The 121,896-nt window shown below is 36.0% G+C and overlaps 9 protein-coding genes and 2 long non-coding RNA genes across 13 annotated transcripts; 7 read left to right on the plus strand and 4 right to left on the minus strand.

Moving 5' to 3' along the window:
* Positions 1 to 2,486: 2,486 nt before the first annotated feature.
* Positions 2,487 to 9,334, minus strand: LOC117223460 (E3 SUMO-protein ligase ZBED1). Its single transcript, XM_033475733.2, has 4 exons — positions 7,813 to 9,334; positions 6,834 to 7,283; positions 5,282 to 5,814; positions 2,487 to 3,104 (listed from the first exon to the last, which is right to left on the minus strand). The coding sequence occupies exons 1-4, from the start codon at positions 8,440 to 8,442 to the stop codon at positions 2,861 to 2,863; spliced, it is 1,857 nt and encodes a 618-aa protein (XP_033331624.2). The 5' UTR covers positions 8,443 to 9,334; the 3' UTR covers positions 2,487 to 2,860.
* Positions 9,335 to 21,636: 12,302 nt separating this feature from the next.
* Positions 21,637 to 25,261, minus strand: LOC117223472 (uncharacterized). Its single transcript, XR_013037190.1, has 3 exons — positions 24,884 to 25,261; positions 22,507 to 24,563; positions 21,637 to 22,150 (listed from the first exon to the last, which is right to left on the minus strand). It is a non-coding gene; the product is annotated as an uncharacterized LOC117223472 (long non-coding RNA).
* A 53-nt stretch (positions 25,262 to 25,314) lies between these two features.
* Positions 25,315 to 30,046, plus strand: dbo (Kelch-like protein diablo). Its single transcript, XM_033475745.2, has 5 exons — positions 25,315 to 25,628; positions 25,710 to 26,025; positions 26,097 to 26,794; positions 26,904 to 27,246; positions 27,437 to 30,046. The coding sequence occupies exons 1-5, from the start codon at positions 25,315 to 25,317 to the stop codon at positions 27,626 to 27,628; spliced, it is 1,863 nt and encodes a 620-aa protein (XP_033331636.1). The 3' UTR covers positions 27,629 to 30,046.
* Positions 30,047 to 31,562: 1,516 nt separating this feature from the next.
* On the plus strand, positions 31,563 to 33,247 carry CNPYb (FGF signaling regulator protein canopy b). The gene is made up of 5 exons (XM_033475706.2): positions 31,563 to 32,039; positions 32,121 to 32,247; positions 32,335 to 32,469; positions 32,656 to 32,820; positions 32,893 to 33,247. Exons 1-5 carry the CDS (start codon positions 31,934 to 31,936, stop codon positions 33,050 to 33,052), a joined length of 693 nt encoding a protein of 230 aa, XP_033331597.1. The 5' UTR covers positions 31,563 to 31,933; the 3' UTR covers positions 33,053 to 33,247.
* On the plus strand, positions 33,055 to 34,777 carry LOC117223436 (glandular kallikrein, prostatic). The gene is made up of 4 exons (XM_033475704.2): positions 33,055 to 33,195; positions 33,327 to 33,537; positions 33,605 to 34,146; positions 34,239 to 34,777. The coding sequence occupies exons 2-4, from the start codon at positions 33,337 to 33,339 to the stop codon at positions 34,705 to 34,707; spliced, it is 1,212 nt and encodes a 403-aa protein (XP_033331595.1). The 5' UTR covers positions 33,055 to 33,195; positions 33,327 to 33,336; the 3' UTR covers positions 34,708 to 34,777.
* mRpS33 (mitochondrial ribosomal protein S33) lies at positions 34,691 to 35,538 on the minus strand. Of its 2 annotated transcripts, none has more exons than XM_033475708.2 (2): positions 35,345 to 35,538; positions 34,691 to 35,144 (listed from the first exon to the last, which is right to left on the minus strand). In XM_033475708.2, the coding sequence occupies exon 2, from the start codon at positions 35,107 to 35,109 to the stop codon at positions 34,780 to 34,782; it is 330 nt and encodes a 109-aa protein (XP_033331599.1). In that variant the 5' UTR covers positions 35,110 to 35,144; positions 35,345 to 35,538; the 3' UTR covers positions 34,691 to 34,779. The 2 variants fall into 2 exon arrangements, with proteins under 2 accessions (XP_033331599.1, XP_033331598.1); XM_033475707.2 differs by having other exon boundaries at positions 34,691 to 35,149; positions 35,345 to 35,534.
* Positions 35,539 to 35,662: 124 nt separating this feature from the next.
* On the plus strand, positions 35,663 to 37,793 carry nmdyn-D7 (nucleoside diphosphate kinase homolog 7). Its single transcript, XM_033475705.2, has 9 exons — positions 35,663 to 36,062; positions 36,132 to 36,298; positions 36,380 to 36,538; positions 36,614 to 36,821; positions 36,891 to 37,011; positions 37,082 to 37,206; positions 37,269 to 37,382; positions 37,441 to 37,548; positions 37,622 to 37,793. Exons 1-9 carry the CDS (start codon positions 35,946 to 35,948, stop codon positions 37,655 to 37,657), a joined length of 1,155 nt encoding a protein of 384 aa, XP_033331596.1. The 5' UTR covers positions 35,663 to 35,945; the 3' UTR covers positions 37,658 to 37,793.
* A 6,683-nt stretch (positions 37,794 to 44,476) lies between these two features.
* On the minus strand, positions 44,477 to 118,434 carry LOC143263858 (uncharacterized). Its single transcript, XR_013037199.1, has 3 exons — positions 118,247 to 118,434; positions 73,905 to 74,005; positions 44,477 to 44,619 (listed from the first exon to the last, which is right to left on the minus strand). It is a non-coding gene; the product is annotated as an uncharacterized LOC143263858 (long non-coding RNA).
* On the plus strand, positions 73,895 to 97,092 carry LOC117223459 (uncharacterized). Its single transcript, XM_076528646.1, has 11 exons — positions 73,895 to 74,036; positions 75,021 to 75,175; positions 76,510 to 76,721; positions 77,729 to 77,873; positions 78,855 to 79,097; positions 81,765 to 82,134; positions 83,373 to 83,553; positions 83,641 to 83,804; positions 87,807 to 88,010; positions 89,035 to 89,202; positions 90,418 to 97,092. Exons 1-11 carry the CDS (start codon positions 73,940 to 73,942, stop codon positions 91,050 to 91,052), a joined length of 2,574 nt encoding a protein of 857 aa, XP_076384761.1. The 5' UTR covers positions 73,895 to 73,939; the 3' UTR covers positions 91,053 to 97,092.
* LOC117223457 (uncharacterized) lies at positions 99,655 to 108,212 on the plus strand. The gene is made up of 4 exons (XM_033475730.2): positions 99,655 to 100,069; positions 102,103 to 102,243; positions 103,297 to 103,720; positions 105,806 to 108,212. Exons 1-4 carry the CDS (start codon positions 99,924 to 99,926, stop codon positions 106,538 to 106,540), a joined length of 1,446 nt encoding a protein of 481 aa, XP_033331621.2. The 5' UTR covers positions 99,655 to 99,923; the 3' UTR covers positions 106,541 to 108,212.
* Positions 113,933 to 118,883, plus strand: LOC117223458 (uncharacterized). Of its 2 annotated transcripts, XM_033475731.2 has the most exons (4): positions 113,933 to 114,531; positions 115,415 to 115,574; positions 116,221 to 116,401; positions 117,310 to 118,883. In XM_033475731.2, exons 1-4 carry the CDS (start codon positions 114,528 to 114,530, stop codon positions 117,520 to 117,522), a joined length of 558 nt encoding a protein of 185 aa, XP_033331622.1. In that variant the 5' UTR covers positions 113,933 to 114,527; the 3' UTR covers positions 117,523 to 118,883. The 2 variants fall into 2 exon arrangements, with proteins under 2 accessions (XP_033331622.1, XP_076384771.1); XM_076528656.1 differs by lacking the exon at positions 113,933 to 114,531 and having other exon boundaries at positions 114,876 to 115,574.
* Positions 118,884 to 121,896: the final 3,013 nt, after the last annotated feature.

Consider the following 121,896-nt stretch of genomic DNA (forward strand, 5'->3'; position numbering starts at 1 on the left):
ATAGAAATACATACTAATAAATAATAATATATACTAATTAGTAATTATAGATAGTAATAAATAGAAATACATACTAATAAATAATAATTCATACTAATAAGTAATAATACATAATAATACATAGTAATAAATAATAATTCATACTAATAAATAATAATACATACTAATAAATAATAATACATACTAATAAACAACAATACATAATAATACATAGCAATACATACCAATAAGTAATAATACACAATAATACATATTAATACATAGTAACACAATGGAAATACATAGAAATACATAAAATGTCGACTTCTCCCATAAAACTGTTACAAAAAAGAAAGCGTTAAAATATCATCGTGGCAACACTATAGCATCGATGTCAGGCAGATGGTCGTAAAGATGCGCAATCTCCTTGGGAACGTTTTGCCAGCAATTTAATAACATTAGACAGTGAAACACCACGGGGCTGTACAATAACGGTCGGCGTAAAAACGATAAATACCGCGCAGGCTGTGCACGAGCGCGCGCGTCGTTAAATTATAAAAGCAAGAAAAAAAAGAAAAAGATTCCGCAGAGGCGATCCCAGCTGTTGAACGGAATCTGTGACCGAATTTAGGATCGATTAGATATCGGCCCGTCGTAAAACGGTCCCTCGACGCGGCCGAGACGAGTTCATTCGACGAGCGCGCGCGCGCGCGAGGAGAAGACTCGAAGATGAAGAAGACACGAGGGACCCGCCGGAGATGATTAATTAATCTCGGGCACACCGCGAGAGCCATTTGCATAATTCAGGGTTCATTGTGCCCGGTCGTGATCAACGGGCCAGAGGGAGCCGGGCACAGAGAGATGTCGGCAGGTAGTTTCGAGAGAGAGAGAGAGAGAGAGAGAGAGAGAGAGAGAGAGAGAGAAAATAAAACAGGTGCATCGTTCGTTCGGTTCCCGGCAGCTAGACACGCTTTATCTCCACTGATTTATCGGCGCCGAACAAATTGTACGCTATACTTCACCTGTTGCCCTCCGCGGCTGGATTCCGGCCCGCGGCGGCAACGGGCCGCCGAGACATTTTTTTCAACGGGTGCGAACGGGCCCCGTTTTTTCTTGCCTTCTAAACAAGCGCCGCTGATTTTTCAATCCGCCCAGGCGAATACAATCCGCGCGGCGGACGACGTTTCGGCGCGGAGTTTACGATCGAATTACAGTAATTTCTCTCGGATATGTTCGATGATCGGAATTGAAATCGGCAGATCTGAGAATACCGAGTCGCGATTCTTCGAGCCTCGTCCGATTATATATATATATAATTTAACTATTATTTACATATATATTATATTTATATATTTATATATATATAATAATATAATAAATATATAAATATATAAATTATATTATTATATATATATAATATAATATATATATAATAATATAATAAATATATAAATATATAAATATAATATATATGTAAATAATAGTTAAATTATATAATTATTAATATAAAATTTATTATATAGATATTATAAAGATAGATAGATAAATATATAATAAATATATATAAAATTTATTTTATATTACTAATTATAGAATTTAAATATAAATTATATATTAAAATAAATATAATTATGTATTATATAATATATATAAATTAAATATTTATTAACATAATATAATATAATATAATTATCATATATATATACAATAATTAATATAAATACATAGTAATGCTAGAATAAAAACGATGACACAACTTTTTCATTTCTAATTCTTTGCCACGATACGAAGACCTTATCGTCGACGTAGCACAAAATACAAGTAAAAATACGAAGCAATTGAACATGTATACTGTCGATCAGGAATTACTATGCAGATCGATTTGAAAAACTGTATCTAAATCGCATCGTTTTCGATTTACTATTATTAATTACTATTATTATATAATAGTAATATTATTATAATAGTAGTATTACTATAATAATAATATAATAGTAATATTACTATAATAATAATATTATTATAATAGTAGTATTACTATAATAATAATATTATTATGATAGTAGTATTACTATAATAATAATATTATTATAATAGTAGTATTACTATAATAATAATGTTATTATAATAGTAGTATTACTATAATAATAATGTTATTATAACAGTAGTATTACTATAATAATAATATTATTATAATAGTAGTATTACTATAATAATAATGTTATTATAATAGTAGTATTACTATAATAATAATGTTATTATAACAGTAGTATTACTATAATAATAATGTTATTATAACAGTAGTATTACTATAATAATAATATAATAGTAATATTACGATTATTATATAATAGTAATATTACTATTATTATATAATAGTAATAGTATTACTATTATTATATAATAGTAATAGTATTACTATTATTATTATTGTTTTCGGTGATTAAAACAATTAGCGATCGAATCGAAAGCGAGAGGTACGAATTCCACAATGAAATCACAACGTGTGCACTTCAATTGAATTATGTAATTGATGATACACAATTTTACGAATACAATGTTACCAGACTTTGAACTATCGAACAAACGTTTTCTCTTTAAATATTTAACATTCGTTCGACGAGCGTAACTTTCGGTCAAGCTTCACGTAATTCGTTGGATCGTTGCGTGGAAATAATACATGAAAGTTATGCAATCCCCGATGACTCCGAAGCGGATTTGTAAATTATCGGACAGATTTCAAGCACGTCTCGATAAGAACGCGGTTGCCGCGATAACGAGAATTTATTTTAGGCGGACACGACGATTACGATCGAATATCTCTGTCGCGGCGCGGTAAAAAAAAAAGGAGAAGAAAAAACAAAAAACGATCGACGACGTTTCACTTGCCTTGGTTCAAGTGCAACATGGACAGCATGTTCACGTATTTCGGCTGTATACGTGTACGCCGGTGCGAAAAGATTTGCCCGACTTTCGAGAACAATGACTCGTTCGAGACGCAAATCGCCGGCACGCACAGATATTCCAACGCGATCTTCATCAGTTTCGGGAACATCGTCCTGCCCTCCGTGTTCCACCAGGAAATCGGGTTCGATTTCCTGTTGATCAGCTTCAGGCGTAGGTACCTGGAAGTAGATCGAATTCTTACTTTTTTTATTTCTATCTTTTTATTCTTATCCTTATTTTTTATTCTTATTTTCCATGCTAAGATACAAATTGCCCGCGTTCTAACAGTTCTAACAGATAAATTGACGCTTTTATTTTTTTGGGAGGGAATTTTTACGTTACCTTGAATAAACGTTAATTAATTCGTCGAATTACAAAACCATTAAATAACCATTTTTTTATAATCATTCTTTATGTTATTCCAGCAATTATTAGACGATGGCTTTTGTGTTTGTTCTTTTTTTTTTGTAAAAAAGGTTACTAATAAAATACAGATCAATAAAAGCGTCGATTTTTGGTGGAGATTTTTACGTTACCTTGAATAAGCGTTAATTAATTTGTCGAATTACAAAACCATTAAATAACCATTTTTTAAGATCATTCTTTATGTTACTCCAGCAACGAAGTTTTTACGTTATTCCAGCAATTATTAGACTATGGTTTTTATGTCTTTTTTTTGTAAAAAAGATTACTAATAAAATACAGAGCAATAGAAGCGTCGATTTTTGGGGGGAATTTTTACGTTACCTTGAATAAACGTTAATTAATTTGTCGAATTACAAAACCATTAAATAACCATTTTTTAGGATTATTCTTTATGTTACTCCAGCAACGAAGTTTTTACGTTATTCCAGCAATTATTAGACTATGGTTTTTATGTCTTTTTTTTTGTAGAAAAGGTTATTAATAAAATACGGAGCAATGAAAGCGTCAATTTATCTGTTAGAACTGTTAGAACGCGGGCAATTTGTATCTTAGCATGGAAAATAAGAATAAAAAATAAGGATAAGAATAAAAAGATAGAAATAAAAAAAGTAAGAATTCTAAAATAAGAAAAACGGTTGCAACCTGAAAAGATCGAGTTGTCAATTTGTGGGGGGAATTTTTACGATACGTTGAAATAAACGTTAACTAATTTGTTGAATTAAAAGACCATTAAATAACCATTTTTTAAGATCATTCTTTATGTTATTCTAGCAACGAAGTTTTTACGTTATTCCAGCAATTATTAGACTATGGTTTTTATGTCTCTTTTTTGTAAAAAAGATTACTAATAAAATACAGAGCAATAGAAGCGTCGATTTTTGGGGGAGATTTTTACGTTACCTTGAATAAACGTTAATTAATTTGTCGAATTACAAAACCATTAAATAACCATTTTTTAGGATTATTCTTTATGTTACTCCAGCAACGAAGTTCTTACGTTATTCCAGCAATTATTAGACTATGGTTTTTATGTCTTTTTTTGTAGAAAAGGTTACTAATAAAATACGGAGCAATGAAAGCGTCAATTTATCTGTTAGAACTGTTAGAACGCGGGCAATTTGTATCTTAGCATGGAAAATAAGAATAAAAAATAAGGATAAGAATAAAAAGATAGAAATAAAAAAAGTAATAATTCTAAAATAAGAAAAACGGTTGCAACCTGAAAAGATCGAGTTGTCAATTTGTGGGGGGAATTTTTACGATACGTTGAAATAAACGTTAATTAATTTGTTGAATTAAAAGACCATTAAATAACCATTTTTTGAGATCATTCTTTATGTTATTCTAGCAACGAAGTTTTTACGTTACTTCAGCAATTATTAGACTACTATAAATCAGAAAAAATTATTTTAGAGTCACAGCTAACCCTTTGCACTCGAGCGGTGACTCTGAAGCACCGCTAAAATTATTGTATCACGCTCCAAGATAATTTTTATATTAACAAAGTTTAGATTTTTTAAAAATTGTTAAAAGTGTAACCGTTGTGTAAGTCGCGAGACTCAATTTCGTATGCATAAAATGCGCTTTGCCGTATCAAATGAAAATACTATAAATCAGAAAAAATTATTTTAGAGTCACAGCTAACCCTTTGCACTCGAGCGGTGACTCTGAAGCACCGCTAAAATTATTGTATCACGTTCCAAAATAATTATTACATTAACAAAGTTTAGAATTAATAAAATTGTTAAAAGTGTAACCGTTGTTACGAGTCACCGCAATACTCAATTTCATATGCATAGAATGCACTTCGTCATATCAAATGAAAATACTATAAATCAGAAAAAATTCGTTTAGATTTACAGTTAAAATGGCTTCGAGTGCAAAGGGTTAATCATTCCCGTCGAGTTTCTCCTAAACCCGCCCGGCTCACCTTTCCAATTCGTCTTTCAGCGAGTTCGAGAGGCACTCGGTCTCGGCGGCGGCCTCCTGAACTTTCTTATCGAACTCGGCCCATAGAGTGTCGTTCAGCTGCCGAGCGGCGTTATCGTCGCCCTCCGGCTTCGTCGCGGTGGCCCGCGGGCCGCAGTAGCCGTTGCCGTTCTCCCAGAATCGGCACCGGCTGATCAGCTGATTCTGGACGAGCGCGACGGACTCGTCCGAGCGGAACGCGATGTTCTTGTACCTCGGGTCCAGGAAGGTCGCGACCGAGTAGACGGGATGAGTCTCGATGTTCTCGAACCGTAGGTCGAGCTCGTTCAACAAACGGACCCTCAACGAGGTCACGACGAGCGGCAGTGCCTCCTGGTTGCCGAGGGTGGCCCTCACGCAGTGCACGATCGGTATTATCTTCGATATAGCGACGTTGCTGTCGCCGGACACCTCTTCGGTGGCCTCGAACAACGGCTTCAGGACCTGAACCGTTCCGGCGATCACGGTCCATTCGGTCGGCGAGAGGCAGGGCACCTGCGAGGTGGTACGATCGATCATTCGACGCTTTTTATTGGAAGGTTGTGTTTGTTGACGGAACGAGAAACGGCCGTAGCAAAGGTATTTCCCTATTCTCTTATTCTCACGGTTCGTATTCTTTCTCTATTCATACGCGCTCCCGACTTCCTCGTTCCATCTATACGCTAATAATATTACGTTGATCGGTGCTTGGAACGCTTTGGAACGCTTCAGAATGCTTTGGAACGCTTCAGAACGCTTTGAAACGCTTCGGAACGCAACACTGGGCTCCGCCTCCTGACTACCGCCGCAGCGTCTCGCTCCCCACGCTGCTTCCACTGACTCACCGACGCAGCGTCCCGCTCCCCGCGCTGCCCCGCCAGCTCCCCGCCGCAGCGTCTCGCTCCCGCGCTGCTTCCACTGACTCACCGCAGCAGCATCCCGCTCCCCGCGCTGCCCCACCGACTCACCGCCGCAGCGCCTCGCTCCCGCGCTCCTTCGCGTTGCTAGGCAACGCGGAGAGCGCGTCTCGCAGCGTCTCTATAGTCGGGTAGTCGGGAGGCGGAGCCCGATGTTGCGTTCCGAAGCGTTCCTCGCACTGATCTAGATAGTACCACACACGCTCACTCCTAGACTGCGGATCTTTATGCCAAATAAAAATCGTCTTCGTTAACCACACAATACAGGCATTGCGCAGACGTTTTTGCATTTGATCCGCGCATTTAACACGTTCCGTGCCGAGCTTTTTTTACTCGAATCTTCACACTTTGATATTTTACTAAAACTTGATGTATTACGTGCAATTATTAATTCTCGTACACATAACAACGTAACAAAAACTTATCAACGCCCATTCTTGAGGTGGAAATTGATTCTTCGGTTCTAAATTTCTTGTAAACAATTTGTTCAGTTCACTAAGTAAACGGAACGTGTTAAAATGCATAAAATCCGCGGTCCACTCGTCACACGCGTCACGAACCTCAAGCTACACATGTGAACGCACCAACGCGTACTCCACGAACACAATTTTACAACACCTGTGACTGGTCCGCGCGCATCGCCGACAAGATAGATCGCTGATCCAGGATACCGCACAGCATCGAGTACGTGGACCTCCAGTTGCCGGCGACGTCGCGTTTCAAGTACGCAGCCTTCGACAAGTTCTGACGGGCTCGCTCGTTCTTCAACGCTTCGGCCACGACGTGGCTCGATCTGCAGAGGTCGACGATGTCCCGGCACTTCTCGAACACGTCGAGCACGCCCCTGGTCCCCTGGATCGCCTCGTGCACCGCCATGTTCAACGCGCTCGCGAAGCAGAAGATCTGCCGCCGCGACGACGTCGAAGCCGCGCTGCTCGCCGACGTGACGCTGTCCACGCGGTTCAGGACGATCGTTCTGATCTTCCCGGTGATTCTCCACATCTCCGCGGTCCGCTCGACGATCTCGTGCAGGTTCTCGGCGGCGTGCCGATCCGGCACGTACGACACCTGCGACCAACGGTTGCGATTTCACGGACGATTAAAGGAGGAGATTAGCGCGGAGCGTTAAATTAAATTATTTAGTTCATTTATTCATGTATACAGGGTGTTCCATAATTATGTTAATACTCGGAACGAAGTGATTCCTGAGGTGATTTCAAGTAACTTTTTCCTTAGCGAAAATGTTCTACGAGGCTTCGTTTACGAGTTATTCACGAAAAATCGCTGACCAATGACAGGCGAGCGCGGCTGGCGCTACGCGGCCGAGCCAATCGGCGGAGCTGGGCGTCGCGCGCTCGTTGGCTCGGCCGCCTCGCGCCAGCCGCGCTCGCCTCTCATTGGTCACCGTTCGTTCGCCGATAACTCGAAAACGGAGCCGCGGATCGCATTTTCGCAAAGGAAAAAGTTGCTTGAAATCGCCTCGGGAACCTCCCGGGAGTGCCATAATTATGGATACTATAATTATATATTTCGGCACGTGTATACGAAGCGCACGTGTACCCACGCGTGTTTTTACTATCGAAACGACGATCCACACCTGCAACGTGTTCTCTTGGAGCGCCTCCTCGGCGAAATAGTGCGCGGAGATCGCCAGAAACGACATTTTCTGGTTCGCCTCTGTCCACGAGTCGATCGCGAGATGGATGCTGTCCACTCTGGACAGTTTCTCGGAGATGGTCTTGCACGTGGTCGCGTACAACACCGGCAGATATTTGGACGTCAGGGCGTTGCGGCTCGGCAGCGTGTATCTCTCGTCCAAGGTCTTCACGAAGCCGACGAATCCACGGCCGTTCACGATCGAGAACGCGTGCACGTCGCCGGCTATCATCAGTAGCAGCGAGTTCGTTATTTCTTGGGCTCGCTGGGAGTCCGTGGAGTACGGTTGCACCTTGTTCTGCGTCGCGGCGGTGCTCGATGCGGCCGCGCTGCTTCGGCCCGAAACGCTCGGCCGTTCCGCCTCGGCCGAATTCGACGCCGCCGACGCCGCGATGTTACCCAGGATCTTCTTGTGATGGATGCGAATGTGCGACCACAGGTTCGTCGTGTTCCTGCAGTACGGTAGCACCAGGTTGCACGCGTTGCACTTCACCATCGTGCTGCTGCCGTGCTCGACGAACTCCGAGAAGTGCAGCCAGATCGCGCTTCTCTTCGCTCGCGCTTTAGGCATCTCGCTCTCGACGAACCGAAAAAAACTGTTCCAAATACTGCACTGGGAGACCTTTTTCTCGTGTCTACGAACTTATCGGAACGCGCGCCGCGTTTAATCTTCCGCGGATCGCGGTTACGCGTTGAATAAATCGCACGCGTGTCTGTTCGTCCGTTTGCTCGGAATATTCCGATTTTTCGATCCCGGCTCGCCCGCGAGCGTCTTCGCTTCTTTCTATCGGATATCTGATCGCTCGACGTTATTAGAAACGATCCTATCCTTATCGATAAGGTATCGATAATATATCGAATCCAGTTAAGATATGAACGCTAGGGACAAACAGTTGTGCAGCCGAGCCGCGCTACGTGGAAAAGAAGGAGTTCTCGAGCGCGGCTATTATTTATCAGCGCCTAGACAATTTCCGAGAACTTAGACGTCTTTTGCATGCTTAATTTGAGCAAATGAGCGACGTTGGTTGGATTTAAACGATAGAATTTTATACGTTTCGTACGAGAAATGTGAAGCTAATTGTGCTTGAGAATAAACCAAGAGCGCGGTGATATGCTCGCTTTGTGCTGAACTTACGCTAAATATACGATAAATATATACTGAAAATATACTAAAAGTACGCTGAAAGCACGCTAAAAGTACACGATAAATGCACGAAACGCATACACGCGAGACAGAAGTCTGACCGAGCAATCTCCTAGCGGTGTACCTTGGGTTGTTTCTAACGACACCGGCACACTTGTCGTTCAAAGCGCTGTAACTTTGCGAGAAAAAATCGTAGCGACCTAATTCTGCCCTCGAATTAAAGAGGAAAGTCCGAGCTTTCCGACGCTGTGAACGGAATGCTCGAAAAAAATTTGTCCAGGTCCACGGAGGGAGTTAATCGTCGCGCATTCACGGTATCGCGAACATGTGCTTAGAATATTAGGATACTATCAGCAGTGCGTGATATTAAAAATTAGGCTACGTCATCGTAAAGCAGAGACTTCGAGCTTCAATTTGAAACAAGAGTCATAATTTTGTGATCGCTTTTAACGGAGTTGCAGCTGTTCGAAGATCGACGATCTTCCGATCGGAAATCGGCGATGCTTTAATTTTGCCGTTTAACGTAATTTCGGGGCAAATGTTGCAATAACATTGATTAAAAATCTGCATGAACGTCTTGTTGTTACTTCAATAAGCTAATAATAGCGTTTAGTAAAAGGAATCGACGGGATGAATATTGCTCGTAAACCAGAAACATTATATATTTTATATATTTTATATATTTTATATATTTTATATATTTTATATATTTTATATATTTTATATATTTTATATATTTTATATATTTTATATATTTTATATATTTTATATATTTTATATTTTTTTTTATATTTTATATATTTTATTTTTTTTTTTATATTTTATATATTTTATATATTTTATATATTTTCGGTAGATTCCGTTGAACATAAATAAGCAAAGTATAATTATGCGAACCAAAGAAACTATACTTTTACGGTCCCGAGAGCTCCGACCGGGTGCCAGGTTCCCTTTAAAAATATCCAGCTGCATAAACGTCGGTTGTTCGTTATTAAGCAATAAATAATTGAGCGCGTGGAAATCGGTCGGAAGCGAACGCGTTATCCCTCTTAAAGCCGGCGGACGATCTACGGCACCGTTCGATACAGGTGGCCACGATAATTCAGAACTCTTTAAAAAGTGTTTGGTTTCGTTCCAATTATTAATACAAGCTGCTGGAAACTTGAACTCGTACGCGGCGTGGCGCGGCGCGGCGCGGCGCGGCACGACGTGCATGTAAAAATTAGCGATGCATCCCCGTTGCACCGGGAACGGCACGCGCGTGTCTTAAACTGGGCCAAGTGCACGATAACAAATAATTCGTGAGCCTGACCCGATCCGGTTTAATGTACGCGGCACTGCACGGCACGGCACGGCACCGACGTCGTCGTTCTCCCGTCGCCGTCGCCGCCGTCGTCGCCCCTTTTTTAACGATATTTTATAACGCATCGATAGGTCGAAGTAAACGCGCACGTACGATCGAACGATTTAGCGGATCGGCCCCCGAAATTTCCGAATATCGCGTGACACTTTAACGCGCAAATTGCAGCGGCCGTTTCGAACGGGTACCTGCTACACACGGAGATCGGCCGGCCACATTAAAAACGTCGAACGCCGGATGATTTAATGGGCACGCTTCTCGATCGATTTTTAATCCACGCCGATTTTCTCCTGGAAATCGACCGACCGGCCGGCAGATTCCGGCGAAAGACACCGCACCCGGCGTGTGCAACGCGAACCTCCGTTCGGACTTAGCTGAACACCGAACTCGGCGATTTTTTGGCAGGCGAAAAGACCTCCAAATGCTCCCGGAATTTCCTCGTCGGCTGTATCGAAATTTATTGCGCGCGCTGTTTCTGGAAACGATGACTTTATTTCGTGGGTGCCATTTTAATTGAACGTTTTCACGCATCGAAAGTCGATTATAGGAGATTCGGTCATTTCGCCGAGAAGTGTTTGGAATCGGAATGGAAACGCGCAGATCCGAGAATACTAAGTCGCGCTGAGATACGATTTTTTTTAGCCTCGAGGCTCGTTTTTATGGGAAATCATGGCTGTTGGCGAAGAAAAAGGCTGCGGCTACTATTTGAAGGCAATTGAGAGGCCACGTGAAACGATTCGAAGGTAATTCGGAGGACATGTGACACGATTCGAAGGCAATAGGTGGCCACGTGACACGATTCGAAGGCAATTCGGAGGCCACATGACACGAACATAGCACAGAAAATTGAATATAAATTGGTCAAATTCGAGTGACGATAACTCCGCGACAAATCATCCTAGGATGATCACCTTTCTCTCAAATTAAAGCTTGAAACTTCTACTTTCAGGAGCCGTTTCTTGATTACTCTAATATTTCCTAACCGATGTCGTATACACCGTTCGAAGGAAGTGTAGCATAACAAACATTTGGATGAAAACTGGCCACAATTAACCTTGACATAACTTCGCGACAAATCATCTTAGGATGATCACCTCTATCTCAAATTAAAGCTTGAAACTTCTACTTTCAGGAGCCGTTTCTTGATTACTCTAACATTTCCTAACCGATGTCTTATACACCGTTCGAAGGAAGTGTAGCATAACAAACATTTGGATGAAAACTGGCCACAATTAACCTTGACATAACTTCGCGACAAATTATCTTAGGATGATCACCTCTATCTCAAATTAAAGCTTGAAACTTCTACTTTCAGGAGCCGTTTCTTGATTACTCTAACATTTTCTAACCGATATCTTATACCCCGTTCGAAGGAAGTGTAGCATAACAAACATTTGGATGAAAACTGGCCACAATTAACCTTGACATAACTTCGCGACAAATCATCTTAGGATGATCACCTCTATCTCAAATTAAAGCTTGAAACTTCTACTTTCAGGTGCCGTTTCTTGATTACTCTAACATTTCCTAACCGATGTCTTATACACCGTTCGAAGGAAGTGTAGCATAACAAACATTTGGATGAAAACTGGCCACAATTAACCTTGACATAACTTCGCGACAATTCATCTTAGGATGATCACCTCTATCTCAAATTAAAGCTTGAAACTTCTACTTTCAGGTGCCGTTTCTTGATTACTCTAACATTTCCTAACCGATGTCTTATACACCGTTCGAAGGAAGTGTAGCATAACAAACATTTGGATGAAAACTGGCCACAATTAACCTTGACATAACTTCGCGACAATTCATCTTAGGATGATCACCTCTATCTCAAATTAAAGCTTGAAACTTCTACTTTCAGGTGCCGTTTCTTGATTACTCTAACATTTCCTAACCGATGTCTTATACACCGTTCGAAGGAAGTGTAGCATAACAAAAATTTGGATGAAAACTGGCCACAATTAACCTTGACATAACTTCGCGACAAATTATCTTAGGATGATCACCTCTATCTCAAATTAAAGCTTGAAACTTCTACTTTCAGGAGCCGTTTCTTGATTACTCTAACATTTCCTAACCGATATCTTATACCCCGTTCGAAGGAAGTGTAGCATAACAAACATTTGGATGAAAACTGGCCACAATTAACCTTGACATAACTTCGCGACAATTCATCTTAGGATGATCACCTCTATCTCAAATTAAAGCTTGAAACTTCTACTTTCAGGTGCCGTTTCTTGATTACTCTAACATTTCCTAACCGATGTCTTATACACCGTTCGAAGGAAGTGTAGCATAACAAAAATTTGGATGAAAACTGGCCACAATTAACCTTGACATAACTTCGCGACAAATCATCCTAGGATGATCACCTTTATCTCAAATTAAAGCTTGAAATCTCTGCTTTAAGACGCTGTATCTTGATTATAAGTTCCATGCACCCTCGCCATTATAACCCTTTAAATTCGAAGCCATGTTCGTCATATTGAATATCGCCGAGTTCGACGAATCGCACGGACTTTGGACAATTTTTCTCCGAGATGCCGTTCGCGGCAGAACGAAGTTCGATCTTTCCCCTTTAATTTGATAAAAAAGAAACTCGGCTGCGATTTTTTCTCGCAAAGTTACAGCGGTTTATAGTAACCCTTGCGTGTTCTCCAATCTATGGTACGAATTGTCAACAACCATAAAAACGAGCCGCAAGGCTCGAATAATCGTGTCTCCTCTTCCGAAATTGTCCAATTTAGTGGAGAATCTGAGCGTCAGTAAGGGAGACATTACTATATCCGCGATCTAATCGTAAACGTCGATGAGCTGTAACACAAGATACGACAGCGTGTACGATCCGATCCGATCCGACTACGTCTATAAATTGTGCATACACGAGATATAATATAGAGACAGGTGAAATGAATGTACGAGCTGATAGAATATCGCTTCGATATAAGGTGTCGTGCATGAAAATGAGCTTGCGCAAAGAGATTGCCGGAGGGTCGACGAGAACGAGTGTCGTCCAGCTACTAGACGGAGGCGTGTCTCGGTGGACCTGCCCGGCTCGCGATATCTTCTGATTTTATGTATGTAGATCGAAGCCGCTGAATGATCGTGCAAGGAGACGCGCGCGAATCCTCTGCGGTATGGGCGCACGCGAGCTTCTTCAGCTGTCCCTCATTATTTACGCGTCTCACGAGGCCGTTGCGTTCGCAAGAGAGCGGACGACGGGCATTGCTCGGCGAACGTGAAGCCAGTGGAACGTGTTGGTCTCCGTCCGGGCAACGAGAACAGATGAACAAAGTTTAAACGCTTAAAATCGTACACCTAGAAATTCGGCTGATTTTCATTTACAGAACCTGATGATTGTAGGAAATTAGAGCAGTGCTAGTAGAGCAGTGCTTCTTTATTTAATATATAACAACGGAAGAATAAAATTTATTAATTTTATAAATATTTTAAATAATTTTAGAATTATTAATGATATAATAATATTATTATAGTAATAAATAATACTATAATAATATTATAGTAAATAGTATTAGAGTATAGTAAATAATATTATAATAATATTATAGTAATAAATAATACTATAATAATATTATAATAAATAGTATTATAGTATAGTAAATAATATTATAATAATATTATAGTAATAAATAATACTATAATAATATTATAATAAATAGTATTATAGTATAGTAAATAATATTATAATAATATTATAGTAATAAATAATACTATAATAATATTATAATAAATAGTATTATAGTATAGTAAATAATATTATAATAATATTATAGTAAATAGTATTATAGTATAGTAAATAATATTATAATAATATTATAGTAAATAGTATTATAGTATAGTAAATAATATTATAATAAATAATAGTATTATAGTAATAACTAATATTATAACGAATAACAAATAATTTTATAATAAATTTTATAAATAAAATTTGTCGTTACGTATAGAACTAGCCCGTCGTCCTTGACATAACTTTGACATATTTTCAATAATATTTGTTACATATATATACACATGAAGCTTACGTTAATACAGTAAATTCTCCCTAATTCACGCTCAGATAGCGCACAAAAACTAACCTATAAAACTGACTACAAAAACGCTAAATCCGCAAGGCTCGTACAATCGTACATCCCCTTCCGAAATTGTCCACTTTTGTTTACAAGCTGAAGGAAATTCATTGTACTTGGATCAAGAAATTTATTCGCTCGTGTCTTCATGATTGTAAAGAGCCCTTACAATCTCAGCAATTTTTAAATAGAAAATGTGTAACCTGAAAATCGTTTTGACCGCGGCGCGGTGAGCGTTAGAATGTTCCAAATAAAAAAACAGAGTATCGTTCGAGCGCCTGTTCCTTGCAGTTGACACGGGCGATTTTTATTCTACCGATCTTTCAATCTGCCAATTGCCGAACGATCTGCCAATTGCTGAAATCTGCACGCTGAACGATCCGACTCCTCCGAGAGGAATCAACGTCGTTCGTACCAGCACCTGTTCCTGTTATCGGAGCTACACGTTGCATTACTACGACGTGCATTACTATTAATTAACGCGTATCACCGAATCTGCCCCACCTGCAAGTCGAGCTCGCCCTCCCGTACAACAGGTTGCCCCGGCGATCCGCGTCAATCGGAGCGGGACGCGCGCGACGTCTCGCGTCGATACCGGCTCGCATTCGATCGGTTTTCGTCGTTCATTCGGCAGGACGTACGACAACGCTAATTTCGTGCAATCGGCGCACCGAGAGAAAAAGAAGAGCTCGCCGAGCAGTTGGCCAGTCTGTCTTTGCTTTATCTTTCGCGGCGTATCTCGTTCGGATCGTTCCGATCGCTCGGGAAGGTACAAACGCGACGCGAGGAGGATGCTACGCATCGTCGTATCGAAACGATTTCTCGGCGAGACGTTTGTTACGGAGATAACGGTGGCGGTGCGCGGCGGCGGTGCGCAGCGGTGGCGATGACGGTGCGGCGGCGGCGGCGGCGCGGCGGCATGCCATGCTACGGCACACCACGGACCCCTTTCAATCGATCCGGGTAGCACGTGCTCGGCACTGTAAGCGGGCGCAAATAAGCGGGCATCAAAATAAATGTCACGCGGAACGGAGCCGGGCACTCGGCAATCGGCACTCGGCACTCTCCCTTTTCCCGACGCGACGCGACGCGACGCGCAGTTGTCTGCCGGAGCACTGATCCATGGCCGAAACTCCATTTTGTAACCTTCGTGTTTGTCTTCTCCCAATGGTTTTTTTTTACATAACCTCTCGAACTTTGAACATTTGCGATATTAGTTCCTTCTAGCTATAACGAAAATTTAAAGAGACTCATTTTTATCAATTAATTGAGCCGTTTATTTTGAAAGTGGCATAAGTCACTTTGTTTTTAAGTCGATATATTTAAGGGTTTGCGTTTTAACAGGTTTAAAAATATGGATGCTAACTTTCGAGAAGATTTACTTGTATTTGTTATCTCAGGATACTGATATTTTTCTCAGTATAAATAATTTCGTATAAACATTAAAAAATCACCACTTTTCATTACGGTAAAGTGACTTGAGCCACTTTCAAAATAAATAGTTTAGAAAAATGACTGACATATATTAATTTTGTCCGACGTATTTTACCGAAGCGATGTTTTGAAAAGATAATGATTTACTAAAATTGTTGAATAAATTACATATATAATAATAATTTATACCATGAACATATTCAATATAAAGGTTTGATTTAAGTACTTTTTATTTTAATATTCATAAAATACAAGAATAATTAGTACATTTTGAAACATAAGTATAAGTAATTTATATGAAAATACATCGGTTCAATTTCATTTTCGTCATCGATAGGAGTGATTAAGTCCTCGGAAATCGTGTTTTGTTTCAAATTTTTAAAATAACTGTGGAATATCGGGGGTATATAATTAAGCAAGTCCATCGTGTCTTTGTATTTTGCTGAAGAAACAGGACGAGATCCAGCGTATAACGGATCCATTCCTATTTGTGAATAACGCCTAGGTCTTCCTCTTTTTGGTGACAAATCCAAAGTTAGAAATTCATCTTTTTCATCTAAAGTTAGTTTATAAAACATTTTACAGCCATCTGCTGGCGGGTCTGGAGGCAGCCGCCGCATCGCTATAATATAATTTACAAAACTGCACTATTCTTTCGCACTTATAAAAATAAGTCCAGTGATTACAACTTTTTTAAAAATACTGAAAATAATTCAAAACAATACTTCATACACACTTATCACACGTTTCTATTTCTTTTACACTAAGCCCCGCAATTAATTTCCCGAGTACAGCGACTTACACCACTTTCAAAATAAACGTGTTTGTTATACCGTTAATTAGCAAAACTTCTCTCGAACAAATCCCAATAGTTCTCAACTTATTGATTGCAAATTTTTTTTAAATGAAAAGATACCGTTCAATTGTAATTAGTGTTACCATTAGCTCAATTTTTTTGAAAAAGTGACTTACGCCACTTTCAAAATAAACGGCTCAATTATTGCAGAATATCGATGCACAAGTTTTGTATTACGTTATTAATAAACCGCGAGTTTTAAGCAAAATAGCAAAATAGATGTAGCAAAAATGGATGAACGAATCACAACGCAGCGTAGACACAAATTTGTAAATATTTACATGAATTTGTAAATACTGTTGCATTATTGACGCTGTATAAAACATCGTTAAATAAAGAAATACATTTTTATTCAGCTTCCGTTTTATATCATCGACGGGGAAAAATTTTTGATTTTGTCCAGATCCGAAATTGTCCATTTTGGTTCACAAGCTGAAGGAGAATTGGGGAGAATATTTACCGTATTCGTTGCACCAAAAATTCATCGAAAGTCTAAATAAATTCGGTCTCGTCGTTCTCGCGGAGAAACGCGCGCGCGTCGCTTTTAATGCTCGATGATACGTTCAGCGTTAATAAATCGAGAAGAATGTAGGAATGTCTTTAAACTCTTTTAATGTGTTCGTTGCTTCGAATTTCACCTAATCATTTTCATCAGGAACGCATTAAATCCGCAGTCCGTGGAGCAGCGTCTCTTAAACTTTCTTGAACCATGCCGAAACAATCATGTTTTAAAACAGCTTTCCTTCGCAGAGAAATTAAGTCTGAAAATCTCGCGGTCCAGTTATTTCCTCTTTCGAATAAAATCTCTTCCACTCGCAACGTGGATAAATGTACATACGTATACAGGGTGTCCCGAAATTATTGTGCAAGCGAGAACCGAGGGATTCCTCGGGTCATTCGAAGCAACTTTTTCCTTTACAAAAATGTTCTCCGCGGCTTCGTTTACGAGTTACTAACGAAAAACGCCGACCAACGGGAGGCTAGCTCGGCTGGCGCGCGAGAACTGGGCGTCGACCGCTCGGCCGCGTAGCGCCAGCCGATCTCGGCTCTCATTGGTCGCCGTTTAGTTCGTCGATAACTCGCAAACGAAGCCGCGGATCGCATTTTCGCAAAGGAAAAAGTTGCTTCGTATGGCCTGAGGAATCCCTCGGTTCTCGCTGGCGCAACAATTTCGGGACACCCTGTACACCGAGAAAAGATGCGATGGTTACGATCACGACTATCAGAGTTGCGTAAGCGTAAAATTATGGCACGTGTGGATTAATAAAAGATAGGAAGTAAAAAGCGATCATAAAGGAAAAGTTAAATCGTTGAATTTCTACCGTACGGCGGGCTTGGATTTTTTTCCCCCTCGGATTAATAGCGCTCGCCGCTATTTCTGTGCATTTTCGTTTATATGGGTGCTCGCCGTCCGGTTAAATTCGCACCGTAATAGTCGCGCGAACAATCAAGTGGCAATTAAATTGTTCGCGTTCAAACTTTTCTGTTAGGATACGCTTTCCGTCGGCCAAGGCGGCCGCGTCGCTCCCCTTCTAAAGCAAGAATGGAAAGTGAACGGTTGATCCCGGCGATCCTGAATAATGCAAACACAGTACGTTCCCCGTAAGGTTATTAGGATATTTCCGAGGAGCCATAGGTGGCTCTTGCGAGATTAGAAAACTGTGCGGGTCGGTCGCTTTCTATCGGTTTCTTGAAAATAAGAAGAAGAAAAAATACGGTCGCGTCGGCCCGACGACGATACGGATAAATATGAGCCTCGATTTCTTCTCGTATTTAACGCGGAACATTCGAAGCGCGTTCGATGTTCGAAAATATGCAGAAAGATTCGACATGTCTCTTCGTCCCGCGGCGGTCGAATCCGCCGAGATATCGAGCACCGTAATAGACGGCGCGAGAGCTTAGGCGAACTTCTCGGTAATCCGATCGGCGACGAAACAAAACGAAAAAAAAAAGAAAAAATAGGAAAAAGAAAGGAAAGAGTTTCATCGGATTAACAACTGTTCGCGATCGGTGATCGTAAAGTATCGGGAACAGTTCGCGTGAGTAATGCAAAATTATATGGCCGACGTTAAGCTACTCTGGCTCGATTGAAAAAAAAGATCGGAAAAAAGAAGGAGAAAGAAATCAAGAAAAACGTAAAGAACGCTCGACGACGCAAGGCGTCTCTCTCTCTCTCTCTCTCTCCCTCTCTCTTCGCCGCGATAACAATTTCTCGGGTCGCAATTTTCCTGGAAAGTTTGCGAAACGACCGTCGTGCGCACGAAAATGCTCGTAGAGAAATTAACCGGTGCCTATTAGTGTCATCAGATTAATTAAATACCTTGTAAAAGTCACTTAATCGGCCCGAACGGCTTAATAATTAGGCGCACGTGGACCATTAATGTAAAATGTATTTTTATAATGGACGTTTGCCGCGGACTTTCGTGAAAGTTGAAAAACAAGAAAATCGAGGGAAAGAAAGTGTTGCGACGGGAAAAGAGAAGGTAAACGGACGGGCCGCGGAAAAATTTCGAGGACAACACCGATTCGATCGATTACAGTAATATGTCACCTTAACCGACGCTCAGTTTGCGCACAAAAGTCGACAATTTGGGAAGAGGAGATACGATTATTCGAGCCTCGCGGCCTCGTTTTCATGGTTGTTGACAATTCGTACCATAGATTGGAGAACACGCAAGGGTTACTATAAACCGCTGTAACTTTGCGAGAAAAAATCGCAGCCGAGTTTCTTTTTTATCTAATTAAAGGGGAAAGATCGAACTTCGTTCTGCCGTGAACGGCATCTCGGAGAAAAATTGTCCAAAGTCCGTGCGATTCGTCGAATTCGACGATACGACGTATGACGTACGACGAACATGGCCTCGCATTCAAAGGGTTACAGTGGCGAGGATGCGTGGAACTTAAAATCCAGGCACGCTGTCCGAAAGTAGAGGTTTCGAGCTTTAATTTAAAGGAAGAGTCATCATCCCAAGGTGATTTTTCGCGGAGTTATCGTCGCTCGAAGTTGTGCTCTGTTAGAACTTGATGTCTCGCTTCCAAGTACAGTAATGTCTCCCTTACTGACGCACAGATTGCGCACAAAAATGGACAATTTGGAGAGAGGAGATGCGATTATTCGAGCCTCGCGGCTCGTTTTTATATTTCTTAACAATTCGTAACTATAAAAACGAGCCGCGAGATTCGAACAATCGCGTCTACTCTTCCCGAATTGTCCATTTTTGTGCGGAATCCGAGCGCGAATTAGGGAGAAATTGCCGCGCTGTTTTCGACGACGATCAAAGTAAAACAGCGTAGCGCCAGAGATTTAGCGTGGAATTTTCGATCGAAAGACAAGGGCTGCCGGGCAGTGCACTTTCTCTAAGATCGTGTGTGCCCACAGCGATCGCGCGTCCAGCCGATCGGTTCTTACGCGCAATGACGCAGCTTATACGCCGATTGTCTCGCGTGTCTCTTGTTGCCTCGTGAAAGTGTCGCAATCTCTGCGAAAGGTGTACACACACCGTGCACGCGGCGCGGAAGAAGGCACGCCCGGTATCTTCGATGCACGTGCACCGTTTTATCGCGGTTTATCAGTTTGCGACCACTGACTTGGACTGGTTTTTGCATCGGCACGATCTTTATCGGGGCTGCCCGAGTAAGTCGTCAGTGTAATTTTAAATTCGTGATGCGTCGATGCGTTATTAAAGTGGTTTAAGAGGGTATCGCCGGTGTTACCGCGGTTTTTGGATTTAAACGCGTTCGCCCTCCGGCCGCGTTTAACTCCGATTACAGAAACTCGAACCGGTTGCAGCTTTCCGGAACCCGACCGGGACCCGGAATAAATCTCCTCTCTCTCTCTCTCTCTCTCTCTCTCTCTCTCTCTCTCTCTCTCTCTCTCTCTCTCTCTCTCTCTGCTCTATTCCTCTTCTCTCCTATCCGCATCGATACGTTTCTCCACCCTCCCCCTCCTTTCTCTTTCTCTTTCGCGCGAGGGGTCGCGAGAGGTCGACTCGCGACACTTCGTTTTTTAATACTAGATTCACAGAACCGTGAAAATAACGGATCAACAATATCTTAATTTAGCTTGTAAACAACGTCGGTCGATTTGGCGAGAAGGAGTACTATTATTCGACAGTACAGTCATTTCTCCCTAATTCGCGCTCGGATCGCGCACGAAAATGGACAATTCGGGAGGAGCAAGACACGATCGTTCGAGCCTCGCGAAATAAAAATTGTCCGCGTCGATTTGCAAGACGCGGGCAGCCAAAGTGCGATCGTATTTTCTTTCGAAAATAATCATAAGTTGCGATCGCCGTGTCGGCATTTTTAGTTGGCTTCGATTCTTTCGCCGTTTTATGTTTCACCGTAAATTTTTCAAATTCCCTGGTAATTACTAGGCCGCGGATTTTATGGATTTACCAGAGAAATTAGTGGCCGTAATTTCAAACGGAATTAGAATCGGTAACTAAGTAGTATTTCGTATCTTCTCCTCCGAAATTGTTCATTTTTCTGCGCAATCCGAGCGCGAATTAGGGAGAAATTGCTATACAGGGGTGGCCAAAGTCTGATATTATCTACGTTTATTTTAAATTTAAACTTAGTTTTTGCTTTAACACGTTCCGTGCCGAGCTTTTTTTACTCGAATCTTCACACTTTGATATTTTACTAAAACTTGATGTATTACGTGCAATTATTAATTCTCGTACACATAACAACGTAACAAAAACTTATCAACGCCCATTCTTGCGGTGGAAATTGATTCTTCGGTTCTAAATTTCTTGTAAACAATTTGTTCAGTTCACTAAGTAAACATGCAAGCGTGTACCATCGATGGTACACGTGGCACGGAACGTGTTAAATTGCTACTTTTCTTATGATCACTTAACGCGCACGCAGTATTATTATTATTTATTATTTATTTTATTGTTCTGCAACAATTTCTCAACAATTTCAACAATTTTTTATTCTTGGCTGTTACAATATTAACCCCTTAACGCGCAGAAACGTATTAACACGGGAGTGCAAAACCGGCCAAAATGTGCAGACCCGTATATATACGGTCGGCGTCGCAACTTATGTTATGTTACCTATATTAATTGAAAAACAGTACGATGGGTACAAAATTCGATCTGCAATGCGATTCAATATTCACTATAATTATTTATCCACTATTTTTATTGAATTTTTAGTAATTTTTGCATTTTTTTTACATATTTATTGAAATTAAGGTCCAAATATGTATTTTCTTAGATAAAAAAAATTGATTTTTTTTGGTCGGTTTTTTTTTTTAAATTGTGCATTAAGGGGTTAAATACAACTAGCGCAGTTAATTGGATAAAAATTACTTACTATTTTTATTATTAAATTACTTATTATATAATTATCCGTATCGATATTAATACCCAAACAAATCTGAAACAAATAAATACAAAAATAAATACAAACATACATAATAAATATACAATATAAATACAGATAAATATCTAATATAAATATCTACAGAAATACGTTCGCGTCTTTTTCATTTTTTTAAAGCGAATGAAAAAATATAACAATCGATTGCTCGAAAATGAAATAGTTTGCTAACCGTCGTTCGAAATAAGCATTAAATTCGTCGTGTCGTTTTGTTTAAAAAAGAACAAAAAAGTGGACTTCACGGACATTTTGCATTCGCGCGTATTATTATTCGACTCGAACGAAAGAAAAAGCGATAGAATTTCTCTCCGGTCGCGAAACAAATTAGAACAATTAATTAGTCGAGTTCGTACCAGTTTCGAAATAATTTCGCTATTCGTAAAAGCCGTTCGTACGAAGGCATCTCCGTTTCCGTAATTCCAGAGAGAGAGAGAGAGAAAGAAACATTTCTTCGAAACGGCACCTGAGCTCCGAGCCAATCGAAAGCAATGAACTTCCGTGATCGCAATTTTCTTGCAAGCTGTAGAAATGCTGCCGCGCGATACGATAAAACGATTAAGCGGTTCGTCGTGAGTTTGGATGGCAGGTGCCAATAAAAATCGGTTAAGCCTTATTACGGGTGACCTAGATTTGGGCCACAACTACAAGCAGACCTTGTAATCTTAATAAGGTGATCCGCCGAACGAACGGCCGGACCGGCCCGGCCCGGCCCGGCCCGTGCCACTTGTCCCGTGATGATTGAATAATCTCGCGGGAGAAAATGAGACCTGATGTTCGCGGAAATAAAAATATCCGTACACGCAACGCGCTCTTCTTTTTCTTTTTTTTTCCTCCGCCTCCAACCGTGAAATCTGCTTGTGCCCCGCAATTCCTTGTCGTCAATTTCGCGACATTTTCAATTGCCCCTCGTTATTTATGCCAAATTCGAGGTATTTGTCGCCTCGGTTCTACCGCGGTCTCGCATCCGCGACGATTGTTTAGCATTTTTATGTTAAGTTATGTGCAACGTTAATTTTAAGACAGTCCACCCCGTTTTTATGCCCGTGCCATAACGCATTTAATGCTGCACTTATCGAGAATCGTATGCCTCGTTTGCATTATAATTCGGCCGATAAAAGGAAAATTATACGGACGATTTAAACAAAATTATTGAATTCGTGTAACAAACTTTCTAAATAGTTGATGTTGTATTTTCTGAAATTGAAAAATATTATTTACGATAATATGAAACCAGAAACGTGTATCGATGTTACAGAAGCATTGTTAATTTGCCATCTGCACTTATTAATAAATCTTGACAAATTAAAACTTGAGAAATCTGTTTCGATAAATCGGACAATTTGTGTGCAGAATTCTTCTTTGTTGTAAAAATGAACCTTACCAATTGACAAAAAAAAAATACATTTCGATCGCTGTTAATTAAATATACGTATTTATCAATAATAATGCAACAACATTTATATATTAACTGGACTGTTCCAAGCTGAGCGAACATCGCAACGTCTTTTGACGATAACCGATGAACAGTTACGAAATGAATAAGATCGAAATGCTGCGGAAAATAGAAAACGGAAACAATAATTGAAAACTATAATTTAAATCTCTCGCGCCACTGCTCTGCGGGTAAAATAGATCTCCGTTCGAGCGGAGCTGAGCGATCAACGGGACAGGTAACGCCATTTTGCGGACGTGAACGGAAGGCAAAGGTGGACTGGCACAATTGGCACGACGCAAGCGTAGCCCTGGGGATTTGGTTCGGAAGCGAGCAAATCGGTACATGTATTTGGTGCATCGCGTGCATCAGAGAAGATTTCAAAATGAAAGTGCTTTCGTGATAGTATATTCCGTTTAAATCCAGTGTGTTGCATTTTAAGCGCGGTTTGGTTCCCGAGCACGGCAACGTTCGGCATGTGACATTATGCTATAGCCTGTAACCATATCGTCGAAAAAGAAGCTGAAACTCCATATCAGATCTTTGTTTATTACTCGCCAGCGGGGAAACTACCTGAATTCCGTAGAGATCTCATCAGTTTTTGTCGGACGTGCGTCGTAAAACATCACACAGTCATCATACAGTGAGTGTCAACGATGTTTCTATCACACTTTCTCGCGTCTACGGATCGTCGAGTTTTTTAAAAAACACTTTCACACGTTCCGAGTGCAAACACGATAGTGTACGTATCAGAAATGCTTGATACAGCTTCTGTCATTTATTCAGCATGTCAAACAGTGTTTATCTGTAAAAACATTCCCCTTATGGCTGTCTCTCTCTCTCTCTCTCCCTCTCTCTCTTTCTCTCTCTTTCTCCTCCTCTTTGTTTTTTGCAAGATATATGTTGGTATCAAAGACTTCATTTTAAAGGATTCGCATACTTGAGTTTCCATGCCAGAAACGTTTCCATTTTATAAATCTGTAATTAGAAATAAAGCGATTAATCGCCAAAATTTTATGCACATTTTGGATCGACGCTGACCGTATACAATGTTTTGATTCGAACTATGATTCTACGTAGATTCAATCGTATAGTTTTTTAAGATTCAAATACCAATGTAACATTTTAATTTTTGGACGATACTCTGTTAAATGATATCAGTGCGTAACATGCGTCCATTTTCATTGTCATTATACTTCTTTCTTTTACACTTTACAAGTGGAACCTAAATATTTGAAGTAATATGTAACGAATATAGTAAATATAACCCAAAGAAGAAAGATGCAAGGTATGCTTACGGAAAGGATTATAAACTTGCTCCGAATTACTTGGAATTTATTTCACTGCAAAAGATTGTTAATACGTTCAATGCCAGGCCTACTTTTATCTCTCTAATGCCCAGTAGTAGATCCCATTATCTAACACAAGTACAGCTTGAAAATCCACAGGCGAATTGTCTCGGATTAAATGTATTAACGCACTATTATTAGAACTGTAATCTTATCTGTATGTACCTAAACGCATTTTGTACGTTAAGCAATTTCAAATATCATCTCGTTATAAACTGCTTTGCTGTATAAATAGATAGCTATGTAATCATTTTAAATCATACTGACGAATCATTCGATTGCTCAGGGATTGAATAAAAGAATATACGTTTGAATTTCAGGAATCAAAGAAGATTAGGGGTCCTAGTGCGGGCACGTTCCAGAGCTGCGGTGGTTGGTGAATGGTGTTGCAGATAGACTCGGTGTGGGGTTGGGCGTCACCCCCACTGCGCCTCCAGCTAGGGGGGTCGAGGGGCGCCTCGGGGAGAGCGACCGCGGGCGCCCCATCCTCGCAGAGGATGGGTGAAATGGTTGTGGAACGCGCGCCTTCTCCAGCCCGTCTCAGCCATACCTCTGAAAAACATCCTCGTGCTACGCTCACAGAACTGAACGTTCTTCGTCGGCATCGGGAACTCTGCGATGTCGTGCTCAATGTCGGCTCTAGGAAGATATTTGCACATCGTGTCATCCTATCAGCGTGTAGTCCGTACTTCAGGTAAACCATACAATCTGTAACCACCGATCTTCCGGTCTAGTTAAAATCACAGCTGATATTCTGTATGCGTATATCTTGCAGAGCAATGTTTACTGGGGAGTTGGCGGAATCTCGACAAACTGAAGTGACGATTCGTGACATAGACGAAATGGCAATGGAATTATTAATAGACTTTTGTTATACTTCACACATCATCGTCGAAGAAGCAAATGTTCAAACTCTCCTTCCAGCAGCGTGCCTTCTCCAGCTAGCAGAAATTCAAGATATATGTTGCGAGTTTCTCAAACGCCAACTCGACCCCTCTAATTGTCTAGGTATACGAGCGTTCGCGGACACTCATTCTTGTCGAGAACTTTTACGAATCGCGGACAAGTTCACGCAACATAATTTTCAGGAAGTATGTACCTCTTTCTGGATTGTCCCGTTTCAATGTATTCTTTCATGCTAATTAATGTTATATTCAAACAGGTAATGGAAAGCGAAGAATTTCTGTTACTACCCGTCGGCCAGTTAGTAGATATTATCTCTTCGGATGAGCTAAACGTGCGGACAGAGGAACAAGTGTTTAGCGCGGTGATGAATTGGGTTAAATACAATGTTACCGAGAGGAGACAACATTTAGCGCAAGTTCTTCAGCACGTCCGACTACCACTTCTTAGTCCAAAATTTTTAGTTGGCACCGTAGGGTCTGATCTTCTAGTGCGATCCGACGATGCGTGCAGAGACTTGGTGGACGAGGCAAAGAATTACTTGTTGCTTCCCCAAGAAAGGCCGTTGATGCAAGGTCCTAGAACACGCCCCAGGAAACCAACGAGACGCGGTGAGGTGTTGTTTGCCGTCGGAGGATGGTGTTCCGGCGACGCGATTGCGAGCGTTGAAAGATTCGATCCGAATACCGCAGACTGGAAAATGGTTGCACCGATGAGTAAAAGACGATGCGGTGTAGGAGTTGCAGTACTGAATGACTTATTGTATGCGGTGGGCGGTCACGACGGGCAAAGCTATTTAAATAGTATCGAAAGATACGATCCCCAAACGAACCAGTGGTCGTGTGATGTGGCGCCAACTACGTCTTGTCGGACGAGTGTGGGTGTCGCGGTATTGGATGGTTTTCTTTATGCTGTGGGTGGTCAGGATGGTGTACAATGTTTAAATCACGTCGAAAGGTATGCTGTCATGGAAATAAACGTACAAAGTGGGATCAAGATCGTAGCGCGATCGAAATATTCGAACAGTAAGACCATTAATTTTGTATTAATCATCGATTTTGTTTAGGTACGATCCTAAAGAAAATAAATGGTCTAAAGTATCACCAATGACTACCAGAAGACTTGGTGTTGCTGTTGCTGTATTAGGCGGTTATTTATATGCCATCGGCGGGTCTGATGGACAGTCGCCTTTAAATACAGTGGAAAGATATGATCCAAGGCAAAACAAGTGGTTTCAAATATCTCCTATGTCTACGAGACGTAAGCATTTAGGCTGTGCTGTATTTAATAATCTAATTTATGCTGTCGGAGGACGAGATGACTGTATGGAACTCTCAAGTGCAGAACGGTATAATCCCCACACAAATTCGTGGAGTCCGATAGTTGCTATGACATCGAGAAGAAGCGGGGTAAGTGCAGTTGTACATTTTTGTTTAGAACGTATGACGCCGGAAACGTTTATAAAATTAAATGAAGGGCATCGTTCAACTGACTCGCGTTTTCCTTGTGCATTTGTATCAGTTCTTCTTATTGTAAGTCTACAATAACCCGTCATGACCATCCCGGGATAATGTACAATTTTTTTGTATCATATTACAGGTGGGTTTGGCGGTAGTGAATGGTTTGCTATACGCTGTGGGTGGCTTCGACGGAACTGCCTATTTAAAAACAATAGAAGTGTACGATTCGGAGCAAAATCAATGGAAACTGTGCGGTTGTATGAATTATAGAAGATTAGGTGGAGGAGTGGGAGTAATGCGGGCCCCACAAACCGAAAACTACATTTGGTAGCTCAGGCCCCCCTCTTCAGTCCAAGTGGCTGAAACTCCGACAACTCCGCTTACACCGGTAACTCCTGTTACACCTGTAACTCCCCCCGCTCCTGTATCGGTTCCTGTTGTTATAACTAATACTAGAAAACGCTTCCGCCGATCGATGAGCATTATATAATACATGCATTTTACAAGACTTTGCCTTTCTAAAGATAAAGTCGTTTTTATTGTAAAATCGTGTTGCATTAATTTTTAGCTTATCACGATGTGAGATAATTACTTTGTACTAAATATGGATGTATATTTTCCTCCGTTTACGTAGAAAATATGTCCTTCAACGATGTTCATACTGCCGCGAGTACAGCATTTTTTTTCTGTAATATCTTATTTTCTTTTTTAAGTTAGCTCCTTTACATTATTTATATATCCCCTTTATTAACTACGAGACACGAATTACGATCATTTTAAGCATAAGTATTACATTATTGTAATTTTGTTGATGAAACAGTTGTGTATATCGTGAACGTTTAAGCAATATATATGTATGTGTGAAAGAAAGCAAATAGAAAGGCAAAATCTCTTCTAAGTATTCTGGAACACAGTACTCATTTCGATGGGATGCTCGCACCTTCCATTTTACAATGACTCAGAGAGACGTAAATTTTTACAATTCGTATCAATGACAGAACTTCGTTGTGTAGAGCAGCTCGCACATACACCGATACAATAATAATAATAATAATAAAATGAAACCAACCAAACGAATTATTTCTGTCTCGAATAGTATGCTTTTTACGTGCATCGTATTTATCAACAAGACTGAACTGAAACCAAAAATTACGTAAACCCGATGAATGAAACGACCGCTTCTGGCTCTAAGCATGCTTTTGTTCACAAGCAGTGAAAAAAAGAACGCGTACGCATTGTAACACGAGTTCATCTCTTACCTATACAATACATTTGAACGCATAAAAACCTTTTTTTTTTGTTCACATCACAAAAAAAACTCACGTTTTATAAGTTCAAGTTCTATTTAAAGTGACAAAATAGTCTTATTGTACAAAATGGTGATAGGGATCATTGTCCAACAATTTCATAATGTAACGTTTGTGATAATAAAATAATAAGGAACAGCAAATTCGGCTGGGAGTGTAAGCAATATTTTACTATCAAGTATGCTTTTGTAATTATTTAAATAGAAAGTTATATGAAAACTGTAAAAAATTTTTGTCGATTAATTACAAATTGAAAGTTTACGAATCATTCTAGGTTTGTTACATCTATGAGATTGTTGATGGAACCAGAACATGTGTCTAGTATAAGAATATACTGACGATATGATGTAATTGTCTCCAATAGCTTGTTAAAATATTACTATTAGAAATTATGTATGTTTTCGACATCGTATTCATAATTTTTGTCGACAGAACGATTTTGTTTTTGATTAATAGTAAAATACGAGGACATTTTCTATTTCTTCATGACTACGATATATTTCTAAAAATCCATATAACAAATGTGAAATATTTGTGTTGAGTTCGAGTAATCCGACTAGAGATTTATAATGGTACAAATTACTGTAATCTACTAAACAAAGTTCAAAAAAGTGTTCAACGTAAAACTTGATTTACAAGTAGGCAACTTGTAGTTTTAACGAACTACTATCTCTTTCTAAGACTCTCAATCTCCATTTAGCATTTTAATTATTAATCGAACCGCTTTTTTAATTTGTGTCACAAACATCTTTAAAGAGAGAAGATGTACCGTTTATATCAATATTTTTCATTTGGTTGCAAATCATGCTCTCCATTAAGAAACGCATTTATTATATTCACTCTAATAAATCGATTGTCTTCAGTTTTATTCAGTAGTATATTTATTATTAGCACAAATTTTTGACTTTATAACGAATTTCACAGTTAGAGCAGACAATCAAAATGAACGATTTATGTACGCAAAATAGACTGTAATTTATGGTACAATTGATAATCGGGGAGTTTAGTATTAACAAATTCACTATATTTTAAATGATTTATCTTACAAAAATGATATAATACAATTAATTAGATAAAAATATTTTTTACTAATTCATATATTTAAAAGGCAAGCTAAAATAGTATATTACAAAACGATACGTTTGAACAAAATTTGTCATTCATACCATAAATTGCAATCCATCTTGGGTAGCAAAAAGAAAAATTTTTGTATTTCTGTATTTCATTATTATGCGTCAACATCATAATTCATATTACAATTATGGCAGCTTTTTTTTAATTTTTACTTTACTTTTAGAGTAACTACATATACGAAAATAAAAAATTGTTGCATTTCTTATCTAATGTTTCTTTGCAACACGAGGGCGATGATCTTATTGTCATAGAATGTTCAAATTGTAATAATTAATTTACTATTTATATAAAAAAATTAATTCGAATAATTTGTAATTAATTTTCATCTGAGTCATCTATAATATATTCAGAAACTATTTTATTCATCAAGCACACAGGATATGAAGCATTCAATCTATTTTCATTTTATTTTATTGTTTTGCAATGAAATCGAGGTCTTACCATACATTTTGTCATGATTAGAATACGAACAAAACTGAATTTAACATAACTATATGATTTTATCAAAAAGATATTTTGTAAGCTGTTTTTCTTAAAAATTATTAAGGATATCGCAATATGTATTTTTTATTATACTTTATTATATCAATATTAGTTTATTTCATTTTTCGAACGTAGTTGATTAATAAAGTGTTTATCTTTATAGAAACATTTATAGACTTTGTTCTCTAAAATTTATATTAAAATTTCAAATGCGAGATCACATTCGTTTAAATATATTTAGGGATCCAAAAAATTACAGGTAAAGTATTTACGTATAACTAATTTTTAAACTAAAATGAAAGACATTATATAATGTATAGTGCCATGGTAAATTTTAGGATTCGTTAAATTAAACAATCGTTTACAAATCATTAGTTTAAAAATATCATATCACAATTGAAAGTCTAAATAACAATAATAATTAATATACTTCGACCATTGATACAAAATAAAAAATTATTGTAATCGTAACTAAAAATTTAATCGGATCGAATTAAGAATTTATGATTTAATTACATTTCAGAACCTTTTTTCAGATATTTTACAAAATATTTGTTGATATTCTTATGATTTTACAAAAAGCAGCTTCTTATGTTTTTATATTGCCTTATAAAACGTTTAAATGAAATACAGAAGAAAACTAACTATAGTACATTTATTGTCATTCATTCCCTATATGTGAAGATGAAAGTATTATAGTACAACACAGTCTGTGAAGTATTTTTCATTCGTCAGGAAAAAATACAAGAAACGAAAAAGAGTGGGGAGATATTGTTACACATTCTGTAGAAGCTAAAATTTTTTATATTTTCGCTGACATTATAGCAAACGTATATTCTTCATCGACGAGTAGTAGAATAATTTTAAACAACTGCAAACATATACATACATATAGAAATCAAATCTACGTTCACAATATACACATTTTGTTTTTCAACTTTTGTATGTTTTTCCTGTAATTCCCGATTACTTTTGTATATACTAAAATTTACCCAATTATTCATAAGGACAAATATACATATTCTAAGATAGAAAGGAAAAAAAGGAAAGTTCCTCAATCAAAATATCAGATCCTCCGAATCACGCGTCATTTTTCACGATAACTTTTTATTTTCCGCTAATTAAAATAAGCAGATTATTTCAAGCATACTTGTACGAAAGAAATTAAAAGACATTAATACGGGTTTCATTATTTGTTTCGTCTCTCAGAAATTTGTGCTGATATAATGACAATTTTCAAATCAATGTTAGAAATTGCTTTCTTCATTTTAATTGGATGTTTTGAACGTGCCGCCAATATCGTCGAATAGAATAAAGCCACAGGATCCATACAAATCACATTTGTTTATACGGTATTGCAACAAATTAATTTACAGTTTATACCCAGTAATACTGAATAAGAAAAGCATAAATTAATTAATCCATTTATTTTTCCCTTATTCGAGCATTTCACGTTTTTCGTATAATTCGTAAAACATCAAAAATTACACTCGCCGAGTACGGTAACACAAGCTGCGATTGATAGAACAAAGATTCTTTTCATTTCGATAACGTGGAGATTTCTGATACGTTTGCAATTATGTCATTTAGAAGAAATGAAGATGCGATTCGAAGCGGAGTAGTCGATTTATAGACACACATAAATTTACTTTCGTTCTGTAATTAAATAATTTAATAGCGTAAATGATTGATAGAGTAACGATTGTTCAGCAATGTGGTTTTTAATACGAAATTTTTTAACTTATTTGTTACTTGCACACTTCGCGATCAGCGGTCCAGAGGAAGAACAAGGTGTTAAATATGCAAATAAATGCGAAGGTAACTTCATTCGCTTCGTATACCTCATAGAAATAACCTTCGGGCACGCACAGTAATGAATGCCGCCGTCTTATTTTATAGTTTGCAAAGTCGTTGCCACGGAATTGGAGGCCAGACTTGACGAAACTGGAAAAACGCACGATGTGCTTGAAATTGGCTATTCCGTCGATGATGTCCTGCCCAAGAGAAAGAAGGAGTATAAAAAGTCGTAAGTTACTACTATACGTGTAGTTTTTGATAATTGTAAATTTTCATAATTTATGTCACAGTATATAATGCAGATCTTCAATTGCAGTGAGTTACGATTAGTAGAAAGCACAGAGGGTCTTTGCGACAGAATATTGGATTATAACATTCACAAAGAACGTTCGGACAGCACCAGATTTGCCAAGGGGATGAGTGAAACATTCAGAACACTTCATGGACTTGTGTAGGATATTTTTGTGTCAGACATACGCAAGAGTCTCTCTATCAAAACAGTAATTGTGTGAATGTCTTAATACCTAAATGCAGTGTGAATAGATTTCTATTATTTCGGATACAAAAGACATTTACAGAAGAACTACATTTATTTCTTATGTTTTCGAAACTCGGTAACATTGTTTCATATTTACAGGGATAAAGGTGTTAAAGTTGAATTAGGAATTCCGTATGAACTATGGGATAAACCATCCGTAGAAATCACAACTTTGAAAACGCAGTGTGAAAACTTATTAGAAAATCATGAATCTGATATAGAGGACTGGTATCACAATCATCAAGGAGAAATTCCTTTAATTAGGTATTATTAACACTTTCTCGATCCCTAATTATTTAAACTTCAATCAACTTTATGTCGTTTATTTTTTTTTAGATATTTATGTTCAGAGAGGGCATTAAAGAACGATGATGATTCTTGTCTGAAAGAAAAAGGTGATACTTTTAAAGAAAAGAAGGAGAAGAAAAAGAAGAAGAAGGGAAAAGACAATGCAAACAGTAAAGAAAAAGAAAAAAAGACAAAGGAGGAATTATAAATCATTGACAAATTTTTATATTCTTTTGTAATCACAATAGCAACTTCAGCATATACATTTACAATAATTTTGAACTGTATATTTGCATCTAGTCTGTAATAATTCTTCCAATTATTTGCCATAATTCACGTGTTCTTAACTAGGTACTTTTTATTAACTAATTTTTCAAGTAATAAAAATAATGCGTTTGTGATATTTTTATCTTGCATACGATTATTGTCAGAACAACTTGAACATAGCCAAAGTGATATTTAAATTGGAAATATTGTTTCAGTACACTAAATATGTCAATGCACATTTTTCTGCTCTTTTTACTGTTGATAAATTTGAATGAATATCAAACTCTGTTGCTCAGAGGGAAAAGGGTACTTGAAGGTCAGTTTCCTTGGTTGTTACAATTTCAAACAATATCACCATGCGGTGGAATACTTCTTTCATCGGATTGGGTTTTAACTGCTGCACAATGTGTACAAGAGAAAAGAAACGTATGACATTCTCTACTCCTACCTATTCTTGAAAATTGATTACAAATACATTTTATCTCCTAAACAGTCTATTATTTTGGTTGCTACTGGATTAAATGGAATTGGCTCTAGACAATCAATATCTGTGAAGGCTACTTATATACACCCTGACTATGATGTCTATTCTATTTTACCCGATCGAGACCACAACATAGCTCTCTTGAAACTCGTTGAACCATTTGTGTGTGACGCCAAAATTACTTTACCTAATGTCAAACGTGTTGATTCTGATAATTACACGTCGTGTTTCATATTTGGATGGCAGAGTTACCTTCCACCTTCTTCGAAAGTATTTGCTAAACCAATGCAATATAACGAAGTAATAATCAACTCCTGGAAATCTTGCACACGCATGATAAAAGCAAATACCAATTATACAAATTACACAAATGTGTTCTGCACAATGGTTGAATTTAAAGATGGAATGGAAGCTTGCGCTGGTAATCCTGGTTCTCCAGTTGTATGTGAAAACCATTACCGTGAAATAGCTGTACTTGGAATCGCTTCATGGTCAAATTTTTCTTTAGAGTGTGGAGACTTACCAACATACCTTGACCTCAGCATATACAGGTATTACTTTTATTTGACTTAAGAGTAGTGTGTGTAACCATATTAAGAAATTCTGATTAATTAACAAAACTGACTGTAGTGTCTTATTTAAGGGCGTGGCTATACAATTTAGTTCTTAATAATAAAACAGAAAAATTAGATAATAATGGTAGTTATACCCTAGAGAGCACAAGGGTACGCTTACAGAATGTATCTCTAATAGGAAGCGCAGATCAAGAAATATCAACAGAAAGTATAAACATAACTAAATTTTGGAATAAATTGCATACTCCTTTAAATATTGAAAGTTATATAAGCACGTCAGTAGCCCATAATTTCCATCACTATCATCATCGTCCAAATCATGCAAATAATCATGAATTTACAAATCTAAACAGATCTTCGTTATACAATGGAAGATTTAAGACAATCGCGGCTGAACGTAACAATGACACAACCGAGTTCAATAGCTTTGAATTTTTATTACCACTTACTATTAAAAATGTGGTAACCTCTTGCTCCAATATTGCTATTACATGCAAGAATATTTATTTTCTAATCTATATTTTACTATACTTTTGATTTTATTCAGATGCTATATATTGCTGTACAAATTATGTATTATACAAAATAGATGAAGCAGTGTAACGAGCATTATTTCCTCTTTATAGGAGGAACCCATTTCTGTTTACCACGTAATTCTCTCAAACGCTGATACTCATCCTTGAAATCTGCATGTTCATCTCTATAAAGACCATAAAGTCTAAGCTGCTTCATTAACGTACTAATTTCATTGTGTTGCGGATAATAACGAACAATCTCTGGATTTTTGTATGTAGGTAATTCACTGAATAATTTTACAACTTTCATAGATCTGCGATTGGTCTCTCTAGTTGCCTCACCGAAAATTTTATTACTTAGGCGATTCATATTCTTGGCGTAAACAGTACCCACTTTAGTGAGATCCACATATTTATTAGCCATTTTAATCAATTATAAATACGTTGTTGATCTGCAGTCTATTCTGCAAAGAAACGAAAAATTGAGGTTAGAAAGGTGAAAAGACACGATGATGTGTTAATCTCTTAAACTAAAATTATTCAATTTTTTAATCGATACATATACGTATACTATTTTCCGTATAAGTATTAACTGTAAAATTGACTGTAAAAAATCAATTTTCACTAAGTCTGAAATAGAAATTTATGTATCTTCATACCTCGATCATAGACAATAAATAATAATCTATGCCTGCGACTCAGTTTTATGATAGACAAGACTATATATTATATGCATATACGGTCGTTTCTCAATTCAAGAGGTTTTTGCAATATATGCCGAGTAATTATTGCCTAGAAACACAAATTCGAAACATGTCTCAATGTGAAATCGCAATCATGGTAAAGTCAGACGAACTACATTCATGCGATGTGACTCGTTTTGCATGGGGTTGTGCCGATGTCGCGCTGTTTGATTATAAGGGCAGCGCTGTTCAGCTGTGAATCGTCAGCCAATCAGAGCACAGCAATTCGCTGCATTCTCTCGATTCAAGAACCTCGTTGCCCCCGGATATGGTTCTTGAATTGAGAGATTTCTGTATGCGTATAAAAGGAAAAGGAGTGGAGTCAGCTGTTCATTGATTACTATTGAACCGTTGTCATAACTACCAAATATATAGCGTTATTTAAATGTATGCATGTGTGTAATATGTAATATAACTTCATTGAAATATGAGTCGAACAGCAAAACGAGAATTGAACAGAGATTAAACGTAACCTTGCATTGCTCGAACAAATTTTAAATAAATTTTTATTGAAACAATGTCGGTGGATCATAACGAAAAATATATTTTCGAGGCTGAGTGGTACGATAAAATAGCCAGCATCTTGAAGAATTTTTATTTATACTATTATCCGTACGACAATACCGTTGAATTGGTACGTATTTCCTGATTTTATTATCTAGGCAATTTAAAAATCAAGGTACGATCTGATTTTTCATTTTAGTTCGATATAAAAGCGAAAAAAACATTTTTGAGGAGAACGAAATGCGACGGCATAAAGGCAGAGGATTTTTACGTTGGCGCTATCGTAACGATTTTTTCACGAAATATAAAAATAACGGATTATGCGGACTGTGCTACGCGAAAGAAATTGCAAACGAAAATGCAGAAGTATTTTTTTTACCATGGATAACGACGTACGTTAAAAGAATACTACCGGCTGTTGTAATTGGTCGAATACAATTTTTCTAGAACATTTGCGATGGTAAAGACAGATGCGCTTGACCATTTGGGAGAGATATTGAAACGAATAGTCTCCTGTGACTTTCACATTGCCAACATTAAAATGGTCAAACTGACCCAGGAGGAGGCAACAGCGTTCTGCGAAGACAGGGAGAGCACGGATACAACGTAATACATAAATTCATACCTCCGTGCGCTTTTAAAGTTTAAATGCAAATTCTATACTCTATATTTCTCTATTAGGTACGTTGTAAATTATCTTATCTCAGGTCCTGTTGTAGCTTTAGAAATATTGGGTGATCATGCAATTACACGTTGGCTAGAATTAATTGGACCAGACGATAGCGAGGAAGCTCGTTCTAAAGCTCCGAAATCTCTCAGAGCTTGTTATGGTAAAGACAGCATTCACAATGGTTTGCACGGTTCTCTAACCGAGGAAAATGCAAAAAAAGTTGGTATTATCTCGTAGAATTGGTTTAAGTATACATATAATACACATTACACCTTTTTGTCTTACTAGGAATTACAATTCTTCTTTCCCGACTCAAAAAGTAAAAAGAAGGGGCCATCGAATACAGCTACTTTAAAAGACTGCACTTGTTGCATTATTAAACCACACGCTGTCCAAGCTAAGCTAGCAGGTATGCAAAGAGGTGTTTCTAACTAAAGTGTATTTCAATCATTATATTATTATTTTATGTTCTGCTACAGGGAACATTATTAACGACATTCAAAAAGCTGGTTACACAATTTCTGCTCTACAACAATTTAATGTTAATCCATTTGATGCGGAAGAGTTCTTAGAAGTCTATAAGGGTGTACTCTCTGATTACGGGGTGTGTAAATAAATTTCCAAAATATTTTGCTTTAGGAGAACCGTTAGCAAATCTGATTTCAGGCCATGGTGGGAGAACTTCAATCTGGACCATGCATCGTAATGGAACTAAAGCACAAAGATCAGACATTCGATGTACAAGGAGAATTTAGGAAATGGTGCGGTCCTATGGATCCGGTAAGTACCGGTCTCTTTTTAATTTTAATTATGGTATTCACAGTCGTACTTTTTGCAGGATATAGCAAGGCAAGTTAGACCGAACACCCTTCGAGCTAAATACGGGAAGACAAAAGTACAAAATGCTATACACTGTTCCGATTTACCCGAAGATGGAAGTTTAGAGGTAATGGAACGTACATTTGCATATGCAGCACAATGAAACACCATCTACGGAGGCTAATTAATTTCTTTTACAGGCGGAATACTTTTTCAAGATCCTTGATAACAGTTAAACACGTCAACAACAACGCAACAAATACCACCAGTTGCCTTGAATAAGGAACAATAATTGTATTGATTTTTGATCCAATTACCAATAATAATGTAAAGGCTATTTCCACTTTTTTACAATAAACAATATTTATGGAATTGCGGACGTTTCAATTGTAACCGATGCAAATATTGATTGTTGAATTATTTCGAATACATTATAAATGATATTCCGCAACTTATTTACAATATTTTCAGTTCTTTTTGGGGTTTGTACAGCGCCAATTAGGCCAGTGGCAAAACGCCTAAACTGTTGGTAATTTGGCCAGCGGTTTGAGCGTTTTGCCGCCGCATTAATTGGCGCTGTACGGACATCGAACGGAGCTTCGTCTTTCCTCCAAAAGAGGCGCCACGATCGCTTCACGCAGAGTAGTCTAAAAACATTAATTACAGCAAAACTAGGATGTAAGAAACTAAACCACGGGCACAGAACTGTTCAGGAGACTCTACCGTGTCGTTATTGTGTACAAAAACAAATGACAACATTGCGAAGCCTAATTAAACACTTTTTGAAGTTTGGTTAACTATTATGTTAACTAATTGTATTTTGTGTTGTTGTCGCTTGGTTTTTTAACACGAAATCGATGCAGCAGATTCTTCTGAACAGTTCTGTGCCTATTATTTAGTTTCTTATATCCTAGTTTTGCTGTAATTAATGTTTTTAGACTATCCTGCGTGAAGCGATTGTGGCGCCTCTTTGGGGGAAACAACGAAGCTCCGTTCGATGTCCGTACAGCGCCAATTAATGTAGCGGCAAAACGGTCAAACTGCTGGCCAGATTACCGGCAGTCGAATTTGGCTAACAGTTTGAGCGTTTTGCCACTGGCCTAATTGGCGCTGTACGGACCCCGAAAGAAGCTTCGGTTTTTCTCCGCGAGAGGCGCTTTATCGGTGTTATCAACGCAGACTTTTGAATGCAATAGGAATCACGCGAAGCGCACACATAATTTCAAACGCTTGATTAATGGTTTCATATGAATTTTTTATACTTTTATAGACGTATACTATTCTAATAATATTATTCTAATAATACTATTAATAATAATACTATTAATAATAATACTATTCTAATAATACTATTAATAATAATACTATTCTAATAATACTATTTTAATAATACTATTTTAATAATACTATTAATAATAATACTATTCTAATAATACTATTTTAATAATACTATTAATAGTAATACTATTTTAATAATACTATTTTAATAATACTATTCTAATAATACTATTAATAATAATATTATTAATAATAATACTATTTTAATAATACTATTAATAATAATACTATTGGTAATAATACTATTTAATAATATAATGTACCGATTTCTAAGGGTTCACTCCGTTCTATTGTTACAGCGACGAAATGAGAATCTTGCGAATTTGTAACTGTCGTTTGCGGAAGCTCCAAAACGACTAATTTTCCTGGATCGGCATCATGTAGATCAAAGATCGACGGCAAAGATACGTGGGCAGATATCATCATGCAGGAATAACTTTACACTCATTTATTATAATATAAAAAAGATAAAACGTACAATTTATTACGATCATTTCAATTACACGCTAATTAAAAACACTTAAATAATAGATACAGGAATAGATGTAATTTGATTAGTACAATCGCATCAGTATTATTCTAATATTTGCCTAACTATTACAAATCACTAAACAGAATAGCTTTTATTCCGTGTAACTTATTTTTATGATATAAACTTAACCTTTTAGGCACGACGCGCCACTATAGTGGCTTGCTCTAGTAGCTCACTCGCTCATCGTTTGAACCAAATAATCGTCTTCATATGCATTGTTTCACACTTCTTTTGTTTTCACATCGATTTACAACAGTCTGTAGGGTGTCACAAAAATGTCTCGCAATTCGGAAATGGCGGGTTCCTCGGATCATTTGAAGCAACTTCTTCCTTTACAAAAATGTTCTCCGAGGCACCGTTAACGAGTTATCAACGAAAAACAGTGACCAATAAGAATCGAGTACGGCTGACGCGAGGCGGCCCAGCCGACCAGCGCGCGAAGCCCGGTTCCGCTCGTTGGCTCGATCGCCTCGCGCCAGCCGAGCTCGCCTCTCATTGGTCACTGTTTTTCGTTAATAACTCGTTAACGGCGCCTCGGAGAACATTTTTATAAAGGAGAAAGTTGCTTCAAATGGCCTGAGGAACCCGCCACTTTCGGATTGCGAGACATTTTTGGGACACCCTGTATATACAGTATCAGACTCTGTACAGTACACATCAGACTCTGCCGTCCAGAGAAATAGCCTCGCGCAGAATTCAGCCGTACCTAAAAGGGTTAATTGCTCGCCCCTCGCTTGCCTTACCCTGTAATATGTACAATCTATACAAAAATTTACCGTGTAGCTTTATCGTTTGGTATCGGTGCTTATGCATAAGCAAGGAACTCGAACTGTTATTTCAGAGCAAAATAGTATTTTATTTAGTTAACAGGAACAAGGTTGCGTAGAGGATGCGAAAGAATAGGATAATGTGGCGTAGCTTTTCTTTCTGAAGTTGCCAGGGGCACAGGATAAACGTATGCAAGTGATTATCCTTACCCTGTGCATTTATTGCCCTGGCAGCGTCTTTATAAGTTGTACGACCCTCCAAGGGTCATGCCGCAAGATATAATAAAACTAGAACCTAAGCATGCATTTAACAAATACTTGAAGCTATATATATATATAGACATTTCAATACTTACGATCAATTGAATTGTTTCTTGTGAGATGAAATGCATTTATTTTTAACGCATCTATTCGGCAGAAAATCCCACAAGAATTTCTTTCTCTTTTCTTCCTTTCCTCTTTTTTCGTACATGTGCGATTGCTACCTGTTAATTTGAATAAATAATAATTATTATTATTAAATAATAATAATATATTAATATATTACATAATATAATATTTTTTAATGTATATATATAATATAATATAAAATACATATAATAATATTATATTATTAATATTAAAATATTATATAATAATATAATATAATATAATAAAATATATATAATACGTATATAATATATATATATCCATAATATATAATATAATATAATATTAATATATAATATATTATATATAATAATAATTATAACTATAATAATTTATTATTGTAATTAAATAATACTTATAACTATAATAATAATGTATTATTAAATAACAATTATTATTATTATAATGAATAATCGGTAAATAATACTAATAAAAATAACAAATAATTACAATAATTAACGACAGTGGAGGACGATCGAAGTCCGTAGTCGTAAAGCAGAAAACGAAATCGCGCGTGTTGTGTTCGAATGAACTGAATTGCACCATCGCAGCCATCCGGCGAAAAAGAAAGTGACAAAGCGGTGTCGGAAATTAAAATTCTGCAATCGATGATCGCCGTCGCATAATCGTCGAGCCATCAATTTCGAATCCGCCACGCGTTCTGCTTACCCCGGGCTTTTAATAACGGCGTAATGATGTGTGTCAAGGAGATTCCGCGGGGCGCCTTTCGCGCGACGCGAAGTCGCGAAGACGATGCAATGGACGGACACGGCGGCGGCGCGACCACGCGAAAAGAACCTTTATGTATCTGCGGAGATTCTCTCGCGATCCCGCGCGGATCGCGACCGGCCGCCGATAACCTTCCAATTAAAATCCTCTTTTAATGTCCCCGCGGCACACCGGTGGAAATCGCACGTTCGGACGACACCACGCCGCGGCCATAGGTCACAGGACCATTAACGAGGTCGCAGGATAATTTACGGCGCCGGGGATATATCCTGAATGGCTAAAACATTCATACGGTTGTATCAGCATTGAAAATCAACGGAGAAATTTAGGACGCGTGACCCAATAAAGCCAGCGACACCTATAAAGAAGAACGTCCTCTTGATCCATATAACAGTTACTCTCTTTCATTGGATCGAGCCAGGGCCGCACTCAGGCTTTTCTTAGACCCCGGACGCTCCCCTGAATCGATGCTAGTTACAAGTTTTTATTGTATATTATTAATTATTATATTTTATTATTTATATATATATATATTTAATTTATATATTAATATAATATAATAATATTTTTAAATATATATGTACATAACATTCTATATATATGTAATATTATTTATATGTAATTATTATATCTAAATTAATTATAAATTGTAATAGAGAGAATTTGCAGTCAGAGCACACACATATCTATATATATATTAATATTATGTTAATATTATATACATTATTATTATATAAAATAACATTATACAATATTATTATACACATTAATATTATATTAATAATATTTATATAATATGTATTAATAATATTAATATTGTATATTATTAATTTGTGATATATATTATATATTATTATTATTTTATATATATAATTATATATATATTACAATTTATAATTAATTTAGATATAATAACTATATATAAATAATATCACAAATTAATAATATACAATATTAACATTATTAACATAATATTAAAGTATTGTATTAATTATATTAAAGTCAAATCATTAAAATGACATATATATATGTGCTCTGACTGCAAATTCTGCCTATTACGATTTATAATTAATTTAGATATTACAAATTAATAATATACAATATTAATATTATTGATACATATTATATAAATATTATTAATATAATATTAATGCATTATATTAATTATATTAAAGTCGAATCATAAAAAATAACATATATATACATGCCCTGATTGCAAATTCTCCCTATTACAATTTATAATTAATTTAGATATTACAAATTAGTAATATACAATATTAATATTATTAATACATATTATATAAATACTATTGATATAATATTAATGTATTACATTAATTATATTAAAGTCGGGGATCATTAAAATGACTGACGAAGGAAACAAATGTCCACGCGGTGCCTTCTTGCATCGTACAAATTAACGGAAGCAATTTTCATTTCGCGCGAAGATCCGCGATAGGATTCGAGGTGTCGTCGCGGCGGCGAAGAACCCGGTTATCCAATTTTTCGCGTCGGTTCGCGGAGACGCGTGTCGCCTAAACGGACGCATCCTCTGCCGGTCGCGCGCACGCTCGACTAGAAAAATACAGTGTCCGCGCGTAATTGCGGACTCGAAAGAAGCTTTTACATCGTTTACGATATCTAAACGAAAATATCGTATTTGCATATTTCTATATAAGAAAAATAATAGAATACATTTCTATACCGATGCTCGAACGAAATGTAACTAAATATCTTTATGTATATTCGTGTAGTTTTACTTTCTATTATTTTCGATACGGTAGTATTCGAATTTGATGTTTTATTAGGATTTTGTTTAAATATTACAGTTAGAAACATGATGCAGTTTGTGTAATTATAACGTTATATAATATAATGGTATATATAACAGAATGTTATATACATTTAAGAGAATATTATATATAATAGAATGTTGTATACATATAATAGAATATTATATATAAAATAGAATGTTGTATATGTATAATAGAGTGTTGTATATAATAGAATATTATTTATAGCAGAATGTTATTTATAGTAGAATATTATATGTAATAGAATGTTATTTATAATAGAATATTACATATAAAATAGAATGTTGTATATAATAAACTGTTTTATATAAAATAAAATATTGTATATAATAGAATGTTTTATATAAAATAGAATATTATATATAATAGAATGTTATTTATAATAGAATGTTACTTATAATAGAATAATATATATATATAATAGAATGTTGTATATGTATAATAGAGTGTTGTATATAATAGAATATTATTTATAGCAGAATGTTTTATATAAAATAGAATATTATATGTAATAGAATGTTATTTATAGTAGAATATTATATATACAATAGAATGTTCTATATGTATAATAGAGTGTTGTATATAATAGAATATTATTTATAGCAGAATGTATTATATAAAATAGAATACTATATGTAATAGAATGTTATTTATAGTAGAATATTATATATAATAAAATGTTGTATATAAGATAGGATGTTATATACATATAATAGAATATTATGTAATAATAGAATGTCATATATAATATAATGCTATATATAATATAATATAATATAATGTTACATATAATATAATACAAGGTTACACATAACACAACGTAGCTAATAAATGTTACAATAACCCCCACCGGCGCAGTACAGTTTCCCGCGCGCGGTCGCAACCCCGGAAAAATATGGACGAACCGGTTTCCGTTATCGGCCACGCTTCTGTCAATGGAAGAAGACGCGCGCGAATCGGCGGCGACGCGACGCGACGCGACGCCCCGGCGACGCGCTACGGTTCGCGGTCACGCTCTTATACAGGATTGGCGGTATTAGAATACTTGCGCGGTATTTTCGTGCCGGTCTTGCCGCCCGGCGACGATCGGCTCGGACCAGTAGCGCGCTCGACGGCGCGCGGAACGGACTCGAAGTACGGCGCACTCTTTCTTCGGTTATATCTTCGAAATATCGTTTCTCGCTCCACGTGTGTGTGTGTGTGTCCGTGTCATCGTCGGTGCCATCATCGGGAAGTTTCGGAAACGATCCGGGCGACGCCGATCGCGATCGAAATCACGGATTCGGTTTTTTTTATCGGTGTCGGGGTGCCGCGCGGCTCGAATCCTCTCGGTCATCCTCCAGCATTCGAATCGACTCGTCCCGAAGTCCTCAGTGCGATCGCAGCCAGCGTCCCTCTCCTCTTTCGTTTCGGTGCAGTGGTGATCCTCGGGAACGCTTCTTCTCATTGGCAAGTAGGTGTCCTCCTCTCCGCGTGGCGCAGCGGTCCGGCCGCATTTTCGCTTTCTTCTATTCTTTCGAATTATTTCGGCGTTGCGTGAACGTCCACTCTCGCAGCATGGCGGGTCGTTGAATTCGTCTCGACGCCAGCTAGAATATTATCGAATCGGAAATATGTATTAATATTTTGAAAATCGTGGTGCTCGGGGTTTTTTGTGGGAAAAGGTTTTTTTATCGGAAGCTTTTATATGGTAATATGTGGAGAAGGGAATAACGAGCAACTTTTGTTGGGTACGTTTCTCCGTCGGATCGTTGGAAACGGCGGAAATATCGTGGTTCGTTCTGAAATCGGGTGGCGAGCGCGCAGCGGCGCGGAACGCGTAATTTTTCGCTGAATTTGAATGGTTTTTACGGAAGAAAGAAAATCGTGCTTTCATGGATTCGTGGACTTTTAACGTTGAAGATTAAACGCTATTTTTGAGAATATTTCGCTATAGAGAATGTCAGGAATCTATATATTAAGATCTATATTTAATATATATATATATATATATATATATATATATATATATATATATATTAAATATTAAATATATACTATAAAATATATATATATATATATATTAAATATTGAATATATATTATAAAATATATATATATTAAATATTGAATATATATTATAAAATATATATATATTAAATACTAAATATATATTATAAAAAATCTATATATTAAATATTAGATATATATTATATAAAATTTAATAAATAATGCGAGCGTACCGTGATGTATTATAAATCTTCCAAACGAACGAACTAACAGGGTTTAAAATAGCGTTTATCGATATTATGAACAATAGACAAGGACCACGTTCCCTTTGCTCGACGATGAAAATGCCGCGTCGAGATTCGTTAACACCAAATGTACAACCAAGTCTAAAAGCGACCAACAGAAATTATTGCCGCGTAAGAATTATAAGATAGAATTTATTCAAATTTGTCACAATTTTTATAATAACGCGTGCCCGAGTGAAGAAATATATTCGATAGTTTTTAATGGTAGCAGCTTATGTCTTCGAATAATAATATAAATATAATACAATATAAATCCATAATAATATAAATATAGTATAATATAAATCCATGATGATATAAATATACTATAATATAAATCCATGATAATATAAATATAATATAATATAAATCCATAATAGTATAAATATAATATAAATCCATAATAATATAAATATAATATAATGTAAATCCACATAATAATATAAATATAATATAATATATAAATCCATAATAGTATAAATATAATATAAATCCATGATAATATAAATATAATATAATATAAATCCATAATAGTATAAATATAATATAAATCCATAATAATATAAATATAATATAATGTAAATCCACATAATAATATAAATATAATATAATATATAAATCCATAATAGTATAAATATAATATAAATCCATGATAATATAAATATAATATAATATAAATCCATGATGATATAAATATAATATAATATAAATCCATAATAATATAAATATAATATAATATAAATCCATGATAATATAAATATAATATAATATAAATATAGTATAATATAAATCCGTAATAATATAAATATAATATAATATAAATCCATAATAGTATAAATATAATATAAATCCATAACAATATAAATATAATATAATATATAAATCCATAATAATATAAAAACTCCATAATAATATAAAATCGCAGCTAAAATTCTCGAAGTCAAAATCATCTTTGTATCAACAACACGTTAATTAAAATCCGCCTAAACTTTATTTAAACACCTAAAAAATACAGGCACACCGTTAAACGTCGAAACACACAGAACATACATTGCAAATTTAAGGTTATATCAAGGCTATGTCAACAGCAACGTTGTACTTAATTACACAGTTATCCGTCAAACCTGATAATTCCGTTTATCGCCATTTCAAAGGATTCCAAAGGGTTTAAAAGGGTAGTCGATTCGCAGGAGATTATTTATTATCTTTAATTTAGATTCGCATTATTTGCACTTGACTCGAAGCTGAAAAGTTGACATTTTTTGCTAAAAAATGACCTCGACCCGGAGCGCCGGGCGTGGGCGAAGAACGCTCGATCGGAGGAATCGAACGGCGCAGGCACGTGTAATCGCTTCCGGAGAGATTCCGATCGCAGCGAGTCGCCTCTCGTTCTCCTTGCTTCCAGTTAGGCGAAAACCGAAGCATCGCGTCGCGTCGCGTGTGACGCACAGGCTCGTTTACGGAGACCAGAAAATAATTTTGGTTGGTCCGGGTATTGTTCGTGTCCCGGTCACCGACGAACCGGTTTCACCGCCATCCGAAAACAAAAACGGACGGCCGGGAGTTTGGTGTTTTCGAAGCCGAAAAAGTCACCGCGACGCCGTTCCGTCGCCGCCGCCGCGTGTATTTTCACCCTTGGACCACTCGGGCTAATTAAACGCGTCGCTAATACTCAAATATCGCTCTTTCAACCGACGATTTCCCGCAACGAACGCCTTTGTATTTTTGCGAAGAATTATTTTCCAATAGAACGACGAGACGAATCGGCTATAAAAATAATATAAATATGTATAATAAAAAATATTATATATTATATTATATATTATATATATATATATATATATATTATTTTATTATAATAATAATATACTATTATATTATATTTATATTATTATGGATTTATGGATTTATATTATATTTATACTATTATGGATTTATATTATATTTATACTATTATGGATTTATATTATATTATATTTATATTATCATGGATTTATATTATATTATATTTATATCATCATGGATTTATATTATACTATATTTATATTATTTATATTATATATTATATTATATATATAGTAATAATAATAATAATATATATATAATATATATGTATACAATTCCGTTGGAGAGAAAAGAGAAAGGAAGACGACCTTTGCACATGTCCGTCGACGCGTTCGTTTAGAAAATCTTATCGATGTCGGATCACGTGTCCCTTGATAACGTTCAAATTTCATTGTGAACATTTCTCAGCGTCGCCGACGGTTTCGAAGATAGTCGACCGGATCGATTTAAACGGGACACCCTATAGGGTGACTGCGCACAGTGTACAGTAATGTCTCTCTAATTGACGCTCGGATTGTCCACGAAAATGGACGTTTTGGGAAGAGAAGATGCGATTGTTCGAGCCTTGCGGTTCGTTTTCATAGTTACGAATTGTCGAGAAATATAAAAACGAGCCGCGAGGCTCGAACAATCGTATCTTCTCTTCCCAAATTGTCCATTTTTGTGCGCAATCTGTGCGTCAGTAAGGGAGACATTACTGTACTTGGAAGCGAGATATCGAGTTCTAACAGAGGACAACTTCGAGCGACGATAACTCCGCGAAAAATCACCTCGGGAAGATGACTCTTTTTTTAAATTAAAGCTCGAAACCTCTACTTTCGGACAGCGTGCCTGGATTTTAAGTTCCACGCATCCTCGCCACTGTAACCCTTTGAATGCGAGGCCATGTTCGTCGTACGTCATACGTCGTATCGTCGAGTTCGACGAATCGCACGGACTTTGGACAATTTTTCTCCGAGATGCCGTTCACGGCAGAACGAAGTTCGATCTTTCCCCTTTAATTTGATAAAAAAGAAACTCGGCTGCGAATTTTTCTCGCAAAGTTACAGCAGTTTATAGTAACCCTTGCATGTTCTTCAATGTATGGTACGAATTGTCAACAACCATAAAAACGAGCTGCGAGGCTCGAATAATCGCATCTCCTCTTCCCGAATAGCCCACTTTTGTTTAGAAGCTGAAGGAAAATTGAGGAGAGTATACTGTATTACACCGGCAGCAACGTGCCGCGCGCGGCGTTTGAAACGATATCGAATTGCAGAAAGTGAACGAAAACCGCGGCGGTGCCGGCGCGTTGAAAGTGAGCGAGGAGAATAAGTCGTTGCCCGGTCGAAGCAATTATTTCGCAATTAATTGACGGTAGCATTATCGGGGAGACGTATAGGCTAAGTGTGGGTATTACTGCGGACGCCCTAAATACTGCGGTGTATATAAAGCGTTCGCAATTTGTACACTTAATTCCGAGAAAAATCATAGTAGGAGGATGATCTTCGGCTCAAATTAAAGCTCGAGACCTCCGCTTTAAGACACTCTCTCTCTGGATTTTAGGTTCGATGCTCCCACACCATTGTGAACCTTTAAATGCGAGGCCATGTTTTTCGTATTAAAAGTTGCCAATTTCGACCGACGATAACTCCGTGAGAAATCATCGCAAGATGATCATCTTTATCTCAAATTAAAGCTTGAACCCTGTACTTTAAAATAGTTTTACCGGATTTCAAGTTCGATGCACTCTCGTCGTTGTAAGCCCTCTAAAGACGAGTTTATTTTCGTCACATTAAAAATTGCCAATTTTGGAACAATGCACGGACTTCGACAAAATGCACGGACTTTGACAAATTTTTTTCGGGAATGCCGTTCACAGCGGAATAAAGTTCGATCCTTCCTCTTCAATTTAAAAAAAAAGAAACTCATCTGCGATCTTTTTTCGCGAAGTTACAACACTTCGAAGCGACCCATGCACATTCGTCGATAACTCTGCCAAAAGTCATCGCAGGGTGACGATGCAAGGGTCACTTCAAAGTCCTGTAACTCTGCGTAAAAAAATCGCAGCCGCGTTGCTTTTTTTTCAAATTGAAGCGAAAGGAACGAGCTTTATTCACCCGCGAACGGTATCCTAGGAAAAAATTTTCCAGAGTTCGTGCATTTCGTCGAACTTGGCAATATTCGATGCGACAAACATGGCCTCGCGTTTAAATGGTTACAGTGTCGAGGCTGTGTCGAACTCAAAATCGGTGAAGGGTGTTTGAAAGTAGAGGTTTCGAGCTGTAATTTAAGAAAAAATTCGTCGTCCTACGATGATTTTTCGCGGAGTTGTCGCCGGTCAAAGTTGGCCTATTATAAAAACTGAACGATCGTTAGTCCTTTTTAATCCCGTCTAGAACCACTGTTATCATTTAGCATCGTTTTAACAAATTTTTTCTCTCGTGAATGCCGTTTGCAGAAAAATAAAGCTCGATCTTTCCGCTTTAATCTAAAAAGAAGAGAAACGCGGCTGCGATTTTTCTTTGCGAACGACAAACACGGCGAACATGGCCTCGCATTTAAGTGGTTACAGCGGTGCGAGGGTGCGTCAAATATTAAAATCCAGAAATTCTGTTTTAAAGTAGAAATTTTCAGCTGTAATTTAAGAGAAGAGTCATCGTCCTACGATGATTTTTCGCGGAGTTATCGTCGGACAAATTTGCATCGTTTCTAGCCATAATTCTTTTCAGCGCTGTATCGCTCGCTTCTTTATCGATTTATTCCGATCTCCAATTTAACCGGTTCAGTTTAAAAGCCGTCCAGTCACCGTTAATTGACATGGAGTCAATATAACGTAGCTCTGAAAGAGAAAACTAAATATTCAAGTTAAAGAATAATAGGCACAGCTCGAGTTGTCAATGTGTCGTCATAAAAGATCCAATTTTCTCAGTCAAAGTTCTCCTTCGTTGGAAAAGTTTCGCGACGACAAAAAATCGAACGAATTGCACGCGTAAATGTAAAAACATTCGCGATGTTACATTGTCTAGTTATGGCACGAAAGACCTGGAGAAGTTCCCGAGAAGCGTCGGTTTCGCAATTACGATCGCGCTAACGCGGAGTTAACGACTTTCTTGTTCTTTGATGTTAGTCGCGTTCGCCGGCGTCGTTTCTTATTCGCGTTTCCATCTTATCGCCGCGGCTCGTCGGCTCGTTATTAATTCGCGCGTTTCATTTCACCGGCGCGGCGTGAAAGGCGCGGAAACGGCCTCCTCCTGATCGTCGACGTCGACGTCGACGACGAAGACGAAGACGAGGAGGACGACGAGGACGACGAAATCGGCGTAGCTTCTCCGCGCCGAAGTAGACAGTGACGCGTGTCTGCGGCTACTAATAACGTAATTTGTGAGTTCCTTTCAAATGCTCCCGGCTGTCTTCTTCGTTGCGGCGGCGAAGGCGACGGGCAAGAATTTTGAATAAACCCCGCCGCTGCCTCCGACAGGGTACAACGTCCGCGTCTCGATATATTCCGCGTCGAACCGGTTGTTACAGGCATTTTTCAACGGTTGCAAGCCATCCGGAGGAGAGCTTATTCAAATTTTCTTGCTTTTGCTCGTTGTTTCTTCTCTGTATTTCTCGGTTTCCGGACATTTGTTTTTCTTTTTAGGAGAATTAAATAAACGTGTATATGGACGGTACTGAAGTGTTGCAGTTTGATTAAATTAACGATGGTTTTATTAAATTTGCGATGAAATTTCGCGAAGTGAATCTTACGCATCAGATTGGTCTTTCTAATGTTACTGTAATTGTTAACAGTTTTTCTGGTCAGGAGTGATTGTATATCTTAAATATAGTATTATAATGTTGTTATTTATAGTATGCAGTATACAATAGGTTATATATAATGTCATTTATTTTATGCGATATATGTATAATAGGTCATTTATAATATGTCGTTTATAACATGTAATATACAGGGTGTCCCAAAAATGTCTCGCAATCCGGAAATGGCGGGTTCCTCGGCTCATTTGAAGCAACTTCTTCCTTTACAAAAATGTTCTCCGAGGCACCGTTAACGAGTTATCAACGAAAAACCAGTGACCAATAAGAATCGAGTACGGCCGACGCGAGGCGGCCCAGCCAACCAGCGCGCGAAGCCCGGTTCCGCTCGTTGGCTCGGTCGTCTCGCGCCAGCCGAGCTCGCCTCTCATTGGTCACTGTTTTTCGTTGATAATTCGTTAACGGTGCCTCGGAGAACATTTTTGTAAAGGAAAAAGTTGCTTCGAATGACCCGAGGAACCCGCCACTTTCGGATTGCGAGACTATAATATTGTCATCTATAATATGCAATATACAATATGTCATCTATAATATGCTTTATACAATATGTCATCCATAATATGCCATATTTAATATTGTCATCTATAATATGCAATATACAATATATCATCCATAATATGCCAAGGTTATATAATATAATATTATCATCGATAATATGCTTTATACAATATGTCATATATAATATTGTCATCTATAATATGCAATATACAATATATCATCCATAATATGCCAAGGTTATATAATATAATATTATCATCTATAATATGCTTTATACAATATGTCATATATAATATTGTCATCTATAATATGCAATATACAATATATCATCTATAATATGCAATGTACAATATGTCATCTATAATATGCAATATACAATATGTCATCCATAATATGTCATACATAATATTGTCATCTATAATACGCAATATACAATATATCATCCATAATATCGTCATCGTGAGCCTGGACTAAATTTGCGCGTCCAATTCCTTAAATCATACCTACACAACTACACATGTATAAGGTCCAAGGACCAATTTCAACGGGTGGTTTCCCGTTTCGATAATTAATGTCGAACAGCGTTTTTTCTTCGAAACTCGTGTTTCTCCGTTGGCCTCGGTTTTTTGAGACGGTCGAACCTTTCGCTCGTGCGACCACTTTCACGAAAAATTGCGATACCCGCGGCAAATCTAATCCCGTATGCCGATTCCGACCGATCATCGATCGTAATAAATTATAACAACCGGATCACGGATTAAAATACTTCGGAGAATTTTAAAATACTTAAAATAATTACTTTCAACTTTCGACGAAGCGATCGAAGACACTTTCGTATAAAAGAATTTGCCGCCCGATGATAATGTACAATAAAAATTCGATTAATCGTACTGTCGTTTGGACGGGTATTTTATTTAACGAAAGAGTTGACCCTTTGCACTCGAGTGGCGACTCTGAGGCACCTAACTAATATTTGTTGCATCATCTTTTAAGATAATTTTGATATTAACAAAGTTTACATTTGAAAAATTCTTAAGAGTGTAACCGTTGCACGAGTCCCAACAGTCAATTTTCATGTATGCATAAAATGTATTTTCTCATATAAAATAGAAATAAGTGTAAGTTAGAAAAATGATTTTATATTTTCAGTTGAAATATTGGGTTGGCAAATAAGTAATTGCCGATTTCAGTTATAGATGTCTCTCACTCCCATTTTTATGTTATATTATAAATGTAATATATAAATAATAATATAAATAAATATTATATTATATAAATAATAATATAAATAATATAATAAATATATATTATAAATGTTATATTATAAAATTATTATTATTATTATTATTATTATTATTATTATTATTATTATTATTATTATTATTATTATTATTATTATGCTATTTTTTATTAACCGTGAATGTTAGCAACTGGACAAATTGAATGCAGCGGTCAAGGAAAAGCGAGCAGAATTGGTCAATCGTAAAGGTGTCATTTTCCAGCAGGACAATGCTAGACCGCACACGTCTTTGTCCACTCGGCAAAAATTGATGGATATTGCTTGGGAATCGATGTTACACCCATCATATAGCCCTGATCTCACGCCATCGGATTACCACTTATTTCGATCCCTGGACAACTCCCTTCGTGGTAAAACTTTTAACGATGACGACGCTGTAAAATCTCACTTAACTCAGTTTTTGGCCGCAAAAGGGTCAGACTTTCTACGAGCGTGGAATTTTCAAGTTGTCAGAGAGATGGCAAGAGGTCGTCGAACAAAATGGAAAATACATTACAGATTAAACTTCATTTCAAGTAAAAAAAATTTTTTATTTCATTGTACAAATCGGCAATTACTTAGCTGCCAACCCAATAGTTTCGAGTGCGAAGGGTAGTAAATAGGGAAAATTAAATAGGGAAAAAGAATGTTCGCACGAACGTTCCCGTTGCTCGATTCGTCCGTGTCGAATGAATTCTCGCGAGTGCAAGCATTGTACGGGCGAACAGGTTCGGTATGCGTGAAATGAAAGTAATCGTAGTAAATGGTAACGCGGGTCACTTCACCGGTGACCTACTACTATACATGTGTATGTATATACATATGTATGTATGTATGTATGTATGTGTGTATGTATGCATGTATGTATGTATGTATGTATGCATGTATGTATGTATGTAGATCGGAAGAAATGTTCCGGATTTCGGTGCTCGAATAACGCTCGAAACAAGTGCCACGTGTTCGACAAGAATCCGTTGTTCCGATTTAACCCTTTGCACTCGGAGCCATTTTCACTCTGAATTCAAAATAGTTTTTCTAAATCACGGTATTTCCATTTTGTACAAATTGAGCGCATTTTATATATCTGAAATTGACTTTTATAGCTCGCGGCGACAATCGCGCTCTCTTTTCACAGTTGTTAACATATTAAACAAAAATTTGATAACGTTAACATTATTTTGAAATGTTATACAACAATTTAAGCGTCGCGCGAACGATTTTTATGCAAAACTGCATAAATATTCTGCGGCCATCCCCAAACGCGGCGGTGCATCATTTTTACACAAATATGAACACTTTTTTTAGTCGATTAACGATGGACAATGGTCGTTTCGACGAATCGAGACCGGGAAAATTCGGACAAGTCGAGAGACTGGTCGAATTGAAGAATCCGTCGAATCGCCGAGTGTTTGCGCGTTGGGCGCGAAACACAAGTCGTGTTTCGTTATTATTATTGTTATTATTATTATGTTCGAAAATGCCCCGGGGAAAAATTGATAAGCAATGGTCCGAGCGAAGCGAGAGGTCGCCGCGCGCAAACTCGTCGAAACCTCACCGGCGTGTTCCGAGAGCTAAACGAGCAAATTGGACTTATATTCAATTAGATCGTTGAAGTACCGAGCCGTTTAGCTTATTCCTCCAGATGTTGGGGTGCAATTCGTCGCGGCATCGGGCGATATTGAAATACGGTAAATTCTCCCTCTCTAATTTCCCTTCAGCTTGCAAACAAATATTTATTGCATTTATATTTTATATTATATTATATTAATATATCATATTGACATTATATTATTATATTATATTTATAATATATTATTATATCATATTGGTATTATATTATTATATTATATTTATAATATATTATTATATCATATTGGTATTATATTATTATATTATATTTATAATATATTATTATATCATATTGGTATTATATTATTATATTATATTTATAATATATTATTATATCATATTGACATTATATTATTATATTATATTTATAATATATTATTATATCATATTGACATTATATTATTATATTATATTTATAATATATTATTATATCATATTGGTATTATATTATTATATTATATTTATAATATATTATTATATCATATTGGTATTATATTATTATATTATATTTATATTACATTATTATATTACATGTATATTATATTATTATATCATATTTATATTATATTATTGTATTATATTTATATTATTATATTATATTATATTTATAATATATTATTATATCATATTGGTATTATATTATTATATTATATTTATAATATATTATTATATCATATTGGTATTATATTATTATATTATATTTATAATATATTATTATATCATATTGGTATTATATTATTATATTATATTTATAATATATTATTATATCATATTGACATTATATTATTATATTATATTTATAATATATTATTATATCATATTGGTATTATATTATTATATTATATTTATAATATATTATTATATCATATTGGTATTATATTATTATATTATATTTATATTACATTATTATATTACATGTATATTATATTATTATATCATATTTATATTATATTATTGTATTATATTTATATTATTATATTATATTATATTATATTATGTTATATACGATTATTTGAGCTTCGCACCTCGTTCTTATAATTATTGACAATCGGCGTCTATAAAAATGATTCGCGAGGCTCGAATAATCGTATCTCCTCCTCCCAAATTGTCCACTTCTGTTTACCAGCTGAAAGAAAATTGGGGAGAATTTTCTGTACATGCGTCAGCTCCGACGAAAACAGGGCGTCGAGAAAAGGAGGTACGTACTCGACTCTTCGAGAGAATTTCTCTGTTACGCGATTCTCAACTGAAACGGATTACGTCCGTAAATGGTTGCAGTTTGTTTCTGCCACGGATGGTGAAACCTTCTATGCCGAGTATCGAACACTTCTGAACGCTACGCGAAATCGAAATGTTCCTCATCGTCTCAAATGTTCTCGTAGTCACCCGCACAATATCCTCAATAAATGACGATATTATGTATGACATAATGTATATCGCATACTATAAATGACAATATTATGTATTGCATATTATAGACCATATTGCATATTATATGCATAATATTATTGCATATTATATGTGCCATATTATATTGCATAGTATATGTGCCATATTATAGATGACATATTGTATATTGCATATTATAGATGACAATATTATATATGTCATATTATAGATGACATATCGTTTATGGTATATTATAGATGACATATCGTTTATGGTATATTATAGACGACAATGGTATAGATACACTATTCATAACAATATTATATATTACATATTATAGATGACAATATTATACAGGGTGACCCGAAAATGTCTCGTAATCCGGAAATGGGAGGTTCCCGAGGTCATTGGAAGCAACTTTTTCCTTTGCGAAAATTTTCTCCGAGGCTTCGTTTACGAGTTATCAACGAAAAAACACTGACCAATAAGAGGCGAGCTCGGCTGGTGTGCGGCGGCCCAGCCAACGAGTGCCCGGAGCCCAGTTCCGCTCATTGGCTCGGCCGTCTCGCGCCAAATGATCTCGCCTCTGATTGGACACTGTTTTTCGTTAATAACTCGTAAACGAAGCCGCGGATTGGATTTTCGCTAAGGAAAAAGTTGCTTCAAATGACATCAGGAATCTCCTACTTTCGAATTGCGAGACATTTTTGGGACACCCTGTATATGACATATCATATATTGCATATTATAAATGACAATATTATAGACGACATATTATAAATGACATAATATGTATCGCATACTATAAATGACAATATTATACGTAAAATATTATAGATGACATATTATATACTGTATATTATAAATAACAATATTATACATATATTGAATATTATAGACGACAATATTGTATATAGAACGTGAGGTAATTCGTTCTGGAACCGGCGATCCCCGGCCGGGATTTCGTTTTGCGCCAGTTCCATCCCCGACGGTCGCGTTCTCCCGGAACGTAATCGCTTAATGACTTAATTGTTTTTGAGCAAGTGCATCATTCACCGGCATTGATCAATGACGCAGATCATACGAATTGGCATACGCGCACGGCGACGAGCAGCGTCTCGCTGACTACTAACGACGAGTAATTTGCGAGTTCCTTTCAATGCACCTCGGAGGAACTCCGGAGTCGCCATGCGAACGACAGAGAATAGCCTCTCTGAAATGCACTTGACCCGGTTCGACGTCGTCGTCGTCGTCGCCGTCGCCGTCGACGTGGCCCTCGTCGACGTGGGTCCTCGTCACGTCGCGTCATCGCGTCGCGCTCCTGCGCCAGTGAAAGCGACTACGAAATCGAACACCCGAGCCCCCGATTCATTTTTCCCTTCCGTCTGCCGATCGAGCTTTCTGGTTGGCCATTCGATCGTACCCTTGTACCCCCCTCTCTTGTACCCTTGAATGATTTATTCCCGCCGATACTCGAGCGTGTGGACACCCGCTCGTTCCGCGCTATTGTCATCGTAACACGGATTTCGGATTAGCGATGGAAGTAGACGCGCGGTCCACGAAAGCTTTCGCAAACGCGATACAGTAATGTCTCCCTTACTGACGTTCAGATCGTCCACAAAAATGGAGCCGCGAGGCTCGAATAATCGTGTCTCCTCTTCCCAAATTGTATAAATAAATTGTATAAATAAATAAATTAATATTCCTCCATTAATAATCTGAGCGTCAGTTAGAGAGACATTACTGTACAGTATTAGAGAAACATTATTGACGCTGAGATTGCGCAGAAAAATGGACAATTTGGGAAGAGGAGATACGATTATTCGAGCCTTGCGGTTCGTTTTCATAGTTACGAATTGTCGAGAAATATAAAAACGAGCTGCAAGGCTTGAACAATCGTATCTCCTCTTCCTAAATTGTCCATTTTTGTGCGCAATCTGAGCGTCAGTAAGAGAGACATTACTATACTTGGAAGCGAGATATCGAGTTCGAACAGAGGACAACTTCGAGCGACGATAACTCCGCGAAAAATCACCTTGGGACGATGACTCTTTTTTTAAATTAAAGCTCGAAACCTCTACTTTCGGACAGCGTGCCTGGATTTTAAGTTCCACGCATCCTCGCCACTGTAACCCTTTGAATGCGAGGCCATGTTCGTCGTACGTCATACGTCGTATCGTCGAGTTCGACGAATCGCACGGACTTTGGACAATTTTTCTCCGAGATGTCGTTCGCGGCAGAACGAAGTTCGATCTTTCCCCTTTAATTTGATAAAAAAGAAACTCGGCTGCGATTTTTTCTCGCAAAGTTACAGCAGTTTATAGTAACCCTTGCGTGTTCTCCAATCTATGGTACGAATTGTCAACAACCATAAAAATGAGCTGCGAGGCTCGAATAATCGCATCTAGTCGTGCAGCCTAGTCGTTACAAGTAACATCCCGTTGTTCCACGAGGCTGTTTCTAACCGCACCCTGAACCGAGTCGCATAACGAATGCGGCTCGAAACGGAAAGCGGATCGCTCGAATTTCGTGCATCGGCCGATGCACCCGTGGCGACGCGGTTCGCTCGCACTCGCGATTACTTTCCCTCGCCCTCGGTATCGGTCCGCTGATCTTCGTGACATAGATTCCTAACAATAAGTAAGGCCCGTGGCATTACGTAAACACCGGCGGCGGCCGTCGTTACCGAACGCCGCGGCGACGGCAGTCAGATTTACGAGTTTCTCTCGCTCGCGCGCGAAAGAAAAAGGCGGGTGTTCATCCGAGAAGTAAAACTCCCGACAGTTGCTCTACAGGGTGTCTCGAAAATGTCTCGCGATCCGAAAGTAGCGAGTTCCTCGGGTCATTCGAAGCAACTTCTTCCTTTACAAAAATGTTCTCCGAGGCACCGTTAACGAGTTATCAACGAAAAACAGTGACCAATGAGAGGCGAGCTCGGCTGGCGCGAGGCGACCGAGCCAACGAGCGGAACCGGGCTTCGCGCGCTGGTTGGCTGGGCCGCCTCGCGTCGGCCGTACTCGATTCTTATTGGTCACTTGTTTTTCGTTGATAACTCGTTAATGGTGCCTCGGAGAACATTTTTATAAAGGAAGAAGGTGCTTCAAATGATCCGAGGAACCCGCCATTTCCGGATTGCGAGACATTTTTGGGACATCCTGTAGACGACTGATAATTTATTAAAAAATGTAAACAGATATGGACCAATTTGAAATTGGAATTTAACCTTGCGTCTCGTTTTTAGAGGTCACCGATTGTCAACAACTATGAAAACAAGCCCCGGCACTCGAATAATCTCCTTTTCACAAATTGTGTTTACATTCTTTTGTTTACAAGCTCTTCACTGTAACTCTGCCGAATATCCGTGTTATTTTGAAGTCGAAAGGTCACCTGAAGTAGGAGATCCGTTCGCGCTCGGTTCCAGCGTAGCGTCGCCCGTTTGTAGATTTAGTCGCAGCAAGGAAAGACGAAGTAGGCTCGCCGCGCGTCGGTGATTTACATAATCTGTTTGCGATCGTAAAAGGCGAGGATCGATATCGTCGCGAAGAAATGACCCACTCGAACGTGGCTAATACGAAACCGTTACGGTAAACACACGCCGGTGAAAAGTGGCGAGCCGTTCGCCTAACTGTCGACAGGTAAAAGTACGACTTCTGTTTGACTCGACGTTAGAATTATGCTGCGAGATGTCGAGCCGATCGTTGCCTAACCCCGCGATGTCGTAAATTACAAGCGAACCGGATTGGTTCGCATACGTGGAGCGGCTCCCGTTAATATTTAGACGCTTTTTAAAACGCGGTGACTTTTTTAGAACTGGAACGAACGTTTTAAAATTTTTTTTTAGACGACTTGTAAAACTACACTTGCAAAACTGTTTTGTCACAATTTTGCTGTTACCTGGAACGGCAGAACAAAACAAAGGACTCTCGTTTTTGAACCTTTTTTATCGTTTTGAATTTTATTTTTTAGAGCGACTAGTATACCGGACACTTGTCAAACTATTTTGTTACAATTTTGCTATTACCTGGAACGACAATAAACGACGAAAATAAAAAAGCTCTCGTTTTTTTAACTTTTTTTTATTCTGTTTTTATTTCAACAGAAATTTCAATCGAATCGAATGCGACGTGATTATGCGAGGTGATTACTATACTTATATGAACTGGAAAATTATTATAAACGTACTGGCACGTATCGAGACGCGTTCTCCTCGGTCACGATTTTTTTATTTCGTCGGCGTCGACTAGAAACACGTCCAGTTCGCGCGTCTATTTAATCTCTAAAAACGAATCGGACGATTAGTTACGGTGTGCCGGACCGCAACGTGGATGTAATCCAATCGAACAACCGTGCGGACGCGCACAAAAAAAGCTGATTGTAAATGGGAGCAGTATTATGCAAGCGAGGGTGTCGCTTTACGACCGGTCGTCGGATCTGCGTGGAAAAGCTTAAGAAAATCCGGATCCCGCGAAAATTTTTCTGTCCTTCACCGTGGAAACTTCGACGTGATAAATAGTTTCTGCATTTTCTATAGTTTTTATATTTTCTATATTTATTTTCTACATTTTCTATATCTTCTATATTTATTTTCTACATTTTCTATATTTTCTATATTTATTTTCTACATTTTCTATATTTTCTATATTTATTTTCTACATTTTCTATATTTATTTTCTATATTTTCTATATTTATTTTCTATATTTTCTATTTTTATTTTCTATATTTTCTATATTTATTTTCTATATTTTCTATATGTTTTATATTTATTTTCTATATTTTCTACATTTTATATATTTTATATATTTTCTATGTTTCCTTTATTTTCTATATTTTCCATATTTTCTATATTTTCTATATTTTCTATATTTTCTATATTTTCTATATTTTCTATATTTTCTATATTTTCTATATTTTCCATATTTTCCATATTTTCCATACATATTATATTAACTTCGACAGAAGCAGCAAACAATGTTTTAGCTACCCTTTCAAGCTCCACACGATGCAGAGCCTTTTTTAAAATCAAAGTACACAATTTACCGATCAGGCTGTCTGCAACTTTTCCAAAAATTCAAAAACTTATTATACACATTTAATTATCGAGAACGTCGCTTAACGATATATTTATAAAAACTATAATTCGCGCTGCAGAAATATACTTTCCGTTTGCGAGAGAATAAAAAAAGAAAAATGTTCGCGCGCGCGCGCGGCGATAAACATTCGGAACGAATCCGGCGCGAATCTTTTAATTAATCGGCATTTACCGCGATTCCGGTCGAAAGTCTCGCAATCGGCGCGAATTGAAACACCGATTGTCAATTGCGATGCCAGGATTCCGAGGAATGGTGGTCGAATAAAAACCGACAGTGAACGAGATCGTATTCCACGAGGATCTAAAACGGCCGAGAAACGACGGACGGCAAAACCGATCAAATCGTACGCGAAGTTTGTTATTGTTGGTGGACGCGCGCGGAACACGACGCGTCTTTTCGACCGGCTTACGTCAGTTCATTTTCGCGCCACAATAAGATAATAATCGTAATGGCGCTCTCGAGGGCCGATTCTCGCGTCAAATTGCGCCAATTTACTGTACGACGACCCATTCCCCATTTTTCAATCGTATTTCGACCTACCTTTTTCCCTCTCTCTCCCCCATATTATCTTATTATTATATTATTTTATAATTTTTGTTATACTACTACATTATTTTATAATTTTAATTATATTATTGTATTATCATATTATCTTATCTTATTATTTTTCTTCTTCTTATCTTTTTATTCTTCTTCATCTTTCTACCTTTTCCACTCTCCCCTTTATTATCTTATTATTATATTATTTTATAATTTTTGTTATACTACTACATTATTTTATAACTTTAATTATATTATTGTATTATCATATTATCTTATCTTATTAGTTCTCTTCTTCTTATCTTCTTCATCTTTCTACCTTTTCCTCCCTCCCCCTTATTATCTTATTATTATATTATTTTATAATTTTAATTATATTATTATATTATCATATTATATCTTATCTTATTATTTTTCTTCTTCATATCTTCTTAACTTTTTATTCTTCTTCATCTTTCTACCTTTTCCTCCCCCCCCTTATTATCTTATTATTATATTATTTTATAATTTTTGTTATACTACTACATTATTTTATAATTTTAATTATATTATTATATTATCATATTATATCTTATCTTATTATTTTTCTTCTTCTTATCTTCTTATCTTTTTATTCTTCTTCATCTTTCTACCTTTTCCTCCCTCACCCTTATTATCTTATTATTATATTATCATATTATCTTATCTTATTATTTTTCTTCTCTTCTTCTTATCTTCTTATCTTTTTATTCTTCTTCATCTTTCTACCTTTTCCACTCTCCCCCTTGTTATCTTATTATTATATTATTTTATAATTTTCGTTATACTACTACATTATTTTATAATTTTAATTATATCATTGTATTATCATATTATCTTATCATATTAGCTTTCTCGCGACGGAACTCGGCGATACGCAGGACACGTTTCCAATTCAAGGCTCGGCGCGTGTTACATGCGGCTGGTTTACGAGAGGCAAGTATGGAGTCCCCATACTGATTCCGACTCCTTGAAACTACCAACTGTCGTTAGTGCCGGTGTGCACGAAGGTTGGATTTTCGCGGAAGGTCGAGGCGATCGAAGGACGCGAAAATTGAACGTCTTGTCCTTCGCTTTTCCTTCTCGCTTCTCCTCGCCTCTCCTCGCTGTGGAAGAGGGTGAGGGAGGAAGGGAAATGGAAGGGGTGGGTGTGTGAGAGAGATTTCTCTTTCAGATTCCCTCTCTCTTTCTGAGAGAGAGATAGAAGGAAAGAGAGTGAGAGAGAGAGAAATAGAAGGAAAGAGAGTGAGAGAGAGAGAGAGAGAGAAATAGAAGGAAAGAGAGTGAGAGAGAGAGAGAAATAGAAGGACAGAGAGTGAGAGAGAGCGTTTGAGAGCGAAATAGAAGGAGAGAAAGGGTGATGAAGAGAGAAATAAAAGGAAAGAGAGAATCTGGGAGAGAAATAGAAGGAAAGAGAGTGAGAGAGAGCGTTTGAGAGCGATATAGAAGGAGAGTAAGAGCGAGAGAAAGAGAGAGACAGAGAAATAGAAGGACAGAGAGAGAAATAAAAGAAGAGAAAGAGTGAGAAAAAGAGAAATAGAAGGAAAGAGAGAATCTGAGAGGGAAATAGAAGAAGAGAGAGAGTGAGAGAGAGAGAAATAGGACAGAGAACATTTGAGAGAGAAATAGAAGGACAGAGAGAGTTTGAGAGCGAAATAGAAGGACATAGAGCGTTTGAAAGCCAAATAGAAGAAGAGAAAGAGTGAGAAAGAGAGAAATGGAAGGAAAGAGAGTATCTGGGAGAGAAATAGAAGGAGAGAGAGTGCTAGATAGAGAAATAGAAGGAAAGAGAGTAAGAGAAAGAGAGAAATAGAAGGAAAGAGAGTGAGAGAAAGAGAGAAATAGAAGGAAAGAGAGTGAGAGAAAGATAGAAATAGAAGGAAAGAGAGAATCTGAGAGAGAAATAGAAGGAAAGAGTGAGTGAAAGAGAGAAATAGAAGGAAAGAGAGAATCTGCGAGAGAAATAGAAGGAGAGAGAGTGCGAGAGAGAGAAATAGAAGGAAAGAGAGTGAGAGAAAGAGAGAAATAGAAGGAAAGAGAGTGAGAGCAAGATAGAAATAGAAGGAAAGAGAGAATCTGAGAGAGAAATAGAAGGAAAGAGAGTAAGAGAAAGGGAGAATCTGTGAGAGAAATAAAAGGAAAGAGTGTGAGGGAGAGAAATAGAAGAGAGTCTGATGGAGAGAGAGAGAGAGAGAGAGAGAGAGAGAGAGAGAGAGAGAGAGAGAGAGAGAGAGAGAGAGAATAGAAAGAGAGGGTGTGCGTGAAATAGAAGAAGGAGGTGTGGGAGAGAGAGAGGGAGGGAGTGGGAGGGAGAGAGAGAGAGAAACAGGAGAGGGCGAGAGACAGAGAAACGAATCAGGGAATCTTTCAGGAAGAGGATACTTAGCACTCGGCTCGTCCACAAAGTCCGACGATGCACGAGTTATGCAATTACATTTGTAATGGGCCAACATTCAGCTCCGACAACGCTCCGGCAATTCGCGGTAATTACTGTGCCGGTGTCTTGTAATCCGTCGCAGGTCACGTCGTCTGCGAACGCATCGTCTCACGATAGAAAGAAGTGGAAATGGAGATGCGACACGCATCTCGGGACGATACCTACCAGATCTTTCTTCAACTTCTAATGCTGACGGCGATTAACGATGAATTAACGATTCGCTTCATTTGTCACGAGATAAAGATTCCTACAGGAATTTACTAATTAATAAGAAATTTAATTATAGAATTGATTAACCATTAAAAATAGAATTGATTAATTATTAAAGAGAATATATTGATTATTAAATAGAATTGATTAATCATTGAATAGGATACATTTCTTTCAAATTATTAAATAGAATTCATTAATTATTAGATAGCAGTATCCAACAACAATGCGGAAGGCCAATGCCGGGTCGGTTATGACCCGCGCTAAAATTTTTGTAATATTTTCAAGAGAGCGCTAAGTAAGTAAGAATGCCTACAATTCCGTTCCGCCAGAAGATAGCGAACGCCGCCGCCTCTCGATGAAATTACAAGCTAAAGAGAGGGAGAGAGGGAGAGAGAGAGAGAGAGAGAGAGAATGAAAAACGAGGGAAAGAAAGAGGCGGAGAGATTTATACTTGAATTCCTGATTGACAGGATCATTAACATTCCCTTCGAGATTACAGCACACGTCGTCGATGCGACGACGCGACGGAAGCGTAATCGGACTCTATCAATCATTTATCCACGATTCCTTGGAAAAAGAATTTGTTTCTTTCCCCGGACAGTATCGTAATAGCGATCTGCTGGACATTCCGGAACAATGGGGATAAGAACATCATTATTCCTTCCATCCTTTTCACTATTCCTTGAATTTTTAATCAGAAATTATTCTCAATTATAAATTATTCTTAATGAGAAATTATTTTTAGTCATATATTATTCTTGATCATCAATTATTATTAATCGTAAATTATTCTTAATCATCAATTATTCTTAATGAGAAATTATTTTTAATCATAAATTATTCTTGATCATCAGTTATTTTTAATCATAAATTATTCTTGATGAGAAATTATTTTCAGTCATAAATTATTCTTGATCATCAATTATTATTAATCATAATTTATTCTTAATGCGAAATTATTTTTAGTCATCAATATTATTCTTGATCATCAATTATAATTAATCATAAATTATTCTTAATCATCAATTATTCACAATTATAAATTATTCTTAATGAGAAATTATTTTTAGTCATAAATTATTCTTGATCATCAGTTATTTTTAATCATAAATTATTCTTGATGAGAAATTATTTTCAGTCATAAATTATTCTTCATCATCAATTATTATTAATCATAATTTATTCTTAATGCGAAATTATTTTTAGTCATAAATTATTCTTGATCATCAATTATTATTAATCATAAATTATTCTTAATCATCAATTATTCACAATTATAAATTATTCTTAATGAGAAATTATTTTTAGTCATAAATTATTCTTGATCATCGATGATTCTTAATCACAAATTATTCTCATTCAGAAATTATTCTAAATTACAAATTATTCTATAAATCATAAATTACCATAAAACTTCAAATTCACCCGAATCAATTAAATAATATTTCACTAAAACCACGCCAATCCGGAGACCGTTTCCAATTAAAATCAGCACGATCGTAAATCCGAGACAATCTAATTCCAATTAATAAGTTTCCGTTCGAGATCGAATCGGGACGAAAACGTTCGCCGAATCATCAGAATGCAATTGGAACGGTTAGGTTGATTAGGTTAGTTATTGGAACGGTAGAGACGGTATTACAAGATCCTCGGGTGCGCTACAGTTTATAGGAATGTTATGCAACGATCAGGTTGCCGCCGGTAAACACTATGCTTTCTCGCAAGACTACCGTGACTCCCATGACTCCTCGGCTCCCTGTCGCGGATTACTGTAATCCGCGGCAGAGACGCGGCGATTACAATGCTCGTTCGATAGGGCTCCCTTCGAGATCCACGGATCGAGATAATGCGCGAAGAACGCGCGCGGGCTCCGCCATAAATTCTTCCATTTTTCTGCTCGCCAGAGGCTGCGGGAAACGGTGACATAATGAATTGAAGACACCGAGAATATTTATGCGAGACGCATCGTTTCCGCAGACTCCGACACTGCGCTCGAAATCCCGCGGATGCTCTGCCAAACTTTTCTTCCCTGCGAATTTATCACGGAGCTAATTATTTCTATTGATTCGTTAGCTGTCGCATGCATCCATTTTATTTATTCGATACTATGTGCATCGATTTTATTTATTTGATACTATGTGCATCGTTTTTATTTATTTGATACTAAATGCCTCGATTTTATTTATTTCATACTATTTGTGTATCGATTTTATTTCTTTGATATTGTACTCGTCAATTTTATTTATTTGATACTGTATGCGTCAAATTATTATTTATTTCATATTGTATGCCTCAATTTATTATTTATTTCATATCGCTAGCATCGATTATTTACTTTGAATTGCACGCACCGATTTTATTTATTTTATACTACATGTCTCGATTTTATTTATTCAATACTATATGCATCGATTTTATTTATTTGATATTGTACACGTCAATTTATTATTTATTTTATACTGCTAGCATCGATTGTTATTTATTTTGAATTGCGCGCACCGATTTTATTTATTTCATACTACTTGCCTCGATTTTATTTATTTGATATTGTACGCGTCAATTTATTATTTATTTTATACCGCTAGCATCGATTGTTATTTATTTTGAATTGCACGCACCGATTTTATTTATTTCATACTATATGCATCGATTTTATTTATTCGATACTATATACCTCGATTTTATTTATTCGATACTATATGCATCGATTTTATTTATTTGATATTGTACGCGTCAATTTATTATTTATTTTATACCGCTAGCATCGATTGTTATTTATTTTGAATTGCACGCACCGATTTTATTTATTTCATACTATATGCATCGATTTTATTTATTCGATACTATATGCCTCGATTTTATTCATTTGATATTGTTCGCGTCAATTTATTATTTATTTTATATCGCTAGCATCGATTGTTATTTATTTGGATTTGCGCGCACCGATTTCATTTATTTCATACTATATGCATCGATTTTATTTATTTGATACTACATGCCTCGATTTTATTTATTCGATACTATATGCCTCGATTGTTATTTATTCGATACTATATGCGTCGATTTTATTTATTTGATATTGTTCGCGTCAATTTATTATTAATTTTATATCGCTAGCATCGATTGTTATTTATTTGGAATTGCGCGCGCAGATTTTCATTTATTTTATACTATATGCCTCGATTTTATTTATTCGATACTATATGCCTCGATTTTATTCATTTGATATTGTTCGCGTCAATTTATTATTTATTTTATATCGCTAGCATCGATTGTTATTTATTTTGAATTGCGGGCACTGATTTTCATTTATTTCATACTATATGCCTCGATTTTATCTATTCGATACTATATACCTCGATTTTATTTATTCGATACTATATGCCTCGATTTATTATTTATTTTTATATTTATATATCGCTAGCATCGATTGTTATTTATGAAATCGAGTCTTGTGACTCGTACAGCAGTCAAGACTTTCAACGATACTTTACATCTGAGCTTTGATAATATAAAAATGATCTTGGAACGTGATGTAACAATTTCAATGGTGCTACAGAGTCAACCACTCGAGTGCAAAGGGTTGAAATATTCCAATTCGAAAGACGCGAAACGTATTAAAGAGACCAGTCCGGTTCGACGTCGAGAGCATCGTAATTACAAAGCACATGCAAAAGGACCTTGCTCCACGGCCAGGGAAACTAAGGAAGTGGTGTATAAGAAGATTAGATAGCCGCAGCGCGGTACTGTGCACCACGCATCGTCGGTGTCCGACGGAGTGCTCTAGTTTTATATTGGTAAACAGTGCCGGGCACTGATTTCGACTGTGTGCATTGTCCTGAACACTGGCGACAACGTCTCGCATCATTCGGACAAATATACATATGATACTGCAATAAGCGAGTGAAATGTCGATTTAGTCGTAGTTTACATGGACAGGATGTAAACATAGTGAAAAAGTGACCTTTGTAATTTTGTTTGATATTGACGATGGCGGAGTGCACGCACGGCGACGATCATTTACTTGACCCTAATTCCGTGTCAGTCGAAGTCGAATTGTCGCGGCATTTCTGACCGGTAATATGTTCGAGAATAATTAATACGAATCAATTAATTAATACTACTAATGAATAATTAATACTTTGATCGATATTTTAGATTAAAATTGCGAAAGATTAAATGTAAAATGCATCGGATTAATATTACTTTCAGTTCGCAAGGGCGCGGTTTCGCTGGGAATGGCAAAAGGATTGACATAATTGCGGGGAATATTTTCAGAAATATGTTTTGAAAAACATACATAATAATAATGTAATAATATAATATATGATAATAGTATATTATATAATATAATAATATAATATAGTAACATGTTATCTAATATAATACAATAATATAATATATAATATAATATAATATAATACATAATATGTTACCTAATATGTGATACAATAATATATTGTATAATATATAGTATAATAATATATTATATAATATAATAATATAATATAGTAATATGTTATCTAATATGATACAATAATATATTGTATAACATATAGTATAATAATATATTATATAATACAATAATATAATATAATACATAATATGTTACCTAATATGTGACACAATAATATATTGTATAATATATAGTATAATAATATATTATATAATATAATAATATAATATAGAAATATGTTATCTAATATGATACAATAATATAATATAATACATAATATGTTACCTAATATGTGATACAATAATATATTGTATAATATATAGTATAATAATATATTATATAATATAATAATATAACATAGAAATATGTTATCTAATATGATACAACAATATATTGTATAATATATAGTATAACAATATATTACATAATATAATAATATAATAATATATAATATAATATAATACCAAAAAAATATAATAAAATTGTGTGTTCATCGCATAAACGGGTTGCATAATCAAGCTGAAATTATTACCGCGAAAGCATCGTCCTATCGGACGGCAGCGTTTTCCGCTCCGGAATCGGCGCGCGAATCGATTCGCGGTTCGATTCTCGCGCCGCCCATTTTCCCTGATAAAAAATGTCCATTTTTCCTGATCCAACCCTGCCGAACACGCGGTTCGCGTTCTGCTCGCTAAACGTGAATCGCGTCTGGAATTGCGGCCGCGGCCGCGGTGTAACAATCGCCGCGGAAGATCGTTGCCGAATGAATTAAAGATGAGGGAAGGCACGTTCGAGGAACGCGAAGACCGTGATCCGAAGGCTAGACAATAGACGATAACGGATGAACGAACATCAAACGATCGCGCAACGAACACAGTTCCGTTTCTGTTTTTGCTTTTGCTTTTTTTTCAATACCTCTTGTCGTCGATCGAATCCTTTTTTTTCTCTCTCTAATTTGCCGCCTCGGGATATCAAGAGTCGAGCTAAAAATATTCATTCGACGATCAACGCGAATCGATCGTTACAGGTGTGTAATCGTCAATTGGAATGGACGATCACGTTTTAACCGCCCATCGCAATTAATTACGATTACGTTCGTTCTAATCGTGGCTTCTTTCAATTGTTAGTTTGTTGCAATTTCGACGTTGCCGATACTTCGATATTTCGCTTAAGTCACACATGTATGTATATACATTCATATGTATGTATATACATACATATGTATGTATAGACATCTGAAAAATATTGTTTCTTGATACCTGTTAAAAAAACGTCGACTTTTCACTAACAATTGCATTCGATTCTTGTTAAACGTAACAGATATTTATGTACAACACATTTTATATATAATGTAAAATATTCTTTTTTATATATAATATGAAATGTTCTTCTTTTATATACGATGTATCTTATATGTGATATAAAGCATTCATTCTTATATATATTTTATATAATATATATTATAATATATTTTAAATATAATATAAAATACAATATGTATATATAAAAAGATTATTTTATATATATATATAAATATATAAATATATAAATTTATTAATATTATATATATATATATATATATATATATATATATATATATATATAATATAAAGCGTTCATTTTTATGTACAATATATTTTAAATACAATATAAAATATATTTTTACATATAGTATATTTTATGTATATATAATATAATATAACCTTTTTTTATGTATAATGTATTTTATATATAGTATAAAATATTCCTTTCTATTTTATACACAGTATAAAGTATTTCTTTTTATTTCATACACACCATAAAACATTTCTTTTTATTTTATACACACCATAAAACATTTCTCTTTATTTTATACACAGCATAAAATATTTCTCTTTATTTCATACACAGCATAAAATATATCTTTCTATTTTACATATATCATAAAATATTCCATCCTATTTTATACAACAATATAAAATATTAATACAAATTTAACCACAGCTTAAAAATCAGAAGACTCGTTAGACGATAAAGAAACTCTATTTGCCATAATAGAAACGCTATTAAAGCTTCCAAGATAAATGATAGTAGCATCGAGATACCGAAGCTAATTAACTAAAGCCACCAATTAAACGGATTATCCGAGTGTCCAAGTACCGTATCTTGATTTACCAAGAGCCACCGCGGACTTCCCGAACGAACCGATCTCGCGATTCGAATTATCATTTTATTATTATTTATTTTCACCGAATCATCATTTTCACCGGGAAGTTCGATTTTACACCGGCGGCGGTCGTTCGCGAACGCGATTGATCCGTCGCGGCGGAAGCTGACGCGCAACAACGGGTTACGCGCGGTCCACGTAAAGCCATTATGTAAAAGTCATGACATTTATATTGACAAACCGCGGCCACTGTCACGGTCGGAACACCTCGATTGCCGATGCGGAGCGCACCGGGAACGCCTTTAAGCCCCGCATGTGTGTGCGTGCGCGCGGTGCATGGACGCGTTTGAATCGCGAGCTTTACAAGCTCGAGCGAATTGAAATTCCGAGAACCGCGGCGATTACCGTTTAGGGTTGCCGAATCGTCTTTACAACGGCTCAGTTATCCAATCGTTTCGGTGCGAAACGATACGTTCACCGAGGCCACCGACGAAGTCGCTGTTTCAACGGAAGATCGTTCTAACGCGATCTCGTCGGTTTGCTTATTAATTGGAGCTAATTAAATGATTGAGAAATAAAGTAGATAGCTGCGTTGCTTTCGTATCTTGTAATTAGGACAATTTTATTCTGCGCAAGAATAAATTATTTAATAAATATAAAAAGGAATATGAATTATTTAATGTAAAAAAGAAAACATGAATTATTTAATATAAAAAGAAATATAAAAGTAATTAAAAATTATTTAATAAATATAAAAAGGAATATGAATTATTTAATAAATATAGAAAGAAATATAAAAATAAATAAATATTATTTAATAAATATAAAAAGAAGTATAGAAATAAATAAATATTATTTAATAAATATGAAAAGAAATGTGTATTATTTAATAAATATAAAAAGGAATGTGAATTATTTAATAAATATAGAAAGAAATATAGAAACAAATAAAAATTATTTAATAAATATAAAAAGGAATACGAATTATTTAATATAAAAATAATTATAAAAGTAAATAAAAATTATTTAATAAATATAAAAAGGAATATGAATTATTTAATAAATATAGAAAGAAATATAATAATAAATAAATATTATTTAATAAATATAAAAAGAAGTATAGAAATAAATAAATATTATTTAACAAATATGAAAAGAAATGTGAGTTATTTAATAAATATAAAAAGGAATGTGAATTATTTAATAAATATAGAAAGAAATATAGAAACAAATAAAAATTATTTAATGAATATAAAAAGGAATATGAATTATTTAATGTAAAAGAGAAAACATGAATTATTTAATAAATATAGAAAGAAATATAAAAATAAATAAATATTATTTAATAAATATAAAAAGAAGTATAGAAATAAATAAATATTATTTAATAAATATGAAAAGAAATGTGAATTATTTAATAAATATAGAAAGAAATATAAAAAGAAATAAAAATTATTTAATAAATATAAAAAGGAATGTGAATTATTTAATAAATATAGAAAGAAATATAGAAACAAATAAAAATTATTTAATAAATATGAAAAGGAATACGAATTATTTAATGTAAAAAAGAAAACATGAATTACTTAATATAAAAAGAAATATAAATTATTTAGTAAATATAAAAGCAAATACAAGGTATTCGATGAACATAAAAATAAATGTAAATTATTTTGCACAAAAATCTGGCTCTCATTGTAGTCTCCGAATGCGAGAATGCGCGAGAATGCGACTGTTCAAGGAGGTTCAACGTGCGAGCCGTTCGATCGAATCGGTAATGGAACATTCGCGGAAAAACAGTTCGGCGGTTCTCGCGAGCCTCGTAGTAGATAAACGTGGCGAACATTTATGGGTTAATTGGCATATTTCCATTCGCCGGATAAAACTCGCTGAAAACTCGTACCGGCAACCGGATGTACGCGGTATGTATTCGACGGTCGTAAATGGAGGGATCAGCTGACACGCGGACACGCGTCGGCACGAAGTTGGTCGAAGTTGGTCGTCGCGCAACCGAGCAACGGTATTGCCTCGAAAAGTGTCACGATTCGCTCGGGCAACATCAATCTCAAAAATCGCGAGGCTGTTGAACCTAATCGTCGCCGTCTAGGCTCGTGGCCACGGTTCGGCGAACCGCGGTCTCCAAAAATTCTCGGTTCGCCGGGGAACAGAAATATGCCGTCGGAAGGAGAAAACGCGCGGCTCGTCGCGATATAAATTTATTAAATTGAATTTTATATAAATATAAATTTATATTGTATTTATAAATCTATTAAATTGAATTTTATATAAATATAAATTTATATTGCATTTGTTATAAATTCTATTTATAAATTTATTGAATTGAATTTTATATAAATATAAATTTATATTGTATTTATTATAAATTGTATTTATAAATTATTTTTAAATTATATGAATTTATATTTATAAATTTCTATGTATAAATCATTTTTAAATCAGATAAATTTATATTTATAAATTTGTATGTATAAATCATTTTTAAATTATATGAATTTATATTTATAAATTGTATTTATAAATTATTTTTGAATTATATAAATTTGTACTTATAAATTATATTTATAACTAATCTTTAAATTAGATAAATTTGTATTTATAAATTATTTTTGAATTATATAAATTTGTACTTATAAATTATATTTATAACTAATCTTTAAATTAGATAAATTTGTATTTATAAATTATATTTATAACTAATTTTTAAATTAGATAAATTTGTATTTATAAGTTATATTTATAACTAATTTTTAAATTAGATAAATTTGTATTTATAAATTATATTTATAACTAATTTTTAAATTAGATAAATTTGTATTTATAAATTATATAAATAACTAATTTTTAAATTAGATAAATTTGTACTTATAAATTATATTTATAACTAATTTTTAAATTAGATAAATTTATATTTATAAATTTGCTGTCGTTTTCCGTAACGTCGGAATGATTTTGTTGTTCTGAAGCCACGAAAAATAAATTAAGCCGCGTTTCTAAAATTTATAAATTAGCTTTTATTTCCATGATTAATTTTGTACTTTTGCAGTCGTTTTTTATTTGCGCGAAAAATAAATTTAGACGATCGAGAACGAATGTTTCACTTGGTCACGAGGCATACGCGATTTTCTTTGTCAACAGGAAGGAGAACGATGCGCCGGTGACGCAACAGTTTCGAAAATATGTCCGGCGATCGGTGTTACTCTTAATATTCGGCTGCGCGTTTCTCGTTGTCACCGCTTACTGACCTGTTCGACTTGAACCGACTCCGACCGGCGGCAAAATGATGCTGATCAAGAGCTTCTTCCGGCGGATCATCAAGGACTTTCGGCACAAGGAGCTGCTACCCCTGAAAATGATATTCTTCGTTCAGGCGTCCAGTGAGTAAACGATATTTATAACAAAAGAAAAGAAAAGAAAAGAAAAAGCAATCCACATCGAATTTCTCGTTTCAACGTTTCTTTCTTCCTTGCATAGTTTATCATAAGATACGTAATAAACAATAAATAATAAATTAAGCGAAGTTATCCAAAATTAGGCACGCAGTCGTTTGTTATAAGCTCTCGCCCTTTGCACGAATGTATTTGCAAAAACGAACGAAAGCAATTTTATTCGTGGATAATAGATTTTTAGACTTTATTTTGCCTTCTCAAATTTCTCCAATAATTTCTCATCGAATTGAACGCAATTTTTATTCAATTCCGAATGAATCAAGTGTTAAATATGCAAGTTCGTGTCGCAATTTCTACAATTTAAGATTTCTACAATTAAGTTCAGATTTATGCCAATCGCAGCTCGCTTTTATGATCACTGATTGTCAACAATTTTAAAATATAATATATAATTATTATATCAATATTATTATATATATTATATAAATATATAATTATTGTATCGATGTTATTATATATATATATATTATATAAATATATAATTATTGTATCGATGTTATTATATATATTATATAAATATATAATTATTGTATCAATATTATTATATATATATTATATAAATAAATTTATTTTTTAAGCGAACATACGTTTCTTAAAGTATGTACAAAGATAAGACGATTCGAGGCTCGAGTGTTAATAATTCAAGTGTTAAATATGCAAGTTCGTGTCGCAATTTCTACAATTTAAGATTTCTACAATTAAGTTCAGATTTGTACCAATTTAAAATCAAACTGAATAAAATCTAATAAAAATTGCTGTATCAGACAACATTGCGATTACGCGTGTGCCTACGATAAAAACTGTGATCCTCGAAGAAAGCACAATAGCACACCGAACAGCCCAGTTTCCATTTACAACGCTTTCGTGTGAATGGTATAATTGTTATTAACGATGACAACGAACGTTTTTCAGCGCTCTATGTACTTTATCCGTATCTGACGATACATATGAGGGAGCTTGGCATAAACGTGGAGGAAACCGCCATAATGAGCGCCATTACGCCGGTGATCGCAATGGTGATGCCACCTTTGGCCGGAATGTTCGCTGATCGCCTGGGAAATTTCAAAGTAAAATCCCTAATTAATCCTATTTTTCTGTTACGTCGGATGTTTTCCTTTCTAACAAGTGTTTTCGCATTTCATTGTCTTTCATTTTGTCTTCGTTCGATCGTTTCTTGATCATTTCATTATCGGTTTCAATTATTTTCCGGTTATATTATATTATTATTATATTAATATTATTATTATATTATTATATTACTATCCGGTCATATTATATTAATTCAATTATTTTCGCACGATTTCATCGGTAGTTATAAATTGCTTTCTGATCATTTTATTTCTAATTCAATTATTTTCTGATTATTTTATCTTTAGTTCAATTATTTTCCGAACATTTTATTTTTAATTCAATTATTTTCCTATTATTTTATTATTAGTTCAATTATTCTCAGATTATTTTATTATTGGTTCAATTATTTTCCTATCATTTTATTATTAATTCAATTATTTCCCTATCATATTATTATTAATTCAATTATTTTTAGATCATTTTATTATTAATTCAATTATTTTTAGATCATTTTATTATTAATTCAATTATTTTTAGATCATTTTATTATTAATTCAATTATCTTCCTATCATTTTATTATTAGTTCAACTATTTTCCTACCATTTTATTATTAGTTCAACTATTTTCCTATCATTTTATTATTAGTTCAACTATTTTCCTATCATTTTATTATTAATTCAATTATTTTTAGATCATTTTATTATTAATTCAATTATCTTCCTATCATTTTATTATTAGTTCAACTATTTTCCTACCATTTTATTATTAGTTCAACTATTTTCCTATCATTTTATTATTAGTTCAACTATTTTCCTATCATTTTATTATTAGTTCAATTATTTTTAGATCATTTTATTATTAATTCAATTATTTTCCTATCATTTTATTATTAGTTCAACTATTTTCCTATCATTTTATTATTAGTTCAACTATTTTCCTATCATTTTATTATTAGTTCAATTATTTTCCTATCATTTCGTTATTAGTTCAATTACTTTCCTATCATTTTGTTATTAGTTCAATTACTTTCCTATCATTTTATTATTAGTTCAATTTATTTATTTCTAGTTCAATTATTTCCCGATCATTTTATCGTTCAATCACTTTTCCTATCATTTTATTATTGTTCAATTATCTCCCCATCATTTTGCCTGTAATTCAATTATTTTCTGTTCGTTTCCATTCTAATTCGCGTACTTACCGATCATTTTATTGCCATTACAATTATATCACGGTTATCTCTATGAGTTAGTGGTATGGTGGTGCACCCCATTCGTAGATACCGAGGAAAACAATTAAAGAGATACGCAAACACCTGTGTCCGAACAGATTTTATTGTCGCTGTTCTCCTCGTTCGGCGGACTCGCGGCGTTGCTGTTGCTGCTCGTGCCGATCGGCAGGATAACCGTGGAATTTCCGAACCGAGTCGTTATGGACCTCGGCTGTACAGGGAATAACGGGCTGCTTTACACGATGAGCCAGAGTCATCCTTGCGAGACGAACTTGCAAGAAAAGATCTCCACCAGGCTGGAAAGTTGCGGGTAGGTAAGGATGCGGGCTCGTGTCGCGACTAATTACAGTGAATTCTCTCTAATTCGCGCTCAGATTCTACACGAAAATGGACAATTTGGGGAGAGGAGACGCGATTGTTCGAGCCTCGCGGCTCGCTTTTATGATCACCGATTGTCAACAATTATAAAATATATAATTATTGTATATATTTTATAATTATATATTTATATAATATATATAATAATATTGATACAATGATTATATATTTATATAATATATATATATATATATATTATATAAATATATAATCATTGTATCAATATTATTATATATATTATATAAATATATAATTATTATATCAATATTATTATATATATTATATAAATATACATGGTGCCCTAAAATTATTGTATTTTCGGGAACTGAGGGGTTCATGAGGTGATTTGAAGCAACTTTTTCCTTAGCGAAAATGCGATCCGCAGCTTCGTTCGCGAGTTATTAACGAAAAACTGTGACCAATGGGAGGCGAGCTCGCTTAGCGCGAGGCGGCCGCGCCAATGAACGGAACTGGACTTCGCGCGCTCGTTGGCTGCGCCGCCTCGCGCTAGCCGAGCTCGCTTCTCATTGGTCACTGTTTTTCGTTAATAACTCGTTAACGACGCGTCGGAGAACATTTTTGTAAAGGAAAAAGTTACTTCAAATGGTCTCAGGAACCTTCCTATTACCAAATTTTCCATTTTTGTGCGCAACGCCGCGTTTTTTCTGCTCCGAGCTGCGTCATCCTCAAACCTCGCAAAGACGAACGATTCCCGGCGAACGCAGAGTCACTTTGACTCGTAACAAAGTTCCTCTTGGCAATTGATGTATTGTCGCCCGCGGGTCAAAATGACTCTGCGTTAGACGCACGCGTATTAATCAAGATGTTTCGACGCAAGGTTTTCGGTTCGCGGTAAAACTTTTGTCGCCCTCCTGTTCGTTTCCGTCTGTCCGGAAACTGCACAACAGCAGCATAATTATTCGCGGTTTCATGTTCAAGTTACATGTGTCGTATGGACATTTACAACGACACGGAGGTGGAGTCGATTTTGTCGTCGAGAATGTACACGATCGTGCGGCACAATTTGGAAACTGGCAGCAACACCACCGTCAAGTTCACGATCGCTCAGGATGACGTGCCAGTGGTATGTACATACCAGAGAAAGCTGGCCAGAGAATTCACTGATTTTTAATGCTGTTTTAACCACTTATAAACTAATTACTGTCCAAAATATTAAGGAAACTTTATAACATGTTTCAAGCTTGCATCGATTCTATTGAAAATTGTAGATCAATATAATTCTATTATAAATGACATTTAATGTAATTTAATATAATTGAAAATTACACGAAGGAATTCATTGTAATATTATTGTAATTATATTATATTATTATATCATTATAATTACTAATATAATATTATATTAGTATGATTATAGTACATTATTATATCATTATAATTACTAATACAATATTATATTAGTATGATTATATTATATATATATGTATAATTATATTACTATAATTATATATAGTATTATATAATTATATTATATTATTATGTTACTGTAATTACATATATAGAATGTTATATAATTATATTACATTATTATATTATTATAATTATATATAATATTATATAGTCATATTGCATTATTATATTACTGTAATTACATATACACAATGTTATATAATTATATTATATTATTATAATTATATATAATATTACATAGTTATATTGCCTTATTATATTACTGTAATTATATATATACAATGTTATATAATTATATTACATTATTATATTATTGGAATTATACATATACATATATATAATATTATACAACTATGATATTAATTATATTAAATTTTTTAATGTCATTTATTATTTTTAATTTGAATTTTTTAAATCATGTTAAACGCACTCTTTAAACGGGCTTTTACAGCATGTACATATATACAAGATAAATCGCATAAGAATTTCGTCTCGGCTATCATAGCGCGAAATAATTCTCCGAAATAGCATTAATAACAGCCGTGCACGGTTAGGTGCCGCGCCGACTCGTTCAATCATCTGTCCGTAGGAGTTCCAGGTAACGTTTGTTTCGATCGATCAAATTGATTTGCAGCAGCCGAAAGACGAAGACATCCGGGAATATCGTAGGCTAACGAACAACGAGCACTACAAGACGTCGATACGTCGTCTCTCGAGGTCCGAGTACTTCTTCCCGGCCAATCAATTGTACGAATTCGCGTGCACCGTGTCCGGATTCATCGAGGACTTCGAGACGTCGACCTTCAACACTGCCATGTCGAACAGAATCTACGAGAACCGGACGCTTTGCAGCTTCAATCCTATTTTATCCCTTAAGGTGAGCCGAGACGATTTTTCTAGGAGCAAACGAGAGAGTTCAATTTTCGGGAGAAAAATTGTTCGGAATTATTACTAACTTGACATTTTTATAGAACTTTTTATTTTAACAATATTCGCGAAAAATATTGTTTCGGTAGTTTAATACAATTATAGTTGTAGAATAATTCATATAATTCATAAATTGGTAGTTTAAAAATTATTCAGAATTATTACTAACTTGATGTTTCTATAGATTTTTTTATTTTCTGAACCGAGGGAACAATATTCGGGAAAACTATTGTTTCGGTAGTTTAATGCAATTATAGTTGTAGTATATAATTCATGGTATAAATTGGTAGTTTAAAAATTATTCAGAATTATTACTAACTTGACGTTTTTATAGATTTTTGATTTTCTGGACCGGGGAAATAACATTATGGAAAAATATTGTTTCGGTAGTTTAATAAAATTATAGTTATAGTATTATTCATGGTATAAATTGGTAGTTTAAAAATTATTCAGAATTATTACTAACTTGATGTTTCTATAGATTTTTTTATTTTCTGAACCGAGGGAACAATATTCGGGAAAACTATTGTTTCGGTAGTTTAATGCAATTATAGTTGTAGTATATAATTCATGGTATAAATTGGTAATTTAAAAATTATTCAGAATTATTACTAACTTGACGTTTTTATAGATTTTCTATTTTCTGAACCGAGGGAAATTATATTATAACATAATTATATTATGTTATAACATTATATTAAATAAACATAAACATTATATTATATAACATAACTATTATTATAACATAATTATTGTTTCGGTAATTTAATATAATTATAGTCGTAGTATTAATTCGTGGTATAATTGGTAGTTTAACGTAACGTTTATGATTTACGTTTTTTGATATGTTAACAACCTTTGTTAACGGAAATTTAAATAAATATAAATTCATAATAACCAAGAAAAAATATAGTTTAAATTATAGCATAAAATATAAGATCAGAATAGTATTCAATTATAAAAGTTGAAATCATTAGCTTAATTTTTATAATTTACGTTTTGTGATATATTAACAACCCTTATTAACGGAAATTGAAATAAATATAACTTCATAATAACCAAGAAAAAATATAGTTTAAATTATAGCATGAAATATAAGATCAGAATAAAATTCAATTATAAAAATTGAAATCTTTAGCTTAATCTTTGTGATTTACATTTTGTGATATAATAACAACCCTTATTAACGGAAATTGAGATAAATATAACTTCATAATAACCAAGAAATAAATACATATATAATTATAGCATGAAATATAAGATCAGAAAAGAATTCAATTATAAAAGTTGAAATCTTCAATAATACAATCAGTTCCTATCAACGAAAATTAAAACAAATATAACTTTATAATAACCAAGAAAAACTACATAATATAATTTTTATAAAAGTAAAATATAAATTCGAACAGAATTCAATTATAAAAGCTGAAAAAAAAAAATCTTTAACGATAAACTCAGTTCCTATCAACGAAAATAAAAATAAAAATAATCTCACGATAACCGAGAAAAAATATATAGTATAATTTTTATAAAAAAGAATATAGATCAGAATAGAAATCTATAATTTTTATAAAAAAGAATACAGATCAGAATAGAACTCCATTCTAAAAATCGCGATCTTCGACAATCAAACCAGAATTATCGATAAAAGAACGTGCGAACGCCTCGCCCCGATATTTTTATTAACCAACAATAAAAAAGACCTAATAATATTCGTCGATACCGTATTGCTATATAAAATGACCGCCGTTGCTATATAAATATTATATATAAATATTATATGAATATTATATATAAATATTATATAAATATTATATATAAATATTATATGAATATTATATATAAATATTATATAAATATTATATATAAATATTATATAAATATTATATATAAATATTATATAAATATTATATATAAATATTCTATATAAATATTATATGAATATTATATATAAATATTCTATATAAATATTCTATATAAATATTATATGAATATTATATATAAATATTATATAAATATTATATATAAATATTATATAAATATTATATATAAATATCATATGAATATTATATATAAATATTCTATATAAATATTCTATATAAATATTCTATATAAATATCATATGAATATTATATATAAATATTATATAAATATTATATATAAATATTCTATATAAATATTCTATATAAATATCATATGAATATTATATATAAATATTATATAAATATTATATATAAATATTATATATAAATATCATATGAATATTATATATAAATATTATATAAATATTATATATAAGTATTCTATATAAATATCATATGGATATTATATATAAATATTATATAAATATTATATAAATATTATATATAAGTATTCTATATAAATATCATATGAATATTATATATAAATATTATATAAATATTATATATAAGTATTCTATATAAATATCATATGAATATTATATATAAATATTATATAAATATTATATATAAGTATTCTATATAAATATCATATGAATATTATATATAAATATTATATAAATATTATATTATTATATATTGCTATATAAAATCGCCGTTCGCTACAATTTCGTCCGACTGTTTTGCAACGTGCGCAGGGTAACGCGAGCAAAACGATAAACTATCGTTCGTACAAATCGAAGATGAAAAGGCTGTCATTGACGGACGAGGACCGCGAGCTGGAACGTCAGCGATACTCATCGGAGGAGATCGCGTGGACCGGCGATCGATTCGAGAAGATTACTTGCGGGAATCCCGATCCCCGGACCGAGAAGATTCGGCTGGATCTGCCGCTGATTAATTACACGAGCAGCGCGACGCCGTACAAGTTCCTTACCAGCGATGACTGTCACAAAAGGTGTATAGCGACCGCGCCGCGGAAGGAAGTCTGCTCGAACAAGGACATGGAGCTCGAATTCAACGTCAGACTGACCTTTTGGCTTTACTTCGTCATCAGAGTATTTATCGGCGAGTATACCACCCTCTTGCCCCCCACCCACACCCCACCCATCCCTACACCCTCGCTACGCGAGTAGACCGGTACGCGACCGTAAACGAAGAAGAAGCAAAAATCAAAAGAAATGTGTGTCTTTTTCTCGCGAAGAACGATTTAGCGATTGCGTTAACGAAAAAGTCACGATTTGTGTTCGCGCGAATGGACAGTTTTCCGCGTCGCTTATTAGACGCGATTATTATGCGCGATTCAAGAATAAAGGAAAAGATATTAGCCACGGATTATCTTTGCAATCTTGAAAGAGCAGAGTTTACGTGGATTTTTCTTTTTGCGCTCATAAAATCGCGGCGTGGATCTTTCTGTGTGATCTAAAGTGGTTAAATTATAGCATTTTATTATATTATTATATTTGATTATTATTTTATTTTATTTTTATATCATTACGTTATATTTTTATGATATTATTATCGTTATTATCATTGTCGTTGTTATAATAATTAGTATTATTGCATTTTACACACAATTATCACTGTATTATTATTATTATCACACACAGTCATTGTTATAATAATAATTATTATTATATTTTACTATTATTACTGTATTATTATCATTATTATCACAGTCGTATAACTCAGTATATTTTATTATTATTACTGTGTTATTATTATCATTGTCATTATTATAATAATTATTATTATTGGATTTTGCTATTATTACTGTATTATTATCATTTTTGTCACAGTCAGTATGAAGTCAGTATATTTTATTATTATTACTGCAATATTATTATTATTATCACAGTCATTTAAATAATAATAATAATCATTAAATTTTACTATTACTACTGTATTGTTATCATTATTATCACAGACATATAAGTCAGTATGTTTCTATTATTATTACTATGTTATTATCATTATTATAATAATAATTATTATTATATTTTACTATGATTACTGTATTATTATCATTATTATCACAGTCATTACTATAATAATAATTATTATTATATTTTATTATTATTACTATATTATTATCATAATTATCACAGTCATATAAGTCAGTATATTTCTATTATTATTACTGTATTATTATTATCATAATATTTCTATTATTGTTACTCTATTATTATCATCATCATCATCATCATCATCATCATCATCATTGTCATTATTAGAATCATTACAATAATTACTATCATGTATTATTATTATTATTATTATTATTATTATTATTATTTCATGCGCAGGTGTAATCGGCGGAACGACGTTCGCGATGTTCGAGGGCGCAGTGATCGCCATACTGCGGGAACAGAAAGCCGATTATGGTCTCCAAAGGATCTACGGGAGTATCGGTGGCATGATTTCCTCGCCGCTATCCGGCCTCTTGATCGATTACGCGAGCCGCGACAAGAGTTACACGGACTTCCGGTACAATTCGCGATAACGCAACCGAGAGACCCCGTTGTTTTGGTACGGTTTTGGATCGTTGCTTATTTGTTAATCGTGATCTTTCAGGCCCGCGTTTTATTTGTACGCGGCGTTGAAGCTGATGTCGGGCGTGCTGATGCTCGCCATCAATTTAGAATTCAAATCGCCGTCGACGGACGTGATTCGCGACGTTTTCACAGTGCTGAGGAACATCGAGGCCGCCGCCCTATTCATCGCGTGCTTCATCCTCGGTAAGCTGGCTTTTTCCATTTCGGGTGGTTTTTTCTTTTTCTTTTTTACGGAAAAATTACGGAACTCGTTGACTCGCCGTTTTTCGTTAATAAACACGTGAACGAAGCCGCGGTTTGAATTTTCGCTGAGGAAGAAGTTACTACGAGTGACCTCGGGACTCCCTCGTTTCACGGAAGTATTATAATTTTTTTTAAAAGTATTATAATTTCTGTGAGTGTGGGTATTACCGCGGACGTCCCAAATACTGCGATATATAAAGCACTCGCAATTTATGCGCTTCATTCCGCGAAAAATCATCGCGGGAGGATGATCTTCGGCTCAAATTAAAGCTCGAAACCTCTGCTTTAAGATACTCTTTCTGGATTTAAGGTTCGATGCACCCACGTCATTGTGAACCTTTAAATGCGAGGCCATGTTTTTCGTATTAAAAATTGCCAACTTCGACCGACGATAACTCCGCGAGAAATCTTCGCAAGATGATCATCTTTATCTCAAATTAAAGCTTGAACCCTGTACTTTAAAATAGTTTTACCGAATTTCAAGTTCGATGCACTCTCGTCGTTGTAAGCCCTCTAAATGCGAGCTCATTTTCGTCACATTAAAAATTGTCAATTCTGGGACAATGCATGGACTTCGACAAAATGCATGGACTTTGACAAATTTTTTTCGGGGATGCCGTTCACAGTAGAATGAAGTTCGATCCTTCCTCTATAATTCCCAAAAAAAGAAACTCGCCTGCGATTTTTTTTCGCAAAGTTACAGCACTTCGAAGCGACCCATGCACATTCGTCGATGACTCCGCCAAAAGTCATCGTAGGGTGACGATGCAAGGGTTGCTTCAAAGTGCTGTAACTCTGCGTAAAAAAATCGCAGCCGCGATTCTTTTTTTCCAAATTGAAGCGAAAGGAACGAACTTTATTCTCCCGTGAACGATATCCTAGGAAAAAATTTTCCATAGCTCGTGTATTTTGACGAACTTGGCAATTTTCGATGCGACAAACATGGCCTCGCGTTTGAATAGTTACAGCGTCGAGGGTGCGTCGAACTTAAAATCGGGAAAGGGTGTTTAAAAGCAGAGATTTCAAGCTGTAATTTAAGAAAAAATTCGTCGTCCTACGATGGTTTTTTGCGGAGTTGTCGCCGGTCAAAGTTGGCCTATTATAAAAACTGAACGATCGTTAGTCCTTTTTAAACCCGTCTAGAATCACCGTTATCATTTAGCATCATTTTAACAAATATTTTCTCTCGTGAATACCGTTTGCAGGAAAATAAAGCTCGATCCTTCCGCTTTAATTTAAAAAGAAGAGAAACGCGGCTGCGATTTTTCTTTCCGAACGGCAAACATGGCGAACATGGCCTCGCATTTGAGTGGTTACAGCGGTGAGGGTGCGTCAAATATTAAGATCCAGAAATTCTGTTTTAAAGTAGAGGTTTCGAGCTGTAATTTAAGAGAAGAGTCATCGTCCCACGACGATTTTTCGCGGAGTTATCGTCGGACAAAGTTGCATCGTTTTTAGCCATAATTCTTTTCAGCATCGTATCGCTCGCTTCTTTATCGATTTATTCCGATCTCCGACTTAACCGGTTCAGTTCAAAAGTCGTCGAGTCACCGTTAATTGACATGAAGTAAATTTGACGTAGCACTGAAAGAGGAAAGCAAATATTCGAGTTAAAGAATAATAGGCGCAGCTCGAGTTGTCAATTTATTAGCGTGAAAGGTCTCATTTTCTCGGTCAAAGTTCGCCTTCATCGAGAAACCACGGCAATACCTGCACTTGCCTCATAATAAATTTTCAATTACATTATATGATAAACGATCGAAAGGCAAAGCTGTCGGTGGCACTTCGCTAGGCAAGTTGCATAGAACAGAGCGACAGCGACGGTCGCCGATCTCGAACGGCGACGGCGAACGCGACGCGAGACGCGTCTCGGTCTCGCGAGTTGCCACGGTTTTCCTAAATTCTGCGCGACGCGACGCGATGAGATTGCGAAAATGAACGTTGAAATAAAGTTACGCAACCCCTCGTTATTGCCCGTTTCCGCCAATCTTCGGCGTGCTGGCCGAATAACGAAATTACAGCGACATTGACATTCCGCATCGATGCCGGCAACGATCCACGCGCGCTTATTAAACAACTCTCGGGTTTTTCTTCGGCGCCGATCAAACCGACTTTTTCTTCCGATTCGACTCGACTCGACGTGACTCGGTTCGATCCGATTCGATTTGTGCAACCGCATCCTTACCTTCCGCGAACGCTTTCGAACGGAACGAGATGTACATTCGTCCTCCCCGAGACTCGCGTCGGCGCTCGCGCGAACAGTTGCGAGTCGCGGAGACTGCGCTTCTCGTTGCTACGTGTCAAATTGTCTTGTAATTGTACTCCTGTTGAATTACGAATTACAATGTGACTTTTAATTGAACGGAGATTTGAATTTCGAATTATACGTTGTAATTGAATTGAATGGAAATCTCAATTACGAATTATGCATTGTAATTGAATTGAATGGAAATCTGAATTACGAATTATACATTGTAATTTAATTGAATAGAATTTTAAATAAACAAATTATACATTATAATTGAATTGAATGGAAATCTGAATTACAAATTATACGTTGTAATTTAATTTAATTTAATTGTACGGAGACCTGAATTACGTATTACAATGTAATTTAATTAAACGAAGATTCGAATTGCGAATTATAATGTAATTGAAATGAATGAAGAATCTGAATTACAAATTATACATTGTAATTGAATTGAATGGAAATCTGAATTACAAATTCAAAAATTTAATTGAATAGAGATCTGAATTACGAATTACAGGGTAATATAATGGAACAAAGATATGAATTACGAATTACAATGTAATACAATTGAACGGTGATCCAAATTACAAATTACAATGTAATATAATTGAACGAAAATCCAAATTACGAATTGCAATGTAATATAACTGTAACGGACATCTGAGTTACAAATTACAATGTAATATAATTGAACGAAAATCCCTATTACAAATTACAATGTAATATAATTGAACTGAGATCTAAATTCCAAATTACAATGTAATATAATTGAACGAAGATCTAAATTACGAATTACAACGTAACATAATTGAACGAAAATCCAAATTACGAATTACAATGTAATATAATTGAACGAAAATCCCTATTACAAATTACAATGTAATATAATTGAACGAAGATCCGTATTACGAATTACAATGTAATATAATTGAACGAAGATCCGAATTACGAGTTACAATGTAATTGAATTGAACGAAAATCCAAATTACAATGTAATATAATTGAACGAAAATCCAAATTACGAATTACAATGTAATACAATTGAACGGTGATCCAAATTACAAATTACAATGTAATATAATTGAACGAAAATCCAAATTACGAATTGCAATGTAATATAACTGTAACGGACATCTGAGTTACAAATTACAATGTAATATAATTGAACTGAGATCTAAATTCCAAGTTACAATGTAATATAATTGAACGAAGATCTAAATTACGAATTACAACGTAACATAATTGAACGAAAATCCAAATTACGAATTACAATGTAATATAATTAAACAAAAATCCCTATTACAAATTACAATGTAATACAATTGAACGAAGATCTAAACTCCAAGTTACAATGTAACAAAATAGAACGGAGATCTAAATGACCAATTACAATGTAATCGGGCCACTTTGTAAATCACAATTCCTCCTGCATTTCAACACAGCAATTCCGCGCAACTCTGTTCCGTTCGATTCGCCGGAACGGTCGCTTAAAAAATACTCTCAAAATCAAAAAAGCGAAAAATCGAGACCGCGAGAAGACCGTTTTGCATATTCGCGCGTTTTCCGGGTACATCGGTACATCGCGAGCGTCACGAATCCTAACGGGGGCGGGTTATTAAAACGACTCGTTTAAAAAAAAAAAGTATCGACGACGACGACGACGCGTTTAATCTTGTCTCGTTCTTTCGTAGGCACCGCTTGGGGCTACATCGAGTCGTTCCTCTTTTGGCTGATCCAGGACTTAGGTGGATCAAGATCACTCATGGGTATCACCATAACCGTAGGCGGTATAGCCGGCATACCATTACTGGTTCTATCCGGGCCAATCGTGTCGAAGATCGGCCACGCCAATGTGCTGTTCATAGGCTTCGTTTTTTACGCCATAAGACTTTGCGGTGAGCATCCATATTAATTCCTGCACGTCCGCAGTAACTCCGGTGATAATTGCGACCGGCCTTGATATTACGGCAGAAGCACCGGCTGCGCGATTTTTCTGCTCGCCCCGCGTCGCACCCTCCGCCCTAACCCCTTCCGCCGCGCACCCCGACGCCGACCGCATTAATCTTGTCTTTCGAGGCCGGTTTTTTAGAGACTGCTTCAACAACCCCGCCGTTCTAATTCATTCAGCTACCGCGGCAACTTTGTTGCAGCGTGTCGCCATCTTTTCGATCGACTTCGGCCAATTATCGGCGCGCCGGTGTGTGTGTTGTGTTTTTAATGTGGCTCTTACGTTAGATAGAAGGATAGAGAAAATAGAAAGCTGTTACTTTTGATGTTATTGCTTCGGAGATACTGTTTTACTAATGATAATGTGAAAGACGTAAAGAAGAATATAAAGAATAATAATATATTATTAATTAATAATAATATAAAGAACATTATTATTCATATATAATTAATAATATAATATAGAGAACATTATTATTCATATATAATTAATAATAATATAGAGAAAATTATTATTCGTATATATTATAATTAACAATAATACAAAGAACATTGTTATTCATATATAATTAATAATATAATATAGAAAACATTATTATTCATATATAATTAATAATATATTATAAAAAACATTATTATTCGTATATAATTAATAATAATATAAAAACATTATTATTAATATATAATTAATAATATTATAGAAATCATTATTATTAACGTAAAATTGATAATAATATAAAGAGCATTGAGAGTGTCGATGATAATTTGAAACAATTTTAAACGATTTTTCATTCGAACTTTAATAAATAAATACAATCGCTCTCGATATCAAAGGATTGAAGCAATTATCACCATTTTTCTTTTCTCTTTAAGAGAATAATGTCTGTGTCAGCATGATTATCACAATTGTTTGTGGTATTTACGATAGATCAGCCTTTATAATATTATGGTTAATTCGATTTTCTCTTGCAGGTTACTCGATTATTTACAATCCGTGGCACACGCTTATATTCGAGGCGCTCGAGTCGGTGACTTTGTCGCTCAGTTTCACCGCCGCTGTTACTTACGCTGCTAAATTGTCCACCACCACCACCGACAGCTCGATACAAGGGCTGTTAGGCGGTGTATATTATGGAGTAGGTCTGTACTCATTCCAGAAGTATATTGTAGAAAATTGTACATTTTTCTGTGACAAAATGTTTTAGCGGAAATGGCGAGGTTAATTATTTATTGCTTTAGCAAATTTGGGTCTTGCAGTGTTCAATTCAGCTGTTATTTTATGTGTATATATTTTATTATAGTTTTCAAATTTCGAATGAATTGTTATTCGAATGAATACTTATTCGAACGAATTCTTATTCGAATAAATTCTTATTCGAATGCATACTTATTCGAACGAATTCTTATTCGAATGAATACTTATTCAAACGAATTTTTATTCGAATAAATTCTTATTCAAACGAATTCTTATTCGAATGAATACTTATTCGAACGAATTCTTATTCGAATGAATACTTATTCAAACGAATTCTTATTCGAACGAATTCTTATTCGAATGAATACTTATTCAAACGCATTTTCATCCGAATGAATTCTTATTCGAATAAATTCTTATTCAAACGAATTCTTATTCGAATGAATTCTTATTCAAACGAATTCTTATTCGAACGATTTTTCATCCGAATGAATTCTTATTCGAACGAATTTTCATTCGAATAAATTCTTATTCGAACGAATTTTCATCCAAATGAATTCTTATTCGAATAAATTCTTATTCGAACGAATTTTCATCCAAATGAATTCTTATTCGAATAAATTCTTATTCGAACGAATTTTCATCCGAATGAATTCTTATTTGAACGAATTTTTATTCGAATAAATTCTTATTCGAACGAATTCTTATTCGAATGAATACTTATTCGAACGAATTCTTATTCGAATGAATTCTTATTCGAACGAATTCTTATTCGAATGAATACTTATTCGAACGAATTCTTATTTGAATGAATACTTATTCAAACGAATTCTTATTCGAATAAATTCTTATTCGAACGAATTTTCATCCGAATGAATTCTAATTCGAACGAATTTGTATTCGAACGAATTTTCATCCGAACGAATTATCATTTGAACAAAATCTTATCCGAATCTTTTATCTAGATAAATATTTATTCCATTCTATATCTATTCGACAGAGAATCGAATAATATTTCCTTCGCCAGTCTTCGTCTTCTATCCATCGTCCGAACAAAATCTCGCCAATTCCGACGAACAGAAGGCCTCCCACAATCTCTGAGATCCTGATCGAGAACAATCTAACACCGATAAAAACGCTCTTCGTGTCCCTGATTCCAGGAAAAGGTTCCGGAAGCCTGATCGGCGGCTACCTGATGAAGGCGTTCGGTACCCGGCCGACCTACCGCATCTTCGCGGGGCTGACCTTGGTTACCGGGGTGATGTACTACATCTTCAACGTGGCGTACCTGAAGAAGCGTCCGCAGGTCGAAGGGAACGAGATCGTAAAGAAGAAGCCGAAGAACGCGGAGAATCGGAACGGCGTGGAGCCCGGAATCATCGAGATACCGATGGAGGAGAAGAAGAAGAAGACGTCGACGACGACGAAGAAGAAGAACGAGGAGCCACGCGACGAGGTCGAGACGAAGGCGAAGAAACCGCGGAGCGATCTGTGCGACGGCGGCGTCGACAACGAGGCGTTCGCCAAGGATTCCGAGAACACGAGGAAGCCGCGGGAGAACGGAAGCCGGCCGGCGAACGACATCGAGGCGGTGAACAACGCGAAGAACCTCGACAGCATCGAGAGGGCGGAGGACAACGGCCGGAAGAAGTCGAAGAAGGGGAAGAAGAGGGCGGAGGAACGGGAACGGGCGAAAGAATGCTCGCGGCAAAACGGCGCGACGAATCCGGGATTCGACGACGAACAGGATCGGTGTAACGTCACCATCGAGAGCCAGCCGGACGACAAGAAATGAACACGAAAGTTCCTTCAGGGATCTCCGTACCGCCTTTCTTCGTTGTTCCAACGATCGATCGATCGATCGATCACGGGAACTGCGATCCGCGTCGGAAACGAGGTGCCGCGGGGACAGTGGAGATATTTCCGGATCGCCGTGACCACGGCTTTCGACGATTTCGTTGGCGATAGTCTCCCTAATTGTCCCTCTTTTTGGTCTCCCTAATTGACGCGCAGCTTGGGAACAAAGATGGACAATTTGGGAAGAGATGGCACGATTTATTGGTTGTTGACAATCGGTGGCTGTAATAATCGTATTATAATAATATTATATAATTATTATATGTATGTAATTATTGTACAGGGTGTCCCAAACATACCTCGTAATACGGAAATGGGAGATTCCTCGGGTCATTCGAAGCAAGTTTTTTCTTTGCGAAAATGCGATCCTTGGCTTCGTTTACGAGTTATTGACGAACAAACAGGGACCAATGAGAGATGAGCGCGGCCGGCGCGCGGCGGCACGACCAACGAGCGCGCGGAGCCCAGCTCCGCCCATTGGCTCGGCTGACGCGAGACGGTAGAGCTCGCCTCCTATTGGTCAGTGTTTGTTCGTTGATAACTCGTAAATGAAGCCGCGGATTGCATTTTCGCAAAGGAAAAACTTGTTGCAAATGACCCGAGGAATCCCTCGTTTCTGGCTGCGAGACATTTTTGGCCTGTATATATATACACAGACTGTCAACACATAATAATATTATTATTATTATATATTATTATATTATATTATATTATAATATTATACACATATCTGATATTATAGTATTATATAAATATTATTACAATAATCGTATCTGATCTCCCCAGATTGTCCACCTTTGTTTCCAAGCTGAGCGTCAATTAGGGAGAATTTACATGGTCCAGCACCGATTCTTTATACTCGTGCGAAAATGATAGTATTCGAAGCGCAACGGTGCGCCCCTAAGTGTTCGAACGGGGCTCCTAGGAACATATGTATTATCGTAGATTTTACATAGATTTTACACCGAAACTCCAGCAACGCTGGAGCTATTACATGACATCGAATTTTCGGCAAATTTAACGGATTCGTTGATCCAACGAGTTGAAAAACGAATACGAGAATCTTTGAAATTACAATTGCTGTCGTTCGAACGCTTAAGCGCGGATATTACTCTAACTTATTGCAAGATCTTCGATAGTACCATGTATCCGTAACACGGAATACGGTCGATCATCCCAGGAAATCGTTACTGGAACGCATCGTAAATTAAACGTCGTGCATGTACTTCAATGTATCGCAGTGCCGAGTGTCGAAAATACGTAGATATATGTATAGTAACGCTGATGCTCTATTTTGTACACCGTTTTCGTTTCCTTCGTTTTCAATGTAATATTTTAGCGTAGAATGTTGCAGTATCGTCGCACACACACACAAGATAATAGGTAGAGATCATTTTAGTGCGCGCGAATGTCGATCAAGTATGTCGAGTTGCTCGACAAATATATATATATATATACACATATTTTTGTAATTGTTATCAAAGTTATATATGTATGCATACTTTCTCAACGAGGCAGAGTAATATAATTATGTAATATAAACGACACGAGTATGTCAATTATGTAGGCGTCGGCTGTGGAAATTTTTACAAGTGCATGCGCGCGTAATTAAAATAATTCGTGGTTGTATTACAATGTAATTGAGATACAATGCAATTGAAATACAATGTAATTGAATTACGTAGTTGAATTACAATGTTATTGAAATGGAATTTAATTGAATTACAATGTAATCGCAAAATAATGCAATTGAAATACAATATAATTGAATTACAAATGTAATTGAACTACACTGTAATTGAATTACAATGTAATTGAACTACAACGTAATTGAACTACAATGTAATTGAACTACAATGTAATTGAACTACACTGTAATTTAACTACAATGTAATTGAACTACAATGTAATTGAACTACAATGTAATTGAACTACACTGTAATTGAACTATAATGTAATTGAACTACAATGCAATTTAACCACAATGTAACTGAATTACAATGCAATTGCAAGTCTGCACGGAAGCCGGAATTTCAGAACAAATCGCATATACTCTGTTCGATCAAGTTCGACGCGAATGGCTCGCTTGAGATTGACCGAAATTCGAATTTAACCATGAAGCGTGTGAGATCTATAAATAAGTTCAGACGTAAAGAAAAGTAATATAAGTATAATAAAATAACGATGCGCGACATTTTCGTACAAGCATGTGTTTTGCGAGCGTGTCGCAAAATTGTAACTCCGAGCCGAGCCCGACGGAACGTGTCCTTTCCACGCGTTCAAATCACTGGAAACGCACTCTCCTAACCACGCATCGAAGTCACCGGGGCATAGTCTTTCGTCATAGTCTTTTAATCGCGTCTACGGCCTCGTCGCTACAGTAGCTAGCTCCATTGTCCATTTACGATCGTTCGCCATGCGGGATTAACAGATTCTTTAGCGAACATTGAATGGATTTTTACATTGATAATTTACGTTCAGAACTACAGTAATGTCTCCCTAACTGACGCACAGATTGCGCAGAAAAATGGACAATTTGGGGAGAGGAGACGTGATTATTCGAGCCTCGCAGCTCGTTTTTATGGTTGTTGACAATTCGTACCACAGATTGGAGAACACGCAAGGGTTACTATAAACTGCTGTAACTTTGCGAGAAAAAATCGTAGCCGAGTTTCTTTTTTATCAAATTAAAGGGGAAAGATCGAACTTCGTTCTGCCGTGAACGGCATCTCGGAGAAAAATTGTCCAAAGTCCGTGCGATTCGTCGAACTCGACGATACGACGTATGACGTACGACGAACATGGCCTCGCATTTAAAGGGTTACAGTGGCGTGGATGCGTGGAACTTAAAATCCCAGGCACGCTGTCCGAAAGTAGAGGTTTCGAGCTTTAATTTAAAAAAAGAGTCATCGTCCCGAGGTGATTTTTCGCGGAGTTATCGTCGCTCGAAGTTGTCCTCTGTTAAAACTCGATATCTCGCTTCCAAGTACAGTAATGTCTCCCTAACTGGCGCTCAGATTGTACACAAAAATGGACAATTTGAGAAGAGAAGGTGCAATATTTTTAGAGCTTTGTACCTCGTTTATTATACTTACCGATTGTCGACAGCTATAAAAACGAGGCGCGAGGCTCGAATAATCGTATCTCCTCCTCCCAAATAGTCCATTTTTCTGCACAATCTCGGCGTCAATTAGAGAGACATTACTGTACACGGTAGATACGTACAGTAGATCAGCGTTCACGCTTTCCTGAATGCTTCACTATGCGAGTTAAAAAACCGTATTTTCGATTGATTCGCACGATTCGTTCGGCATTACGTTATTATTTATATCGACACGTAAGATCGGAACCATACTATTATATTTTACTATTATATTTTATTACTATATTTTATTATTGTTACATTTTATTATTATTATGTTCTATTATTATTATTTATTATCTGTGGTAATAATAATGCTAAAATAATAATAATAATAATATTATTATCATAATCGGTTATCTATGTAAGTTATAAATATTTTATTATTATTACATTTTACTATTATATTTTATTACTATATTTTATTACTGTTACATTTTATTATTATTATTTGGTATATTATACTCTATTATTATTATTTATTATTTATTATCTGTGGTAATAATAACGTTACAATAATAATAATGCTGAAATAATAATAATAATAATATTATTATTATATTATTATTATTATTATTATTATTATCGGTTATCTGTATAAGTTTATTGTACATCGGCGTCGTAGTTTTACAAATGCGATTCTTTGTAGGCTATCGAGTCGATTTTGACGTTTCGACGACAATGCGCTGTTTCGCGATTCATTCTTAATCCGATTTTTTTTACTATTCTGCTCTGCGATCGTTCTCCTCCTAAATCGAATACAATAAAAAAAGAAAGAAAAATGAAAAGAGACAAAAAGTAAAGAAGTGTCGGCAATGCCTTTGAGATGCCGAGAGTAGCGTTCCGAAACAATTTAATGAACGCAGCTGTTCGGAGGAAACAATCGTAATTACCGGATCGCGGATCGTTGCGGAACATAAAAATTTGTTGCGTCTATTGCAAAAAGCAAAAAGCAAAAACAAAACAAGACAGCAGAAGTAACTTTTAGAAGCGTCGATCTTTTCTGTCGAACAAATATTAATCGTTCGTGAAAATATTACATCGACGTTGTTTAAAGGCTTCTAAATTCCGATCGAGATTACGGCCACTCGTATTTCTGTCGTAAATCCATAAAAAATTCGCGGCCTAGTAATTACAGTAATTACTAGAGAATTCGAAGAATTACGGCGGAACATAAAATAGCGAGAGAATCGAAGGCAACGAAAAATGCCGATACGATGATCGCAACTTGTTATAATTATTTGAGAAAGTCTTCCAAATTGTCTTGCAAATTGACGCGGACGATTTTTAATTGCACTTCCAAGAGCGTTGCGCGATGCTCCGGGAATTTCGGTGTCCTTTGAAACCGCGTACAGCAATGTCTCCCTAATTCGCGCTCGGATCGCGCACGAAAATGCACGATTTGGGGAAAGGAGACGCGATTGTTCGAGCCTCCGGGCTCTTTTTCATAGTGATCGATCGTCGACGCCGCTAGGCTCGAACAATCGCGTCGCCTCCTCCCAAATTGTCCGTTTTCGTGCGCAATCTGCGCGCGAATTAGGGAGACATTACTTTACTCCCAAATTCGCGCTCGGATGGCGCCCGAAAATGGACAATTTCGGGGAGAGAAGACGCGATTGTTCGAGCCTTGCACTCGTTTTTATAATCACCGATTGACAATAACTATAAAAACGAGTCGCGAGGCTCGAACAATCGCGTCGCCTCCTCCCAAATTGTCCATTTTTGGGCGCAATCTGCGCGCGGATTATGGAGTAATTACTGTACGATGAAAACGTTTTCGTCGGACATTTTTATTAGATAATAACAAAAATGTATATCGATATATGGACCGTTTATTTTGAAGTTTTTTGGGGACTTTCGCTAGTCCATTTTTTGTTGTTTCGAGAAAATTAAAGGCTAGCGTATAGGCCGATTGAAAAATATAAATTAATTGCGTCGAGTCTGGCAATGTTTCGACGACTGTAAAAGCGAGCCGCTAGGCTCGAACAATCGCGTCGCCTCCTCCCAAATTGTCCGTTTTCGTGCGCAATCTGCGAGCGAATTAGGGAGACATTACTGTACTCCCAAATTCGCGCTCGGATGGCGCTCGAAAATGGACAATTTCGGGGAGAGAAGACGCGATTATTCGAGCCTTGCACTCGTTTTTATAATCACCGATTGGCAATAACTATAAAAACGAATCGCGAGACTCGAACAATCGCGTCGCCTCCTCCCAAATTGTCCGTTTTCGTGCGCAATCTGTGCGTCAGTTAGGGAGACATTACTTTACTCCCTAATTCGCGCTCGGATGGCGCACGAAAATGGACAATTTCGGGGAGAGAAGACGCGATTGTTCGAGCCTTGCGCTCGTTTTTATAATCACCGATTGGCAATAACTATAAAAACGTGTCTCGAGGCTCGAACAATCGCGTCTCCTCTTCCCGAAATTGACCGTTTTCGTGCGCAATCTGCGCGCGAATCAGGGAGAAATTATTCCGTGAATCGACGAGCGTTCCGGTTTCGTCGCAACAGAGCCGAACGCGTTTTTTGTTTCCGCGTGCGGCAAACGCGAAACTGTAACCGCGCGCCCGCCCTTGAAACATTGTTAAGAACTCAATTATCCGCGATAAAGAGTAACGGCCCAGAAAACGGATATTAAAAGCTGTGTACGAGAGGTAGTGAGCTACTAATAGGACACACGCTGTTAAATAATGAAAACGCAGTGGCGGTTCCGCGAAGAAACAATGTGATATAACTATGCAGGAAATAGTGCGTAATTGCAACTTCCCTAATTGTACTGGTCGTAAAGACGATAATTAGAGTTAAATAAACGGTGGTACAACCCGATCGAAAAGGATTTCCTTATTGTCGCATTTTTTCCAGGGAAGCTGTGGGACACGTTCGCGGAAAAACGATGACGGCCGTTCTTCGACGAGCGGACGACTTTTTTGCATTGCGAACATTTTTACCGATTTTTGTCGACGCGAATTTTTTATTCGACCGATATTTGTCGGTACAAATTTTCTATTCGACGAGCGATTTTTGACGGTACAAATTTTTTACAAGACGACCGATTTTAGTCGATGCAAATTTTTTATTCGATGACCGATTTTTGTTGATGTAAATTTTTTATTCGACCGATTTTTGTTGATGCGAATTTTTTATTCGGCGACCGATTTTTGTCGACGCAAATTTTTTATTCGACGACCGATTTTTGTCGATGCAAATTTTTTATTCGACGACCGATTTTTGTTGATGTAAATTTTTTATTCGGCCGATTTTTGTTGATGCGAATTTTTTATTCGGCGACCGATTTTTGTCGACGCAAATTTTTTATTCGACGACCGATTTTTGTCGACGCAAATTTTTTATTCGACGACTGATTTTTGTTGATGTAAATTTTTTATTCGACCGATTTTTGTCGACGCAAATTTTTTATTCGGCCGATTTTTATCGATACCATTTTATATTTAACAATTTTCTAGGACAGCATTTTTATATTCGAACGGAAGTAACGAATAAAGGATTAATCGTCCTAGGACAGTAGAGCCAGTTACTGTGTGCGATGCGATCAAATTACAATTAATCAATTACTTTGTAATTTTATGGAATGGTGATCTGTATTACATATTACAATGTAATTGAATTTCTTTGGAATTTAATTCGATGGAGATCTGAATTACGAATTACAATCTAATTGAATTACTTTGGAATTGAATTCGACGGCGATCCTCATTACAAATTACACTATAATTGAATTTCAATATAATTGAATTACTTCGTAATTACAATTCCCTGAGTACAATTCAACTGCAATTCTCTGTGCAACTCTGGCCCCACAGAAACTGGCTCCACTGCTGCCTAAATCCTTAAAACAATTCATATAATTAATATAAGAATAAATTAAATTTCGATATACGTAATTGAATTATTTTGGAATTTAATTCGATGGAGATTTGAATTACGAATTGCAATCTAATTGAATTACTTTGGAATTGAATTCGACGGCGATCCTCATTAGAAATTACCCTATAATTGAATTAATTCGTAATTATAATTCTCTGAGTACTATTCAACTGCAATTCTCTGCGCAACTCTGGCCCCACAGTAACTGGCTCCACTGCTGCCTAAATCCTTAAAATAATCAATATAATTAATATAAAAATAAATAAAATTTCGATATACGTAATTGAATTACTTTGGAATTTAATTCGATGGAGATCTGAATTACGAATTACAATCTAATTGAATTACTTTGGAATTGAATTCGACGGCGATCCTCATTACAAATTACACTATAATTGAATTTCAATATAATTGAATTACTTCGTAATTACAATTCCCTGAGTACAATTCAACTGCAATTCTCTGTGCAACTCTAGCCCCACAGTAACTGGCTCCACTGCTGCCTAAATCCTTAAAACAATTCATATAATTAATATAAGAATAAATTAAATTTCGATATACGTAATTGAATTATTTTGGAATTTAATTCGATGGAGATTTGAATTACGAATTGCAATCTAATTGAATTACTTTGGAATTGAATTCGACGGCGATCCTCATTAGAAATTACCCTATAATTGAATTAATTCGTAATTATAATTCTCTGAGTACTATTCAACTGCAATTCTCTGCGCAACTCTGGCCCCACAGTAACTGGCTCCACTGCTGCCTAAATCCTTAAAATAATCAATATAATTAATATAAAAATAAATTAAATTTCGATATACGTAATTAAATTACTTTGGAATTTAATTCGATGGAGATCTGAATTACGAATTACAATCTAATTGAATTACTTTGGAATTGAATTCGACGGCGATTCTCATTACAAATTACACTATAATTGAATTTCAATATAATTGAATTACTTCGTAATTACAATTCCCTGAGTACAATTCAACTGCAATTCTGCGCAACTCTGGTCCCACAGTAACTGGCTCCACTGCTCTGCCTAAATCCTTAAAATAATTAATATAATTAATATAAAAATAAATTAAATTGTTTCGATTGCCGGCGAAAGAACTTGCTCGCCCGTCCGATCTCGGTAACTCGCTGGTCGCCGATTAACCGGTCAAGGACGCCGTTAATCGTCGTTTGTTTCCTTCCCGGGCATCCTCCTCGTGTAGTGTAACGGTGTGTTACAGTTTGCGAAACAGATTAGAGGAATATTTCTCGATTAGCGGCTCCGTGTTTCGCGGCAGAACTTTCGTCTGTTCGGACGCGATTCCGATGGCTCGGCGTGTTCCGTCGGAGCACCGTATTCGGCGGATCGATCGTGCCGGTAATCGGTGCCGAACGATTCGAGCGATCGCACCGAAGATTGTGTTCCTCGAAATGAAATACAAATTTGCGTAAGCATCAGCCGGCTTCTAGTAATCGTTATGGTAATTCTAAAGCATCGGCGCGGAGGTTTTGTTGCTGGTTAAATAAACTACGCTACGATTCGATCTGTGCAGTCGAACGAGATTGTGTTCCTCGAACGATCGCGGAACGTTCTAAAAAAAAAAAAAAAATAGCAGCCAAAAGCTGTGTCGATTGACACAGTGCTAACGATTCAGAAAGCACGAAATTAGTGCGAGGACAATAAATCTCCAGGCTCTAACCGGCGAGATACAGTTACGAGTCTATATAGAAGAGGCGAACAGGAGTTTCTCGATCATTCATCTTTGGCTGCCGGAGAAGATGATGCGCATACTGATCTCGCTCGTTTTAGCGAATCTGTCGGTCGTCGCCTCGGTTCTACCGGAAGTTACGTCATACGCGAAAGTGTCGAGGAACGGCCAGCAGCAGACGGATCTTGGGAACGATCGGACGCCGTGGATCACCAGGTTTGATCGATCGATCGGTCCTCGGGAATAAGGGTGGCAAGGGTTGTCGATTAGGTTACCACGGAAAATCATGTTTTAGAATTATATTGTTTAATACAGCATCTATTATTCTTATTCATTTTTATTAGTTTTATTACTCTTATTATATATATAATAAAAGTAATAATAAAAGTAATAAAGTATAGTATATAATAAATATATTATAATATATAATATAGTATATAATAAAAGTAATAAAAATTAGTAAGAATGATAAGGATAATAAAAATAAAAACAATTAATAAGAATAATCAAAATAATAAAAATAATAAAAATTGCATATATATATATATATATATATATATATATATATATATATATATATATATATATATATAATATATATATAATCATGATTATATATATATATGCAATTTTTATTATTTTTATTATTTTGATTATTCTTATTAATTGTTTATATTTTTATTATCCTTATCATTCTTACTAATTTTTATTACTTTTATTATTCTTACTCTACTCTTATTAAAATTTCTATTATTTTTATTATTCTTATTAATTCTTATTACTTTTATTATTCTCATTATTCTTATTAGTCCTTATTAGCTTTATTATTCTTATTATTCTTACCAATTTTTATTAGCTTTATCATTCTTATTATTTTTACTATTCTCATTATTCTTACTAATTCTTACTACTTTTATTATTACTACTATTCTCTTATATTTCTATTCTACTACTATTCTTACTATTCTTATTCATTTCTATTATTTTTATTATTCTTATTATTCTTACCAATTTTTATTACTTTCATTAATTCTTATTACTTTTACTATTCTCATTATTCTTATCAATTTTTACCACTTTCATTATCACTACTGTCCTTATTATTCTTACCATTCTTATTACTTTTATTATTCTTACTCTATACTTATTAATTTCTATTATTTTTATTATTCTTATTAATTCTTATTACTTTTATTATTCTCATTATTCTTATTAGTTCTTATTAGCTTTATTATCCTTATTATTCTTACCAATTTTTATTAGCTTTATTATTCTTATTATTCTTACCAATTTTTATTAGCTTTATTATTCTTATTATTCTTATTATTCTTATTAGTTCTTATTAGCTTTATTGTCCTTATTATTCTTACCAATTTTTATTAGCTTTAGTATTCTTATTATTCTTACCAATTTTTATTAGCTTTATTATTCTTATTATTTTTACTATTCTCATTATTCTTACTAATTTTTACTACTTTTATTATTACTACTATTCTTATACTTCTATTCTACCACTATTCTTGCTATTCTTATTAATTTCTATTATTTTTATTATTCTTATCATTCTTATCAATTCTTATTACTTTTACTATTCTCATTATTCTTATTAATTTCTTACTACTTTTATTATTACTACTGTTCTTATTATTCTTACTATTCTTACTAATTTTTATTACCTTTATTATTCTTACTATCCTTATTAATTTTTATTACTTTTATTATTCTTACTGTTCTTATTCATTTCTATTACTTTTATTATTCCTATTATTCTTATTAATTACTAGTGCATAAATTTCAAATATTTCGTTATAAAGGGTGTCCCAAAAATGTCTCGCAATCCGAAAGTAGGGGATTCCTGAGGTGATTCGAAGCAACTTTTTCCTTAGCGAAAATGCAATCCGCGGCTTCGTTTACGAGTCACTGACGAAAAACAGTGACCAATCAGAGGCGAGATCATTTGCCGCGAAACGGCCGAGCCAATGAGCGGAACCGGGCTCCGTGCGCTCGTTGGCTGGGCCGCCGCGCGCCAGCCGAGCTCGCCTCTTATTGGTCAGTGTTTTTTCGTTGATAACTCGTAAACGAAGCCTCGGAGAAAATTTTCGCAAAGGAAAAAGTTGCTTCCAATGACCTCGGGAACCTCCCATTTCCGGATTGCGAGACATTTTCGGGTCACCTTGTATTTGTTAATTGATTTAGATAGTTGCTCGGTTACCATGGAGAATGAAATTGGGATGTTCTCGACGTTTCAGAATTATAACTGGCGGCAACGAGACTGAAAACGAGGGCAGAAGCGTGAAACACATCACAATTACCGCATCCCCTGTCTATGTGGCGCCGAAAGGTCCGAAACTGCACAAGGGCGAGGCTGTCGACTACTCGTCCGGTTCAAGGTACGAACGAAAAATAGAGAATGTAGGTTTTTATCAGCGAGAAATGCGAATTTCTTCAAATATACCGATCAAATAATTATAACATAGATAAATTGGAGAAAAATCGGCCAACTTTGACCGACGATAACTCCGCGAGAAATCTTCGCAGAATGATCATCTTCATCTCAAATTAAAGCTTGAAACCTGTACTTTAAAACGGTTTTACCGGATTTCAAGTTCGACGCACTCTTGTCGTTGCAATCCCTTTAAATGCGAGCCCATTTTCGTCGCATTAAAAATTGCCAATTTTGGGACAATGCACGGACTTCGACAAAATGCACAGACTTTGACAAATTTCATTCCGGGATGCCGTTTACAGGAGAATAAAGTACGATTCCTCCTCTTTAATTTGAAAAAAGAGAAACGAAGCAGCGATTTTTTTTCGCAAAGTTACAGCACTTTGAAGCGACCCATGCATATTTGTCGATAACTCTGTCAAAAGTCGTCGCAGGATGATGATGCAAGGGTCGCTTCAAAGTCCTGTAACTTTGCGTAAAAAAATCGTAGCTGCGTTTCTTTTTTTTCAAATTAAAGCGGAAGGAGCGAACTTTATTCTCCCGTGAACGACATTCCTGAAAAAAATTTCCCAAAGTCCGTGCATTTCGTCAAACTTGCAAACTTCCGTCAAATTTTCGACATGACCTCTTTCACATGGCCTCGCATTTAAATGGCTACAGTGGCGAGGGTACACTAGATATTAAAATCCAGAAGCACTATCTTAAAACGGAGGTTTCAAGCTTCAATTTAAAAAAAAGCCGATCATCCTACAATGATTATTCTCAAAGTTATCGTCTCGCAAATTTGGCCAATTTTTTCCAAAGTTTCACACGTACACGTACATTTCTTTCGATTTATTTCGATATATATCGATTCATATCCGTGCTCGCGCGACGGCTACATAAGATCTCCTTCCTTTTATCAGTCCCCTAGTAACAAATAGATATTCTGCCGGACAAACGAACAACGAATAACGATACACAAACGTACACACACAACAAACGTTCGAATCGGCAGATACTCGACGCTGGATTACGAGATGCTGGCAAAGCTGAACGCGAGGAAGCAGCTACAGGACAGGTACCATCCGTCGCCGATTTACGCCTTCAAAAACAAAGAGCCGTCGAGCGGCGGCAAGGAGAGTCCCCGGCCAGTCGAATCGGGCCGGCCGATTGGTCCCGCGAACGGCCCTCCGAGCGGACCACCCAGCGGCCCCGCGTCCTCGAACGGCTTCGATTTCACGAAGCAGCAGCCGTTCGCGGACGCTTACGACTACAAACCGTCGGAGGATTTCCTAAACGACAAACCGGCGATCCCGAAGCCGTCCGGGTATCTCGGCGATAAACCCGCGCCGAGGCCGGCGGCGGACTATCTCGCGGACAAGCCCGTCTCGATGCCGCTGTCCGTCGCCGATTACTCGGACTACGAAATCAGCGACAAGGTAACAAAATTCTCCGCAGACGGGGCCCTCCATTAGGGCCCGAAATTTTCACCCCGGCTCGCGTTCGCCGAAAGGCCGCGCGCGATTATTCCCGCACACCAGATCGAATGCGCGTAGTTTATTTGACGCAACAAAACCTCCGCGCCGAAGCTTTAGAATTACCATAACGATTACTAGAAGCCGGCTGATGCTTATGCAAATTTTATTTTATTTCTTTTTGCGTTTGTTTTATATTTTATTTGATTTTATTTGATTTTATTCGATTTTATTTCTTGCCCGGTTCGCGTCGAAGCGAACAACACGCTGACTTAGGGTTTTATCCTGTAATTTACGATGCCAGCGACAAGTAATCGTTGCTAATCGGTTCGTTCATAGAAAATGCGAGGCCGGCGTACGTTAATCTTGCTTTCGAGCAGGTCCGACGATGCGCGCGCGATTCGAGATCGAGGGATGATCGCTGATATTTCGATATTTTTCTCGGAAACGAACGCGTTCGCTCGACGACGATTATTCGAATGAAATTGAGAATCCTCTGTGATCCGTGCTAGGTAGAATAAGCTTCGCCGGAGAATCCTAATCTCTGCTGCTTATTTATGTCGAACTATCGACTATCGCGCCGATTTCAACGGGAGAACATTCGGCAGATAAATTAACCGGTTGGCTGCGGCGTGTATACTCGTCGAGCACAGAGAGAGGGAGAGAGAGAGATTTATTTTATGTGATAAAATTATTTCGATGAAATTAACAATTTTCTAGTTGGCGGAATTGACAATGTTATTACTGATATTTAGCTATTCGATTTATATTAATATATATGTACTGTGCATGTAACGAACGAAAAACGCGGGACGAATCGAATGCTTGTAAAAGTAATTTCTCGAAGAAATTTTACGTGAAATGTAGATTTTTTTTTAACGAGAACGAAAGTGTAAATGTCTTTTAGTTTTCTTACAATTAAAGTTAAATTTAAAGTTAAATTAAAGAAAAATTTAGTTTTCTTAAAATAGATTGGAGAAAAATTGGTCAACTTTGATCGGCGACAACTCGGCGAGAAATCTTCGCAGGATTATCATCTTTATCTCGAATTAAAGCTTGAAACCTGTACTTTAAAATAGTCTTATCGGATTTCAGATTCGATGCACTCTCGCCATTATAATCCCTTTAAATGCGACGCCATGTTTGTCACATTGAAAATTGCTAAGTTCGACGAAACGCACGGACTTTGACAAAATGCACGGACTTTGACAAATTTTATTCCGGGATGCCGTTTGCAGTAGTATAAACTTCGATTCTTCCTCATCAATTTAAAAAAAAAGAAACTCGCCTGCGATTTTTTTTTGCAAAGTTACAGCACTTCGAAGCGACCCATGCACATTCGTCGATGACTCCGCCAAAAGTCATCGTAGGGTGACGATGCAAGGGTTGCTTCAAAGTCCTGTAACTTCGCGTAAAAAAATTATAGCCGCGTTTCTCAAATTGAAGCGGAATGAACGAACTTTATTCTCCCGCGAACGCTATCCTAGGAAAAAATTTTCCAGAGCTCGTGCATTTCGACGAACTTGGCAATTTTCGACGCGACAAACATGGCCTCGCATTTGAATAGTTACAGCGTCGAGGATGCGTCGAACATAAAATCGGGAAAGGGTATTTAAAAGTAGAGGTTTCGAGCTGTAATTTAAGAAAAAAGTCATCGTCCTACGATGATTTTTCGCGGAGTTATCGTCGGACAAAGTTGCATCGTTTCTAGCCATAATTCTTTTCGTCGCTGTATCGTTCGCTTCTTTATCGATTTATTTCGATCTCCAATTTAACCGGTTCAGTTTAAAAGTCGTCAAGTCATTGACGTAGCTCTGACAGAGAAAAGTAAATATTCAAGTTAAAGAATAATAGGCGCAGCTTCGCCTTCTTCGGCGAATATTATTTACAATCGTGCCTCGTCGTCTCAAATTGTCCATTCAAGTTGCGCGTCAATTAGGCAGAATTTACTGTAATTTCTATTGTTTTTTTATTCGAAATTTAATTTGTTCATTTGAATTTTCTGTTTTTAATTTGAAATGATCGAAATTTCGAACGATTCGTTTTCAGCCAGCAGATTCGTACAAGCCGGACTCGTACAAGCCGGACTCGTACAAACCGGACTCGTACAAGCCAGATTCGCACAAACCGGACTCGTACAAGCCAGATTCGTACAAACCGGACTCGTACAAGCCAGATTCGCACAAACCGGACTCGTACAAGCCAGATTCGTACAAACCGGACTCGTACAAGCCAGATTCATACAAACCAGACTCGTACAAACCGGATTCGTACAAGCCAGACCCATTCGGCTCGCACGACGATCCCGATTATCCCGATTTTCCGGTGGGATCCTCTTATCCCAGCGATCCGCCGCCGAAACCGATCGAGTATTCCGCTCCCCTAGATCATCCTCCGTACGACGGCCACTCGTACGATCACGATCACGATCACGATCACGATTTCCATCACGAGCTGATCTACGATCACATACCGGAGTACCATCACGAGCACACCGAGAAGCCGGAAATGAACGATCAGAGGCTCGACAAGAGGCCGTACTCGTACTATTTCATCGGGAAGAAGCTCTGGTATGTTCCGCTGTACTTCAGCATCTACTTCATCATTTACATCGCCGCTCTGGTATTGAAGAGCATCGCCAGGCACAAGATCGCGTTCCCGGCTCACCTGGCGGAAGCCGTCGAGCACGGCAGAACGTACGCGGACGTCAGCTGGTGGGACTTGGCCGGGAGAGCGTTGGAGGGGGTCGAGAGCTTCGCGGAGAAGTTCGGAAAGGGTTCTTAGAATCCTTCGGGGACTCAAGGGGCCTCGAGGGGCCCGTCGGTGAACCGTATAGCCGCCATCGTTGCTCGGCAGAATTTTTCGATCGAGTTCGAGGAGATCGTCGGGGGTGTACAGTAATGTCTCCCTAACTGACGCACAGATTGCGCAGAAAAATGGACAATTTGGGAAGAGGATATACGATTGTTCGAGCCTTGCGGTTTATTTTTATAGTTATAAATTGTCCACAATTATAAAAACGAGCCACGAGGCTCGAATAATCGTATCTCCTCTTCCCAAATGATCCAATTTAGTGGACAATCTGAGCGTCAGTAAGGGAGACATTACTGTAGCCGTCAGCGTTGCTCGGCAGAATTTTTCGATCGAGTTCGAGGAGATCGTCGGGGTTGTACAGTAATGTCTCCCTAACTGTCGCACAGATTGCGCAGAAAAATGGACAATTTGGGAAGAGGAGATACGATTGTTCGAGCCTTGCGGTTTATTTTTATAGTTATAAATTGTCCACAATTATAAAAACGAGCCACGAGGCTCGAATAATCGTATCTCCTCTTCCCAAATGATCCAATTTAGTGGACAAACTGAGCGTCAGTAAGGGAGACATTACTGTAGCCGTCAGCGTTGCTCGGTAGAATTTTTCGATCGAGTTCGAGGAGATCGTCGGGGGTGTACAGTAATGTCTCCCTAACTGACGCACAGATTGCGCAGAAAAATGGACAATTTCGGGAGAGCAGATGCGATTGTTCGAGCCTCGCAGCTCGTTTTTATGGTTGTTGACAATTCGTACCATAGATTGGAGAACACGCAAGGGTTACTATAAACTGCTGTAACTTTGCGAGAAAAAATCGCAGCCGAGTTTCTTTTTTATCAAATTAAAGGGGAAAGATCGAACTTCGTTCTGCCGTGAACGGCATCTCGGAGAAAAATTGTCCAAAGTCCGTGCGATTCGTCGAACTCGACGATACGACGTATGACGTTCGACGGACATGGCCTCGCATTTAAAGGGTTACAGTGGCGTGGATGCGTGGAACTTAATATCCAGGCACGCTGTCCGATAGCAGAGGTTTCGAGCTTTAATTTAAAAAAAGAGTCATCGTCCGAAGGTGATTTTTCGCGGAGTTATCGTCGCTCGAAGTTGTGCTCTGTTAGAACTCGATATTTCGCTTCCAAGTACAGTAATGTCTGCCTAACTGACGCTCAGATTGTGCACAAAAATGGACAATTTGGGGAGAGGAGACACGATTATTCGATCCTTACGGTTCGTTTTTATAGTTGTTGACGGTTTGTAACTAAAAATGAATCGCAAGGCTCGAATATCAAAGGTATCTCTTCTCCCCAAATTGTCCATTTTCGTGGACAATCTAAGCGTCAATTAGAGAGACATTACTGTACTCGCGAAATCGAGCGTGCGTTAGAATATATTCTAACATTATATGTTGTATTTAAGATGAAATATCTCTCGAATTGTCCATTTTCGTGTACAAGTAGAGCGTCGATCGGAGAGATTTCGCTAACGTAACGTTTTTTTTAAAGCTGGATGAAGCGACTTGAATTCTTTTTAGAGGATGTTAGACGATTCTAAAATGTTAGACGATAACTAAAACGCCTTTTTTTCCTTTTTTTTTAATTTTGTTATTACTTGGGGCGACAAAAGGAAATAAAGAATTCTCGATCTTAATTGATACGACGCGATTTATATGGACTAACTGTGTACGATCGATAACTGTGCGCTTTGTATGTGTAAATATGATTATGTTTAAGCTTTGTACATACTCTCGTGACAATAAATAATTATGTTAATGTTAAATTATACGAACTGAATAAATGAATAAATAAATGAATAAATAAATAACCAAAAATAAAATTAAATAAATAACATAAACTGAATAACACGATTCGTTTATGAATTAAGGTATTCCTGTGAACATAAAAGATGATTTAATAAGAAAAAAGTACCGAACAATTATTATTATTATTATTATTATTATTAAGGCTCTGCAGTTTTAGTCGTCGAAAGGATCAGATTTTTCTACAATTATCTAAATCCGAGTTCAATTTTATAGTCAAGATACACAGATTTTTATTTTATTCACTGTTTACGCTGATTTAACCCGTTCAGCGTCGAAAGCGGTGCCAGAAATTTCTGAAAAAAAATATAATACTGCTCCCATTTTATTTCTTGTTATTATTTATAAACAAAATTGGAGCAATACACGATATACTTTGTTCCTATTCGTTTTTCTCATGCGCGCATGCTTATAGAAAGCTTCCATTATTCGACAATTTATCGAACACAGAAAAATCTAATAATCAGTAGAAATTCTTTACGAAAATAGCGTAGCAGTTTTCAACGTCGCCTCGGTGTCGCCGCTCGAGTGTAAAGGGTTAAGAAGCCCGGCCATCAGAACGGACTCCGTCGTCGGAACAATGTCGCGTCCGTGAATTCCTGTTGAAACGGGCGTATTCGGTTATGGCCGGTTCTTACCGTCGCCGGGGGAAGTCACGGTGCAGCTTTTTGGGGACGGATAACGAGCCGGAATTTGTCAGTATCGGCAGAATTGAAAGAATTACAGGAAACGGGGCGAGAATCTCTGATGGTCCCGCATTCCGATTGACCAATTACGCGGCGGCAATCCGCCCGGGCAACCCGTCGTGTATATATATATATATATATATATATATATATATATACACATGCCCCGTTTTCTTTTCTTGGTTACCGATATATCCGCACGGTGTTTCGCTTCTGTATGTACCGCGAATACAAAGTGTCTCATCATATTACACTTTCCCGTGTTGTTCCCTAGGTGCATAATGCATTTCATGCATAAGAATTCGCCGGCGATCCGCGATCGGGATCAGCCCTCACCGGACACATGGTCCTCGCGATTCTTCTGATTTATTAGCGCTTCTAGGCTCTCTTCGTGGCTCCCGTTCCCTTTATTTATTCAATTATTTATTTAGTTACTTTTAGTTATTCAGTTGTTTTAGTTTTCTTAGTTCTATGTTAGTTGTATTAGTTATATTAATTTTGTGTTAGCTATATTAGGTTTATATTAGTTATCTTAGTTATTATTAGCTTTATATTAGTTGTATTAGTTTTATATTATTATAGTTTTACGTTAGTTATATTAGTTTTATATTAGTTATCTTAGTTATATTATAGTTTACATTATTATAAATATAACTTATTATAGTTTTACATTAGTTATATTAGTTTTATATTAGTTATCTTAGTTATATTAGCTTTATATTAGTTATCTTAATTATAATAGTTTTATATTAGTTATCTTAGTTATATTAGCTTTAAATTAGTTATCTTAGTTATATTAGCTTTATATTACTTATCTTAGTTATATTAGTTTTACATTACTTATCTTAGTTATATTAGTTTTATATTAGTTATCTTAGTTATATTAGTTACCTTAGTTCTATTAGTTCTACATTAGCTTTATATTAATTATATTAGTTTTATATTAATTATATTAGCTTTATATTAGTTATCTTAGTTATATTAGTTTTATATTAGTAATACCAGTAACGTTAGTAACATTTGTAATATTAGTTATTTAGTTATTTACTTATTTACTTATCTAAATAACTAATTAAAATTAAATAACTAATTATTTACTTATTTAGTTATTTACTTATTTACTTATTTAGTTATTTAGTTATTTACTTATTTACTTATTTAGTTATTTACTTCTTTAGTTATTTACTTCTTTAGTTATTTACTTATTTAGTTATTTACTTGTTTAGTTATTTACTTATTTAGTTATTTACCTATTTAGTTATTTACTTAGTTGTTTCGCAACAGAACCAAAAAATGTTACAACTATTTTACAACAATTATACTTCGCAGCGTTCCAACTATAATATTCCATTCTATAATTCCGAGATAATTTTATCAATCTAAACCATAATTTCTTCGACGACCAGAAACGTGTCATTCTGTAACGATTCGACTAAAAAAAAGAAAAAACTCAGCATACTCCGAGAGCTCCCGCGATCGACGAAAGGTCACCGTAAAATTCCATTTTCGACTTCCGGTTTCGGGACACCCGTCGCTATGCCTCCGGGGTTGTTTGAACGGGGCCGTTCGCCTTCTCGATTGTCCTTTATCCCGGCCAATTTGACCGTTTAGCTTTTAGCGTTCCCGGTGCAACGAAACGGCCGTTTAAACCGGCCAAAATGATGGAAAGTTTTGCGGGGGCCGCGGAACCGACGCGACCCGCGCCGTAGGAACTTTTGTTGCCGATGAATCGCAAACAAGAGACGCGCCAGAGGAGGCCAAATATTGGGTTGGCAACTAAGTAATTGCCGATTTCAGTTATAGATGTCTCTCACTCCCATTTTTATGTTATATTATAAATGTAATATATAAATAATAATATAAATAAATATTATATTATATATTTATATATAATATATAATATATAAATAATAATATAAATAAATATTATATTATATATTTATATATAATATATAATATATAAATAATAATATAAATAATATAATAAATATATATTATATAATGTTTTATATATATATTATAAATGTTATATATTTATATATAATATATAATATATAAATAATAATATAAATAATATAATAAATATATATTATAAATGTTATATTATAAAATTATTATTATTATTATTATTATTATGCTATTTTTTATTATCCGTGAATATTAGCAACTGGACAAATTGAATGCAGCGGTCAAGGAAAAGCGACCAGAATTGTTTTATATTAGGTGCCATTTTCCAGCAGGACAATGCTAGGCCGCACACGTCTTTGTCCACTCGGCAAAAATTGATGGATATTGGTTGGGAATCGATGTTACACCCACCATATAGTCCTGATCTCGCGCCATCGGATTACCACTTATTTCGATCCCTGGACAACTCCCTTCGTGGTAAAACTTTTAACGATGATGACGCTGTAAAATCTCACTTAACTCAGTTTTTGGCCGAAAAGGATCAGACTTTCTACGAGCGTGGAATTTTCAAGTTGTCAGAGAGATGGCAAAAGGTCGTCGAACAAAGTGGAAAATACATTACAGATTAAACATCGTTCCGAGTAAAAAAGAAATTTTTATTTCATTGAACAAATCGGCAATTACTTAGTTGCCAACCCAATAGAAAAAAACAACGAGCATATCTCAACCTGGTTTCGCCGAATGTACATCCTCCTACGGTATTAGGCGAGGCGATTAGCGTGTCCTTAAGCAAGTACCGTTGAAACAATACTCTAAACCGGCGTTAATTGCGACACACGTTTCTCGCTCGATGCAAGTTCAGTTAGAAACAGGGCTCGGCTCGGCTTGGCTGCCGGTTTCGCTCGTTGCATTAGGCGGGCTCGCACCCATCGTCTTTTCCGGCGTGTCGTCGCGGCGACACGTGCACCTAAAGCGCATCCTTTTACGTATTTAGCAGCGTTATGGTATCGATTAACTCTCGTCCGCTTTCCTCGGACACCGCTATTTACGAACAAAGACGAAGACGTTTCTATCGACATCGTCGAGCATGTACGAGATTTCGAAGCATTTTTTTTGTTATTGTCAAGGTTTTCAATTCAGTGGGCATGATTTACTATAGGCCGTTGAACTCGTCTCGATGCGAGCAACAATATCATGCTGTAACGATGGCGTAATTTTAGATTCGTTGTATTGTACAAATTATTGTATTTCATTTGGGTTTAATTTATTGCATTTTATTGTATTACATTTTATTTTATTTGAGTTCAATTTATTGCATTTTATTGTATTACATTTTATTTGATTTCAGTTTAATTTATTGCATTTTATTGTATTACATTTTATTTTATTTGAGTTCAATTTATTGCATTTTATTGTATTACATTTTATTTTATTTGAGTTCAATTTATTGCATTTTATTGTATTACATTTTATTTGATTTCAGTTTAATTTATTGCATTTTATTGTATTACATTTTATTTTATTTGAGTTCAATTTATTGCATTTTATTGTATTACATTTTATTTGATTTCAGTTTAATTTATTGCATTTTATTGTATTACATTTTATTTTATTTGAGTTCAATTTATTGCATTTTATTGTATTACATTTTATTTTATTTTCTTCGTTTTACTATTTATTCCCTTCTGTTTTATTTTATTTTCTTCTTTTATTGTTTATTCTCTTCCATTTTATTTTATTTTCTTGCTGTATTTTTTATTCTCTTCCATATTACTTTCTTGTTTCATTTTTTATTCTATTCCACTTTATTTTATTTTCTTCTTTTATTTTCTTATTCTATTTAATTTCATTTTGTTATTTTCTTGTTTTATTGTTTATTCTGTTCCATATTATTTTATTTTATTTGCTTGCTTCACGTTTTATTTTCTTCCATTTCATTTTATTTTCTTCCATTTTATTTTGTTGTCTTGTTTTATTTTTCATTCTATTCCGTTCTATTCTATTTTCCTGTTTTATTTTTCATTCTATTCGATTTTATTTACTTGTTTTATTGTGTACTCTATTCCATTTTATTTGTATTATATATTTTCGTTTTATTTTTTACCATCTTCCATTTTATTTTATTCTCTCGTTTTATTTTATATTCCATTTTATATCATTTTATGTCTTTGTTCTATTGTTTATACTCTTCCATTTTATCTCATTTTCTTCTTTCATTTTTTTATTCTCCTCCATTTTATTTCATTTTCTCGTCTTACTTTATATCTTAACACTTTATCGTCCGGTCGTGGTTGAGGCTGCCACTCAGTAAGGACTGGCTTAGTCGCGCGCGCATTTGCTCCCAGTACCGGCTAAATTTTCGCTATTCATTGTGTTGTGCTTATTCCTTTAAAAATAATAATAAATAATAATAATTATTATAATTATAATTCATAAGGATATGGGGAGGTCAGCATACAGGAGGTCAGCTACTAACAAAACAGTAAAGAAGCGAAAACCGTCGATAGCTAAAAGTCGATTAATAGGCTATCGGTCGATAAGCATTGGCAATCGAAAAGCCGATTAATAGGCTAGCGATCGATAAACATTGGCAATCAAAAAGCCGATAAATAGGCTAGCGGTCGATAAAGTGTTAACTATTCCATTTCATCGAACGAGGTCAAACGCCAACCATCTCCGTAGGGCAAGCCTCTTCGAAAAACAAAAAAAGCAAACAAAATGGGACAGTGAAGACAACATTGACAGAAGCTAGAACGTGAACGAACCCGCGGCTCGTGCGTCGCCTATTGGCGAATTCCCGACTGGATGGATGGTCTTTCTAGACAACGCGACGATACGTAAGATCTGTAACAATTAGGGCACTTAGCGCTCTACGCTGCTGGATTTGCTTAACGTTTCTGGTGATACAGTTACCGGCGCCGGTGAAACGTAACAGCCGTGTTTGAACTGGGCCCACGAATCGGTCTCAGTCGCCGTTTGGATTTTATCGCCGACGGTTCGCCGATCGTCGCCGTTCCCGTCGTCGACACTTCGTAACTCGATCGCGGAACCGAAAAGGCTTCTCGGAAATCTCGAGCACAGAAATCTATAAAAACGCGACGACGCGTCGGAACACTCGGTCCGCCTCGCTGCAACTCGGAATCGGACGCGCTCGTCGAAAAATCGCGATCGCCCAGGAGCACTCGCGGCGACGGCGACCGTCGTCCGAGCCAATCGCGTTCCTCGCACGCTGAACGCGGCCAAGTAGCGTCGGGCTTCGCCGCCGAATCAGCGAACCGCGCCGAATCCGCGCGAAGCTTACGCGACGCAGCCGACGACGATCCTCGGAACGATCGATGAACTCGTTCGCGTCGACCGCGAAGCATGAACGAACCGGTCAAAGGTGAACGGCAGCTTCTCGCGCGATTCGTGAAACCGTGAATTGAAAGAAGGTGTTCTCGCGGGACACGTGCTGCGAGCGAATGCGAGCTGCACAGGATTCTCGCGCTATTTCCACGAGCTGCTGCCAGGGTGCGTTGGACAGTACGACGCGAGTCGAGCGGAAAAGGAATTATGGGTAAGCGGCTGCCGAATCGCTCGCCGCGTTCGCGGTAATTCGGGGATGCTCGGCACGATTTAATTGGAGCATCGTGGAGATTTTTATTGCAATACTGTGGAAACTTTTGTCGCAGTATTTTCTGGAAACTTATTATCGAATTAGTTTTAAAAAAAATAGAGAGGATATGTTATATATTCTCTCTTATATAATATAATATATAATAATATATATAATATATATATTATACATATTAGTTATATACATATATATGTATATATATATTATATTATATATTACTATATATAATAATATTATATATATAATATACATAACTAAAAGAAATGGTACAGTTAATTCCACAAAAGTGAGTGATCTTTCTAAAACGAAATTTTAAATTAAGATTTGACCGTTTTGGTAAAAACAGTATTGAACGAAAAATGTAAAAAAGTGCCTTTCGACCACTTTCGTGAGGTTATGCATATGTTAGGTTATGTTATAGTATCGAATTAAAATTTTATACGGCGACCCCTTTGACAAGGTTATTTATATGTTAGGTTATGTTATAATATCGAATCAAAATTTTATACGGCGACCCCTTTGGCAAGGTTAAATATATGTTAGGTTATGTTATAGTATCGAATTAAAATTTTATACGGCGACCACTTTTGGCAGTATTATGTATATGTTATATATAGGTTATGTTATAGTATCGAATCAACATTTTATACGGCGACCCCTTTGGCAAGGTTAAATATATGTTAGGTTTTGTTATATTAACGAATTATATAAAATTTTATATAGCGACCCCTTTGGCAATATTATGTATATGTTAGGTTATGTTATAGTATCGAATTAAAATTTTATATGGCGTATTCCGGCGCCTTTATTTCCGACATTTCAGATAGAAGGCGAATGAATTTAGTCTGCCAGTGTCTTTTGTTCTTCGTCTGTGTCTCTTATGCCTCGACCGGTAGCAATCGTCCCGGAGTCGATACGATACCGTTGGAGGAAAGCGAGTCTGTGACAAACTTCGAGGCTCTTACGGCTCCGCAAGCATACAGGTACTTTAATCATTCGAATCATTGTCGAAATTTCCAACTTTACGCAACACGTTGGACGCTTAATTAATGAATCGAATCGAATGATTTCGATAACATTGTGATTTTTAAAAATGGTACGCTTTGCGTTTGATAAAATATTTCAACAATGAAGCTACGAAACGAATGCTGTATCGCAAACAGGATATACGCTCATAATTATGATGCCACTTGGAACGGGGTGATTCCTGAGGCCATTTGAAGCAACTTTTTCCTTTGCGAAAATGTTCTACGAGGCTTCGTTTACGAGTTATTCACGAAAAACGCTGACCAATCGGAGAGCGAGGGCGGCCGGCGCTCCGCCCAATGCGCGTCGCGCCGGCCGTCTGACGCGGCGGCGGTGCTCGCGAGGGCGGAGCGTCGGACGCGATCTCTCACTGGTCACTGTTTTTCGTTAATAACTCGTGAACGAAGCCTCGTAGAACATTTTCGCAAAGGAAAAAGTTGCTTCAAATGACCTCAGGAATCATCCCCTTCTGGGTGGTAACACAATTATGGGATACCATGAAAATTTTAAGAGGATGTTTAAGCAAAAGTAATGCCTTCGATAGAACGATTGTGCACGAATTGCATCGAACTCGACGTGTGATATAGTTTTTGCTATTATTAGACATCCGAGGGCGTATCGACGTGGTCACGATGAAGACGAGTACGATCATGATCACGATCATCACGAGGAAGAGGAACACAAAGAGATGAAGGCAATAGGGGAAGGGAAAGTTGACTATTGGGGCGGCTATTACGACTTCCTTATCAACGAGGGTAGTTACAAGTTTTGGGCCGTTTTCCAGGTGAGTCGATCGATTGTTAATCGAATGTACATTTTATGCATTTACGATGAAAATTATCCGGCAAAACGTCACACTACATTATTATTGTAATTTATATATTATTATTGTAATTTATATATTGTTATTGTAATTTATACGTTACTATTATAATTTACACATTAATAACTTTGTTTATACGCAGCTCAAAAAAATTGTAGCACGAAAAAATGTTGGATAAAAATTGGCCAAATTTGACCGATGATAACTCCGCGAGAAATCATCCTAGGATGATCATCTTTTTTTTATATTAAAGCTTGAAACCTCTATTTCAATATAGGCTTTCACGATTTTATACTGGATCGTATACGTACAGTCGGACACGAAAGTATTCGTACACCTTTCAAAACACGATAACTTTTTTTCAAATTGAACCGAACGATCCTCTTTAATTTCCAAAAAAAGAAACTGGGCTGCGATTTGTTTTTCGCAGAGTTACAGCACTTTGAAGCGACCCATGCACATTTGTCGATAACTCTGCCAAAAGTCATCGCAGGGTGACGATGCAAGGTATACTTGAAAGTCCTGTAACTTTGCGTTAAAAAATCGCAGCTCCGTTCCTCATTTTTTAAATTAAAGAGGAAGGATCGAACTTTATTCCCCTGTAAACGGCATTTCCGAAAAAGATTTTCCAAAGTCCGTGCATTTCGTCGAACTTGGCGATTTCCGACATGGCAAACATGGCCTCGTATTTAAGTGGTTACAGCGTCGACGATGCGTCCAATTAAAAATCGCAAAATAGCGTCTTGAAGTACAGATTTCAAGCTTCAATTTTTAAAAAAGACGATCATCCTACGACGATTATTCGCGGAGTTATCGTCGCTCGAAGTCGGACAATTTCTTATCCTTTATTCTGAAATCGTGATTTCCAGCTTGCGACCGCTGCTCTCCTGATCTACAGCGGTTTCGCGGCGCTCTACTACGCCAAGGTGAACCCTCCGACCACCGTCGACGAGTTCGACGACATATTCCGTCGCCGACGGAGAAGATCGACCCCCCTCCAGCCCCGGGAGATGCCGTTTTGCGGTCTGGACAGCGTCACGTTTCAGAGGATAGTCGACGCGCTAGCGAGGGAATTTCACTGACCGAAAATCTATCCGTTTCTTTGATCTTGAATCTCGCAAAAAAGACACACGCGCTCAAAACGAGAACTCGCATTCGGGATCCGCCGTCGAATAATTGGCGGAGCGATTTCGAGTGGATTTTCGAAGCCTGTTTTGTTCGTCGTGCAACGGTCAAATTGCCCGGAGTTTTAAACGCGATTCTGGAAACATTCTACGTAAATGTAATTTGTATATATGTACGATAATAGTGCGCGTAACTTGGCGGACGTTCTCGGATTACAAACGACAACGTTGTTCTCCCGAAACGTCGCGAGAGGCGGACAATTTCGACGCGGTCGGTTTCGCGTTTCATTTTCGGCGAAATTCAATGTTAACGCCGCGTCCAGCAGACGCGGCGCCTCGACGAAACTACGGTCGAAGGAGAATCGATAAATAAACGCGTGAACGATCTGTTTGCATGCTCGGTTATATTTTCGTGCAACAGGTCCGTTCCGTTCGAGCGTTGATCTACCGTGCTTTTTAACTTGTAACACGAACTACGGCAACTTCGGCAGCAAAATTCAAAATCGCTGTTCTCAACGATGGCGAACTTTGTCGGAGAAAACAAGAGCTTTCGCGCCGATAAATCGACAACTCGAGCTACGCCTATTATTCTTCAACTTGAATAGTCACTTTTCACAAAATATTACGTCTCCGAGAGCACGGATTTCATCGAAAAGCGTAATGTAAAGTGTGCATATATTACCGAGGTTATGTATCTATTATTGCAAGCCAAATACCGCGAACGTTCCGATCACTGCGTGTCCAAGGTCGACATGATCCATTTTCTTTTAAATGTACACACACAACCATAATTCTTAGCATCAAGATAATCTCACTGTAGCACTTCACAAAATTAGGTTAGATACTCTACGATCTACGCGCCGGCTCATCGAGAACTGCGCCGGCTAGGTTAAGGTGCGCACTTCGGTAAAGCACCGCAGCAATGTACACACATAGCAGAAAAAAACTACGCGCCAAATGCAACCGTGTTAATAAATAATATTTGAGGATAGACGACACAGTGACTGTGTAAGTCGATTTTCTTTTGTATCAAAGCAACGATTACTTTGTCTAAAAATAACGCTAAAATGACTAGATAGCTTATTACTAATTACCAAAATATAAATGCCTTTCGAATCAGCGTTTACAGATGTCGTTACGAGTGTTTCTTTTAAAAGACTCGACGTTTTATATATAAATATCAAATGTCGATAAACGAATTGAAACTGCGATTGTTGTTACTTGTATGTCGTAAATTATCGATATTAAACATGTAAGAAATTATGATATTAATTTTTACCGTTCCCGGTTAAATAAAAACACTTACCTTAGTTGAATAATTCTTGTATAAACTTCGGTGAATAATCTTGTATTACCGGTCGCCGAATGGGACGAAAAAATTTCATGCAAATGTGCCCTCGTGCATCTTGAGACGTGATTTTCGTCGATATTGTTCGAGACGAACGATAAATAAACGAGAAATGAACACAAGGAATAAATGAAAATTAAATACAAAAAATAAACGACAAATGAACGAAAAATTAAACGAGAAATGGAACGAAAAAATAAACGAAAAATGAACGAGAAATAAACGAGAAATAAATAGAAAAAATAAACGAGAAATGAAGGAGAAATTAAACAAGAAATGGAACGAAAAAATAAAAGAAAAATGAACGAGAAATAAATAGAAAACATAAACGAGGAATAAAGGAGAAATTAAACGAGAAATGGAACGAAAAAATAAACGAAAAATGAACGAGAAATAAAGGAAAAATAAATAGAAAAAATAAACGAGAAATGAACAAAAAATTAAACGAGAAATGAACGAAAATTAAACGAAAAATGGAACGAAAAAATAAACGAGAAATGGAACGAAAAAATAAACGAAAAATGAACGAGAAATAAACGGAGAAATAAATAGAAAAAATAAACAAGAAATGGAACGAAAAAATAAACGAAAAATGAACGAGAAATAAACGGAGAAATAAATAGAAAAAATAAACGAGAAATGAACGAAAAATTAAACGAAAAATGAACGAAAAAATAAACGAAAAATGAACGAAAAATTAAACGAGAAGTGGAACGAAAAATTAAACGAGAAATGGAGCGAAAAATAAACGAGAAATCCGTGAGATTTTCGTGCGACGTTGCAACCGCAACGAGATCTTCGACGATCCTTCGATGCGGCGGAAACGCATAAAGATCCCCGGTTCGCTGATAACGGCGCAACCGAGCCCGATTAACATAAAACGTTATTACACGTCGGTGATCGAGATGCGGATGATAAATTCCGGTCGCGCGCGTTTCCGTGAATAATTTCAGGAGTTAACGAGACGCTCGACGGCGCGCAGCGCTTCTCGCGCATACGATAATTCGGGACGCGAAATCATAACCTCTGAACTAATCGTTCTTCACGCTTATAATGCTTTCTCGAGCAGAATTACACAAATGCAACGATCGATGCGGAACAGAATTGTACGGGCGGAAAGTTTTTGGACATAACCTAGAAATAACGTTGACAATAAATGGAATTAAATCGGTAAAAATTGCGAATAGAATTAAAATCTATGTACACTCCACGAGTATTTTAGGTTATATTGTAAGCCATAAATTTTCGATATCGGGATTTTTCAACTTTCCTCCATTGAACAAGGCGCCTCCATTGAAAAGCGCGCGTTCGACGGAAAGTTCTCCGACATAACCTAGACATAACCTAGACGCAACCTCAACAATAAATTACTCTTAATCGGTTAAAAATTGTAAATAGAATTAAAATGTACCTTCACGAGTATTCGAAGCTCTATCGTAAGCCATGAATTTTCGACTTTTGTCCATTGAACGAGGCGCTGCGCGACGTCCTAAAATATTTCGGAAAAGCGCGCATTCGACAGAAAGTTCCCAGTCGGCCGTGCGACGAGGGTCGCCATATTAGGGGAGCCCGTTCGCTAAAATGTATGCGCGAAAGGATCAAAACGTAATAAAAATCCCCCGAAAAAATGTCGACCGATAAATCAGCCGTCGCCCGTCCCGCTCCCGTACATATGCACCGACGCGGCCGCGACGCTCCGTACGAGTTTTATATGTGAACACGTATGCGCGCGATATGCGCGGTTCAAGCTCGGAGGCAAATTTTCTTGTCGAACAGCGCAACGTAACGGGGGTCCTCGAGCACTTTTTGGCAACCGCAGGAGCGTAGCTACGTCGGACCCTTCGCGTTTCCCAACGGAAATCGATTCGATTCTCCCGCCGTTTTCTCCCGCCCCTTCGACAATGGATATATTTCCGGATTAGACCGTGGAACTTTGCGCGAATCGGACATTTTCGAAGATATTGGTCCAATATGACGTTTAGCGAAATTTATATTGTTGTGCAAAGATATCATTTATGTTATATTTGTGTTTTATTCATACGATTTGTCTAATGAGATTTAGTAAAATTTATATAATTGTATAAATATAACAGAAATCATATTATCATACCATGATATATATTTTACTTGTATAATCTGTCTAATAACATTTAGTAAAATTTATATCATTGTATAAATATAATAGAAATCATATTATTATACAATGATATATATTTTACTTGTACAATGTGTCTAATAACATTTAGTAAAATTTATATCATTGCGTAATAATATGGTTTCTGTTATATTTATGCAATTATATTTATATTTTACTTGTACAATCTGCCTAAGAACATTTAGTAGAATTTTTATTATTGTATAATGACATGGTTTCTGTTATATTTATACAATTATATATATTTTACTTGTACAATCTGCCTAATAATATTTAGTAAAATTTATATCATTGTATAATAACATGATTTCTGTTATATTTATACAATTATATATATTTTACTTGTACAATCTGCCTAATAACATTTACTAAAATTTTTATCATTGTATAATAATATGATTTCTGTTATATTTATACAATTATATACATTTTACTTGTACAATCTGCCTAATAATATTTAATAAAATTTATATCATTGTATAATAACATGATTTCTGTTATATTTATACAATTATATATATTTTACTTGTACAATCTGCCTAATAACATTTAGAAAAATTTATATCATTGTATAATAATATTGTTTTGTATTATATTTATACAATTATATTTATATTTTATTCTACAATCTATCCAATGACATTTAGCAAAATTTATACCATTGTGCATCAACATTCGGACAATTTTCAGGCTCTGGGTCAAAATAAACTCGGATCTCCGCTGTGCCACGCTGTCGGAGGGGTGAGAAAGTCATGCGATTTAAAACTACCCTTAGAGTACGCGCTGTGCTGCACTAATCTTTTTTCCTTTCTTATACAACTTCAAATGG

This window comes from Megalopta genalis, chromosome 2 (assembly GCF_051020955.1).
Source record: "Megalopta genalis isolate 19385.01 chromosome 2, iyMegGena1_principal, whole genome shotgun sequence".
NCBI lineage: Eukaryota > Metazoa > Arthropoda > Insecta > Hymenoptera > Halictidae > Megalopta > Megalopta genalis.

Excerpts from the sequence above, each read along its gene's own strand:
- LOC117223460 (XM_033475733.2), bottom strand. The coding sequence starts at position 8,442 with ATGCCTAAAGCGCGAGCGAAGAGAAGCGCGATCTGGCTGCACTTCTCG. Across the intron at positions 7,284-7,812 it reads TCCAAGAGAACACGTTGCAG|GTGTCGTACGTGCCGGATCG; the intron begins GTGTGGATCGTC and ends CGTTGGTCGCAG. Across the intron at positions 3,105-5,281 it reads CTGAAAGACGAATTGGAAAG|GTACCTACGCCTGAAGCTGA; the intron begins GTGAGCCGGGCG and ends ATCTACTTCCAG.
- dbo (XM_033475745.2), top strand. The coding sequence starts at position 25,315 with ATGGTGTTGCAGATAGACTCGGTGTGGGGTTGGGCGTCACCCCCACTG. Across the intron at positions 25,629-25,709 it reads GCGTGTAGTCCGTACTTCAG|AGCAATGTTTACTGGGGAGT; the intron begins GTAAACCATACA and ends TATATCTTGCAG. Across the intron at positions 26,795-26,903 it reads TGTTTAAATCACGTCGAAAG|GTACGATCCTAAAGAAAATA; the intron begins GTATGCTGTCAT and ends GATTTTGTTTAG.
- CNPYb (XM_033475706.2), top strand. The coding sequence starts at position 31,934 with ATGTGGTTTTTAATACGAAATTTTTTAACTTATTTGTTACTTGCACAC. Across the intron at positions 32,040-32,120 it reads ATATGCAAATAAATGCGAAG|TTTGCAAAGTCGTTGCCACG; the intron begins GTAACTTCATTC and ends CTTATTTTATAG. Across the intron at positions 32,470-32,655 it reads AGAACACTTCATGGACTTGT|GGATAAAGGTGTTAAAGTTG; the intron begins GTAGGATATTTT and ends TCATATTTACAG.
- LOC117223436 (XM_033475704.2), top strand. The coding sequence starts at position 33,337 with ATGTCAATGCACATTTTTCTGCTCTTTTTACTGTTGATAAATTTGAAT. Across the intron at positions 33,538-33,604 it reads GTGTACAAGAGAAAAGAAAC|TCTATTATTTTGGTTGCTAC; the intron begins GTATGACATTCT and ends TCTCCTAAACAG. Across the intron at positions 34,147-34,238 it reads CTTGACCTCAGCATATACAG|GGCGTGGCTATACAATTTAG; the intron begins GTATTACTTTTA and ends GTCTTATTTAAG.
- mRpS33 (XM_033475708.2), bottom strand. The coding sequence starts at position 35,109 with ATGGCTAATAAATATGTGGATCTCACTAAAGTGGGTACTGTTTACGCC.
- nmdyn-D7 (XM_033475705.2), top strand. The coding sequence starts at position 35,946 with ATGTCGGTGGATCATAACGAAAAATATATTTTCGAGGCTGAGTGGTAC. Across the intron at positions 36,299-36,379 it reads TTGCAAACGAAAATGCAGAA|AACATTTGCGATGGTAAAGA; the intron begins GTATTTTTTTTA and ends CAATTTTTCTAG. Across the intron at positions 37,207-37,268 it reads GTGTACTCTCTGATTACGGG|GCCATGGTGGGAGAACTTCA; the intron begins GTGTGTAAATAA and ends ATCTGATTTCAG.
- LOC117223459 (XM_076528646.1), top strand. The coding sequence starts at position 73,940 with ATGATGCTGATCAAGAGCTTCTTCCGGCGGATCATCAAGGACTTTCGG. Across the intron at positions 82,135-83,372 it reads CGTCATCAGAGTATTTATCG|GTGTAATCGGCGGAACGACG; the intron begins GCGAGTATACCA and ends TTTCATGCGCAG. Across the intron at positions 83,554-83,640 it reads AAGAGTTACACGGACTTCCG|GCCCGCGTTTTATTTGTACG; the intron begins GTACAATTCGCG and ends GTGATCTTTCAG.
- LOC117223457 (XM_033475730.2), top strand. The coding sequence starts at position 99,924 with ATGATGCGCATACTGATCTCGCTCGTTTTAGCGAATCTGTCGGTCGTC. Across the intron at positions 100,070-102,102 it reads CGGACGCCGTGGATCACCAG|AATTATAACTGGCGGCAACG; the intron begins GTTTGATCGATC and ends TCGACGTTTCAG. Across the intron at positions 102,244-103,296 it reads GACTACTCGTCCGGTTCAAG|ATACTCGACGCTGGATTACG; the intron begins GTACGAACGAAA and ends TCGAATCGGCAG.
- LOC117223458 (XM_076528656.1), top strand. The coding sequence starts at position 115,378 with ATGGCGTATTCCGGCGCCTTTATTTCCGACATTTCAGATAGAAGGCGA. Across the intron at positions 115,575-116,220 it reads ACGGCTCCGCAAGCATACAG|ACATCCGAGGGCGTATCGAC; the intron begins GTACTTTAATCA and ends TGCTATTATTAG. Across the intron at positions 116,402-117,309 it reads AGTTTTGGGCCGTTTTCCAG|CTTGCGACCGCTGCTCTCCT; the intron begins GTGAGTCGATCG and ends CGTGATTTCCAG.